General features: G+C 39.7%; 1 protein-coding gene across 1 annotated transcript; it reads right to left on the bottom strand.

Annotated features, from left to right (window-relative positions):
• Positions 1-70958: 70958 nt before the first annotated feature.
• LOC148014475 (uncharacterized) lies at positions 70959-72694 on the bottom strand. Its single transcript, XM_087666625.1, has one exon. It carries the CDS (start codon positions 72156-72158, stop codon positions 71463-71465), a length of 696 nt encoding a protein of 231 aa, XP_087522751.1. The 5' UTR covers positions 72159-72694; the 3' UTR covers positions 70959-71462.
• Between the last annotated feature and the right edge of the window lie 71485 nt (positions 72695-144179).

The following is a 144179-nucleotide window of genomic DNA, read 5'->3' as shown; positions in this document are numbered from 1 at the left end:
GAGGTTTTACGGTGGATTCCGTAAACTTAGATGACCGGGGCTCATACACAAAGAGGATTCTTTGTGCGAGAAGTTAATGGGGACGCCTGTTCTTTTCGGGCGTTTCATTAATTTAGTGTGTACATGGGTGATTCCATAGCGGGTGATTCCGCAAAATGCATATTAAATTAATAAACGTTTATGAGTTTAGAGTGCGCACTCGTAATAAATTAAGGTTAGGATTTATTTCTAACCAGTTGATTTATTTATGTAGCTGAAGACTGCTAGGTATTCACTTTTGTCGGTTTAATTGTATTATTTTACTAACGATTGTGAATGCTTCTGTTGATGTGTAGAGATAGCAGCAGTGGTGGAGGAAAGCATTGGAGTCTAGCGAGTATTCGACCTTTGGATTATATTTTGATAGGCGCCACGCCTATATTTTGTTATGTCTATCGAGACATCGATTATTGATTATTATTTTGTATGCGCCTATGCGCACGGATATGTTATTTCTATTTGGACATTGAGATTGGGCGTGCCAGACTTTATGGGCACCGTCCATTAGCTTTATTTCCTATTTTTGTAGAAAGCAAACTCAAAAAAAGCTAAAAGCTTGTCATATTTTTGTAAATTGGGCTATTATTGAGCATGAAGATGGAAATATACATAAAATACATGCTTTGTGAAGCGCTCACACAAGGCATGGGGGGAGATTGAACCCAATTGGTCTCTTGCTTCTTGTCGTTCATGCTTTTACATTGTTTTTTGTGCAAAAAGGTAGAGTTCATTGTTCTTGGGGACCTTCCGGGATTCACTACGTGAGCATACTACGATCAATCTGCGCACCAGTGGTATCAGAGCGGAGCTGAGATCAAGAGCTTCCAATCGCTACCCATCTCGAGCGAAGGCGGAGCTCCTGGAACGATCGGGCTCTACAGTAAATCTCGTCGCGAACCGTCGATACAGGCAGACTTCTGGCGATCAAGAACCGTTGTTTCTACTCTCAGACTTCTGGCGATCAAGAACCCTAAAACCCTTGTAACCCCGAATTTGAGCTTCGCTCATCCCGCTAACCTGATTTTGAGTGAGAAAGGTCTTTTGAGTTTTACAGGATGACGACCCCACATATGGATGATCCTATGGCTGAAGACGACCTACCTGAGCCTACCATGGAACAAAAGCTGGATCTAATCATGCTGCAATTGGAAGAAGAACGAAGGGCTAGGGAAGCATTGCAAGCGCAATTGACAAAATTACAAAGAGCGTCCACCGACAAAGAAGAACCTCAAGCTGAAGATTTGATTCGACGTACCATCGACGCCACTCTTGAAGCTCAAACCATTCGCAAGGAATCAAAGATAAGTAAACGAAGTTTCAAATTTCGCACTTTCAATGGCATACGAGAAGGAAAGACTGTTTTATCATTCATTAGCCAGTTTGATGACTATTTCCATGAGGAAACCTATCCAGAAAAAGATAAAATCAAGTGTGTTACTAATCATTTGGTAGATAGAGCATCACTTTGGTGGACTGTAGTACGCAAGAGCATAGAATGTCCTGCTACTTGGGAAGATTTCAAGAAGAAGTTCATGCAGAATTTCCTTCCACCGCAATTTCATGAGAAGGCTATCAAGCAATGGGATTTACTTCAACAATGGGATCGTGAGCCTATTCCACAGTATACAGAGCGTTTTTGGAATGCACTCCTACAGCTACGCATGCTTGAAGACGTACCAGAGATGACACATAAGCGGAAGTATATGTCTGGACTTCTTGGACATTACTACGTTGAAGTGAACATGTTCAAGCCTGCTACCCTTGAAGACGCCATCTCACTAGACACTGAAGATAAGTTACGCAGTAGAGACAGACGACCACAGCAATTCCAAGCTAACGGTAATTATGGATCTAAACAATTCAATTCCAATTTTAGAAGGTTTAATCCAGGTCGTTTCTCTTCACCATCTTTCCGCAAGAATTGGGCTAAACCACCTGCATTACCATCCAATGTCAATCCAAATCCTAAGCCTATTCCACAAGCAAATCCAAATGTACCCAGACTTCCAGCCATTGCAAATAATGTAACCAAAGCCAAGCCAATATTATGCTATAAATGTCACCAGCCTGGGCATCTCACAGCAAATTGTCATTCAAAGAAGCCATCAGCACATATCAACTATCTTGGAGCCATGGACGAAGACGAGCATGAGGATATGCCTGATTTCACTGAAGATGAGGATGATACTACTACTACTTCCGACACTTTACCAGGTATGCCTACTCCACATTCATTATTGACTATGAAATGTTTGGTGCATGGAAAGGAAAAGACTATCTTGCATGATGACGGTAGTACTCATGACTTTATTTCAGCAAAATTGGTAAAGGAATTGAAATTACAGACTGTACCTACACATTATCGCATAAAAGCTGCATTTTTAGGCAGTAGGTACAATGGCACACAAGAAGTACAAGATTTAGAGATTCAAATTGGTTCATACATTGAAAGAATAAATTTCTTAGTTGTTCCATTACAGTCGAGTGACATTATTTTAGGAATGCCTTGGCGACACCAGCATAACCCAAATATAGATTATTCCACGCACACAATGAATATTAATTTTCAAGAAAATTCTATTATATTATATGGTATGCATGCATCTAATATTTTTCTACTGCTTTCGCATACTCAAGCAAAACGTGCATTACGCAAGAGTACTAAATCATATCTCATTTGGGTGAATGAATTGCACGCAAAGGAAAATCATATGCACCCTAGGCATAAGGAATTTCTTGCATATTTTAAGGACTGTATTGCAGAAGACCTACCACCAGGTTTACCTCCTTCACGTCCAGAAGACCATAAGATTGATTTAATCCCTGGCACACAACCACCTTGCAAAGCACCATATAGGCACAATCAAATAGAGCAAAAAGAAATCCAGAGTCAAGTTGAAGAATTACTAAATAGAGGTTTAATTCGACCTAGCAGTTCTCCATTCGGTGCACCTGTACTCTTAGTTAAGAAAAAGAATAATACTTATCGTATGTGTATTGACTACCGAGCTTTAAATAAGATCACTGTAAAGAATAGGTATCCTATACCTAGAGTTGATGACCTTATGGACAAACTGCAAGGATCTTCTATATTTAGTAAAATTGACCTTAAGTCTGGATATCATCAGTTGAGGCTAGATAGATCTGACATATTTAAGACTGCATTCAGAACACAGTTTGGCCATTACGAATTTTTAGTCATGCCATTCGGATTGACTAATGCACCTGCCACTTTCAGTAGAATGATGAACCGTATCTTTTTGAAATATCAGTACTGTGTGATTGTTTTCTTTGATGATATTTTGGTGTTTAGTCAAAGTGAGAAAGAGCATTATGAGCATTTATCATTAGTTTTTCAATTACTGAAAGAAAATCAATTGTTTGCAAATCCTGAAAAGAGTGAATTTTTTAAGACAGAAATTGAGTATTTAGGTCATATTGTATCATCTGAAGGAATTAAAGTTGATCCTAAGAAAATTGATGCAATATTGCATTGGCCTGTTCCTAAAAACGTGCATGAGTTACGCTCATTCCTTGGTCTTGCTAGTTTCTATAGGAAGTTTGTACGTAATTTTTCATTACTTGCTTTACCATTAACAAAACTTCTCAAGAAAGGAATTGTTTATCAATGGACTGGAAATCAGCAGAAATCCTTTGACTTACTGAAACGTGCATTAACCAATGCCCCTGTTTTACAATTGCCTGACTTTAATAGACCATTCTTTCTAGTTGTGACCGATGCTAGCGGATCAGTAATAGGAGCCGTGTCAAGATTGTGGGAGAGAAGGAAGGAGTCTCGCTTGAAGCTTTCTTGCTTGCACAATGGGGGAAGACACACAAGGGTGGAGGCTGAAAACAGTTTTCCTCTTCTTAGTTGTGTAAGCCAAAAGAACTCTCATACAAAGAAATAGAAGAACCCTATATATGGGTCTCAAACCAAACTGAACTAACTAAGGTGGCATACTAACTGAGCCACGAACTAGAGTAGATAAGGATAGCTATCATGTAGCTATTATTCATGGGCGGTGTACCAACCGCGTCTGCAACTGACACGTCGGTGACATAAATACACAACGGTCACCCTGGCGTATCACGAGTGGAGCTCAATATCTCAACACTCCCCCTTGAGCTCAATCCCAATTCCTGCACACCAAGCAGGTCTCTGAACTTGCGCAGCTTCTCTGCGCCCAATGCCTTCGTGAATATGTCAGCTACCTGATCCTCTGTGCTGACATAAACTAGATCAATAAGACCTAGTAAAACCCTCTCTCGCACATAGTGATAATACACCTCAATGTGCTTTGTTCTAGCATGATAGACTGGGTTATTTGCCAAGTGTATACTGCTCATGTTGTCACAATAAATGACAACTGGCCCATCTGTAGACTGATGCATATCATAAAGTAGCTTATGCAACCAAGCTACCTCACATGCAGCCATTGCTGCACCCCTGTACTCAGCCTCTGTGCTCGATAAGGCAACTGTAGGCTGTTTCTTGCTGCTCCAAGTGACTGCAGCACTCCCAAAAGAGAACACATATCCACTGGTAGATCGTCTATCAGAAATACTACCAGCCCAATCAACATCAGTGTATCCATGCAACTGTATCTGAACCCCAGTCTCATAAAATAGTCCATACTGCAATGTGGACTTCACATACCTGAGTATGCGTCTAGCCGCATCCAAATGTGGTTTCCTTGGAGCCTGCATAAACTGACTTACCAATCCAACAACATAGCTCAAATCTGGCCTGGTAATAGTCATATAAATCAAACTTCCTACTATGCGTCTGTACATAGTAGGGTCTTCTAGAAGCTCACCTGCATCTGTGCTCAGCTTCACATTCTGCTCCAAAGGAACTGAAATAGGCTTACAGCCTGTCATCCCATATTTGGACAGCATGTCCAATCCATATTGCCTCTGCAAGAGCTGTATCCCACTTGGTGATCTAATCACCTCAATGCCCAAGAAATAACGCAGCTCTCCCAAATCCTTCATCTCAAACTTCTGCTTCAATAGCATTTTCACATGAAGGATATCTTCATCACTGTCACCTGTCATAATCAAATCATCAACATAAATGACAAGTAGCATAATACCTTTCTCTGTTTTTCTCACATAAAGTGAGAAATCTGCCTTGGAAATCTGAAAGCCAATAGTGACAAGATACTATCCTATCTTGTCAGACCATGCTCTAGGTGCTTGCTTCAAGCCATACAAGGCTTTCTTCAACCTGCAAACAAACTCAGGATGAACAGCATGCACATAACCTGGTGGCTGCTCCATATAGACCTCTTCTTGCAAATCACCATGCAAGAAGGCATTCTTTACATCCATCTGATGTAAAGACCATCCCTTTGATGCAGCCATAGCAATGACTGCTCTTACAGTTGCCATCCTTGCAACTGGACTGAATGTTTCTTCATAGTCAATGCCATATGTTTGTGCATACCCCTTGACTACTAATCTTGCCTTGTATCTGTTCACAGAACCATCTGCATTGTGCTTCACCTTATAAACCCACTTACAGCCAATTGCATTTTTACCTTTAGGCAAAGGTACCAATTCCCATGTAGTATTTGCTTCCAAGGCATCCATTTCTTCATCCATGGCTTTCTCCCATTTTTCTTTTCCCATGGCTTGCTCAAAAGAAGTGGGTTCTGGTTCCTGTATCACTTTGACCATATATGCATAGTGAATGGCTGTAAATCCATCATATTTCAGCCTATCCACAGGATACCTAACTCTGGTAGACCTGCGCAAAGTGGGTTCACTCCCAGGTGCTCTCAAAACATCCCTGGTCTTCCTTACTCCAGGTGTAACAATAGAAGGAATACCCAACTCATCATCAATGCTCTGTTCTGAGCCACTGGATTCACCATCTACATAAGAGTGACCTGCATTCACATCAACCATGGGCTGATCAACCTTCTCTTTTCCTTTTCGTGATACCTGCATACCACTATCTGCATTGCTTTGAGAAGATTCTCCTGATCTCAATCTGCCTGTCCATGGCGAAGAATGTGAACCACTGCTAGAGGATGCTCCAGGTCCACTAATATTTTGTGACTGCTGCTGTGAATTTTGTGCAGCATTACCATTTTGTGCATCTACATCATCAATCACATTTACTGGTTTATACCAGCTACTCATCTCATCAAAAACAACATCTCTGCTCACTGTAAACTTACGAGTAGAAGGGTTATAGCATCTATACCCTTTTTGCTGCAGAGAGTAACCAATAAAGATGCACTTTTCAGCTTTTGGATCCAACTTGGATCTCAACTCATGTGGCACATGTACATAGGCAATGCAACCAAAAATTTTCAAATGAGAATTATCTGGTTTCCTACCAGTATACCTCTCCTCTGGAGTCATTCCATATATTGCTGCAGTGGGAGTCCTGTTCATTATGTAGACTGCTGTAGCAACTGCTTCAGCCCAATAAAAATCTGGCAAGTCTTTTTCATTGAGCATGGCACGAGATACCTCTCCAATATACCTGTTTTTCCTTTCTGCAATTCCATTTTGTTGTGGGGTATAACTGCATGAATATTGCTGCTTTATGCCATGCTCCTGCAAGAACTTTGCAAACTCATTTGAGAGGTACTCTCCCCCTCTATCTGACCTTAGGCATTTTATTTGCAGACCTGTTTCTTTTTCAGCCATAGCTTTAAGGGTTTTGAAATGCCCAAAAACTTCACTTTTCTTTTTCATAAAATACACCCAAACTTTTCTACTATAGTCATCAATAAAAGTGACAAAATAATGACAGCCTCCAAGAGATGCAGCTTTAGTAGTCCACACATCAGAGTGGATTAATTCCAATGGCTTCTCACTCTCTTGAACATGTCTAGGAAATGGTTTCCTTGCCTGTTTTCCAAACTGACAGGCTTCACATACCTTATGTATTTCTGCAACCTTGAATTTTGGCAATCCTACAACAATATTTTGGGCCTGCATTGATTTAAGTCGCTGTACATTAACATGACCAATGCGTTTATGCTAGATATCAATATCTGCAACTACACCGGTCCCATGTGCAAACATTGCTGCACTCAATTCAGACATGTCTGCATCCAATGTAAACATTCTGCCCTTCTTCTTTCCTTTTGCTATCAAGCGACCTTTATTTTTCATATCCTCAACAAAGCATCCATGAGGATTAAATTTGACCTGCAAGCCCTGTTCAACCATTTGACCAACAGAAACCAGATTCTTGGTGATATTCGGGACATGAAATACATCGGACAGGTATTTCTTTTTCCCATCCTGCATAGACAAGGGAATTTTTCCAATCTGCACAATAGGATGTGCAGTATCATCACCAGTCTCCACAAATCCTGGTTTTTCCATTTTCCTTGCATCCTCCATCCATTCTGCATGACCTGTCATGTGGTTTGATGCACCTGAGTCAACATACCATACATCATTGCTTTCTTCTGCACTTGTCACAGAATTGTTCATGTGCTGCACCATGAACAAATGCTCATTTCTGTCATCACCCTGTCTGCTAGAAGATGCATAATTCCCTTGTTGCAGTTTTCCATTCATGATGTCATTCTGCTTTTTATAGCAGTCTTTAGCCATATGACCCATTTTACCACAGTAGTAGCATTCAACATTACTGTTTGCATTTTGACCTCTTTGCCATCCACCACGACCTCTTTGGCTCCCCCTGCCTCTAGAGTTACCACGTCCTCCTCCATAGGACTGGTTTTCTTGAGTTTGCTGCATATTCTGATTTCTGCCACGGCCTCCAAATCGGCCTCCTCTACCTCTGCCTCTACCTCTTCCAGCATTTGAGTAGAAGACAGCTTCTTTTGAAGTTCCTCCTGAAGAAGATGCACCACTATTTCTCTGCTCCTCAGAAATTAGAAGAGCAATCAACTCCTCAAAATCAGGAAATCTTTCACGGACAGAAATGGATGTTCGGAACTGTGCATAATCCTTTTCTAGACCATTCAAGGTCACGGAAACCAAATCATCATCTTCCACTGGCGACCCAATGGAAGCAAGTGCATCTGCAATCTTCTTCACCTTCATGTGGTAGTCATTGATGCTCATACTTTCTCTTTGCACATTATGCAACTCTTGCTTGAGCTGCATTTTCCTGGCTTGCGTATTTGTGCTATACATTTTTGACAAAGTATCCCATGCCTCCTTTAGCGTACTTGCATCCTGAATATGCACAATCATCGAGTCTGAAATACTGATAGATAGCCAATACATAACTTTCCTGGCTCTCTCATGCCATGTTTTGAATGCCTGCATTTGCTGTTGATTGGGAACATCAGGAAGAACTGGTTCTTCTTCATTTCCTGCAACAAATTCCCAATATCCTTTTCCCATAAGGAAATTCGTCATTCTAAACTTCCATGCTTGGAAGTTGTTCTTGTCAAGCTTTTCAGTGACAATCTGTGAAAGAGAATCAGATGCCATTACAGAAGACTGCAAAAAATTCTGTCACTGCAAAAACCACAGCTTCACCCTCACAAGGGAAAATCTGCAAAACTGGCGAAAGTGGTATTTGACCACACAGTCACTTCCTAGTGACGATTTTGCATCAACAGGCAACAGGGATGATTCTGTAACTCCCAATGTCTCTGCGCACAAGCATACAAAGCAATTTTTACGGTAACTATTCACCGACCTGTAGAACAGTGGCTGCACAGCATAAAACTGGGCCTTTTCCTGAGTGCGTGCAGAAAACTTCCGCCTCCAAAACAGGCCCCGAAATGGCCTCAAATCAAAAAAACAAGGTCGCCAAGGGCTAAAGCCCCTTCGCGCAGCATATACTGCCCTCTTACTTCATCGCGAAGGGCGTCTCAACCTGAGACAATGCACTCCTGCACTTTCCGGCTGTGCTACCTGCAGAGATCTGCTCCCAAAACAGAAAATGAAAGTAACACTGCTCCTCTTACCAGAACACCGCGAGCTTGGCTTGCTTTCTTGAGCTCCTTACCACGAACAAGGCTCTGATACCATGTCAAGATTGTGGGAGAGAAGGAAGGAGTCTCGCTTGAAGCTATCTTGCTTGCACAATGGGGGAAGACACACAAGGGTGGAGGCTGAAAACAGTTTTCCTCTTCTTAGTTGTGTAAGCCAAAAGAACTCTCATACAAAGAAATAGAAGAACCCTATGTATGGGTCTCAAACCAAACTCAACTAACTAAGGTGGCATACTAACTGAGCCACGAACTAGAGTAGATAAGGATAGCTATCATGTAGCTATTATTCATGGGCGGTGTACCAACCGCATCTGCAACTGACACGTCGGTGACATAAATACACAACGGTCACCCTGGCGTATCACGAGTGGAGCTCGATATCTCAACAAGCCGTACTAATGCAAGACAATTTTCCTATAGCATATTCTAGTTCTAAGCTGAAACCCTCTAAGCTAAAATATTCCACTTATGACAAAGAACTATTAGCAGTTGTACAAGCATTAAGACAGTGGAAACACTACTTAATGGGTTCAAAATTCATGATAAAGACCGACCAGCAAAGCATTAGACATTTACTTAGCCAACCCCAAATTTCTGACCGTCATATTAAATGGGCTTCCTTCATTCAAAGTTTTCATCCTATCATTCAATACCAACCTGGAAAAGAAAATGTAGTTGTTGATGCATTGAGTAGAAGACCTGCAATTCATAATATTTCTGTCATATCTTTTGATTCTTTGATTGCTATGAAAGATACATATCACCAAGATATTACTTTTCATTCTGATTGGCATAAATTACTTTAAAATAATTTCATTCCTGTTGATTCAATGTCATATAATGATGGATTTATGTTTTATGAAAAGAGACTGTGTGTTACTATTCCATTCCGATCTTTTGTTTTGAATGAAATTCATTGTCCCCCATATCAAGGTCATAGAGGTATCATCTCTACATTACGTATGTTAACTGAAGATTTTTATTGGCCGCATATGGATGCAGATGTATCTAATTTCGTTTCTGAATGTTTGATTTGTCAAAGAGTTAAAAGACATCATGGTAAACAGTATGGATTACTAATGCCTTTGTCTATTCCATCTAATCCTTGGGAACATATTTCTATGGATTTCATTACTGGTTTACCAAATACTAAATCTAACCATGATATGATTTGGACAGTTGTAGATAGATTTAGTAAGCAAGATATTTCATTCCATGTAAGAAAACTTTAACAGCATCACAAGTAGCACAATTATTTTTGAAAACTGTTTTTACTAACCATGGATTGCCAAAAGTGATTATTTCTTATCGTGATTCTAGATTTTGTAACAATTTTTGGATCACACTGTTTGCAAATCTAGGCACAAAGATTGATTTCTCATCTGCATTTCATCCAGAAACTAATGGACAAATAGAAGCCACAAACAGCACCATTCTAGATCTTTTACATGCATATACTATCTCTAAACCTCAAACATGGGACACTCATTTGCATTTATTACAGTTTGCATATAACAATACACCGCACACATCTACAAAGAAAGCACCTTTTGAAGTCATTTATGGATATAGATTATCTACACCTGTTGCATCTTTGTCTAATAGAATTCAGAGTGCTGATGATATTGCTAGTATGCATAACATTATTTTTGATGAGGTTAAAGATATGATTGCTAAAGCTCAGCAATCATATACCAAACAAGCCAACAAGAAAAGACAAGCTATGAATTTCAAAGTTGATGATTATGTTTGGCTGAGAATAGAAAAACGTAGACTGCAAAGTATAGATAGACATCCAGTTGTCAAATTAGCTCCTAGATTCTATGGACCATTTAGAATCATTCATAAGATTAATGATAATGCATTTAAATTAGAATTACCATCTCATTGGAAAATTCACAATGCATTTCACATTAGTTTATTGAGACCATTTAGAGGCCAATTACCTATCCACCCTATTTATGAAAACCCACATTTATTAGAGGAAGAGACTGAAATACTTGAACCAGAAGCCATCATAGACACTGACTACATGACCACTAGAACTGGCCGAAGGTATTCTAGATATCTAGTAAAATTTAAGAATCATCCTGTAGAGGAAGCACAATGGATACACGCTAGAGACTTAAATGCTTTCCCCACTCTGTTAGCTCCACATTGAGCTAATAGCAATTGAGGTCAATTGCTATCCCACCCCGGGGGTATGATGCCAGGAGGCATATTCCACGGTGGATTCCGTGCCACGGTGGATTCCGTGAGGTTTTACGGTGGATTCCGTAAACTTAGATGACCGGGGCTCATACACAAAGAGGATTCTTTGTGCGAGAAGTTGATGGGGACGCCTGTTCTTTTTGGGTGTTTCATTAATTTAGTGTGTACATGGGTGATTCCATAGCGGGTGATTCCGCAAAATGCATATTAAATTAATAAATGTTTATGAGTTTAGAGTGCGCACTCGTAATAAATTAAGGTTAGGATTTATTTCTAACCAGTTGATTTATTTATGTAGCTGAAGACTGCTAGGTATTCACTTTTGTCGGTTTAATTGTATTATTTTACTAACGATTGTGAATGCTTCAGTTGATGTGTAGAGATAGCAGCAGTGGCGGAGGAAAGCATTGGAGTCTAGCGAGTATTCGACCTTTGGATTATATTTTGATAGGCGCCACGCCTATATTTTGTTATGTCTATCGAGACATCGATTATTGATTATTATTTTGTATGCGCCTATGCACACGGATATGTTATTTCTATTTGGACATTGAGATTGGGCGTGCCAGACTCTATGGGCACCGTCCATTAGCTTTATTTCCTATTTTTGTAGAAAGCAAACTCAAAAAAGCTAAAAGCTTGTCATATTTTTGTAAATTGGGCTATTATTGAGCATGAAGATGGAAATATACATAAAATACATGCTTTGTGAAGCGCTCACACAAGGCATAGGGGGAGATTGAACCCAATTGGTCTCTTGCTTCTTGTCATTCATGCTTTTACATTGTTTTTTGTGCAAAAAGGTAGAGTTCATTGTTCTTGGGGACCTTTCGGGATTCACTACGTGAGCATACTGCGACCGATCTGCGCACCAGCACTACAGTAGTAATTGCCTTAGCCCAAAAGTGTTGCAGTAAGCCAGCCTGGCTAAGCATGCTACAGACCCTTTCTTGAATGGTCCTATTCATGTGTTCAGCCATACCATTCTGGGGAGGGGTGTAAGGGGCAGTCAACTGACCCTTAATACCTCGATCATCACAAAACTGCTCAAAATCACGTGATACGTACTCACCCCCATTATTTGACCTTAGGCATTTGAGCCTTTTCCTAGACTAGTTCTCTGCCAATGCAAGCCAATACTGAAATGAGTCTAAGACATCAAATTTTCTCTTTATGGGATAAGCCCAAACCTTACATGAGTAATCATCACTGAAAATAACAAAGTACTTTATCCCACCAAGTGACTGACAGGGCATGGGTCCACATACATCTCAAGAGCCAAGGGCTCACCCATGCGTTTCTTACCAAACTTTTTAAGCATGTTTCTAGTCTGCCAGCCATACAAAGAATGATCACAAGAATCAAAATGCGAAGAGTAAAAAGGTGGAAGATACTGCTAATCATGGAGCATTTTCATTCATTTAAGAGACATATTCCCTAAATGAGCATGCCAAAGGGATACATGGGGAATAGAACCCACAGACAAAACATGATCCAATGTAGCTCCTAATACAAGTAAGGGATAAAGGCTACGAGACTTGGCACCTCTTGCAAGTATAAGCCTGCCACGAGTAATCTTTCATGCAAAGTCTCCAAAAGACACAAAATACCATGCATCATCAAGCTATCCAGCTAACATAAGGCTGCGAGTCAAGGTAGATACATGTCATACATCATGAAAAACAAAAGAGCTGCCAGAAGGAAACTATAGCCTAACATCTCCAATGCCCACAATGTCAAGAGACCTGTCATCACCAAAATGCACAGAACTAGACATGGTACGATAGGTATGAAACCAATCTCTACAGGGTGTCACATGAAAGGACGCACCCAAATCCAAGAGCTAGCAATGCGCATACATAGAATGTATCTCAGAAGTCTGTAAGGCATCGCATGAAGAAGCTGCAAGTATGTAATCATCATTTGAATTAGTGACCTGCATGACATTAACCTCTTCTATCTTCACACTGGACTTTGCAGGTACAAGACTACGCTCAGAAGACTTTTCCTGCACTTTTTCTTTTCCCTTTTCCTTATGCTTATCATCGCGCATTTTATGGAATTGTGGCCTAATATGTCCTGCTTTCCCAAAATAATGACATGTAAGATCAAACTTCCGTCCATGGGACTTACTGCAACCACGTGACTTGGACCTGGACTTCTGAGAGTCCCTGTCCTTATGATCATTATCATGCCTGCCATTTCTGCCACCTCTAACGGTCAATGCATGTGAAGAGTGGGAAGCGTCATTGTTTCTCCTATTGATTTCCTCAGTTAATAAAGCACTCTCAACATCTTTGATTTTCAGCCCATCAAGTTTGTTCGTGCATATGGCAGTACGGAATACATCCCATGATTCAGGCAAGGTGCCAAGCAGAAACAATAGAAACAATGGGTGCAAGTTGTCTTTGAACTCAATACCCTATGACAACAGACTCTTCATGATAGCATGAAATTGACTAAAATGAGATGAAAGGGAGGTCCCCTCCTTCATGCAAAGGTCCATTAATTGCTTCAGCCAATACATCTGTGACACAGGACTCTACTGCGCATAAAGCTCCTGAATCTTCTCCCATAAATCCCATGCACTCTGATTTTTATCTTCAACAACATTATGATGGACTTCTTCTGAGAGTGGCAAAATAATGGTAGACTTGCAGAGCTCATCAACTTCCATCCAAACATCATCATCCATATTCTCAGGTTTGACACCCTTGAAACATAAGGGTTTAATCTACAACTTCTGCACCAAAACCTGCCATATTTGGTACTTCCAATACCCATAGTTGGTACCATCCAACTTGGCAATGTTAAAGAGAGCTGTCTTTTAGATGACCAACCATAGTGTCCCAAATCAATGCAAAAAAGTAAAATTGCAGGTTATTGTAATTAGCAAAAAATGCACTAAAACCACAGCTAAAACTGGCTGAAAGAGTGGATTTCACCAAGAGAAGCACCTGTCCATAAAATATGACCAAGATAACATCAAATAGAAAGCATTAGCCTCATAGAAGTGCTCAAAATCTGTAGAATTCAGCTTGCTGTAATAAATTACAACAGTATGTAAAACTATCCCAAAATGAAGCAATCACTAATACATATGTCACTGCAACTGCCAGGTAGCAAGATACATCCAAAAGTGAGTTTCTAAGGGCAAGAAGGTACCAAGAACTGTCAAATCAATAACTTATTAGGCAAGAGACATCTCATAAGTCCAAAATTCATGCATGTAATGGGTCTCAGGATAAGAGAAGAGACCAAGCACAAGCATAACTAATAGAGCAAGAAGCTCAATACATAACCATCCAAGATGCATACAAAACTGACAAACCTATGACAGAGATAGATGCCTGCCCCAATAGGCACATCAAATCAGCCCACTACAGACAAACTGCAGGGATAAAGCTCTCAAAAGAGCAAACACATGTAACTGTCCCACAAGCTCAAGCTCATATGTAAATAAGCTCAAGCTCAAGCTCATATGTAAATAAGACTCTCTGTACATCCAAAAATACCAAGAGGCTTCCACTGGAAGTAAAGTCAAATGCAAAGAGAGCAAGCAATGCTCTAATACATCGAATACATAGCATCAGACATGCCAAATCCCAGTAGGGTACATTTAGAGCATAAATCCCAAGCTATCTTAGACTCGTAAAGCATAAGCCTGAAAGCATTCAAAGAGCATGTAGTTGACAACCAAATGTAATGCCCAGTAGATCCAAAATGCTCAAATATATCTAAAGATGAAGCTCCAAGTAGCTGTCAAGCATGGGCAAACCAAGTGGCATCCATATCTAACCAAAGCGTAAATGCAAGTGGCCTAAATGTTAAGCAGTGATAATAGGCATAGACCGTAGGCATAGACTGGTCCAAAGCATGCCAACTGAATCCAAATGCCAGTGAAGAATGATCAATCAGAGCATAATCCAAGCTCAAAAGCATTCCGAAACCAAGAAGAAGCATTTGACAACCTCCAAATACATCAGTATGAACATTCAAACATCCAGTGAGCACCCCGTATACATGAACCAATGCATACACCAAGTAGATGAGCTTCACTGTATTACATCGAGCAATTTACTGTTAAATGAAGCTCAAACGGTGCTCAAATCTGCTCCAAATCAGTCCCATAGTATAGACATGGCATCCCATAACGTCTGGGCATCACCGATCATCAATAGGCATCAAACGGGCAATGCGAAGAAGCATTAAATAGTAAATATCAAGTGTTGCCCTATTTTGACAATCCAAGGACTATGTATACAGCAAAGGGCTGAAGGGAAAAGCACTCGAATCGATCACCAGGAGTCAAGTACCAATGCCGAGGAGTCAAGCAATGCTCAGAAAGGTTGCCAAGAGTGCCGGGAAGCCGAGGAGGAGCAGATCAGCCTAGCCCCCTAAAAATGCATCGAAAATAGTGTTGACTGTTCCTGGGGGCTGGGGGATCTGCAACAACCCTAAGGGGAACTTGGCAAGATCAAGGGGCTCCAATGCAACTCAGGAAGAAGTCGATGAAGATCCGAAAGCTCAGGGAGGAGGTGGGAGATCAAAATGTACCTGTAAATGAAGGTGCCATGGCTGCCATTGAAGCTCGGATTGAAGCTCTTCAAATCTGGCTAAAGAGAATGCCAGTCAAGCTCCAATGCCTTCACTCTGATACCAGTTGAAAGGGAAGTGGAACCCAAGAGCAAGAAGCTTGGCGGTGAGAGCTATGGCAGATGGAGAGCAAGAGCAAAGAGAGGGAGAGACTCAAAAGTGGGAACTCCAACAACCACAATGTGTGGCCGAGCCTTCATATATTGAAACTGTCACTAAAAGAATAAAGAATGAATGACTGTGACGGGCACCTGCCACCTGCAGTGTGCAGTGGCGGGTACTGTCAGTGTAGTAATACACGGGCGGCTAGCCTGCCTTTACCCCCAACATATATGTTGGCAACATGTACAAAGGCAAGAAGGATCAGCTCTTCTGTGACTTCTGCAAAAGGACCGGACACACCAAGAAGTTCTGCCATGCAGAGAGAGGTCTCAAAAGGCCTATCTAGTTGCAGTCACAAAGAAGAAGAAGAAAACAGAGCAAATGAAGAAGAAGAAGAAGAAGACCACCAGGAGAAGGACAAACCTCATCAGTCCTTCTATTCAAATAGAATTTTTTAGTTTTGTATTTCCTAGCCCTAATGCCTCAAACATAAACTTGTAAACTCCTTAGTTAGCCTTGTACTACAGCCTTTGTACACTTTGTGAGGCCCGTGCTACAGCCTCTGGATGTCCATCATGTTTGTGGTACCCACACTTAGCCTTTCTACGATAGCCTCTGGTGTTTTGCCATGTTTATGCTGTGCCACACTTTGCATGTATTGCTTTCATTAAAGCCTCTATATGCTTTGTACTTCTGGTTATGATTGAGGAGGGGTGTTGAAATATTTGCAATCATACCTACTTTAGTCCCTTTGTGAGAAGCAATGAGGGCTCAAGACCAGAATCCCATATGCACATTAGGAGAAAAGTACCATCACTCAATTCCTATAAAGCATTGTACTTGCACACTTTTTCTAATGCAATGATAGTACTCTTTTCTTTCTAGTAAAGTGTCATGTCACTGTCAATACACAAGATTGTGTTTATGAGTCCAAGTCTCAATCTTGGAACCTAATTCACTTGTGTAACAATTTGTCCTTGTCAAGGTCAATGTCTTCATGAGTTTCTTTTTCCTCTTTCAACCTCCATAGCTTCCGCATCTGCCATGCTCTAGATCCCACGTATTTTAACACAAAGGGCTTTCCTTTGCTCAGCAAGTGTCATTAGCCGGTGGCCAATTTTGGCTTCCAAACTTTGATTTGAGTACCATTTCTACACAAACTCACCTTGTCCTTTTCCTTTTTGTTTGCTTGCTTCGATCTTTTCCTTGTTTGTCTCACATTGAGCAGTATAGAGTGAGGGTATTAGATGCAATTCTCTAGCTATGGCCTATAGGATATTCTTTATGACTTCCTCAGCAAACAGCTACATAGCGGGAGCAAACATGTTGTTGCTCATCCCAAGTCAGGGGTTCGGTCATGAGCTTTGTGTGCTCTGGTGCTGATCTTCCAATGTCCACATGGACGTATGCATGTGTGATGGTTGTCAGCTTGTGATCAAGCTTCATCATGCACTTCATCTCTGGTTCATTGGTCAGATGTGCCCTCTCCTTGGCCAAATCTTTGAGAGATCTCTCCTCAATCCTAGGCTTTAGGTTCTTTGGCAATGCTGGAGGTGTCAAGGATGTTGGTTGCGAGTAAATTGCTAAGGACACATTCTGCAAGAGGCATCATCACGGTCAAAGGCTGTGACTGCTCTGATTCTTGATTGGAAGTAGTAGCGTCTAGTTTGGTGGACTGACCTACTATTGGTAGACTGCAATGTCAAGTCCTTAAACAGATCAAAAACGGCCGTGTCTTTTTTTGCCCTTTGTGCATTTGCTCATGCAGATCGAGCATCAGTTGAGCTAGTCATGGTGGATTGCACAGGCATATCCTTAGGCTGAGAGCTAAGGGTGGTGTCATGTCCCACCTCTTGGACATTTGGAAGCTTAGATGGAGATAGAGATTGGGATTGAGCAGCTGCACTTGACAAATGTTGTTGTGCTCCCTGTGTCCATTTAGGGAAAGAGGGTATAGCAGATTTGGGGCTCCTAGGTGGACTTGGCACTGTCCAGAAGATTTTCTCATGGGTTATTAGATGATTCTACCAATTGCTTTGTTGAGCAATCAACCTTACCATGAGCAATATTGTGCCTATGATGCTTGTTATCCTCTTGGGAAATCAAAGGCTCCTTGGCCACTAGTGGCTTTTGTGCACCCTCAATGATTACATCTAATATCTGCTTGTTAAGTACGCTAGGCTGAGGATCTACTTTTCAAATAGTCCTATTTGGTTTCTTGATTTCAATCGTGAAGGGCTTAGTCACTCCAACCTTGTTGAGTGAAGACTTGGATTTTTGTCTAGATTTTCTCCTGTGCTTATTCACTTTTGATACAATCTGGCCTTTAGCTGATAGAGGTGGTTTAGCAAGGGGTTTTGGCACCCAAATCCATTGGTTACCTATGTAATACCCATGAGGGATTCACTAGTAGTAATAAGAAGATTTCACCTACGTGCAAGGAATATATGAAAATACCACTTATCTACCCCCTATTTATGGGACCTTACCTTATAAAATGTACATTCTTTCCCTTAAATAACCCTCCTTCCTTACACTCACGTGGTACCATATGGTAAACCCTAGTGGACTCCCCGAGGTAATACCCTTGAGCACGTAGCAATGCTTTGGATATCCATCACGGCATTGTGTTGGCTCTTCATCTATACCTTCGTCTATAAGACTTGGGCTTCTTTTGTGGTCTTCTACTATATTTGTAAGTCCAATGCCTATCCTTGGCATTGTCTCCTGACCTTCTTGTTTCAAGCATGGCCTCGCTCACTGGTTCTCTTTGTTCAACATGCACTTGTATCAACTCTTTCAACAAGTCCTTGCTCTTGTTACTAGGCTTGACTGGTATATCATAATGTTCCTTGCCTTTCCCACGAGGTTTGATGAGGTCACCCTTGCTAAAGTTTGTTATTATCCTCACACCCGGTAGTATCAAGTGTATCATGTGCTCTACATAATCAGCCTCACACTTCATTGCCCTTTTGAAGGGTCATCCTAGAAGAGTTTCCTTTCCACAATCTGCACTATTTGGAGGAACATGGAATAGGATAGGCAAGCTAACAGTTTCAATAGCTACAAGGATTTTGCACTTTCCTATAAGTGCTTGTGGGTGTCTCCCATAAGGACTAAGAGTTGCATTAGTTGGTGTGAGCTCTGGTTGGCCTAGTAGGGTCCATGCTTCATAGGTCAACATCAGCTCCTTCATCGATGAGAGCATCAACACTATGCTCTCTCTTTGCATTGAGTTTGACCCTAAGATAAGCAAGTAGTACTATGTCTTCATCTTCCGGGTCTTGGCTTATAGATTCAAGCCTTCCGATACATGCCCTTGAGTCCCCAACTACATAGTTAGATTTGGATTCTCTACTGATATCTTGAGTCGTATGTGCAATGTTGTTCAAGGTGCATCTATCATCAGGATTGTCATGTCTAGCCATCTTCGCACAGTAGCTTGATGTTGTTGCATTCTGTTTTGACTAGATGCAATCTGAATGCAACATATACATGTTTTAATGGTGTGGCCTTTTTGCCCTTGTTGGTTAGATTGGCCCATTGAGGTTCTAAGGTCTCTATTTGTCTTTGTTTGGGTATGGGCTTTTAGTTGTTGTTTTGCAAGTGAGAATCTATGCTCGTGTAGATCCATTACTACACTAGGATCTAATTTGGAGGACCTGTCATGGTGTGCATTTTCTCTCCAACCTACTTGGGGGAGGTGCGGAGGGAGCAAAGCCCCCTCTGCAGAGGTTCGGGGGGGTCCATAGGGCCGTTACGCTAAACACCATGCGTGATCTGAATGACCGGGCCATTCGTAGCCAAGTTTTGAACCACTTGCTCTAGATTTTAGCGCAGTGATAGATCTAAAATGTACTTTTGGCTCTACATGGTCTCAGGTTCTGTATTTTCTTGTTCTAGTTTGTTGATCCAATTCCCACTATCTGATTCTAGGTGGTCCGACTTTCATAGTCGGATGGTCCAACTAGACTGGGTCCGATTCTGAAGAGTGATTCGATTGTTGTGCACGTCCGATTGGACAAATGGGGTGTCTGGCTGGATGGGCAGTTGGGTTGGGAAAGGTTGTTCGATTGGACTGTTGGGTATCCGATTGGATGGTTGGCATGTGTCTGATTTTCGTATGTCCGATTCTGGGAATCAGACGTCCAATTTTGGCAGGATTTTGGAGTGTCTGATTCTAGATAGTATGATTTTGAGTGTCCAATTCTGGATAGTCCGATTTTCGTGCGTCCAATTCTAAGAGTCTGATTTTGGGAATCGGACGTCCAATTTTGGAGTGTCCAATTTTGGGTTTGTCCGTTTTTTGTTCGTGCAATTCTAGGATGTCCGATTTTCAAAATCAAATAGGATATGTCCAATCGGACAGGATGGTTGGTCCGAGTCCAAAAATCGGACCGTCCAAGTCCGATTCTGGGAATTGAACTCTGGTAATAGTATCTGATTCATATGGTTTTCAATGATAACAAAAATCACTCATTTCTAACAATTTTGGTTATGAGGGGTCACAGAAACTTCCAGAATGTAAGAATAGACCCTAATGAAGGATTGTATATACCTAGAATAGCAAATAAACTCCAAAACACAAATTGGTAAAAAAATCAAACCCTCTTGCCCTGTTATAACAACAGAAACCCCTTTGTTTTTTTCCTACCCTAATGCATCCAAATCACAAAAAAAAAACCTATACTACTCCAACCTACTTTTCCAAATCCAAAAAACCAAAAACCTACTTGTTGAGGAGATCGAATACCTCTTCAAACTCCCTCTCTTCCTAACTATCTACCTCAAGCACCCGTTTGGGAAAAACCCTACATCAATGCTCTATTCGAAGTGTGCAAGTACTCAAGGCTTGAATCCATTGGTCCCGACAAGCAATGGAACCAAAATGTAGAGGCGATCAACTGCCGAGACCCACGGACCACTTATTGTTTCAAGTGTTCCATGCCAAGCACTAATGGCTACCTCTTACATAGCCGATGTGCTATCTATCTCCGAGTGTAGAAAGCTTACCTCCATCCCCGATTGAGTTGCCTCCCGAATAGTCGATAGCTCCACGATCCAAGTGCAAGCTTAAAGCAAGCTCCACCCTCAAGCTCAATGCTCCAAGATCCATTGCCATGAGCAAGAGAAGAGAAGAGAAGAGAAGAAGAAGAGAAGAAGAAGAGAGGAGAAGATGGAGAGCTTCTCCTCCACGGTCCCTCACCCTCACACACTCACTCCCTCACATTCTCATACACTCTCTCTCAAGCACAAGCTCAAGTAAGCAAGAAGAAGAAGAAGAAGAAGAAGAGAGCTACTTTTGGCCACACACAAGAATGAGCTTCTCATTCACTTTTCAACTTTATATACAAAACCCTAAATCCCTTTTGGGCGGTCATCCCCTTTTTACATGACCGATTGTGGCCTAGGACCTTTTTTACATTGTCCTTCTATCTTCCTAGCTTCCTTCCTACTGCCCATCTACTTTTATAATTTTCACAGGTGAGAGCTCGGTGCTCTTAAAATAAATCATGGTGCGCCTTGCGCTCTTTTACGAAAGTATCGACTTGTACTTTTTCTTGTGCACCTTTCTCCTTGATTTAGGACTTTTTAGCACTTATAAGAATTTTTAGCACTTCTTGTGTTTCCATATATTTCTTGGTACATGTTCGTCTTTTGTTTCACTTTTGTCTTGGCCCTGTCTTTCGCTTTAGATTTTCTAACTTTTGTACCTTGTTCATCTGAGGGTTAGCAAAAGTTTACTTCCAAGGAACTTGTTTGAATTGTTTTCATGTCAGTGCCATAAGTTATGCGAATGAATCCTATTCTCTAAAAGGTTTAATTAAAGAAGCTAATTTTAAATGTCACACATAAATGTGGTAGGACCTAATTAGATAACTAAAGAATGTCTATTGAGGGAAGCGGGTGGTTGGAACCCCCGACGGGTCCGTGTCCTACAAAAGGGTGGTCCCAGAGAACTGGGAGGCTTCTCACAAGGTTCTACAATCGTACGACCTTTAGGTATTGTTAGGTTAGAACCCAATTCATGCCCTTTTAGGGGACCAGAATGGGGCTATGCCCTATGGGCAAAGAGGTTGAGCGGCGCATCCCTCTCATTTCCCATTCTCTTTGAACCAAGTGCGGCATGGGTCTGCTTCGGCTTGGGTACCTATGTGTAAAGTAGGATATCCAAGTCCCGACACTAGAATGCTGTCAGGAGACCTTGTCCATTAGAAACCCTAATTTCAAGTCGATCCTAGTGGATTCAGCCGGGAATGTTCTATTGTGAGGCATACTTGAGAAACCCTAGGTGACAAACCCCGTAACATTCCATGGGAGTGCCGATGGGCAACGTCACTTAGATTCGTGGACCGCTAAAAACATCCTTCGACAGCCAATAGGCAGGCACATTACAGTTGGTATCAGAGCAAACCGAGGAATAAAACAATCAGGATGACATGAATAAATCGGGAAGAGTGAATTGATGTTGTCACTAGAAAATATTTTTTATTTTACTCACTTGTGGATTGTGATGCTTCCAGACCTACGAGGCATGGAGCAGGTTCCTCATATTTCATATAATGTTCAAGATGGCTATGCACTCTTCAAGTTATCGCAAATGATCTGACATGATGGGGATCCTGGATTGAATCTACAACCCTTCACCATTGTATGTGGAAAGGTGTTGGACTTGGAGTGCGGGCTACTACTACATAGATGCTAACCGACTCGCCTATCTTCAAAACAATCTGAAGAGGCTAAAATGATTGGAGGACTTGAAGATAATCAAGTTATTCATCTTCCATAAGACACGTGTGGACTCAATCCTACACATCGAATGCCGGCAAGTAGAACAAAATCGTTATATCTATGAGGAGGTGGTCAAAGTCTTGTCAACAAATAGAATTAAAGTAATGGGACAAAACGAACGTCATGGCTATCAAAAACGGGGATTTCTTGAACTTTCCATGACTTGCTGCTTCCTAAGAATCCATTCCCCCAATCCATATTACTATTATGTCCTTGCTATAGCTGAATCCGATAGGGAATTATTAACCTGGTGTTGATGTATCTCTTGGAAAGAAAATCATTCCAACCAATCTCTATTTATTCCCGAATAATTATACTTGAGGCTTATACTTCTTCATGGATAAATAAGAATTTTATGTTTATTTGATTGGTTACATAGTATCGATAAAAAATAATCTACCCATTGAGATAAGTTGTAAAGAGATGTGTAAATGCAATCTTAACGCGAAGATTTTAATGGAAAACTAGATACAACCCCAAGTGTAGAACCAGAATCTTGTTTCTGCACTAAGCCCAGCAGAGGCACAAGAGAATAAGTTTCTTCTCAAACAAATTAAACCACTAGAATTTGACAGAAAAGGGAAGACTGTTGAAGCTGATGCCGAAGTATGGATTGAATCCATGGAAGATTACTTCAGTGCAGCATGAACAGCACCTGTAAACCAGGCTATGATTGCCAAGCTCAAACTTATCGGCAAAGCTGGGCTCTGGTGGTAGCAATGGTGCAAAGACCAAGCAGTCACGGAAAGCACAATAACTTGGGATAAGATAAAAGAAGTAGTGAAGGGAAGGTACATGCCACCTAATTACAAAACTCAGAAGATGAATGAGTTCTTCAAGTTGAAACAGTTGGGTCTGTCTCTGGAGGCGAACTACTCAAAATTTGTCTCCTTATTAAAATATACCCCGACAATGAGTATTCCCCAACAAGTTTGAAGTTCTATGACAGGCTTAACCCACCAATGAACACTCGATTGGAATCAATGCGTCCTTCGGATTTACAAGATGCATTGATAAGAGCGGGACCTATTGCCCAATAAGTCCAACCAAAGTCCAGGAATAATAGACCCTGGTCTCACAAATACCAGAATCCAGGGATGTTGAAAGCTCAATTTGAAAGGGCACAAGGACAAAGTCAAGACCAATGGAAGAAGCCAAGGGAAAATGCAATAAGTGACTTTGTCCCCACTCAAAGAAGCGACCAAGGCCTGCGATGTTTTCACTGTAATGAACCTAGGCACTTTTAAAGGGAATGTCCCAAACTTGGCGAAGATCATGGTCAATGAAAATTTAGTGGCCAACAAGCCAGAGCTACCTGTGGCTTGCCCGTGGCCGTGGTCCTGCAGCAATGGGAAGGGAAAAACTTCAAATATCTCCACTAAGGGAATCAATGAAGAAGAAGACCCATCCATGGAAGCTAAGATTGAGAGGGCATTCATCATGCCGCTCTCCATAAAAAGGGAACGAACCACCAATTCTCAGTGATCCAAACACCATCGGATTACCAAGGTAAGAAATTCAAAACCCTAATTGAATGTGGCAGTACTCATTCTTTCATTTCACCAACTTGTGCAAGAAGGTTAGGGATAGCCACTATAGCTGCACCTACTTTGCTTGTCAAACTAGCGAGAATGGGAGAGAAATCACTTGCACTAGACAAAGTGCTAAGGTGGAATTCCTACACGAAAATGCGCCCACATCTGTTAAGTTTAGGGTAATGAATCTAGGAGTCCATGAGTGCCTGCTCAGGATGGATTGGCTAATCCCCAATGATGCTCATATCCATTGTGGGAAAGGACAAGTCTCCTTCGGAATCCTAAAGGTGAGCAAGTTATAACACAAGGAGAAGCAGGTAAACCAAAGATCCAGCTAGCCAAGGCAACAAGAATAGCTTAGGGATTAAGAAAATGATTACATGTCTATCTGACCAAGCTAAACAAACTGCAATAGGTAGAGGACTCCAATGAAGAACCATCATGGCTAAAAGAGTATGCGGATGTGTTCCCAGAAGAATTTACTAAATTACCACCACCTAGGGAGGTTGACCATGAGATTAAGCTAATACCAAGCACTGCACCAGTTGCAAAAAAACCCTATAAGATGTCCATTCCTAAAGCTATTGAGTTAAAAGAGCAACTCAAATAACTGGACCAAGGGTACATACGCTCTAGCAGTTCTCCTTGGGGGGCTCTAGTCTTGTTCCAAAAGAAGAAGGATGGTACACTTCGCCTTTGCATCAATTATAGAGGCTTGAACCAAGTAACCATCAAGAATAAATATTCTATCCCAAGGATATACTAGTTACTTGACCACTTGCAAGGAGCAAAAATCTTTTCCAAGATTGAGTTGAGATCAGGATACTGCCAAATCCACGTCAAAGATGAGGATATTCCTAAGATGGCATTCAATACCAGATATGGTCATTTTGAATTCACACTGATGTCCTTTGGATTGACTAACGCCCCTGCCACCTTTATAACAGGCTGATGCAAGACATTTTTAGACCATATCTCGATGATTTTGTGCTTGTCTTCTTTGATGACACCTTGGTTTATTCCAAGGAAGAGGAGGATCATGAATCCCAAGTTCGCATCGTCCTTGAGACCATGAGGGCTCATAAGCTCTATGCTAAGAAGAAAAAGTGTGCCTTCCTCAAGAGGCAAATCAAATATCTTGGATTTATTGTGTCAAATGAAGGAATCTCTATAGATCCTACAAAGGTTAAGGATGTCCACAAGGGTGGCTTCCACCAACTGTTGTTAAAGAAGTGCATAACTTTCTTGGATTAACAGGTTGGTACAAGATCTTCATTAAGGAATATGCCTTAATCGCAGCACCCCTCACAAATTTGCTGAAAAAGTAGGTTGCCATAGTGTGGACGCCCACTGAACAATCGAGTTTCGATCAAATCAAGCATAGCCTAAGTGACAACATCGATTCTGAAACTCCTTGACTTGAGCAAGGAATTTGAAGTTGTCAGGATGCTAGCTCACTCGCATTAGGTTGCGTACTAATGCAAGAGAAGGCCATCCTATAGCCTATTCCTCGAGGAAGCCAAAAACCCATGAAAGGAATAATGCTACCCATGACTTGGAGCTATTAGCAGTTATTCATGCTCTGGCGACACTATTTGCTTGGTAACAAGTTCTCTTTGGTCATAGACCATAAGAGCCTTAAATGGATATTCACCCAGACCGACCTCAATATGAGGCAACGTCGTTGGATTGAAGTTCTATAGGAATATGACTTTGAGATTAGAGATATCGGCCCGGCAAAGAGAATGTGGTCACTGACGCCTTGAGTTGCAAGGCATTCCTCAACTCTCTTATTATGGAGGAACCCTCAATGGCGGAATCATTAGCAACTATGGTGTCAATTCCTAGCAACCCTATCCTTGAATTAGCTAAGGACGAAGCTAGCCATGACCCAAAATATCTGAAGATGATGAAGGAGATTTTGGAAAAGGACCAAAACCCCAAGCTTAAATTCAAGTATCAAGAATTTTCTGTCAATGAGGGACTTGTCTATTTTAGGACAAGATTATGCATACCCTCAAGCAAGAAACTCAAATAGAGAATACTTTGGGAATCACATGACTCCCCCTTTTCAGGCCATTCCGGATATTTCAAGACCCTCAACATGGTCAAAAAGAGCTACCATTGGGAAAGGCTTAAGGGAGATGTGCTCAAATATGTCACGGAATGTTTGTCTTGTCGACGCATTAAGGCAGAACATGTCAAGATGCCTGGGAAGCTGCAACCTCTTGACATTCCCCAAATGAAGTGGAAATTTATTAGCATGGACTTTGTTGTTGGGTTACCTTCAATTCAAGGAGGATACAATTCAATTATGGTTATAGTAGACATGCTCACTAAGGTTTCACACCTCATTTCAATCAAGACAAACTATAAAGCTTCAGATATTGCCAGATTATTCATCAAGGAGATATTCAGACTGCATGTGTTGCCTGGAAGGATCATTAGTGACCGTGACTCCCTCTTCACATCTCACTTTTGGAGAGGGATATTTGAGGCCATTGGGACTCAACTATGTTTGAGTACATCCTATCACCCTCAAATCGATGCCCAAATGGAGAGGGTCAACCAAGTCATTGAAGATATTCTTAGAGCATATTGTTGTAGCAAACCCAAGATATGGATCCAATATCTACCATTGGTAGAGTTTGCCTATAATACTTCCTACCAACAAAGCATTCAAATGACACCTTTTCAATCATTGTATGGGCATGATTTCTGTACTCCATTGAACTTTTCAGATCCTACCTTAAGGGTAGAAGCTTCCAAGAAAATGCTTGAGGAAATGGATGAGCAGGTTAAGGCCATTAGACAAAACATTAGAGCTACCAAGGATAGGCAGAAAGCCCATGTAGATCTAAATAGACAAGAATGACTCTTCAATGAGGGAGATATGGTTTTTATTTGTGTACAAAACCGTAAAAATACAAAGATATATACATTATACAAAGTAAATAGTATTCAAATCTTTTTTCAATGCTGTACACTATTAAGCTTAAACATATATCCACAAGTTATATTTTCTTATTAAAAACTTATAATGTGTTTACACCATTTTTGAGTCAATCTTATATCTTTGTTTTATTTTGTATTGTGAGTCAAATATACACAACTAGGTTTTGCAAGGTATCCACCATTGGGAGTCCCCTATGATACGATAGCACCTCGTGTGGCCTTGCCAATCGTCCCACTTGCAACCCATGGCAGGACCCTATGACAGGATAGTCACTTATTTGCCCAAATGGTTGTGAATGTTTCTCAATATGTAGATAGGATTGCCTTAGTATATCTCCGAAAGACAAGTATATTAGAGAAGAAATTTATTTATTTATTAGATTTTGTTGTTGATCTACTTCTCTCTATGGACCTTTTTTCAAAGTTTGGTTCAAATATTACATGATTTTTTTAAAAAAATTATAGTGCCATACACACGCATATCATTTTTCTTTACGTTGAAAGAAAAATCCCTTATACATAGTTACTTTTGGTGATTTTTTTCTCATATTTGTTGCTAACCAATGTTTTATTTACATTGGTCATTGGAGTCTAATCTACTTCGATATTCTTGCTCGAGAGGTCATTCTTATAATTTTCTCAAGAATTCATGGCATGGCAAAAATTGTAACATGCCCGCTATCAGCTGTCTAGTAACGTTTTTAGCGGTCCATCGAGAGACGAAAGCGACGCTGCCAGGTACTCCCATGGAATGATATGGGGTTTGTCACCTAGGGTTTCTCGATTCCACCTCACAATGGAACGTTTGCGGCCGAACCCAGTGGGATCAACCTGAAATTAGGGTTCATAGTGGACGAGGTCTCCTGACAGCATTCTAGTGTCAGGACTTGGATGCCATACTTTACACAAAGATACCCAAGCTGAAGTAGACCCATGCCGCACTGGTTCAAAGAGAATGGAAAACGAGAGGGATGCGTTGCTCAACCTCTTTACCCGTAGGGCATAGTCCCATTCCGGTCCCGTAAAATGACAAGAATCGGTTCTAACCTAACAATACCTAAATGTCGTACAACTGTAGAACCTTGTGAGAAGCCTCCCAGTCCTCTGGGACCACACTTCCATATGACGGACCCGTCTTCCCTCAATAGGCATTCTTTAGTTATCTAATTAGGTCCTATCACATTTATGTGTGACATTTAAAATCAGCTTCCTTAATTAAACCTTTTAGGGAATAGGGTTCGTTTTCCTAACTTATAGGACTGACACGAAAACAATTTCAGACAGGCTCCTTGGAAGCAAACTTTATATTAGCATTTTAGTTGAGATACATGTCTTGTCCAAAAAGGACGATTCCCACAATCCGTGAGGATGCATCTTATTTTCTCTAATTTTTCACCCTTGCACTAGTAACAGGGCCTTGAGAATCCATCTCGAGTAACGTAGATCGTTTGAGTAGGATCGAAGGTATGAAATTTACAACCACAGTCCTTTTTGGCATCCAAGCGTCCTCCTACATTCAAACTAATCCATAGAGAGACCTTTCATGGTGGGTTCGGTCCATGCTCCCGTCGAGGTTATTTAGAACCCCCTTGGCTAGGGTTGGCGGCTAGCTGGGGGTGGTTAGGTGTGTCCTCCATGAATTCAACCTAATTCATTATTCAAATTTCTTTTGTGAGCTTGGGTCATACATTCCTTTCAAAGACAATGATTCTAGATTTACAAGTACAAACAACAATGGAGGCAAGTGCTCAAGGCATTTGCTAAGGTGGAGTTCCTATTTTTGAATGCTTAGTGTTCACCCTTCCTGGGTCTTTTTTGCATTGGTGTCAATTTCCATGACCATCTAAGGGATAGAGAATACCCTCTTTCTAACCTCATTCCTATGTGATAGGAGAGAGCAATTACGCTATTGGATCTCCGATAGTTTTCGGATGGTAGTTGTCCTAACTTGCTAGCCCCTAGTCCAGGGTTTTTGTCTTGGGGACACAGGTCTTAAATAATTCAACCTAGGATTTTAATTGGTTATTTGGTAGCCATTTTTCTCCCTAGAACCTTGTCGAGGTTTCTAAGTTTACTCTCGAGTTTCACTCCCTTAGGAGGTCGCGATGGAAACTTTTGCTCATTTCTTCTGCAAGACAAGAGTAAACTAAGCACTTTTTCAATCCTTAGATGCTTGCGAGCCTCGAATGTCATGTGGTGAATGGTTTTTCTTTTGTGTGGATATGACATTCGAGTCTTCTTGTATTGGCTCTGAGTTGTATCATAATTTAAAATGATATCTCCAAGGGAGTTTTGGACTTATCACGGCTAGTTGTTAGAGGATGGAGACCAACAAGCATGTCTACTTGGCTCTAAGTCAACATATGATCGCAAAAATACTTTTACTTATTTACAATTAAATCCTAACTGAGTTGAATTAAACCCTAGCCTTACTTATCATATAGGGTTTCATTTACTGAACTACCTCTTGCAATTAAGTTTAGCAATTCATATGCACATCTTAACTCTATCTTTTAATATGAATCCCTATTATGTAGTGCAACTGAAACTATCCATGATGCCACGCAAATCTAGATGCAAGTCTTTACTGAGTTGATGATATGATGCACGATTCCCATTCATGAAAATTCCCTTTAGTGAATTTATGTAAATCATAAAGTGTGACCTAAGTATTTAAGTGCGAGTGTACATGAGTTCATCATACCTAACGTAAATGCAAGTTAATTCACTCCAATGGTCTATAGGATGTAATCGACTTACATGGTATATTTATATACATTGGCAACCTAAGATGCACTTGCAAAAGAATTCGAGCTTAATACTCGGCTTACTACTACAACAACCTGTAGACGCTTAATCTATTCGTGGAAAATCATGTTTATTAAGCCTTTACAACTACCATTCTAGTTATGGAAGTTGCGTGATGCAAAAGTATGATTTCATTCTACGATGATTATGCCTTATTGTTATGTTCATAGGGCTTGACATCGTAACGGTACCTGGTTTTGGAGTGTCGAATTAGCGTTTATTCTTGATAACCCATTCGTGTTAACGGTGACATGTTTGCCCAATCCTCCCTTTGTGGTTGTAGCCTTTCCGATTACTTGGGAGAGTTTGCGCTTTGGGGCCATTTTGGAGCTTGGAATACGGGCCTTCTCTTCTCTTCGGAGCACTTCTTTGTGATGGAGTTTCCTATGCTTTGCCTTGACTCCCGCAACCTTCTTCCACGTAGAGGGTAGTTGATAGAGAATCATGAAAATTGTGGTGGGGAGAGAAGGACTCGAAGCTTTGTCCAAGAAAGGAATTTCCCTTGAGCCAATTCTCTCTCTCTCTCTTTCTCTCTTACTCTAAGATTCCCCTTCCCTCCCCTCTCTCTCTCTCTCTCTCTCTCTCTCTCTCTCTCTCTCTCACCCTTTCTCAAATCGGAAGTAGGGGGAGGAGAAGAAAGAAACTATCGTGGTTTTTTTCCCTAACAAGGGGGGGGGGGGGGTTTATAGAGGTGAGATGGGTATTGATTGGGGGGGGGGGGGGGGGGGGAGGTGTTGTGATAAGGGGGCTCTTGGCTCCGCTCCATGGCCTGTATACCTGTCCCATGGAGCCCTAATTAAGGGTAAAAGAAGGGGTGGGGGGGGTGGAGGTGGCACACGTGTGCTCCTCCCTCCCATGAAAGTTGACATTATCGACATCTTTAAGGATGCCGTAGTGATCCTCACGGCCACATCATATCCTCCTTGCCGCCATCACGATCTCCTCCTTTACCTTCATCGACTATGCGTTCAGCTCCCCCTGTCCCTCCTCCAGTTGGTGGCGTCGACAGGGGGGAGACATAAAAAAATTTCGTTTTAATTTGTTTAAAAGGGGGGGTCTCTCGGCCACAGTGAGATGATACATCCTTCCCCCCTTAAGGAATCGAGATGTCCTCATCTCGAAAGGAATTGGGGGTATTGTTGGTTGAGAGTACTCTCGTCAATCCATGTTGCATCTTCTTTTGCATAGTCCTTCCATTGGATGAAGTACTCTCTGAGAGTTCTACTCAATCTCTTTTCCTGAATGTCTAGGATTCTATTTGGCGAGACCTCAAGGACTCCTTGGCTTGGCATTACAACTGGTTGATCATTGAGTACATGGCTAGGATTGGATACATATTTCTTGAGTAGGCTAACATGAAATACATTGTGAACCTTTATGTTCTTGGGAAGTTGTAGTTTGTAGGCATTGGGCCCTAGTCACTTGAGGATCCTATAGGGCCCGCAATACCTTGGACTTAGTTTCTTAAATTCTCCCAATGATAAGGAACTCGAACTAGAAATATATAAACCTTTGAGAATTTGGTCATGCTCATTAGCACTTCTTTGGAAGAAATATTTGAAATAAAATTCATATACTTCAATATGATTCTATAAACAAAAAAGTCTTTGATTTATATGTCCAAAGTATTTTATTAAATCATAAGTTATAAGATGATGTGAAATGCTATTATTTTTATTTTTAATGAGACTTTATATCTATCAAAAAAAGTGAAAATTTTACACAAATAACTTGAAATCTTTCAAAATTTGAAAAAAATTAATAGTTTTTTTAGCTCATTTCTTTTTTAAAACTATTTTTAGGTCCATAAAAAGTTATACAAATGATCTAAAAATCACAAATGAATAACAAAAACTAGGGTATCCCAAAACAGTGTGAATAGGGGGATTATGGGTAATGACCCAAACTCCCTATTTGCATCATTTTGTGATGCCCTATTTTTTTCTATTCACATCGTTTTGTGATGTACTATTTTTTTGTGATTTATTTTTTATGACCAATCCCCTATTCCACGTCATATTGTAATGCCCTATTTTTTGTGATTTATTTGTGATTAAAAATTTTCAAAAAATCATTAAAAAGAGGGGCATCACAAAACGGTGCAAAAAAAGAGGTTGGATCAAAATAGAGCAAAACCGTGCGAATAGGGGGGTTGGGTCACTACCTTGAGTCACTACCCAATTTCCCTATTTGCACCCAATAGCAAATGAGCTCAAAACATTCTTAAAATATTTTCACTTTTTTCAAAGCCTAAGATATTTGTGAAATTTTTAAAAAAAAAATTGATAGGTGTAAGATCTCACTAAAAATAATGATCATAACATTATCACAAAGTCACATGTGACTATTATCCTAAGGCTAAAAATCCTTAAAAATTCAAACATTTTAGATAGAGTTAAAGAAGACTTGACAAATAATAGGACGCTCATATGGCCGATTACGAGGGTTAATGGTGCCACCAATCCCCCCAATCACGCCATATGGACAGGTCCTATTTTTTATGAATTTTTATCATTTTCAAACTTATTTTTAGTCTTGAAATATTCTAAAAATAGCAAGTGAGATCCTTGAACATCTCAAATCATGTATACTTTCTTGTTGATATCCTTGCACATCATAGGGATTATGGATTCACAAGCACTTCACGTTCTCGGAGAGGTCAATCATAAATATATGTATATATCACATAGATTCAACATAAGGGCTTTTTAAAATACCATTTTTACACATTTTTTACATACAGAAGGGTCCCATATAAAGAGGTTACTTACAGATTGAATAAAAAATGTTTATGTTTTATTAAGGAAATTTTCACAAATAAGGATATTTATAAATAGGCCTTGAACACATGTGATATAGAGGGTATACATAAAGTGAACTACCCATGTTCATGTTGCACTTTTTAGATACACTGTACTCAAGGATCAACTCATAATTTTCTTGAATTACTTCCATGTCATGGGTTAGCTTAATCACTATTTGCACCATCATTGAGCATTGGCATGGCATGATGCCCACTACAACTATATGCAATAAATAATAGATGCATGTGCACTTGAGAGAGCACCTTCATTATGCACACACTATTCTTTGCACACACAAGAGTTGGGATATTCATCATAAAATTAAAAACTTCAAGATGAGTGAGAAAGGTGGTTGGGTGAGATTGAGGGTCGTGAAGGACTCCTTCAGTTGTGAGATGGGATTCGTACATTGGTCAACATCTTGAGGATCACTATTTTCTGAGTTTGTGATATTTGGGTGGATGGAGAGAAGCGCAACAATTATTTCTTCCACTAAGTGATGAGAGGTGAGGTTAAGGATCTTAACATAATCAAGGAATTGTGTTTGCATTTTGCATGATGCACAAGCACTTGTAGATAAATTAGGCACAATCCTTCAGTATATTCAACTTTTGGCATATTGCATTGATTTTGTGAATGCATAGCATGGATTTTGACTTTGCATTTATTCTCAAATCATGTGCGATTGAGCACAAAGTTTATCTTTAAAGCATGTTTCTAGATAGGACACATAGCATTGAGACAAAAGCAAGTACATCTAAAAAGTATATCTTTGTCAAAAAGGAGGCTTGGAATGTTGAGATATTTCCAATCACACCTACTTTAGTTCCTTTGTATAGGATAGCTAGGCTAGGAAGATGCAGTCCATTCTAGGAAGAGAGACAAAATCCCATATGCACAATGGATGTTAAGTGCTACCAAAAAACTCTATATAATGATGTACTTGAACTATCACTTTCATATGATGATAATGCAATAGTACTTGTCTCTTCTGTTAAGTGTCTGTTTCATTGTTTTCCATACACAAGATTGTGTTTATGAGTTCAAGTCTCAATCTTGAAACCTAATTCACTTGTGTAATAGTTGTCTACATTGTCATGTCAATTTGAGTTGTGTCTTTATCTTCCATCCTCCATAACTTCCGCCTTTGCCATGCTCTAGATCTCGCATCTTTTACATGGTATCAGAGCACAGTCATGCATGGCACTGCTCCTCCAGCTCCATTGTACTCTCATCTAGCTCAGCTTGAGCTCAGTCTAGCTCAGGCTAAGTCTAGGAGCTCATCTTCTACTCCTTCTTCTCCATTTGACCTTGTGGTAGCCACAGCCAGCAGCACCCTGTCAACTTGAAGCTCCTGGATCTCTCTCCACCAGTCATATCTGAACCTTCTCTCTTCTGGACATTTGTTCCTTGACTCTCAAGGCTTCTTTATATCACTTAAGAGCTTGACATTGGCCACTCCATAGCTCAGCATTGCTCAAATTTTCAGTCACTGCCATAGCCTAAATCTGTGACGTGCAGGACATACCTTGATTGGAGTCCCTGGATCTCCCAACATAGAGCATATTTCCTCTTGCTTCCTTCTAAGGAATCATTCCTTACATCAGGACGCTTCATCGTGGCAGAACATAGCATGATATTGATCACCCTCTGCTCCAACATTCATGAAATTGCGAGGAACTCGCTGAACTGCGCCTGCTAATGATCGAGTTGTTGCCGCCATTGCTACAGGCCGCGATCTGGATGAGAATCATAGGGTTTTGATATGCCTTGAAAAGAGCTACATTTTCATAAAGAAAGTTTTGAAAATGATCAACCATAGCTCTTGCAATCAGCAAAAAACCAGGCCCCTATCATGTAACCCTAAAATCCACCATAGCCAATTTTCCACTCAAGCTCAAAAATCTCATTATTTTCTCTCTCCTACCACCTGGAGCAACACACTGCCACTCAGATCTATTGTCCCAGCATCAAATCAAGGAGGGGAAGAACCTGGAAAGATTGAAGAAGGATCGATGACCCCAAACAAAGAAGATTCAAGCTCAACATCAACACAGACATAGTCTCCACATAGTGTGTTTTCACAGTGTCATTACTTGTGTCTCTTGACACATTGTAATCTGCTCTTCCACTGATAAATCTCAAAATTCTGAAGTTGATTTGCTATTGTTCCCGTAAGTCTAACATGGGCAAAGACTCTCCAATTTCTCGGTTCAAAGGAGTTGGGTTTGACACCTAGCAGACCCGCATCAAACTCATCCTGATGAAGAAGGGCCTCTGGGCCATTACCATTGGAAAAGAAAAGAAGCCTCGTGATGCAGATCTTGCTGTAACTTGGCAAAAGAACGATGATAAGGCCCAGGCCATTATCAAACTGGAGCTAGACGACATCTATATCCACCATGTGGATAACTGTGAGACCTCACAGGATACATGGAAGAGACTTGGCACCTTGTTCGGTGCACAGTCTAAACCATCAAAGTATGGTCTCCTGATTGAGTTCTTCAGGCTTGAAATGAAGTCGCACATCACTTGCCACACATCTAAATTACATGGAAGGACTTCTAAACCAACTTGCAGGAATCAACATTAAAATGAAAGAAGATGTTTGCATCGGTGTTCTACTTAAGAGTTTGCCTCCTGAATATAATAATGTATCAACAACCTTAATCAACATGCCAAATCCTGAACTTGTTGATATCTAGGCATCACTGTTAGAAGAGGAAAAGAAGCTAAAAACTAAGGAAGAACCAAGTACTTCTAGAGATGAGCATGCATTATATGTTGGCAACAGGTACAAAGGCAAGAAGGATCAGCTCTTCTGTGACTTCTGCAAAAGGATCGGACACACTGAGAAGTTTTGCCACGCAAGGAAGAGGTCCCAAAAGGCCTATCTAGTTGTAGTCCAAGAAGAAGAAGAAAATGGAGCAAAGGAAGAAGAAGAAGAAGACCACCAGGAGAAGGACAAACCTCATAAGTCCTTCTACTCAGATAGACTTTTTTAGTTTTGTGTTTCCTAGCCCTAATGTCTCAAACATAAACTTGTAAAACTCCTCAGTTATCCTTGTACTACAGCCTCTGTACACTTTGTAAGGCCCCTGCTATAGCCTCTGGATGTTCATCATGTTTGTGGTACCCACACTTAGCCTTTTCTGCGACAGCCTCTGGTGTTTTGCCATGTTTATGTTGTGCCCACACTTTGCAGGTGTTGCTTTTACTAAAGCCTCTACACACTTTGTATTTTTGGTTGTGATTGAGGAGGGGTGTTGAGATATTTGCAATCACACCTACTTTAGTCCCTTTGTATAGGACAACTAGGCTAGGAAGATGCAGTCCATTCTAGGAAGAGAGACAAAATCCCATATGCACAGTGGATGTTAAGTGCTACCAAAGAAACCTATATAATGATGTACTTGAACTATCACTTTCATATGATGATAATGCAATAGTGCTTGTCTCTTATGTCAAGTGTATGTGTCATTGTTGTCCATACACAAGATTGTGTTTATGAGTTCAAGTCTCAATCTTGAAACCTAATTCACTTGTGTAACAGTTGTCTACATTGTCATGTCAACATGAGTTGTGTCTTTATCTTCCATTCTCCATAGCTTCCGCCTTTGCCATGCTCTAGATCCCGCATCTTTTACATGGAAGTCACTATTTGTGTCAGCTTCATGCACACTATATTTGCTCATGTGGTGCTAGATGAATATTCCTTGTACATACATGTAATATGAAAGTCAGAATGCATTAGAGTCAAGCAATGTGATGTTACTTGTGGAGATTGTTGTGACAATTCTAGGATATATTTCTAATCTCCCATTAGATGTTACAAATGATGAGCTGAGAGAGATCTTTGGACGTAAGGACACAACCATGTTGATGTTGTAGGAGGTTACCCACACAAAATATAGTGAGTCCTAAAGATGCACATGATCCTCCTTTACCCATCTTCTCACCTTATCAATTATGTCCAATTGTTGCATGGTATTCTCCAACCTTGGCACTCCCCTTCTTGTTCATTTTCAAAGCAAATGTTTCTACTTTTGTGTCAAGAACTTGTTTTCATTTTGTTAACATTGTGGTGCTATCAATGTTAAGCATTAGTTTTGTATCGTCTCTCTTCTTTTTTTCTTCTAATTCTTTTTGCCTGTGGATGATCGTCTATCCAAGTTACTAGGTCCAAGCACTAAAATGCTAACATGTTTCACTTGGGCTCCCATCATAACATTTAAGGGAATTTGTATGCGATGATCGTCGAGTGTTTTGATACTAGAGTCCAAGAGGCACTAATGGTTTAGCCCCAATTAGATCCTATATATTACCATGCCAATCACTCATTTAATAAAAGACAACATCCTTCCTAACTTTCAACTCATGTGTAGCAAGGTTGTGGCATCTCTATCCCTTCTACCCAAGAGAATGTCCCACAAACACATATTTTTTTACACTTTCAGATTAAATTTTTTATGCAACTCATTAGGAACAGGACATAAATAAAACATCCAAACAGTTTTAGATGAGAAAATTTGGCTTTCTACTTGTATAGTTATCCTCAAATGTCACACCATATATAATCTATCCACTTAGCCATGTAGTCTATAGCCATGATAATGTAGCATGCTTGGGAGTATTGGGCAGCAACATTGATGGTCCCATGAAGTCCATTCCTTACTTCTTAAAGGGTTAATGGATGATCAAAAGGGAGATTTCCATTCTCTCCTTTCTAATTAGAAGTTTGGTTTATTGATACTCATCACAATATTTGATGAGATGGGCCATATCTTTGAAAAGTGTAGGTCACCACAACCAAGATTGTAGAATCCTTCTCGCTATGGCATTTGTGTCAAAGTATTCTCCTACAATGTCTCCATGTGCTTCTTATATCATAGATATCATCCCCACATAGGCATGTTCAAAGAAGCCCATCTTGCCCTAGTTGATATCTCAGGGGGTTCATTTTTTGTATATCCTCCATATCATGTGCATTCAAGACTTATTTATAAATATCCTTATATGTAAATTTTTCATGAATAAAATACAATCCTTTTTTAATTACACCCTTTTGTATACAATAAATGTATAAAAGTGGTCTTTTAAAAATTCCTTAGTTTGAACCCATGTGACACATATACATATATCCATAAGTGACCCCCCCCCTGTCAGAGAGAGAACTAGGGAGAGAGAAAGAGGAGAGAGAAAGACTGCAGAGGAGAGAGAAAGACTGCAGGAAGAGAGAGAAATAGAGTGACGAGGAGAGAGAAAGACTAGAATTGGAGAGAGAAAGACAGGAAAGATGAAGAAGCCATGGAAGCTTGGAGCAAGAAGGGAGAGAAAGATTGTAATTGTATTGATATGTCAAAAAGATGTGAAAAATTACAACTTCTCTCCTTATATACCAGTGTCAGTGTGACATGGCATATTATTAACATTCTAAGTATTCCCAGCTTCTTACAATCCATCCCTTCCCAAAAGTTTTTGTCCCCAAAAACAAAACTAGAAAGAGCTAAAGAAAAGATGGATAGAACAGAGTACTACTCTGTTTTACAGCTTAACAAATAGGGAATGAGTGAAGAATTTATCATTACAAGGGCTGAATTTGAAGTACGAAAAGTGGACCCTGCTATATACATGATTTGAAGAACCTTAGAAGCCATTGGAGCCATAGAATCTTCAACAAATAGTTCCAGAAGAAAGTAGACAGCTTGCTGGAATAACAGTCCCTGCTGGACCAAATCAGCCATAACTTTTGATAGAAGTGTCCAAATGAAGTGTACCACATATCAAAACAAAGCTCTTGAAGAGTACTTTAAGCTCATGTAGATAGCTCAATTCTGAAAATGAAGTACGACAAAAACTGTTCTAAAACAGCGTGCTGTCCTGAACCAGTCTGCACCAATACTAGCTCCATAAGCAATAGGCTTCAGCCACTAATGTATCCTTCAAGTATGGATACTCATCCAATATTGAATCAGGTCTCCAAGAAGCCTCTTCAGAGGGTAAACCTCTCCATTTAATCAAATATTCCACAATAGAACGTGATCGAAGCTTCTTTTCACGCTGACCTATAACAGCCTCTGGGATGTACTGAACAATACCATCTTCATCAATAGGTGGCAGCTCATCAACTAAATCCACTGGATCACCATAATAGGGCTTGAACTGACTAACATGGAAGACGTTATGAATCTTTGTAGAAGAGGGAAGCTCTAGTCTGTAAGCCAAATCTCCAATCCGCTTAAGGATCCTGTAAGGGCCATAGAATCTGTGGGCAAGCTTATTACTGGATCCATCTTTCAATGTAGAATACTTGGATTTGGGCACCTTCAACAAAACCAGCTCTCCTTCCTGGAACTCTAAAGGCCTCCTCTTCTCATCAGCATACATCTTCATCTGATCTTGAGCCTTCCTTAGATTCACCTTGCATTGCTGAAGAAGGGTCTGCATTCTATCCAACTCTTCCTTCCCATGAGGGTTGATCTTTTCGTTAAAAATGACTGTGGGTAGGGGCACCTTGTATCCATACAAAGCCTCAAAGGGTGAAACTCCTATGCTCGCATGAGTGGAATTATTATAAGCAAACTCAGCCAAGTGTAACCAAGAATCCCATGAGGTTTGGACATCATAGCAAAAATGGCGAAGATAAGTCTCCAACCATTTATTAACTCTCTCTGTCTGTCCATCAGTTTGGGGATGATAAGCCGTAGATGGAGCCAACTTGGTACCCATAGATGTAAATACCGCTTGCCAAAAGTTACTCATAAACTTTGAGTCCCTATCATGGACAATCACCTGCGGTAATCCATGCAATCTGAAAATATGCTCCATAAACTGGTTGGCCACCTGAGAAGCAGTAAACTGAATTTTTGTTGGGATAAAATGAGCTGCTTTGGTGAGTCTGTCAACCACCACATAAATGTTATTCCACCCCTTCTTGGTAGTAGGTAAGCCAGTGATAAAGTCCATAGTAATATGAGTCCATTTACCCGTAGGAATAGGCAATGGCTGCAATAAACCTCCTGGCTTATGGGTGCTATCCTTATTTTGCTGACAAGGCATACACTTCATAACGAAGTCCTTGACATCTTTCCACAGTCCTTTCCAATAAAAGCTCTTGCTGATCCTGTCATAAGTCTTGAAAACTCCCAAGTGTCCAGCTAAAGGCGAAGAATGCATCTCCTCCATAATTTTTCGCTTGAAGGAAGAAGTAGAAGGAATAACAATCTTGCCCTTCCACCAAATAAGACCATTTTTAAGCTGGTAGTGCGAGTTTTCTTCCATGAGACCTTGCTGTAATTTCTGAAAGATTTGGCTGAATTCCTCATCTAAGAGATATGCCTCTTGTAGCTCTTCAATCCAATCACTATGTAATTCCGTCATGGCTGATACTTTGCAGGCCCACATACGAGAGAGAGAATCAGCCACTATGTTATCTTTGCCCCTTGTATGAGTGATGTCAAAGTCATAATTTTGTAATGTTGCTACCCATCGTCGTTGCTTTGGAGTAAGATTTGACTGAGTAAGGAAATACTTGAGTACGCGATGATCACTATGCACTCTGAATCGGCTGCCATATAAGTAATGGTGCCATTTCTTGATTGCATGCAGAATAGCCAACATTTCCTGATCATAAACATTCATGGCCATCTCCTTATCAGTAAGCTTACGGCTTTCAAATGCAATTACTCCATGCTCCTGAAGCAAAACAGCCCCAATGCCACGGCCACTAGCATCACATTGTATAGTAAACTCTTTAGAGAAATCCGGGCATACAAGAATAGGAGCGGAGGTAAGTAATTCCTTTAACTGGTTGAAGCTGCTATCTGCAAGAGAATCCCAAAAGAAAGCTTCTTTCTTCAACCTGTCAGTTAAAGGGGCTGCAATTGCCGCATAATGCTTTATAAATCTGCGATAGAATGAAGATAGACCAAGAAATCCTCTAAGAGAGGTAGTAGTAGTAGGCGTTGGCCAATCTTTTATGCATTGCACCTTCTTGGGATCAGCCTGTATTCCTTTTTCACTGACTATATGTCCCAAGTATTCCACTTCAGTCTGCATGAAAGAACACTTCTTCTCCTTAGCAAAAAGCCTATGATGTCTCAACACATCAAAAACCTTCCTCATATGCGACAAATGATCCTGAAAAGTCTTGCTGTAGATCAAAATGTCGTCGAAGAATACCAAGACAAACTGAAAGAGGAAAGGTTGTAGAATCTTATTCATCAAGCTTTGAAAGGTAGCTGGAGCGTTTGTAAGGCCGAATGGCATCACCAAGAAATGGTAAAGCCCACGATCAGTCCTAAAAGCAGTCTTGACCTCATCACCCTCTCTCATGCGAATCTGATGATACCCTGATCTCAAATCAATCTTCGTGAAGAATCGAGCCCCCTTAAGCTCATCAAGCAAATCATCTATCCTGGGTATAGGATACCTGTTCTTCACTGTTATCTTGTTAAGATCCCTATAGTCAATGCACATTCTGAAAGATCCATCTTTCTTTTTGACTAACAGGACTGGGGATGCATACGGTGAAGAACTTGGTTCAATGAATCCCATTTCAAGAAGCTCTTTGATTTGCTTGGCTACTTCCTCTCGTTCGCATTTTGATAGTCTGTAAGGTGGCTTATTGATCGTCTTTGAGTTGGGTTCCAAATCAATGGGGTGATCCACCGCTCTCTTAGGAGGCAATGAAGTAGGTACTTCAAATAGATCTCTGTACTCCTCAAGAAGAGCTGTCAAGGCTGGATGGTTTGCTGAATTTTTGGGCTGATCCTGTGTTTCTTTGTTCAAATGCAATACAAATATCTGTGAGCGCTTCTTGTACTCTTTCTTGAGTTGTTGAATGGTGATAAGCTGAAAATCAGATTTACTAGGGATCCCCCGTAAACGGATGAGCTGTCCATTGGAGAAAAACTCCATATATAACTGTGAGAAATCCATAGTAATCCTGCCTAAGGTCATCAACCAGTCACAACCAAGTACAATATCTATGGGCCCCATTTCCAAAGTGATCAGGTTTACTTTGACTTCAAAATTTTCAGCCATCTGCAAAGAAACCTGTGGACAAATCTGTGTGCTGATTTCCTCTTCACCATTAGCCACTTGTACTCTAATGGGCTGCTGTAAGTCGGTGGGAACACAATTCAACTTGTACAAAATGGATTTATTGACAAAACTGTGGGTACTGCCACTATCTATCAGGATGAACACTGGCTTTCCACATATGCTTCCCTTCATACGAAGTGTATTAGGGTTCTTAGATCCCGTCCAAGCATCCATAGAGATAGAACAATTAGTGGCAGCAGGCAACTCATTACAAAATCCACCAGGATCAAATGGAATATCACCGCCTGGATCAAAAGGAAAAGAGTCAGATGGATCATAGAAGTACTCCTGTCCACCATCATCCTCGAAATCTTCATTTTCAGCATTGATTGGGACTGCATTAACTTCATCTATGTCATTTTCAAGGTCCTCAAGAACTAGCATACTCTGAATTTTTGGCTTGGCATTTTTGTATACACACTTTGAAGCATGGTCAGGAGTATACTTTTCTCCACACTTGAAGCATAAGCCTTTGTCCTTTCTTTCCTTGTAAAGATCCATGGGAATATTTCTAGAATTTGTATTGGCTGAAGTAGACTTAGGCTTATTGTCACCTTGCTTAAATTCAACCTTTGGACTGTTTGCTGTCCTGAAATTGCCTTGAAGCCTAGAAGCATTAAATGGGGGATAAGTTGGTATCCGTAAGCTCCCACTAGGCATATGGTTGCTGCCATAATTGTTACCAACTTGCCCTTGCTTTAAAACAGTCCTTGGCTGTCCATAACTTGGCTGAAATGAAGACTCTTTCCTATACTTCCTTCCAAAGCGCTCTGCAAGCTCAATAGCCTTGAAAAGTGAAGTAGGATTTTGCGCCATAACATCAGCTGACAAGGATGGTTCCAAACCATACATGAACTTGTGTAACTTGGCCTCATCACTGATGTTTTCCACATACATGGTCAAGTTGAGGAATTGGTTTGTATATTCCCTTACACTTAGGCTCCTTTGTTCCAAGTTGTACCATCTTCGTTCTAACTTCTCTTTCTCAAGAGGTGAAACAAAGACTTCAGCCATAAGTGCCTTGAAAGCTTCCCAATTCTCAATAAGTACATTCTCTTTCTTGATATACCTCCACCAAGTGTGAGCAAATCCTTCTAAGTGCAAGGAGGCAAAGTGTATCTTCATAACATCAGTTTTAGGAAATATATCAAAATAAGACTCCATCTTAGAGGTCCATTCCTCTAATTCTGATGGTGAAGATGACTGGCCATTGAATTTGGATAAAACAATTTTGTCCTTGAATTCTCTATCATGGAAGGGTTGCTGTCCCAAAACTGGCTGATCAGAATTTCCAAGTACAGAACCCCCAAAATGAGATTGAAATCTTCCAACAGGTGGCTGAGAATTACCCTGTAATCTTCCTGTTGGTAAAGCACCCCTAGAATGCTGTGTATGCAGTCCAAAAGCTTGAGTATTGGCACCGTTCAAACTGCCCAAATAGTCATCATGCCTTTGTGAAGCTTCTCCCACTTCATATTGACTATTGGGTATGCCTCTTCTTCCTATGATTCCATCTCCATGACCATTTTGGTTGGATGGCTGAAGTGGAACTGAAGGATCAGTATTTGAACAGGCCTTTTCATTAGCTTCTTTTGATGCCACTTGTAATTGTAAAAGTTTAGAGACTTGTGCCATGAGTAGTTCATTGGACATTACCAATCTATCAATGGAAGCCTTAGTCTGATCAGTAGATTGAACCATCTGATCCATTCTTGATAGCATAGCCTCATGTCGCTCTCTATGCCTTAGTTCATGGGCACACAAAGTATCATTGAGCATGCTAATTTCTCCTTGTTGAGGCTCTTCAGGGTTCTCTTGAAATGTGCTTTCCATCATAGAATCCCTGATTTGCTGTGCATAGTCCTCCTGGACCTTATTTTTGCCTTTATGCCCTGCCATAATAGTGCAGTCCTGCAGTACCCCCTGTCAGTAAAACGGCTATAACTTTGGCTAGAAAACTCCGATTGCAAAACTTTTTTGTGCGAATCGAAGCTTACAATGCCCTCTTCGAGATGAGCTATAGCACGCTATAACAGGTTTAGGACAGAAAATTCTGTAACTGACTTTCAGAGTCTGAACTGTCCAGTCCTGCACCCTGTTTAGACCTGTAAGTGCCCTGTTTTGACCCTGTAATGCAAGAAAGTAACCTCCAAAGGCTACCAAACCCTGCAAAGGGGTATATAGGACCTGTGGGTACCCTGTAGTACCTGCACCTGTACTTCAGTATCAAAGGGTGTACCTGTATCCACCTGTAAATACCCTGTGGGTAACCTGAAAATGCCCTGTTTTACCCTGTTTTACTCCAATAGGTACTTGAGTCGTTGGAAAGTCTTCAATCTTCAATTCTCCACTCGCTGTACCTGTGTGAGGGATAAAACGGCAGGACGGGCTCCCTACACGGGCTCCGAATCACCGGAAGGTGGGCAAAGTTCCCCCCGGGTCGGTTGGTTGCACCCCTTCGGGATCTTCGATAGTGAGGGAGGGTCACCTCTCTTTTGTCCCACTATCTCCCCCGGCATCCACCTTTTTCCTCGGTGGGAATATCAACATGGCAGAGGCTAGTGTACTAAGCAATCAGCATGATATGCATTTGGAAAATATTCATTCAGCCTTTCATGAGATGCAATTGATTGAGATAAAAGAACTTGAGATGGAAGAAGGGTTTTACCTATGCAATTCAGTGACTCACTGATTGCTAGTACTTACCCTTTACAATTTTCCAATTTAGGCAAAAGAGAATCAACCAATCAATTGGATTAGAGTAAGCAAAGGAATCAATGAATGTATTCAGTCCATAGGATTCAAATGTTATGCTGAAATCTCAGATTGAGGCCCTTCATTCACTGATTGAAGCTAATATGCATTAGACAAGCATTGCATTCATGAATAGATGAATTCAAGCAAAGGTTGGCTGAGAATTTGATGAAAATGTTCAATTCTTTAATCTCTCAGTCAAATGGCTTAAGCTCAGCAGTTGGATTAATGAGAGAGATTAAAAATTGAAGAGAAATACCTTGACATGGCTGAAAATAACTTGCCAAATGCTTGATAGGGCTCCCGGTTGTCCAATGTTAGCAAAATAATCCAAGAAGCTTGCTTATCTGATGGTAGAGACCAATCTTGAGGCTTCAAATGCTTGAAATTGAAGCATTAAACCCGTTTCCCCCAAATTTTTGCTCCATTGAAGCTCTTGATCTTCAATCTTAAGCCATCCCGTGCTTAATCCTTGCAATTTGTTGAAGAATCCTTGCTGAGATGATTCCACGGGCCAAAAGGATGAAGAATCTTCAAGAAATTGTCAAGAAATGGAAGCTTGGGCTGAAGCTTTCATGGCTGCCCATGGACTGTTCACCTAGGGTTCAAGAGAGCTGAGGAATCTTCAAATGTTGCTAAGAATCTCAATGTAGCTGAAGATTAATGCCTGGAATGGATGAAGAAGAGTGCCAAGGCTGAGGGGAAGCAAGCTTGGAGCAGGGCAGGGCTGGAATCAGCCCGAAAATTGCGCCGCAATTTTCGGGGCTGTTCCTGGCCTGAATGCTTGCTCAATCTTGAGCAAGTAGGTGCTCAACTTGAAGCTCATGCTGAAAGGCTTCTATTCCAGATGATTCTTGGTCAGGAAGATCAGAGGTAAGAGAGATATGAGCAGATCTTGGGGCTGAACCTCCATGGAACCTGCAGGAATTTCCAGGAAAGGGGAAAGAGAAACCCCTCTTTTCAAAGTAACCACAGTTTGTTCTCAAACTAAGCCCGGTTAACCATTCTTTACCCTAGTTACCTCCATTTTTGCATAAAATTTGATGACGTCCAGCCATTTAAGCCTTTACCCGCCATATCTGACCTTGGATAACTCCAGATGTAGTCATTGCTAACTGTAGTTGTCCTGCAGCACTCCACTAGTCACTGTCTTGTACCATTTTTGTCTGAAAGTGGTTTTGAAATAGGAAAATAGGAGTGAAAATGGAAGAAAATAATGGATCAAAGACTGAAGCTCTGATACCACTTGTCAGAGAGAGAACTAGGGAGAGAGAAAGAGGAGAGAGAAAGACTGCAGAGGAGAGAGAAAGACTGCAGGAAGAGAGAGAAATAGAGTGACGAGGAGAGAGAAAGACTAGAATTGGAGAGAGAAAGACAGGAAAGATGAAGAAGCCATGGAAGCTTGGAGCAAGAAGGGAGAGAAAGATTGTAATTGTATTGATATGTCAAAAAGATGTGAAAAATTACAACTTCTCTCCTTATATACCAGTGTCAGTGTGACATGGCATATTATTAACATTCTAAGTATTCCCAGCTTCTTACACCCCCCTGAGGTCAATATAGTTGCACCTTTTCAATAGGTTTCTCATAGGCCATTTTCCAAGATGTGAACAATATTCTTCACCCAATAGGGTGAGAGTTTTGCTTTAAAAGGTTGGGCTTCTTTGCTGAATGTAAAACAAACAGGCAATGGGGAGATTATCATCAATCCCAATTGCTTTCTTTTACCAGTGGTGATATGAGACATATGATTGTCAATAAAGTATTGCTTTCCTTTATGTATGACCATAGAAAAGTCAAACTCTAGCAGAAGTAGAAGCCATCTAGCAATGCGGCTTGTAGCATAGGACTTATTTTCCAAATACAGGAGTGTTTGATGGTTTACAAAAGATATGAATGGGATAGCCACAATAAGTAGTGGGAAAACTTCTTGAGAGTGTACACCATTTCTAATCCTTCCACTTTTATTGTTAAATAGTTAATTTATGCTTTAGTGAGTTGTTTGTTGGCAAAACTCACAGGGAAGTTCATATTATATTGATGAGGTTGGTATAACACAACTCCAATTGCAATTTTGAAAACATCGATATGCATCTAGAAGGTTATCATCCAAACTAGGGCTAATAAAATCAATGAGGTCATTAGATAATTCTTCAATGCTTCATATGAAGCTTGGCAATCATATGTCCATTAGTACATAACCAACAACTTGTAGAGGGGTTGCATTATTGAACCATATGTTAGCACAAGGATGTGGTAGTATCTAGTATATCCAAGGAAACATTAAATGCCCTTGTGGTTAGTGGGTGGTGGGAGATCCATTATCACCTTGATCTTAGTAGTATCTATCACAATGCTACTTTTAGATGTCACATGGTCCAAAGATATCGTGTTTAAGCTAAAACCAGTACTTCAAGGGACTCAAAGAGAATTGGCATTGTCAACATCTTTTGAAATTCAATCGATGCTTTAGAGGTGCTCCTCCCAACTAGACTAGACATAGAGGTTGTCAACGGATACCTCAAGCCATCATCTTAACATATCCTTAGAAATAGTGCACGTGAGACATTGGAAAGTGGTCGTTGCATTGGTTAAGAAAAATGGCATGATAATGTAGGCAAGCACTTCAATGGAAAAGGCTATCTTAGGCTAATCATCTAAATGAACTTGCATCTGATTATTTCCTAAAAACCCATCCAAGAAGCTATAAACTTCCTTACCTACCACTCTCTCAATCATATGCTTCAAAAGTATACTTTTGTAAAGAGAGAGGAGAGTCACTCACAAATTTTAGTTGGAGACAAGAAGCCTAAAACTTGTTATGAAGAGAAGACTTTATCAAAAGATGAATTTCAACAATTAAATATATTTGTACGTGTTAAAAGGTAGGAGATCTTCTTTTGATCAAAATTTTTGTGAAGAGAATTTCTTATATTGAACTCAAGACCTTTCAAAGTTTATTTTATAGAAGGGCATGCTTTCTATTTTGTGTGTTCTAAGGCTAGTAGAGTCATTAAAGTTGATGGTTTACTCGAGTTTTTGTGATTTCATTTAATTAAGTTATTTTCTTTGGTAACGTCATACAACTTTTCAGTACTCCTTTCTTTTCTTGTCTTCCAGTTGTGTGACTGGAGGATTTCATCGATCATTGCTCATGTGACAACGATAAGAGTATTTACCCAAACACACGTTATGTGTGCGCACGCGCGTGCGCATATGCGTGCGCGTGCATGTGGAGCCTACAATGGCTTATGGATAACATTTATCGATAATATTAAAAAAGACATAATAATGCATCAATAAAATGATAACACCTATTATATACTACAACTTAATAAAGCCTATTTCAACACATTTTATACAATACACTATCTAATATGTATTATGTTATAGATTATAATGCTAAAATGTCATCTATGCATATTTATTAATATAATATATATATGATCATATGTTAATAATATGATACACTTATAAGTATGTTATATATAATACGTAATAAAATATTAAATAAAATACATTTCTCATATAATAAGTGATACTTTATAATGCATGTATGATAACATAATATTGATATAATAAACATATGATACAATATCTTATTAATATAATAAAAAATAATTAGTGTAGTGATTGTTACCTTACAATATAAATAATCATATGCTACATTATTATGTATCATTAATGGAGTAATCAAAACTATCTTAAAGGTATATAAATTATATTTTATTATCTATTTTTAAATATTAATATATATAATAATAATATTATTATTATTATTATTAATTTTTATGATATAATATTTAAAATTTTTATTATCAAATAATATTTGAAGTAATATGAAACTCTTTCTAAAATAAAATAATTATATTAATACTTTAATAATAAATATTTTATTTAAAATATTTCTATTATTATATTATTTTTACTTTTTATATCATTGATTATATTGGACTTAGTTATCAATTTTAAGTATCTATATTTTAATCTTTTTTTTTTAAGACAAAAACACATATCAAAGAATCGCGATTATAATAAAACATCACCTTATTAAAAAATATTTACAAATTAGTTTTATTAGCTTCCTGGTTTTTTGAATCTTTTATTTGAAACATTATTCTAGTATGTACTTTCACTTATAATACAATAAATATATTTAAATTTGTGTGTATGTGTATACGCATAGGTTTAGTTGTTTGTGAGTATGTGTATTTTGGATACGTGTGTCTATTTTTGAGGTTCTCATTATGAATACTCTCCACTCATTATTTTTCTCTCCTCTCTCTTTTTCTCTCTCTTGTGTCTCCTTTCTTTTTTCCTCTTGTGTCTCTTTTCTTCCTCTTCTTTTCACACACACACACACACACTATGTGTGTGTGTGTGTGTGTGTACATATGTATATGTGTGTTTAATATGTGTGTATCTCTTTATGTGGTCTCCTAAATATGTGTCCTCTTTCTCCCTCTCATCATTTTTATTTTCTCCCCTTTCTTTTTCTTCCTCTTCTCTCTCATCTTTCTTCACCTCTTATGTGTGCATGTGCGTATATGTATATGCACATGTGTATGTATGCATTATGTACAAGTATATATTTGTATTTAGATATGTGTGTTTACATGTATGCATGTTGTGTGCATTTAATAAGTGTGTATCCATTATCTCTCCTCTCTCTCTCTCTCTCTCTCTCTCTCTCTCTCTCTCTCTCTCTCTCTCTCTCTCTCTCTCTCTCTCTCTCTCTCTCTCTCTCTCTCTCTCTCACTCTCTCTCTCATATATTTGTGCATGTATAAGCACGTGCGGCATGTGCATGTGCGTGTGCGTGTGCGTGGGTGCGTGCGTGCGTGCGTGCATGCGTGTGTGTGTGCATATACATGCATTCATGTGCATGTGTATATGTTTGTGTGCATGTATATTGTCCATGTCTTTTTATAGTCTATGTACATTTGTGAGTGGTTTTAGAGTACGTAGACATTGCATGAATATGTTTAACCATTAAAATTATGCTTTGATCTCATATGTTCAATTTAAAAAAAATCAACTCCCTTTTTATAGTGTATGTGCATTTGTGGGTATTTTTTGAGTGTGTATACATTGCATGCACATATTCAACCATTAAAATATCATATTGTTTCATATGTTTAAGTAAAAACAAAAATCATCTCTCTCTCTTTCCTCTCTCTTCTCTCTAGGAAAGGGAAGATTCATATGTTTAATTAAAAAACAATTCCTCTCTCTCTCTCTAGGAGAGAGAGAGAGAGAGAGAAATTTTCAAAGACTTACCTTTTCTCGTTTCAAGATAATAGAGAGAGAGAGAGAGAGAGAGAAAGTATAAAGGATTTTGACCATAGACGGCCAAATTGACACATTTTTTGAACTACAAAGAAACTTACAAGCATGTCTAACCTCATATTAAAGACCCCCTCAAAAGACTAGCGTCAAAAATCATATTTATTTTTTGCAACAAAATAAATCTGCTTTCTTATGCCTTTGTTCAGGTCCTTACATGCAATTTTTATGAATACATTCATGCAATAATAAGCATGCAAGCAAAAAGAAAAACCAGGGAGCTACTAGTTAGAGAACTATTAGCTAAAGCCATACTTCTCTGCAATTAGCAAGTGCCTGATTTTTCTTTACCCTCCCTTGCATGTGCATCACATATTTTTTATATGAAATTAACCTACATTGTATTAAAATATACACACAATACCGTTGCTTGAAGTAACAACATGTTGAAGGACCGAAAAAGAGATGGACAAAATTATACTCTTGCTTACATTATAACTAAAATATGAGTTTACATAAAGTCTAAGTTTGGATTGCATATAATACAATGAAAATTCAAAGCTACTCAAGCTTGCCTTTGATTTTGAAGTACAATTTTTTAAAAATCTATCAAGGAGAGGGTTGAGATGTGAGAGAAAGAAGAGTATAAGAGAGAGAAAAGAGGAGAGAGAAAGAGGGACGAGGAGATAAAAATACTAGCACACATTTTATACCTATGTCAATGTGACAAGGTATTATTAATAACTCTCTCTCACTAACACATGTATTCCCAGCTTCTTACAATCCATCCTTGGTCAAAGGTTTTTGCCCACAAAAACAAATGTACAATGGTAAAGAAGGATGGATAAAATAGAGTGCTACTCTAATTTCAACTATACAAAATATGTGAGAGGGATCAAATAATGAGAAGAGTTATTTGCTTAAATGAAGACATAAAGAAAAGCCTCTATCATATACATAATCTAGATATCTTCAAAAGGAATTGGAGCCTTCAAATCTTCAAGAAATAGCCTTTGTAAAGAATAGCCACCTTGTTGTAAAAAAAAACAAGGCATACTGAAGAAAATTGCCATAGCTTCTGATAGGCGTATCCAAATACGGCATGCCACATATCAAATCATAGCTACTGAAGAGTACTTTGACCCTATGTAGGTGGCTGAATTCTGACAATTCGGCAAAGTAAAATCTATTCCAAAACAGACTACTGTCTAGACCTTGTTTAGAGTGCACCTAGATCCCATGTGACTATGTCTCAGCCACCAATGCATCCCATAAATAGGGAAACTATTCCAAAATGGAATCTGGCCTCCAAAAATCTTCCTCAAGTGGTAAATTATTTCACTTGATCAAATACTCGATGGAGCAAGAGTGAAGCTTCTTTTCACGCTGACCTATTACCTCCTCTCATGAATGTACTGATTAAGTTCTTCTTTATTCATAGGAGATAGTTCTTCAACTATTTCCACCTAGGTACCATAAAAGGGTTTGAGCTAGCTAACATGAAATATATTAAGTGCAGTTATTATAGGAAAACTCAACCAAATGGAACAATGAATCCCACACATGCTATGCATTGTGACAGAAATGGCAAACGTAAGTCTCCAATCACTTAATAACCCTTTCTGTCTGACCATCAATTTGTTATGATGGGCTATAGAAGGAGCCAATTTAATACCCATGGAGTTGAATAGCAACTACCAAAAAGTTATTCATGAATCTCTATCATGCACAATCCCATGTGGTAATCCATGTAATCTAAATATCTGCTCCATGAACTGACTAGCCACTTGTGAAGCAATGAATTGAGTCTTAGTAGGAATGGAATGGGCTGCCTTAGTGAGTTGTCCACCATTACCACATAAATGCTATTCCAACCCTTTTCGGTAATAGGTAGACCAGTGATGAAATTCATATTAATATGTATTTGTTTGCCTTTTGGAGGAATAGGCAATGGCTACAACAAACCACCTGGCTTACGAGTATTGTCCTTATTCTATTAGCAAGGCACACATTTCATAACATAATCCTTAACATCTTTTCACAATCCTTTCCAATGAATGCTCTTGTTGATTTTATCATAGGTCTTAAACACTCCAAAGTGCCCACAACTATGCAAAGAATGTAACTCATCAATAATTTTCAAGCTGAAAGAAAAAGTAGGGGTAATAACAATCTTGCCATTAAGCCAAATGAGGCCATTTGTAAGCTAATAATGTGAGTTTTCCTCCATAAGACCTTGCTGTAATTTCTGAAGTATATGGCTAAGCTCATTATCTAAAAGATAACTTAGTCATAAGTGAAACCTAACCACATTCTAGAGAGAGAATCGGCTACCACATTGTCTTTGCCCCTTGTATGAGTGATGTCAAAATCATATTTTTGCAAGGTAGCTACCTACCTACATTGCTTAGGGTAAGATTTTACTGAGTAAGGAAATACTTTAGGATCACTTTCACCTCTAAATCGACTATCATACAAATAATGGTGCCATTTCTTTATCGCATGTAGAATAGTCAATATCTCTTGGCCATAGATATTCATAGCCATCTCTTTCTCTGTAAGCTTACAGCTTTCAAAGGCAACAACTCCATGCTCTTGTAGCAAAATAGTCACTATGCCATGGCCAATGGCATCACACTGTATTGTAAACTCTCTAGAAAAATACAGGCATACTAAAATAGGAGCTGAAGAAAGTAATTCCTTTAACTAGTTGAAGCTACTATTTGCAACAAGTGCATATCCCGAAAGAAAGCTTCATTCTCCAACCTATCAGTCAAAGGAGTTACTGCAACCACATAATACTTAATGAGCTTGCAATAGAATGACGATAGACCAAGAAACCCTCTAAGTGAAGTAGTGGTGATATGTGTTGGCCAATCTCTGACACACTGTATCTTCTTAGGGTCAATCTGTATCCCTTGTTCACTGACATTGTGGTCCAAGTACTCCACTTTTGGTCTACATGAAAGAGTACTTCTTCTCCATAGCAAAGAGTCTGTGATGTCTCAACACATCAAAAATCTTCCTCATATGTGATAAATGGTCTTGTAAAGTCTTTCTCTAAATCAATATGGCATCAAAGAAGTCTAGGACAAACTAGAAGAGGCAAGGCTACAAAATCTTATTCATCAAACTTTGAAAGGTAGTTGGAGCATTAGTAAGCCCAAATGGCATCACTAAGAAATGGTATAGCCCATGATAATTCCTAAAGGCAATCTTAACTTTAACTTCATCACCCTCTAGCATACGGATCTGATGATATGGTAAAGAATCTAGCCTCCTTGAGCTCATCAAGCAAATCATCAAGTCTAGGTATTGGATACATGTTCTTCACTGTGATCTTGTTTAGATCCATGTGGTCAATACACATCCAAAAGGATCCATCTTTCTTCTTCACTAACAAGACCAAAGATGCATAAGGTGAAGAACTAGGCTAAATAAGCCCCATATGTAAAAGCTCATTGATTTACTTGGCTACTTACTCACCCTTATAATTTGACAACCTATAGGGTGGCTTGTTGACTTGCTTTGAATGAGGCTATAAATCAATAGCATAATCTACTACTCTCTTATAAAGTAATGAAGTTGGTACTTCAAATAGGTCCTTGTGCTCCTCAAGTAGAGCTTTCAAACTAGGATGCTTTACTAAATTATTGGACAAATCTTCTACCTCTTTATTCAAGTGCAAAACAAAAATTTGTGAACACTTCTTATACTCATTCTTGAGTTATTTAATGGTGATAAGCTAAAAATAAAATTTATTTGGGATTCCCTATAGATGGATAAGCTTCCCATCAATGGAAAAATCCATGTACAACTATGAGAAAACCATAGTAATCTTTCCTAAAGTCATCAATCACCAATCACAACCAAGTATAATATCTATGGATCCCATTTTCCAAAGCAGTTAGGTTCATGTGTACTTCATAATTCTCAACTAACTTTTCTAAAGTCATCAGCCACCAATCACAACCAAGTATAATATCTGTGGATCCCATTTCCAAAGCAATTAGGTGCACATGTACTTCATAATTTTCAACTAACTACATGGGAATATGTGGGCACATTTGAGTGTTGATTTTCTCTTCACCATTAGCTACTTGTACTCTTATGGGTTGCTCTAAATCAGTGGGAAAGCAATGTAACATATCCACAAGTGACTTATTCACAAAACTATGTGTACTTCTACCACTATATATAAGGATAAACACATCCTTTCCATGAATGTTACCCTTCATATGAAGTGTATTAGGGCTCTTTGAACCTGTCCAAGCATCCATGGAAATAGAACAAATGGTAATGGCGGCAAGAGGTAAATATGTCCCACTAGGATCAAAAGGAACCAGGGTCAAATGGAAATCCATCTACAACCTCATAAGACTCATTAGGATCAAGATCCTCATCATGCTCTTCAAATTCAGCTTGTGCACTCATTGTTGGTTCATCAACAACCTCATCATCCTCATCCTCAAGTACTATCATGTTGTAATTCTTAGCCTTGGCATTCTTGAAAGTACACTTTGATGCATTGTCACCTATATACTTTTCACCACATTATCTTTTCTTTTCTTGAAAATATCCATAGGTATAGACTTGACATTATTTACTGAATTATTTAGAGGTCTATTGTTACCTTGCCTAGGCTCCACTTTATGGCCGATTGATGACTTTGAAGCACTTTTCTATCTTGAAGCATTGAAAGTAGGGTATGTAGGGACTTTGGGTCTATTGAATAAAGTATTAGAACCTCCATAATTGCCACCAAAGTTTCCATGTTTAGCAACATCCCTTTGCTATCCAAAAGAATCCTGCATTGGAATGTCCCTCCTATACTTACGAGCATACCTCTCTGCTAGCTCAATAACTCCCACAGCTGCAGTTCATGGAATGACTCCTAAAGAATGCTTTACTGGCAAGAAGCCTGATGTATCGCACTTGAAGGTATTTGGCTATGTTGCATATGTTTATGTGCTAGATGAGCTACGAAAGAAGCTTGATCCAAAGGCAAAAAAATGTGTCTTTATTGGATACTCTTTAGGGTAGAAAGGGTATCGCTGTTATAACCCTGTCACATGTAAGTTAAGAGTGAGTAGGGATATCATCTTTGATGAAATGAGTAGTTGCTATGCATCTAGTGGTGATGCACTGGATGATGATGATGATCATGACACTCATGTGCAGGTTGAAAAGCAAGAATCACGGACTCTTAGTGTACCAGAGACATCATCTGGTAGTCCTTGGTCTGGAAGACTAAGGAGTACCTCTACATCTTCAGGTGCATCTAGTAGCACTACAGGTAAAGACAAAGGAAATAATAAAGTGTCAGATGGCATTGATGTAGTTCTTGATGGAGACTCTAAAGGCTCAGAGAGCTTGGATGATGAGCTTGGTATTCCTTCTGTCAGGACACCAGGTGTACAGAGAGCTCATAGTAATGTAAAGGCTCCATTGAGTGATCCGGTGGTACGCAGATCTAGCAGGGTCAGATACCCTGTTAAAAGATTTGGTTTTGAAGGCTATGCAGCTCACCATTATGGTTATATGGTGAAACTAGTTGAGGATGTTGAGCCCACATGTTTTGAGGAGACTGTTGATCATGCTCATTGGGATGCAGCAATGGATGAGGAGATGGCTGCATTAGAGGCCAATAAGACTTGGGATCTAGTATCATTGCCGAAGGGCAAGAAAGCTATTGAATGTAAGTGGGTTTATAAGATTAAGCACAATGCAGATGGTTCTATTAGTGGGTTCAAAGCTAGGCTGGTTGCAAAAGGCTATGCCCAGACATATGGCATAGATTATGAAGAAACCTTCAGTCCAATTGCTAGGATGGCAATTGTCAGATGTGTGATTGCTTTGGCAGCAGCCAAAGGTTGGAGGTTGCAGCAAATGGATGTGAAGAATGCCTTCTTGCATGGTGATTTGCAGGAAGAAGTGTATATGAATCAACCAGCAGGTTATGAAGATTTAGAGCATCCCACGTATGTGTGTAGGTTGAAGAAGGCGCTCTATGGGCTCAAGCAAGCACCTAGAGCATGGTCTGACAAGATTAGAGAGTATCTTGTCAATATTGGCTTTTATGTTTCTGATGTTGATCACTCACTTTATGTGAGAAAGGGAGATGCATGTTTGGCCATCATAGTCATCTATGTGGATGACTTGATTATTACAGGTGATAGTGATAGTGGGATTGCTAAAGTCAAGGATTTTTTGAAGAAGAAGTTTGAGATGAAGGATTTAGGTGAGCTAAGGTACTTCCTTGGCATTGAGGTGATTAGATGTGATGATGGTATATGGCTATCCCAAAGACAATATGGCTTGAATATGTTGTCCAAGTATGGTATGACAGCATGCAAACCACTTTTAGTCCCATTGGAGCAGAATGTAAAGTTGAGTGCTGATGTTGGGGATGAGATAGAAGACCTTACTATGTTCAGGAGGATAGTGGGGAGTTTGATCTACATGACCATTACAAGGCCAGACTAGGTTGTTGGTCTTGTGAGTCAATTTATGCAAGTACCTAGAAAGCCACATTTGGATGCAGTCAGACGCATATTGAGATATGTGAAGTCCACATTACATTATGGACTTTTCTATGAGACACGTACAGATGTACAGGTGTTTGGATACACATATGCAGATTGGGCTGGTAGTATGTTTGATAGAAGATCTACCAGCAGATACATGTTCTCTCTTGGTAGTGCAGCAGTTACTTGGAGCAGCAAAAAGCAATCTACAGTTGCTTTGTCGAGTACATAGGCTAAGTATAAAGGTGCTATTGTTGCAACATGTGAGGTAGTATGGCTGCAAAAGTTATTGGTTGATTTAGATGTGAAGGTGGAAGGTCTAGTTGTCATTTATTGTGACAACATGAGCAGTATATAGTTGGCAAGGAACCCTGTGTTCCATGCCAGGATAAAACATATTGAGGTACACTACCACTTTGTGAGAGAGAAGGTACTAGCAGGTGAGATTGACTTGGTGTATGTCAGCACACAAGATCAGATAGCTGACATCTTCACGAAGGCATTGGGTACAGAGAAGCTTCAAAAGTTTCGAAGTTTACTTGGAGTTGCAGAGATGCAGTTGAGCTTGAGGGGGAGTGTTGAGATGACAAGCTCAACACATGCGGACATTAATGATGGATCGGCTGGTTAGATGGGTCCACACATCTAGACTTAGCACGTCGGTGGTTATTATGACTCTCACATGGCCACTAACTCATTACTTATTATATTCAGGTTCTTACAACTATTTACAGCTAGCATAGTTATAGCGCCAGTCGACTAGTGTAGTCGGTTATGCATTGTTTGACTTAGTAGGCCACTTTCCTTTATGTTGTATCTTATCTATACTTTGTGTACATTGTAAAGTGTGTGGAAGAAGAAGAAGAAACTAGCAAGAAAACGTTTTGGCCTCCATCTCTCTTCTTGTCTCTTGAGTGAGCTTCTCATTGTGCATTTTGTGTGTGTTCGGCATAGCATCTTGAGCAAGTCCCCCTACCATGCGATTCTTGACACTACCTACTCAGGCTACTTATACATCATTTCCTCATTGAAAACTACATCATGGCTATAAATAACCCAACAAGCTTACAGATCCCATAGGTGATAGCCCCATCTCACCTGCATCCCCATAACCAAGATATATGCATTTTACGAACTTAGGATCCACTTATTGCATTTGTCCTAAGGAACATGGAAGAATGTCTCACAACCAAAGACATGCAAATGAGTATATGATGGAGGTTTTCCACTCCATATCTCCTTCGTAACTTGACAATCAATATTAGTGTAAGAGGACATGTTAATCAAGTGTATGGTAGTAGCTGTCTCTGCCCCAAAAGTAATGTGGTAATTCTACCTGGCTAAGCATACTGCGAACTCTCTCATGAATTGTCATGTTCCCACATTAGGCAATACCATTTTGGGGAGAAGTGTAGGGGTAGTCAATTGATGCTTAATACTCCACTCATTGCAAAAATGCTCAAAAGCTTTCAAGTCATACTCACCCCCATTATTTCTCCATAGGCATTTTAGATTACACCAAGAATGGTTCTCAACAAGAGCAAGCCAACACTGAAAGGTAGACATGACATCCAATTTTTGCTTAATAGGATAAGCCCAGGCCTTGTGTGACTAATCATGAATGAAGGTGACAAGGTACTTTACACCACCTAGTAGTTGGCAAGGCATGGGACCACATACATCCAAATGGATAAGAGCCAAGGGCTCACCCATGTGCTTCATGCCAGAATTTTTATGTGTACTATGGTTCTACCTACCATATAAACAATGATTACAAGATTAAAAATATTATAGTCTAGAGGAGGTGAAAGATACTACAAAATGATAAGCATTTTTATTCCTTTCAAAGATATGTACCCAAGGTGACAATGCCAAACATACACATGTGGAACTACAACCGCAGCCAAAACATGGTCAGCTAATCCAGATACAAGCAAGGGATAGTGAGTACTAGATTTAGCACCACGTGCAATAACAAGAGTCCCATTGGTATAATCTTCCAAGAGAAATCACCAAGATGGCTCTGAGCAGAGCTTAGATGAGGAGTTTGGGATTTTGTCTATTATAACACTTGGTGTATAGAAGAGGCACAAGAGGATGCTAAAGCACCTAGTAGTGATCCAGTCTATACAAGTCAAGTAGAGTAATAAAATCCACTCAATGATTGACATATGATAGCTATGTAGCTCATCACTATGCATGTATAGCTAAGGTTGTGTAAGATGAGGAATCCACTTGTTTTGATGATGTAGTAGGTAATGAGTATTGTGATCGAGCTATGGATGAAGAAATAGTTATAGCTATGGATAATGACACATGGGAGTTGGTGCCCTTACCTAAAGGCAAGAAAGCTATTGGCTACAAATGGATTTACAAGGTTAAGCAGATGGATCTATTGAGCACTTTAAGTCAAGATTGGTTGCCAAAGGGTATATGTAGACTCATGGTATTGATTATGAGGATATTTTTTCTCTACTCGCTAAAATGGCCATTATAATGGTTGTCATAGTAGTGGCTACATGAAAAGGTTGGATCTTGCATCAAATGGATAAAAAGAATGCCTTCTTTCAAGAGGAGTTATAAGAGAAAATTCATGTGGAGCAACCACCTAGCTATGTAAATGAGATTCATTTAGATTATGTGTTTAGGCTTCATAAGGGCTTGTATGGGCTAAAGCAAGCACCCAGGGTAAGGCATGGCATGCTTGCGGAATACCTTGTTAGCACTGGATTTTGCAAAGCACAAGCTGATCACTTACTCTATGTATGTGAGAGCGATGTAGGTATTGTGGTCATTACTATATATGTGGATGATTTGATCATTTTGGGTGATAGTAAGATAGATATTGACAATGTCAAGGGTCTTCTCAAGATTGAATTTGAGATTAAAGATTTAGGAGAATTGTGCAATTTTATTGGCATAGAGATAATCGGGACTCGAGAGGATATATGATTGTCACAGAGGCAGTTAACGTTGGATATATTGAAGAAGTATCATATAGTTGATTGCAAGCCTATTTCTATATTTTTGGATGTTAATGCTAAGCTTCTTGATTGAGGATGTCAGTATGCATCAGAAGATTTTGGGGAGCCTTAATCTATTTGACAGTCACCAAGCTAGACCTAAACTACACAGTTGGTTTGGAGAGTTAGTTTATGCAACTTATACGGAAGTCACATTTAGATGCAGTGTGGTACACATTTCACTATATCAAGTCCACATTGGACTATGCCTCATTCTATTGTGTAGGTGTACCATTGGACTTACATGGTTACACAAATGCAAATTGGGTTGGTAGTATTTCAGACATGAGATCTACTAATGATTTTATGTTTTTCTTTGGTAGTGTCGTTGTTACTTGGAGCAACAAGAAATAGTCAATAGTTATATTGTCTAATATAGAGGTAGAGTACAGAGGTGCTACAATTACAGCATATGTGAGGTAGCTTGGTTACACAAGCTACTTGGTGATTTGGAAATGCAAGTGGACAAAAAGGTTATTATTTACTGTGATAACCTTAGTAGAGTTCAATTGGCCAAGAACCTAGTGTATCATGTGTGGACCAAAAACATAAAGATCCATTATCATTTCATTCAGAAGCGAATTTTGGCAAATGATATTAACTTGATTTACGTCCACATAGAGGATCAAGATGCTAACAGTTTCACCAAGGCCTTAGGAGCTGAGAAACTTCAATGATTCAAAAATATGCTTGGAGTTCACGAGCTCATACTAAGTGTGAGGGGGAATATTGAGATATCAAGCTTTACATGAGCTAGTATCCAGTATATGACTTGGTGATGTGATAGGCTATTACTCATTGCAGGTTAGGTGACTAACCTGAGGATACACCAGCGATTCTATAGTTGGACTACCACGTAGTTTTCTACCCTTTGTTATGGCACACTTATTGTGCCGCCTCTTTTTTCCTTAGCGGATTCACACTTAGAGACCACATGTACATATGTTGTGGTACTTTCATATTAGTCTTTTATTATGTTATAAACTTAGTTCTTTTTTGTGGAAGAAGAAGAAGAAAAAAGAGAAAGAAGATTTGAACCCTATCTCTGTGTTCTTAAGTCTCCATTACTTTTGCATGTGTGTGCTCTAGAGTTCTTCATCTCTCTTTCCTATTGTCTATTTTCAATACGCTTAGAGGAAATTTGGGATAATGCATATTTCTAGCTTATTACAACCAAGTAACTCAAAATGGAATTCAAGAAATGCCCTCAGATCTTTGTGTTGCATTTGAACAAAGGGGTTACATATCAATCTATAACTTTGGCGAAGAATTCAACATTGAAAGGTATTTTGGAAAAGTACAAGGATTTGTTCTAGGTGCCTACATGCCTCTTGTCTAAGAGACAAGTGGATCACCTTATTGACTTGGGGCCCCATTCAAAGCTAGTGAACAAGCCACATTATGGGCTCTCAAAGTGTGAGTACAAAGAAGGTGCAAAGCAAGTTGAGGAGTTTCTTGAGATGGGGTTCATTGAGCTAAGTTCTTCTCCATATGCATCCCTCAGCCTACTAGTCCATAAGAAAGATGGACCTTTCAAGATGTGCATTGACTAAAGGAGCCTGAATAAAATCATGGTTAAGAACTAGTATCCCATACCTAGGATTAATGACTTTCTTGATGAACTAAAAGGGGCAAAGCACTTCACAAAGTTTGCTCTAATATTTGGCTACCATCAAATATGCACGGGCATATGTGATGAGATAAAAACAACCTTTTGTATAGATTGAGGGCTTTATCATTTCCTTATAATGCCATTCGTGCTGAAAAATTTGATTGCCACTTTTCAAAGCCTTATGAATAAGATTTTACACCCCTTTTTTTTAAGTTTGTGCTTGTATTTTTTGACGACATTCTCATTTACAATAGATCATTGAAAGAGAACTTGCTACACATCAAGAGGGTGTCTGACATATTAAGGGAGGATAGAATATTTGAAAATGAGAGCAAATGTATATTCATGTAGATTGAGGTAGAGTACTTAGGTTTGTCAAGATTGTGGGAGAGAAGGAAGGAGTCTCACTTGTAGCTTTCTTGCTTGCACAATGGGGGAATACACACACAGGTGGAGGCTGAAAACAGTTTTCCTCTTCTTAGTTGTGTAAGCCAAAAGAACTCAAGTACAAAAGAAATAGAAGAACCCTATATGTGGGTCTCAAAACCAAACTCAACTAACTAAGGTGGCATACTAACTGAACCACGAACTAGAGTAGATAAGGATAGCTGTCATCTAGCTATTATTCATGGGCGGTGTACCAACCGCATCTGTAGCTAACAAGTCGGTGACATAAATGCACAACGGTCACCCTGGCATATCACGAGTGGAGCTCGATATCTCAACACTCCCCCTCGAGCTCAACCCCAATTCCTTCACACTAAGCAGGTCTCTGAACTTGCGCAGCTCCTCCGCGCCCAATGCCTTCATGAATATGTCAGCTACCTAATCCTCTGTGCTGACATAAACTAGATCAATAAGACCTAGTAAAACCCCCTCCCGCACATAGTGATAATGCACCTCGATGTGCTTTGTTCTAGCATGATAGACTAGGTTGTTTGCCAAGTGTATACTGCTCATGTTGTCACAATAAATGACAATTGGCCCATCTGTAGGCTGATGCATATCATAAAGTAGCTTATGCAACCAAGCTACCTCACATGCAGCCATTGCTGCATCCCTATACTCAGCCTCTGTGCTCGACAAGGCAACTGTAGGTTGTTTCTTGCTACTCCAAGTGACTGCAACACTCCCAAAATAGAACACATATCCACTGGTAGATCGTCTATCAGAAATGCTACCAGCCCAATCAGCATCAGTGTATCCATGCAACTATACCTAAACCCCAGTCTCATAAAATAGTCCATACTGCAATGTGGACTTTACATACCTGAGTATGCATCTAGCCGCTCCCAAATGTGGTTTCCTTGGAGCCTGCATAAACTGACTTACCAATCCAACAGCATAGCTCAAATCTGGCCTGGTTATTATAGTCATATAAATCAAACTTCCTACTATGCGTCTGTACATAGTATGGTCTTCGAGAAGCTCACCTGCATCTGCGCTCAGCTTCACATTCTGCTCCAAAGGAATTGAAATAGGCTTACAGCCTGTCATCCCATATTTGGACAGCATGTCCAATCCATACTGTCTCTGCAAGAGCTGTATCCCACTTGGTGATCTAATCACCTCAATTCCCAAGAAATAACGCAGCTCTCCCAAATCCTTCATCTCAAACTTTTGAAGGTTATCTGATTCACTATCACCAGTGATAATCAAATCATCAACATAAATGACAAGCAGCATAATACCTTTCTCTATTTTTCTCACATAAAGTGAGAAATCTGCCTTGGAAGTCTGAAAGCCAATAGTGAAAAGATATTGTCCTATCTTGTCAGACCATGCTCTAGGTGCTTGCTTCAAGCCATACAAGGCTTTCTTCAACCTGCAAACAAACTCAAGTTGAACAACATACACATAACCTGGTGGCTGCTCCATATAGACCTCTTCTTGCAAATCACCATGCAAGAAGGCATTCTTTACATCCATCTGATGTAAAGACCATCCCTTTGATGTAGCCATAGCAATGACTGCTCTTACGGTTGCCATCCTTGCAACCGAACTGAACATTTCTTCATAATCAATGCCATATGTTTGTGCATACCCCTTGACTACTAATCTTGCCTTGTATCTGTTCACAGAACCATCTGCATTGTGCTTCACCTTATAAACCCACTTACAACCAATTGCATTCTTATCTTTAGGCAAAGGTACCAATTCCCATGTAGCATTTGCTTCCAAGGCATCCATTTCTTCATCCATGGCTTTCTCCCATTTTTCTTTTCCCATGGCTTGCTCAAAAGAAGTGGGTTCTGGTTTCTGTATCACTTTGATCATATAGGCATAGTGAATGGCTGTAAATCCATCATATTTCAGCCTATCCACAGGATACCTAGCTCTGGTAGACCTGCGCAAAGTAGGTTCGCTCCTAGGTGCTCTCAAAACATCCTTGGTCTTCCTTACTCCAGGTGTAACAATAGAAGGAATACCCAACTCATCATCAATGCTCTGTTCTGAGCCACTGGATTCACCATCCACATAAGAGTGACCTGCATTCACATCAAACATGGGCTGATCTACCTTCTCTTTTCCTTTTCGTGAAACCTGCATACCACTATCTGCATTGCTTTGAGGAGATTCTCCTGATCTCAATCTACCTGTCCATGGCGAAGAATGTAAACCACTGCTAGAGGACACTCCAGATCCACTAATATTTTGTGACTGTTGCTGTGAATTCTCTGCAACATTACCATTTTGTGCATCTACATCATCAATCACATTTACTAGTTTATACCAGCTACTCATCTCATCAAAAACAACATCTCTGCTCACTATAAACTTACGGATAGAAGGGTTATAGCATCTATATCCTTTCTACTGCAGAGAGTAACCAATAAAGATGCACTTCTCAGCTTTTGGATCCAACTTGGATCTCAACTCATCTGGCACATGGACATAGGCAATGCAACCAAAAATTTTCAAATGAGAAATATCTGGTTTCCTACCAGTATACCTCTCCTCTGGAATCATTCCATGTATTGCTGCAGTGGGAGTCATGTTCATTATGTAGACTGCTGTAGCAACTGCTTCAGGCCAGTAAAAATCTGGCAAGTCTTTTTCGTTGAGCATGGCACGAGATACCTCTCCAATATGCCTATTTTTCCTTTCTACAATTCCATTTTGTTGTGGGATATGATTGCATGAATATTACTGCTTTATGCCATGCTCCTGTAGGAACCTTGCAAACTCATTTGAGAGGTACTCTCCCCCTCCATCTGACCTTAGGCATTTTATTTGCAGGCCCATTTCTTTTTCAACCATAGCTTTAAGAGTTTTGAAATGCCCAAACACTTCACTTTTCTTTTTCATAAAATACACCCAAACTTTTCTGCTATAGTCATCAATAAAAGTAACAACATAATGACAGCCTCCAATAGATGCAGTTTTAGTAGTCCACACATCAGAGTGGACTAATTCCAATGGTTTCTTACTCTCTTGAACATGTCTAGGAAATGGTTTCCTTGCCTGTTTTCCAAATTGACAGGCTTCACATACCTTATGCATTTCTGCAACCTTGAATTTAGGCAATCCTACAACAATATTTTGGGCTTGCATTGATTTAAGTCCCTGTACATTAACATGACCAATGCGTTTATGCCAGATATCAATATCTGCAACTACACCGGTCCCATGTGCAAACATTGCTGCACTCAATTCAAGCATGTCTACATCCAACGTAAACATTATGCCTTTCTTCTTTCCTTTTGCTATCAAGCGACCTTTATTTTTCATATCCTCAAAAAACATCCATGAGAATTAAATCTGACCTGCAAGCCCTGCTCAACCATTTGACCAACAAAAACGAGGTTCTTGGTGATATTCGGGACATGAAATACATCCGACAGGTATTTCTTTTTCCCATCCTGGTTTTTCCAGTCTCCACAAATCCTGGTTTTTCCATTTTCCTTGCATCCTGCATCCATTCTGCATGATCTGTCATGTGGTTTGATGCATCTGAGTCAACATACCACACATCGTTGCTTTCTTCTACACTTGTCACAGAATTGGTCATGTACTGCACCATAAACAAATGCTCATTTCTGTCATCACCCTATCTACTAGAAGATGCATAATTCCCTTGTTGCAATTTTCCATTCATGATGTCATTCTGCTTTTTATAGAAGTCTTTAGCCATATGATCCATTTTACCACAGTAGTAGCATTCAACATTGCTGTTTGCATTTTGGCCTCTTTGCCATCCACCACAACCTCTTTGGCTCCCCCTGCCTCTAGAATTACCACATCCTCCTCCATAGGACTGGTTTTCTTGAGTTTGCTGCATATTTTGATTTCTACCATGGCCTCCAGATCGACCTCCTCTACCTCTGCCTCTACCTCTTCCAGCATTTGAGTAGAAGACAACTTCTTTTGAAGTTCCTCCTGAAGAAGATGCACCACCATTTCTCTGCTCCTCAGAAATTAGAAGAGCAATCAACTCCTCAAAATCAGGAAATCTTTCACGGACGGAAATGGATGTTCGGACTTGTGCATAATCCTTTCCTAGACCATTCAAGGTCACAGAAACTAAATCATCATCTTCCACTGGTGACCCAATGGAAGCAAGTGCATTTGCAATCTTCTTCACCTTCATGTGGTAGTCATTGATGCTCATACTATCTCTTTGCACATTGTGCAACTCTTGCTTGAGCTGTATTTTCCTGGCCTGCGTATTTGTGCTATACATTTTTGAGAAAGTATCCCATGCCTCCTTTGGCGTACTTGCATCCTGAATATGCACAATCATAGAGTCTGAAATACTGATAGACAACCAGTACATAACTTTTTTGGCTCTCTCATGCCATCCTTTAAATGCCTGCATTTGTTGTTGATTGGGAACATCAGGAAGAACTGGTTCTTCTTCGTTTCCTGCAACGAATTCCCAATATCCTTTTTCCATAAGGAAATTCGTCATTCTAAACTTCCATGCTTGGAAGTTGTTCTTGTCAAGCTTTTCTGTGACAATCTGTGAAAGAGAAGCAGATGCCATTACAGAACACTACAAAGAATTCTGTCACTGCAAAAAACACAGCTTCAGCCTCACAAGGGCAAATCTGTAAAACTGACAAAAGTGTTATTTGACCACACAGTCACTTCCTAGTGACGATTTTGCATCAACAGGCAACAAGGATGATTCTGTAACTCCGATTGTCTCTGCGCATAGGCATACCAAGCAATTTCTACAGCAACTTTTCACCGACCTATAGAACAATGGTCGCACAGCAAAAAATAGGGCCTTTTCTTGAGTGCGTACGGAAAACTTCCGCCTCCAAAACAGGCCCCGAAATGGTCTCAAATCAAAAAAGCAGGGTAACCAACGACTAAAGCCCTTTCCCGCAACATATATTGCTCTCTTGCTTCACCACGAAGGGCATCTCAATATGAGACAATGCACTCTTGCACTTTCCGGCTGTGCTACCTGTAGAGACTTGCTCCCAAACTCAAAAAATGAAAGCAACACTGGTCCTCTTACCAGAACGCCACGAACTTGGTTTGCTTTCTTGAGCTCCTTACCACGAACCGAGCTTTGATACCATGTCAGTATCATCTATTTTTAAGCTTTACAGTGATTGGATAGAGGAGATTCAAGAGGCTTATTTTCTTAGTGATGACTTCATCTCTATGTTTCAAGAATTATTGCAAGGTCACATTATCAACTCAAAAATGGCAAATAATTTTAAGCTCCGTGGGGACCAAATTAGCTCCATTTATAGCATACCACCGCCAAACAAATGCCTAAACTGAGAGGGTAAACACGTGGCTTGCGACCTAATGTGGGATTTGTGGCTCCATTTGGTTGAGTTTACTTATAACAACCACTCAAGATAACATAGGAGTATCGCCCTTTGAGGCCATGTATGGGTATAAGATACCCCTTTTTGTGGTCATTTTCAATAAGAAGTTGAACCCTCATGGAAGAGAAGAATTGGATTGTATGCAAGCCCTACTTTAGCAATGTAAGTTAAATCTCTTTAAGGCCCAAGAACACATGAAACTCTATGTTGATGAAAAAAGGTGCTCCCTTGAGTTTCAAGAAGGTGAGTTGGTTCTCCTAAAGGTACCCAAGTGTCGATACTCCACACTAAAGGATGGCTCTAGTAACAAGTTGGCACATTGCTATTATGGGCCTTACAAGATAGTCAAGAGAGTGAGTGACTTGGCTTACCATCTCCAACTCCCTTCCTCCACCAAATTTCATAATGTTTTTCACGTGAGTCAGTTGAAACCGTTTATTGGGTCTCCTAAAGACTATGTGGAGGAGCTACCACCCATAGATAAAGAGGGTAGCATATCCAATACACTCTTAAGGTAGTATTTGGACATAGAGAAACGAAGCTGAGAACTCGGTCAATTCAAGAGTATAGTATTAAATGGCATGGATTATCCTTGGAAGAAGCCTCTTGGAGACCACAACTCTTTTGGAGGAGTTACCCTACCTCAAAAGATGCAAATTTGGTTGAAGACTTAGCTTATTTTGGCCCATATTTGGACATTGAACAATTTACAAATAGCACACTATTTTAGAACAATTTTTACCCTACATTAATGATAGTCAAGAGTAACATGTATGGGCTGAAAGTACACATCACAAGCTTCACTTTGACATGCTATATGTCTCATTGGGAGTTGCTCGAAGAAAGTTATGACTAGTTTTCTCCATCATGCTTGTTTTGGATAGCATGTCACCCATTGTTTTATAAGACCCTAACTATTAAGAACTTGTGGCCAAATTCATACACTATCAACTCGTACATGTTGTACATATCACATATACATCTATACGTCCGTCCCTATTCCACGTGAAATTGAGCTTCGCCACATATACATTATCATTTGTAATGTTGAACACAGTACTACTCTGTAGCTCTATTGTGAGCCACACCAATAAGTGCTCTTTTTGTTTTTGAGGGCAAAAACCTTAGGGATCGAGAGAGAGTGTAAAATAGTAGGATAGACAAGTAGGACATGGGGTTAGCACAGAAAATACTCGCTTACACTAATGGGGTATTTAATTTAGTAAGGGCATTAGCTATTTGCATAATTAGGTCCCTTCACCTCTCTCTCCATCTTTGGCAGTTTCCTTGCTCTTCTTCTCTCTCTTCCTATCTCTTTGTCCTTCTCTAGACTTTCTCTCTCCTCTTTATAGTCTTTCTCTCCAGTCCTCTCTACACCACATCCAAAGGGTGAAGCACAACCCAAAGAAGCCCCAAAACACACTAGTGGTCACACGCCAACCCGAGGTTGTGGCAGTTTCAACAAATGAGAATTGACCAAATGAGGATAGCTAAGTTTCAATAAATTATAAACAAAGGACTTTCTATTTAATTCCACTTTAAAATCCTCAAATCTCTCTTCAAATTGCATGGGCGATCACATACACATTTATGGAGATATAAAAGCAACCCCAAAAGTGCTATGAAGTTTGTTTAAAATAATATTTTGGCACTAAAGATTGTATTAGTTAAAAATTAACTAGCATAAATATTAGAAACCTTGAAACCAAATTTAGATTCTTTTTTGCATTTTAGGGAGGAAACATGGGATAAAACCAAGTGTAGATTGATATATAGCATGGTTATAAACTAGTAGAGTGATGATTTGTGCTTGCAATGTGAATATTTTTTTTGGTTGCATATATGTGATGGTTATGTTATCCAAACATCCATGCTTATGATAATAACCGAACTTAAAACAAGAATATATCAGTGTAAATTGTTGGATCCCCACACCAATGCATCTTGAACATCATGTAGATAGCAAAAAAAAACTCACCTTCAAAGGTGAGGGTCATGTGCCCTTATAGAATTAGTAGGTGTTTTGTTTCGTGTGATTACTCAAGTACCTAATAGAGCAAAGGACTAAGTGGTAAATATCCCACAATGTAGGACAACTCTAGAGGCCTAGGGAATCTTAGCAAGGCTCTAAGTTCATAAATTCCCTATGATTGTGGAAGGAATACAATCACATATGGCCCAATCTTGTGGGGTCGGAAGTTCCCATCCTAGACACAATAAATATCAATTGTTAGGGTTTAGAAGTGGGATAGCACTTGTAGAAGTGATGGTTTTATATAAACTTTTTGAGCTAAAATGAACTATTGTTTTCTAAATTGCTTATTATATGCTTAAAGGCTATATCAACAAACCTTGTGTAATAGATTAATTAAAAAAATTGCTTTTATATTTTTAAATAGTGTGGTAGCATGCCTTGCTTAATTAGATAACTAAAACCAACCTATGAAGAAATGCGGTAAGCCTCGATCATTATCATGATCAAGAGTCTATGGTTGGTGGATCCAATAAGTTGGATTGCTATCCTAAACACTAAACACAAGTTAGAGTTGCTAAATTGTGACTCTCTAATTTGATAAGTGTAGAGTCAATCTACTGTCACTATGATTTGGTTATAAAGTGACTCTTCTTATGTGGGCATTAAAGTCTTGTTAGGAGTGACCATTCCATGCATTCTCTATGAAGTAGATTCGAAATTTCTATATCTTAATGGAGTCTTGCTAGGGGTGACCATTCCATGCTTTCTCTATGTCAAAGCAAAACCAAAATTTCTATATCTAAATGCAATTGAGTCTTATTTAAATTAGTGCCTCAAGTGGTGGATATGAGTAGACCTAGTCCTTAGAGACTTATCATGATGTTGTGTTACACCTATACATAGCTTGCGAAAGCCCTGGCTCCAAGGATTAAACATATTATGCTGATAGTAGTACACCCTCATAGTACAACTTTATTTATGATTATAAAATACACCTATCCTAAATCCAATACTTTCCATTGAATATTCTTCAACCTTGTAGCCTTCCTTTGCCTTGATCGAATTTAAAGTTGGACAAGGCCTCTAACAAAGCTAGTTGGGCTTTTGTCATCCCTACACTATATGCCTTTGGATTTGAGTTAATATTTATTCATTTGGTTAGGATTCTATTTAGAAACACCTAAGTAGTTGTTTATGTGAATGGTCTCATGACTATTCCCTTTGCTCTTAAACACTCCAATAGAAAGCTATCTCATGACTATCCCTTTGCTCCTAAGCTATGGCTCCAAATTGGTCAAGCCATGCCACATAGTAAGGCATCTTAGACATGCAATTGGTGGGAGAGTTACTATTAGGAAGTAATTTGATTGGTTTTATGCAAAAGACATGTATAAAAAATTCAAGAAGAGGTGGAAATGTATAATTAGCATGCGCTCATATGTGATCTATAGTTTGGTTCCCTTGATCCAGTTTAATTGCTTTAATTCTTTTATTTTATTAACATTGTCCTTCACATGAGGAAGTGTGTGTGTATGAGTGAGTGAGTGAAAAGGTTTAATTAACACGAGCTCATATATGATACATAGTTTGGTTTGCTTGATACGTTTTAATTGCTTAATGCTTCAATTTTATTAGCATTGTCCTTCACACACAATGGAGTGTGTACATATGTGCGAATGTGCATGCGCATACTTTTCTTGATTATGTGAAATAGTTGATGATGTGAAATAGTTGGCAAGATGATTGTTGGGGGCCAAGGCGTTACGGTTACCTTGACACTTGCATTTGCACAGGTTGGAGTGGGGAGTTCTAGTAAACAATCCCAAACAAGGTTTGGTGGAGTCCATAGAAAAGTTTTGTGATTGAGAGTATGCTCACTAACAATATGATTTTTGGGGCTTCACTATTTTGTTTAAATATGCGTTTGTTAAAAGCTATTTTGCCGGAGTGACTAATTTGAAAGTCGAACAGACTAACTACATATGTTCCAAGGGGAACCGAAGGAATATAGATAGGAAGGACGACCCGATTGTGAGTCGCATTTGAAAGTCCGTGTTTTATTCATGGTAGAGAATGTGACGCGTGTAGAAGCTTCAAATGATTTTAGTCTATCATGATGGTGATTAAAGCTTTTAACAATTTAGAGAGCCAAAGACCCGAGAATCTCGTGTTTAGAAGCGTCTACAACTAAGATTCAGTTACGAGTCATTACATTCCAGTTCCAAGAACATCAAGCGTAGCAGCACCAATGCTTTCTTACAAATTGTGTGCGCGCCTGTTTTGGGGGGTTTGGAGGGGGGGAGGAGGAGCAAGCAACCGAAGGAGAACATCTTCTCTTCCTAGTTGCAGACTCTCAACCCACTTATGATGACGTATCACCGTCGGTCCCTAGGCCTTAGGTTGCTTACCATAACAAGCAAGCTGCGCACACCATGGCATTGCCATTTTACCATAACAGGCAAGCTGCGCACGCCATTGCAGGGATTCGAGACTCTTAACCCACTTTTCATGAAGTAGCACTGTCAATTGCTAGGAGACTCAGCCTGTTATTACCATAACAAGCAACCTGCGCACGCCATGCCGTTGATTGAAGTTTCTAAAAGAATAGGAGGCATGCCATTGCAAAGCAAGCAAGCAAAACAAACACCCAATGGAAGAAGGCTTCCTGCTGTTGCTGGTAAAACCTGCCACTGTGAAACACGTTGCCCTGTGCTCCCATTGGAGTGCTGTAAGCACTGCCAGAAAAGCCATGGTAGAAGCCATAATGCGGGCCAGTCATCTCAACAAGCGAGGAGCTGGGGAAACGACCAAACCCAGGTGAGAATGGCATATGATGCCCATCACCATGCAGACTTGCATGATAAATTCGAGGACTGGCACCGCGACTGCGGAGACCAGGAGCAACTCCGGGTGAATGTTCACCCCTGAAACCTTGAGGGCGGGCAGGAATTGTTATACCAAGAGCTCGCTTTCTGCGGGGATCTGACAGACTTGTTCTCCCTCTTCCATACAGAGGGATCACCCTCTTCTCATCAACATGAGCTTTACAAACAGGGCATTCTTTGGAGCTGGAGTGGAATTGGAGCCACCGATAGAGACAAGACCAGCAAAAGAGATGCCCACACAAGGTGACGACAGGATCTTGTGTGGAGTCAAGGCAGATGCTGCAATCAAAGTTCCCTCTGTCTGCAGTTTCCCCGATTCGCTGATCGTCCGCTCCATGGGTCTTACAATGCTCGGATTTCTCATCCTCAGAGGGGCTTGCCGCGGGCTTCAGCAATCCAATGCACATCTCTGATAGTTTCTTGCAAAACCAATATCAATCTCTGTAGGTGTCCACAGGCTTTTCAGATCTTCCCTTGGGTGGTGTTTCAAGCTGTGGAAGAGGAAGGGATTCTTTCACCAGCAGTTCAATGGTCTGCTTGCAGAAGGATGATGGTGCTTCCGGGAGAAAGAGAAAGAGAAAGAGAAAGAGAGAGAGAAAGCGTTTTCAACTGATTGCAGGTGTGAGATGCTAACGATCGCATTGCTGGGATTATATGTAGACAGCGGGCGGGGAAAGGGCGGACGTTTTGCGTGGTGTCTGAAAGTCCCCATCTCAATGGGAAAGTGCGCTCTCGTCACACCAATTGCTGACTAGACACATCTTTCCAAATTCCCCTCCTCCGCCTTCTTCTGGAATCCGCTTCTTCTTGCTTCTTCTCCTGCGGTCTTCTCAGGTCTCCTTCCTTCGGTTTTGCTGACTGTGAACATGTTGGAAAAGTACCTCTCAGTGAAAACCTTATCGCGTCCCAGAGAGAGAGAGAGAGAGAGAGAGAGAGAGAGAGGCTTCGATGGAATAATCCAATCCAGTATTATTATTTGCTAGCTCGTTATTTATGATTTTATATAAGCCCAGTAACGAACATGCGGCCTCTGCGCCCTGAATCTTCGTGTCTCCCTTGGCCCGCGGATTGTCATCGTCGACCGTTGTTTTAGGCACGTAGCACGGTATGCGGGAAAACCGGGAATATTATCTCGTCTTTTGTTTTCATTTGATTATTAGTAGCCTCTTCCCACCACACGTTCGCCAACAGAATGAATGAAGATCGAATCCTTCTCACGCTGGTTACATACCACCATTGCCCACACAATCTGCACCCAGTTGGCTTGGGCGCGGTCACTTGTCCACCACCTGCTTACACATTGGGACAGCAGATATTTTTTGTGTCCGTTCATCTTCCATCCACAATCGTCAATACACCGGCCACCACCTATGCACCGGACACTTCTTGAATTATCCTCAGATTACATGTGAATGAAGGGATCCTATATGTTGATAATTATTGATATAGTGATAATTATTTGAATACTTAATTAAACACAATCATTGATGCTAGATTTTAAAAAACGATTAATAAAATTTTAAAAAAAACGACTAATAAAGCTAAAAGTATCACAAAACCCAAAAAAAAAAGACTATGTCGCGTTACAAGCAGATATTTTTAAATAAGTCTGGAGTGTCAGCCTAGAATAACCAGCCAATGAGAGAAACTTCTTGAATTCTATGAAAACTAACACAAATTATTAATGAAAAAGAGAGCGGGGGAGTTGAACCCCTTCACCATGCTATTGAGGCATGGCTCTACCCAACTCTCTGCGGAAAGGTGGAAAGAGGGGAAATTTATTAGCACATCACACCTCTTTCCACCTTTCCACTTGCAATGCAAATGCTACAGAAGTTTACTCACCGTTGTCTTCATCATCGATCTCCTCTGCAGAGTCACAATCACCAAAGATTGTTCTCGCATTTGCATTCTCCCTCTCTCGAAACATGGCTCGAGCAACATTCTCTTCGAGATGCTCCCCTAAGATGGCTTGCCCCGTGTTGGCTCCACTGATTGAGCTCTTTGTATTGCTTGCGTGGTACCTGTGTTTGTTAGCGTAGCAACCTCTACTAATCCATTCCTCAAACTATTTTGTTGGTCCAGGTCTTGACGAGACGTGCATTACTTTCTCTCTCAAGTTACGTTGTCGCTTCATGTATCCATGTATAATCAAAACTATCTCCATGCACAATGCATATATTATGTAAAATAAGGCATGCTAACACCATCTAATTTGCGACATTTTGTAAAAGCATGTCACATCTCTTCAACAATATACGAAATCGCGCTTTAAGGATGCCGAATGCTCTTTCAACTAACATACGAGTACTTGATTGTATATAATTCCAATAATAATGTTCTGGAGATAGTCCATTCTTACTACCCTTGAAAGGAGGAAGCATCCAAAAGCATGCAGGATAAGCAGAATTGCCTAGTAGACAATATTGTCCCTGAGCTTTGTTTGTGCATCATTTTCCTAGATTTGAACATTGAAAAACATTCCAATCATGCATAGAACTTGCTCAGCCAAAGTCAATCCTAAACAACACAATTGGCTTCCATACTGATCTGTAGAATAATTGAGTGGAAGCCCTTCCTATTAAAATAATCTTCGTGGTTCTCTCTTGGGGCTTGAGGGACTTATGACTTCAAGATCTTCATCAATAATCTTACACGTAGCCAAGAAAGGTCCTTCACAACCAAACGCAATTGAGAGCAAACTGAGCACCACACTTGGTTCAAAGAGAGTCAAAGATGAAAAGAAGCTATGATATTCAACCCCTCTACCCATAAGGCATAATCTCATCTCCAGTCCCCTAAAACAATGCTTAGTTAGGATCTATGACATTGATCCTAGGAAGTTGTCATTCATCCCTATTCCTATTTCCTTGTTTTGTGGCCATGCATATTATTGGTTCATCGCTAGAGGTGAAGCAGCTTAGAAAGGCTCTGAGCAAGTAAATCCCTTGATAGTCTATAATAGGGATGTGATAACTTTGTGATCCCCATCACTATATTATTACTTCATCATCTTAAAGAGGCTCTCTAAGCAAGTAAATCCCTTATAGTCTAAGATAGGGATGTGACAACTTCACAATCTACCATCTATTGTACCAACAACATACGGTATACCTCGAAGGGCTTGAAATGCATCTGCATATTTTTGCATTTGCTGTGATGTTGGCCACTTTATGTACATACCATACAATCCAGATGCGGGCAGTGCATCACAAAATTTCAGAACAGCCAACTATGTAAACGAAGTTGAGACTTCGTACAAATCAGCTATAAGTCCCAAATTTGAGCCATTCGCTAGGCAATGCAGAGCTACATAGACACAGTTCTTCTCAACAGATATTGTTCTTCTATAGTTCATGTTCTTGTGTTACATTTGTAGTGCTGACTTCGTGACGAGATATTTAAATGTACTCCTGCTAACTTGTAACCTGTTTTTAAACATTCAGTTTGAATAACTCCCTAAAAGCCCTTACTCCATAAAAGTTTGTGGTCTTGGATAGGCCCAGCATGATAGCCGATCGTGCCTTCGATGACCTATCCTAGCTCAATGTGCAATGTAACCACGAGCCATCCACTCCATCAAAATATGCAATTGCATACTGTCATCATCCTCGTCATCCAAATCACTTAGCAATAGCTGAAACATTGCCATGACAACAACTACAACACTGATGACATACATTATGAGAAGACTTTCATCGTCCATTCGCTTGTCAAAGGATTTGACAAAACTTTATGAGACAGAGAGATGTATAAGTAGACTTAAAAATATTTTTTTAAAAAAAGGTTCTAGATTCATCTACTATTGAAACCATCATTCCTTTTTAAGACTTTTGATTACATCTAACAGACCATATAAGTTTTCTTTTTGGTTGGCTAACATTGATCCGGCGGTGCTAGCCATATGACTAAGAGACTCCTCTATCTTTCTACTCTTCTTATCACGTGCTCCTGGCTGGCCATTTGATCTTGCCCGATCTTTGGAGGATCATTGGAGCCAATGTCTTCCTAAGTGTGCTCACCTAGATCATTGGAAACTGATGTAGTGTTGTCTTCTAGAGAAGACAACCCACCAATAGATGAGGCATGTGCATCACTGCCAACATTGGCACGATTCCACATATATTCATCCACAAGGTCATACATTGACAAGTGATCTTGTGATCATTGCCTGATATGGCATTGTGGGCCTTATCCTTTCTATATGACTCATAGATGCATCCCCAACATTTTCTGCATGCCTCACCATCTTTGTTAAACTTCGAAAATAGCGATGCTAGCTGTGTGGCTACCTTGGACCATACATCCACTCCTTGCTTCAGTGGCTTTGAGAACTCCACACTCATGGATCCTCAAATGTGAATGAGTTGTACTGTCCATGCATCCTTCCACTAAGGAAATGGTTTTTTTGTGATTTGTTAAACGATCTTGTGTCTCAGGTGCGCCATCCTGATTCTTTTCTTTTCACACCCTCTTGGTTTAGAAGGTTTTGGTGCATCAGACTCCGATGAAGTTCACCTGGGACGCTACTTGTTAACATTTTCGAAATGTGGCACCATTGATACTTGGGTCTGAACCATGTCAACTTCGTCACATGTGTCCTGGATTGCATCACAGGAACTTATTGCTTGCGGTTCTTGTTGTGGTGGTGCCGAGGGGCCATGTTGAGGACTATGTGGAATTGGACAAAGAATTACATTATTGTGTATTGTTGTGGGTCCCTCTATACCTGACTCTCTTGGTCATTGGAATGGTGTGAATTGAGGAGGATGAGGATTAATCAAAGGATGGAGGTTTGGAAACACATTTACAGGAATACTGCCAGCCACACTATGGTTTGGAATGTGGCTTGGAAAACCCACACTTTGGCTTGAAAAGTACATAAAGTCATTATTGCATATTGCATCTTGGCTCATTTGAGACACAAATTGTTGAAACCCCTCCATGGGAGTGCTCTCTTCAGAACCCATCAAGCTCCACCTTATGCATGAAAATTGATCCATTATTTGCAATATGTGGAAGGATAGATAGGTTTATTTTTCTTTATATAATTGATCCATTATTGTTCTTTATGTAACTTTATGAGACAATCCGTATAGAAGATCATTCTATGCATAACTTTATGAGACAATATCAATATATGCATAATAAGTGCACGCATAGCTTTATGAGACAATCTGTATACATAATCATTGTATAATTAGGGCCATTACACACCCAAATGTGGCTGCCCAAGTCTACCAACATGGGCCAATAGGAAGGGGCCAATATGAAAAAAGGCCTTAGTGTATACATATTCAAATGAGCTTCTCAATGAGCCAAGAGATCCTATTCATCAATTTGGATGTAAGGTTCTACTTTGGTATGGTCAAACAATTGTATCTAACTACCAAACTATGAACTATACAGTTAAAGTAGCTTTTATGGAAACTAACTACAATATGTCAAAACATGTCAAGCAACTAGAATCTACATAGGTTTTTACAAAAAACATAATTTGCTTTGTAGATGGATAATTTGAGCTTGGTTATACCGTGATGCCACCAATCTAATCCAAATGTATACTTTTGCATATACTTTTTTAGTTTAAACTTCTTGGAACAACTATTACCTTACAAGGGATTAACCAAGTTTCATCTTATGCTTATGTACACATGCCAATCCGTATACAAGACCATTCTATGCATAACTTTATGAGACACAAATTCTTGAAACAACTATCACCTTACAAACCTTGCAAGGGATTAACCAAGTTTCATCTATTGCTTATGCACATATGCCAATCCATATACAAGATCATTCTATGCATAACTTTAAGAGACACAAGTTCTTGAAACAACTATCACCTTACAATGAATTAAACAAGTTTCATATATTTCTTATGCACACATGCCAATCTGTATACAACATTCTATGCATAACTTTACGAGACACAGATTCTTGAAACAACTATCACCTTACAAGGGATTAACCAAGTTTCATCTATTGCTTATGTACACATGCCTAAATATTTCTTAGGAAAGAGACTATGCCTATTTAGTTCTGATCAATGGGTTGCAAAATGCGAAGAAATTTTAGCTCCTTTACAACAATAATGTTAAGATAAACATAGAGGGTGTTTCATGATAGATCTACCATTGTTAGTTCACCACCTTATAAAGCTCCTTATTTTCAAGACCAAATAGAGAAAAAATAAATTTAAACCCAAATTTAGGAAGTTACTTCTAGATCAAATTCAGGAACTCCTTTCCACCACATGGTGTGACATCACGCTTATTTAACGGTCTAAAGACACACATACGTGCATCATGATGAATAGGACATGCCCTTATCTAAATTCAGGGCAAGCAATGGAGGAAAGAGCTTGGAAGTTGGGCACTGTTTGAAGTGTAGCACTGATAGGTAAAGACTACTTGGCAAAATGTCTCAAATGGGTGGGCAAGCTTTTGTGCCAATTGTGACATGCTACCAACTAACTAGTATTGCCAATTGTGTCTGTTAAATTCTAACATGTTCCCAAGACTATAATCCAATATAACAATGTATCTTTATACATTAATACATTTAGAAAGTCCCAATACATATATCAAGATATGTATCTTATTGTTGCACTACATTATTCCCAATACATATGATGTGTAGAAATGCATTTAAAGTTGGTGAGGATGTACTTCTCTTCCATCCTAGATCAGCGGGGCTATGGTGATGTGCACTCAAAAGACCCAACTGTTGAAAAGAGCGATGTTTTTTAACCCTCCGCTGAAAAGTAGTAGTCAAGCAGTTTGCTTGATGATAATGGTTAGTTCAGAGATGAAAATCTCTGTGGGGAGAGATGGAATGTGAAGCTAATCTTTGCTTAAAATCTTTCCAGGATAGAAATGTATATGACATAAAGGACATGCTCCTTTTTCAAGGCCCCTGACTTTTTCTTGACAAAAAACTGAAATGATACTGTCATGTGTGCTTTTGGAAGAAGAAGATTGATAGGATAGTAATAAGTTGGTTTATGGTATGGGGATTTGGGTATTAAACTAGTAAATTTAGGATTAACATCACCTATGAAATGGAAACTCCGAGAGATTCAGGCCATTGATGTGGAGAGAGAGAGAGAGAGAGAGAGAGAGAGAGAGAGAGAGAGAGAGAGAGAGAGAGAGAGAGAGAGAGAGAGAGAGAGAGAGAGAGAGAGAGAGAGAGAGAGAGAGAGAGAGAGCGCATACATGTGATAGATGAGTGAGATCAGAGAAACACCTCCATTTGTTCGAGTCCATGACTACCCTAAACCTACAACCAAAAATCCATGCATTAGCATGCAACCCTTAAACAAGGCATGGATGGGCTACACATACAATGAGAAAGACTTCTCACCTAATCACAATCAGTATACAGGCATGGCGACCCCAGTTTCCATGTTTATATAGCAGCACAACAACAGAGATGACTAATGGCTCATGCAACGGGAAAGAGAGGGAACTAACCCCATGCCCTGTTGTGATTGGTGAGCACGATGGAGGAGCCCACACCCCAACTTGCAAACAGAATTGGATGGGGGGTCTCCCCTACCCTGTGGAATGCCAAAACAAGGCGGGGGGGAGCATTCAATATCCCCCATCGCTATAGTTGTTGGGCACCTCCAGTGTGTAAGAGGGGGGCACCCTTTTTTGCCTTTGGTGCCTTCCTATTAGCCCCAATACCTTCACTTGGGCAGCTGCATTTGGGTGTGTTATGGCCCTCAGTATGTCAAAACTACTATCAAGTTGTTTGTGCATTCCACAAAATTTTTTTAGAACATCTCCTTCTCAGCTTTGATTAGAACCAGTGAAAAGGTCTTTGATTGTCAGCTTTCAAACTAGTTCAGTACCTTTCAGTAGTATATTTGCCTTTTCTTTTTCTAGTTCTACCTGCAACTTACCACTTCCTCCAACCATTACGTAGCTCATGGGAAGGCGAAGGATAAAACGATGTTCCTTTTTAGCTTAGTTTTGGCTTAGTTTTAAGATGCTTCATGAGAAGCTGCTCTAACTTATTGATTACAACTTTCCAACCTTCGATCTTTTCCTTTGCTCTCAATGGACTTAAGACCCAAATACAAAATTTGTCAAAATGACCAAGTAGATGGCAGCAGACCCAATGCTTCCCCTAAAACAAAAACTAGTTTTTACCCTCCCAAATCTGAATTAGCACTGCACTTATGATGACCTACCACACCCTATACTATCGGCTACATTCTTCCTTTTTGCCCAACAAGTGCTTACTTCCAAGAGATGACATCATGTAGTTGCATGCGGTTCAAACAATTTAGGATTTTCTTCCACATTCGTTTGGCTGTGCTATGTGCCCAGACTGTGTAAAAAACATTCTTTTCAAACCATTTACAAAGAGTGGGTAGTGAATGTGTACTTGTTTCCATTTGATTAGTCTATCCCTAGTCAAGAACTTGACCAAGATAATTTTCAACAACATAATATTGTGTCAAGAAAAGGGTGTTGCCTTCTAGGTAGCCAAGGTTAGGCTTCTTAGCTTGTTGACATAATATTGTGTCAACCGAAGGGTGTTTCCTTCTAGATAGCCAAGGTTAGGCTTCTCAGCTTGTTGACATAATAGTATAAAGATTGAGGAGATTAATGTGGTGCAGCCTGATGTGTCTAGTGATCTCATATTGGTAGCCTCTTCCTTGGATGTGTCACAGTTGATTGATGCTTTGTGAGGATATACTGAGTATTGGTTGATAGATTCAAGGGCTTCCTTTCATATAACCCCTCAAAGAGAGTAGTTCTACTCCTATCGTAGTGTGACTAGATCTATCCATTTGGGTAATGACCTGGCATTGGAGATAGTTGGTAGCGGTGTGTGATGTCCAATTGTAGTTTAGTTTAGGTAGCATGTTCACTCTTCATGATGTATATCATGTACCAACTCTCATGAAGAGCCGTATCTATACTGGTACCTTGGATGATGTAGGTTTTTTTGTTTCTTTTGGTGATTCCTCATGGAAAATTACCCATGGGAATCTTGTTGTTGCACGTGGTGCTACGTCTAGTACCCTCTATTCCTTGCTTCTATTTGGGTCCATTAACCATGTTTTGGTCATGCTGTGGCTGCAATTCCACATGTATGTCTTTAGCATTGTTGCCTTGGACACATGTCTTTGAAAGGAATGAAAAGGCTTACCAGTTTGTAGTATCCTGTGTCCCTAGGCTATAAGTGTTTTGAATCTTGTAATCATTTTTTATATGGCAAGCAAACTCGTAGTATGCATAAAAATTCTAACACGAAGTGCATGGGTGAGCCCTTGGCTCTTGTCCAGTTGGATGTATGTGGTCCCATGCCTTATCAATCACTTAGTGGTGCAAAGTATATCACCTTCATTGATGATTACTCACATAGAAAGGCTTAGCCGATTAAGCAAAAATTAGATATCTTGTCTACCTTTCAACATTGACTTGCTCTTGTTGAGACCAATCTAGGTATAGGCTAAAATACCTATGGTCAGATAATGGGGGTAAGTATGTATCGAAAGCTTTTGAATAATTTTGTGATGAGTAGGGTATTAAGAATTAGTTGATTGCCCCTTACACCCCTCCCCAGAATGGTATTTCCAAATATATGAATAGGATGATTTAGGAGAGAGTTCACATTTTGCTTAGCCAGGCAAGCTTACTACAATGCTTTTTGGGTTAAGGCAGTTACTATTGTCATACACTTGATTAATAGGTCTCCTTGCACTGCTATTGATTGCCAAGTTGTAGAGGAGGTATGGACTAGCAAACTTCCATCCTATGCTCATTTGCATGTCTTTGGTTGTGAGGCATTCTGCCATGTTCCTAAGGACAAGTGCAATAAGCTAGATCCTAAGTCCGTGAAATGCATCTTTCTTGGTTATGAGGATGCATGTGAGATGGGCTATTACCTATGGAATCCACAAGCTTGTTGGGCTATCTACAACCATGATATAGGTTTCAATGAGGAAAAGATGTATAAGTAGCTTGAGCAAGTAGTTTAGGTACGTAGGGTGATCTTTCAAGAGGAGCCTCCTACTCATGTATAGCCAGCCAGATAATCTACAGGAGTTGATGCTCCAATGGCCCAGGATTCACGTGTTCTGTAGGATCAGCTTGATTTGAGATGCTCTACCAGAGCTATATGTCAGCTTGAGTGCTTTATGCTCTCCCTAGATTATGTTATGGTGACAGATGCAAGTGACCCTCTCTCTTATGATGAGGCCATGCACAAAAATGATATGCATTCGGATTCTATGAGTGCTATTCAATTGGCCAAGAATCCATCAGTCCTTCATGTGTGAAGACAAAGAAATTGAGGTGCATTACCACTTTATATAAGAGGTCATTGAGGACAAGTCCATTGAGCTTGTCAAGATCTCAACTGACCAAAATCCTGTAGATCTACTCACCAAAAGTCTCTCAGTGGAGCATTTCGCCTTCCTTAGGAAGTTAATGGGTATTGGATGGGATAACGCATTTTCTCATCCTGTTGTACTTATGTACATTTGTAATTTGTTTCTTTTGTCTCATTCTATCCTCACTAGGGGTACATTCAGCTTGAAGTGAAAGATTTTTGGGGGTAAGGGTACTTGTACCTAGCTGCCTATGTATTAGTTACATTAACAATACCTGCACACCCTTATTCTTTATTCTTTTAGTGATATTTGAATAAGGGAAGGTTTTTTACACATGGTGATTGTTGGAGTTCCCACATTTTGTGTCTCTTGGTCTGGCTCTCTTCCTCCTTCCACCATAGCTCTTGCTTCTACTCACAAGCTTCTACTCCGAGCTCACTCCCTTCAAATAACAATATTTACCTTAGCCCAAGAATGTTATGGTAAGCCTGCCTGACAGCATACTATGGGCCTTTCCTGAATGGTCCTATTCCTTTGCAATACCATTTTAGGGTGGGATGTATCAGGCGGTCAACTAATGCTTAATACCCCTCTCATCACAAAACTACTCAAATGATTTAGAAACATACTCACCCCTATTGTTAGACTTTAGGCATTTCAGCTTATACCTAATGGTTCTCAATAAGAGCAAGCCAACATTGAAAAGAAGATAGGATATTCAATTTCTAAGTAATAGGATATGCATAGACCTTATGCAAATAATAATTAATAAATGTAAAAAAGTAATTGACACCACTCAATAACTGACAGGGCATGGGACCACATACATTATAATGCATAAGAGCTATAGGCTCACTCATATGCATAATGCTAGACTTCTTATGAGAACTAGGTGTGTGCTTGCCATAAAGACAATGATCACATGAATCAAAATGCAAGTAATCAAGAGGTAGAAGATATTGCAAATAAGTAAGTACTTTCATTCCTTTCAAAGACATGTGCTCAAGGCAACAATGCCATAAAGATACATGTGGTATACATAGTCAATAGACCTAGATACAAACAAAGGATAGAGGCAACTAGGCTAGGCAACTTGAGCAAAAACAAAGTAATCATAGGTAATCTTCCATGTACAATTACCAAAAGAGACATTATATCTTGCATCATCCAACTCTCCAGCAGAGAGTAGGCTTTTGGTCAAAGCTGTACATGATGTACATTATGAAAAAAAAAAGAGTTGCCTGAAGCAAACTGGACTCTAACATTCCCAATGCCAATGATATTCAATGCAGTGTCATTTCTCGGTCTCCTAGAGCTTGTAATACTATGATATGTATGAAACCAATCATGATATGCAGGGTAACATAAAAAGAAGCCCTCGAACCAAGTAGCCAACACAAAGAGTAAGTAAATGAAGCATTAGTCAACTGAGTAGCATCAAGAGACAAAGTAGCTAATATATAATCATCATCAAACTTAGTTTGCACTCTATTTATCTCTTCAATCTTCATGCTAAACTTACTAGGAACAATCCTACAATCATCAAACTTTGCATTATCTTGCACTTTCCCTTTGCATTTCTCATTGCACCTACCATTGCACAATTTATGGTATTGTAGCCTAATATGACCCTCTTGCTCGTAATAATGGCATGTCAAAGAGGACTTACATTTGCGGGACTTATTGTGAGATTGCCCACAAAACTAACTCACCCTTGTTGGGCTATGAGTCTCTACCATGGTTATTACTTCCATTGCTACAATTTCTGCTTCTAATAGTCAATGCATGAGAAATGTGGACTACATCATTGTTCTTCATGTTTACCTCTTCTGTCACATCAGTATAGTGCTCTCTATATCATTACATTTAAAAACACCCTCACGGAGATGAGCACTTACAGCATTACAAAAGGTATTCCATGACTTAGGCAATGTAAGAAGTAAGAAAAAAGACTTGATATTATCTTCAAATTGGATGCCTTGTGATACAAGCTAGCTGAAAATGGAATGAAACACATTCAAATAAGTAGATATAGCCATATTCTCCTTCGTGTGTAAAGGTCCACAAGTTTCTTCAACCAGAATAATTGAGATGCAAGACTTTTTTTATCATAAATATCCCAAATCTTTTTCCATGATGCATACGCATCACCCTTAGTATCAATGATATTAAAATACACCTACTTTGATGATGAGAAGATAATAGTGGACTTGCATAGCTCCTCAAGTTCTGCCCAATCCTCTACATCATAAAGCTTTATGCTTTATGCCCTTTAACTTCAATGGCTTAACTTGCCTCTTCTATGTTGAGAATTGACAAATGATGTATGCTCCAAGAAGAGCTGTCCTGAATCCCGTATGCATAGTGAAGACAGTGGAGAAGCTGGAAAGCTATAAAAGCATATACTTGGTTCACTTTTTAATGCAATGCTATTGTACTTTGTACTTAGAGTCTGTAACTCTATCTACTCAAGATTTTGTTTATGAGTCCAAGCTAATCTATCTTGCAACCTAATTCACTTGAGTGAAAGTTAGTGTCTAGTCATTAGTTTTCATGTCTCTTGCTTACGAGTTCAAGCCTCCATAGCTAAACTGTGTTCAAGATCCATGTTTTTCAACATGGTATTAGAGCCATGGTGAGCTCAGTTTAGCCCTTCTCCCAACTTCTCCAAATTATCATAGCTCAGCTCCAGCTCAAGACAATTGGTTGAGTTCATTTCCTACCTTATTCTCACACACATCTTCTTGGCCACCATAGCCAGACTGCACCTACCTTCAGTTGAGCACTTAGATCTCATCATACAGGTGATTTTAGCTCGAGGCATCTTCATAAGGAGAACTCTTCATCTACTCCCAGTGCAACTGCATATCACATCAGAGTGTGACATTGCCCATTGTGGAGCCCGGCATTATGAGAATTTGACCTCGTTGCCCTGTCTACGCCAAATCGTGGTCATATTGATGTTGCCAATCGCACAGTTCACAATATGCCCTGTGAGCATAGGGCTTTTGAAGCTTACTATGCAAGCTTACTTCCCATACAATATCTTGGGCAATGGTCAACTCGTTGAGTTGCTCGAGATGAAAGAACAGTCGGCTGTCTGAAACCCTAAAGGAAGCCATAGCCAAAAATTTGAAAAGCTTGGCAACTTTATTCCTTTTTCACTACCATCATCAATAGTGCTTTTTTATCACTCTGGCACTACCTCTCAAGTCTAGAAGTGCCCAAGGAAGCTCAACAAATTACCTAACAACATCAAGCCCAATATCAAGATCTAGTATCTATTGATACTCAACAAGTGCTTCTTGGCACTTAAGGTTTTTTAACTTAATCAAGAGTAAATCATCTTGTGATCTCATTTCAGCTGCTGCAAAGCCTACTCTTAGTTTGTAATAATTTGAAAATTTTTCCAATTCCTTGAAAGTCTCAATCTCATTGTAAAAGGATAGACACTGCCTGAGGGTTCTCATGGTAAGACCTCCTTCTAAGATGATTGAACTAGAATAGATAGCAAAGTTTAATGGTGAAGGCTTTCATGCTTGGAAGGAGAAGACCATGTATCACCTTATGTGAAAGGACTTGTGGGACTTGTTTGAAGATGATGCAGATAGCAAGAAGGAAGATAATGAAGATCGGTTCGTTGAAGAAGACTAGATCAAAACCAAAGAATGGAAGAAGATGAATAACAAGGCACTAGGCATCATTGCCTAGGGACTAAGTGATGATGTGCTACATCATATCTTTGGCACTAGAAATGCTAGAACAGCTTGGGAGGAACTTGACGGGATGTTGGATGGTCAAGCAAAGAACTCAAAGGTAAAAATACTTATACAGTTTTATAAGTTGGATGTAAAAGACAGTTCATCTATGACTGTACACATCAATAAATTCAAGAGCCTTAAAACTCAGCTAGCAACTCTTAAAAAGAACATTGATAAATATGAGGCAATAGTAGTTCTACTTGCTAGTGTTAATCATGAACCGTATGAGAACCTTGTGTCAACACTAAGTAATGTTTCCAGTCTCTCACTCAAACATTGAGGACTCATCACTGCTTGATGGAGAAAGAAAATTTAAAAGCAAAGATGTAAAAGAGACCAGCTCAAGGGAAAATCTCCTATACACCAAAGGAGCTATTGGACCCTAAGGAAGAGGTCGAGGATTCAACACGGACAACAGAAGTCGAATGCCATGTCTTTGTTGTGGTAATACTGGCCATATTGTCAATGAATGCTTCCACAAGAAAAGAGAACAACAGCTGCAAAATGACCACCACCAAAGTCAATTCATGAATGAAGAAGAAGAAAAAGATACTTTCGCTACCATCAATAACTCTGACAGATTGTTCTAAGGAATTGTTCCCATAGTGGATCTCTATGTTTCCCTTAGTGAATTTGATTCGTAAAAACCCTTGCCAAAGATGTAAAGTCTCAAGCTTTAACTTGACTAGGTTTCCTATGAGCTAGTCTTCCGGGCCATGTTATCATGTAAGGGGGCAAAAGCCAACAAGTGTAGGGACTCATCATTTGAGAGGGGGTGTTGAGAATTGACAAATGATGTATGCTCGAGGAAGAGTTGTCCTGAATCCCATATGCACAGTGAAGATAGTGGAGAAGCTGGAAAGCTATAAAAGCATGCACTTGGTTCACTTTTTAATGCAATGATGTAACTCTATCTACTCAAGATTGTGTTTATGAGTCCAAGCTAATCTATCTTGGAACCTAATTCACTTGAGTGAAATTTTGTGTTTAGTCATTAGTCTTCATGTCTCTTGCTTATGAGTTCAAGCCTCCATAGCTAAACTGTGTTCAAGATCCATGTTTTTCAACATTCTACACCAAGACTTGCTATATCTATGTCTTCCAATATTGGAAGTTATTGCCATCAAGATTTTTAATGTTTAAAATAGCACTATCTATCGATGAACCTACCATAATGACTGTAAATTTTTGGAAATGACAAGAGAATATATTGCTATAAATTTGGAAAAACAACCCCAAAACTAATCCAAGAGGGTGGGCAAAAGGGTAAGAACAAAAGAGAGTATAGCTATCCACAAACTACAATCTATAAAATGCCACATCAAAGTGTCTTCTCTCCAAAAGAATGCTCAAAACTAGAATTTAGAAATGCTGAAATAAAAATAAAAATAGACGTCAATCCAATTGTGGAAAATAATCTAAGAGAGCAAGCTTCCACTATTAGAGAGATATCCGAGTAGCCATTTGAGATATATAGAATGCAACTAGCAATGTAGCAACAACTAAGTACTAACAACTATCAAAGCATATGAAGTGTCAAATATATAGATGCATACAACCAATGTGTGTCAAGTATCCACTACTGACAATCCATTGATAATGATAGGTACCAAGTGTCCAAATGCTTAAAAGAAAATCATCCCACAAGAATTAGTATATGCAAGAACAGTGTATACATATATCAACTGAGCATATATATGAGCAAGAGACTCCCACTATCTTTAAAAGACCAAGCTCTACCAAGTAAATACAAGTGTCTCCCATTAGAAGTGAATCTAAAATGCAAAATGAGCAAGCAAATATCAAGACATATATATCAAAGTATTGGAAAGCCCGAGCACATCGTAGATATATTCGAGAGTAAAAGTGTCCAATTAAGCTTCAATACATGTAAGTGAGTAAACACGAAAGCTCAAAGCTATTGACCAAAGCCTGCGTACATCAAATGTAGCTCAAATCCAAGTATCAAAGCATATCATAACCATATTTGGGCCCATACATCAATGCTAGACATCACCGTAGACATGTAGCATACCCAAAATACCATGTAGACACACAATATACATTCAAAGCATAAAGCTCATTATTGTATGCTTGCTGCCCAAACTATTATTACAGTAAAAAACACTTCAATAACTAAGCTAAGCAAGATCTAATCAATTCAAAAGCCTTTTTTGAGCATCAATGCATCATCCGAGCATTGCAAACATTTCCCGTAAGCATTAGTAGAGCATAAAATAATCAAATGCTTGTAGTCCAAACTAGAATGGTTATGTTCTATGTAAAACAAAGAATTAAAAACTACATAGAATCAACTCTATGAGTGCTCAACTTTGTAGCTCTCATTGTGCTCTTTGTTTCTAGTTATAGAACACCTGAATTAGATATCATATGCAAAAGCTATAGCATGCTCTAGATCCAGTAAAAAGTGGATAGAATTGATGTTTCTCACCTCGATAAGCACTCAACAAGGTCAACTAAGCATTGAGAAGCTCCTTGACAAAGCCACAAGCTGAAACAGGTCGAGAGAAGGGAGGACTTAATGCACACCTTGAGAGCAGAAACAATGGCTGCCATGAAACCTTGAGTTGAAGCTTTGAATTTGGATTGAAGCAAAGGATGAAGAAGCTCCTTGAATGCCCTCTCTGATACTAGTTCAAAGATTGATCTCAAATGGAAGCACACAAGTAGAAGTAATAGTGAAGTAAGAGCTATGGCGGATGGAGTAAGAGAGCAAGAGAGAGAGAGATACCATATATGGGAACTCTAACAATTACAATGTGTGACCAACCTTCCCTTATTCAATAGTCATTGAATGAATAAAGAATAAAATGATAGGTAACAAGTGCTCATCCACTTGCAGTATACATGTGTGTGGTCACAGTATATGTAGTAAATAGAAGGTGGCGTAGGCACATGTTCCTTTACCCCTAATAGAGCTCTCATGTGAGAGATATCATGGTTGAGAGGTTTCATGGAGAGAGGACATTTGACCCCTGACCTCCTCTTCTTCTCCACACACATGAAGGTAAGATCATTTTTTAATTGCATCCCTTCCCTCTTCATCTCTCTTTATTGTATTCTTATTTTTTTTCTTCTTATTTCTCTTATTTGTCAAAGGATATGATCCTATATTTTTGAAAGGAGGCAAGACAAGCTTGGTTTCAAACAATGTGAGTTCATCTTAAGGCATAATCTCTTCACCTTTTGTTTTAGTCTCTCTATGTTAGATAATTGTTCTTTGTATATTATTGTTATACTTGTTTTACTTTATTTTTTATTAGCATGAGCTTAAAAGAGGTCTCTACTATGATTGTGGAGTAGGAACTATGTGTATTTTAGTGTGAAAAAATGCATAAAGTCTACATAGTTGTAGTGAAAATGTATTTCTTCACACATCCAAAAATGTATTTATTGGTTTCATCACCTTTGTGTACTAGCAACTCTCTATACAGTGAAGATAGGGAGAGTGTCATTGAGCAAGTAAAGTATGTCAAGTAAATTGTAGGTGAAACATGAAGTTAGACACGTCTGTTTTAGCACACCAAGTATATGAAAATAGAATACTGCAAGCTGTATGGATATTTGTTTAGTAAACTTAAACTATAAATAGATATATTTTAAAAGATTTTGTAGGAAGTTTTGAGCTCTAATTTTCATTTTTCAAACTTTTAATTATCTCACTTTATTTGTGTATGTAGGCACAGAAAGAGGAATAACAAGAGAGGAAAAAGAGAATAACAATGAACAAAGAAAAGAGAATAACAAAACAAACAAGGCTTTTCATAAATTAGTATTTCTTTTTCCTTTCTTAACTATAGAAGAATCAAGAGTTTTATTTGATCTTAGACTATGTTTTTTAATCAAAATTTTTAAATTTTAATATTATTATTCTTAATTTTATTTCCTCCGGTTTGGTTTTACAAATGAAGACACAGATCCTCATCTACATGATTATAGGCACCATACTCCTTTATGATGCAATGGCTTGCTTATTCGGCAAAGCATTGTAAGGGGATGTAGATGCATATGACAATGACAAAAACATTGCACTTACTCCACCCATAATATGCGCATCGTCACAAGAAGTTCCAAATCCTTGTCCACAACAAGCACTTTGTGAGGAGAGCCCCATGTGCACCAATAAGATATGTCTATTATGATTTTGTAAGAAGTTGGGAATACATGTGTTAGTGAGAGAGAGTTATTAATAATACCTTGTTGGATTGACATAGGTATAAAATGTGTGAGACATATAATTTTTGACATATTTTTTCAATATACAATTATTATCTCTCGTCTCACCTGCTTGCACTCAACTTTCATGGCTTCTCTCTCTTCTTTTCTAACATTCTAATCTTTCTCTTTCCTTGTCACTCTCTCTCCTCTTTTCTCTCTCTTATACTCTTATTTCTCTTAGCTCTTAGCCCTCTTCTTGACAAGTGGTACGAGAGCCTTAGTCTTTGAATCCATTTGGTACAATCCTTTCTTGGATTTCCTTATTCTCAGTATTGTTACTTCCTGATTACTCAAGGATAGGGTGTCAGTTTGGGAAAATGGATAAGTGTAATGACCAAGGAGAGTAAAGATAGTTAGTCAGGGATAGTTGGAGTATGTGAAGGCAATGTTGGAGGCATCTTGGACAAAATGGCAAGTCGTGCATCAATAATATGCTATTTTGGAGGTAAAATGGTTGAAGATAGGGTAAATAGAGTTAACCTTAGTTAGAAGTCTAGTTATTTTTCAAGGCAGGCTTTCTCTTTCCTCTCTCTTTCAAGCTTTTGGCTAAAGCTTTCATGGTGATTGCCAAGAAATCCAATACCTTACTCTCCAGTGATATTCTTTCATTTTTTGACCATGGGTCAAGGATCCTACATATCCTAAGCATCAAGTAGAGCACCAGACAAGTGGCACTTAGTTGGAGATTGGCCCTAAGATCAAGCTTGAAATTTTCAATGCAAAATGCACTACGTGTCATGGTCTATTCAATGATCTTTGACTCTTTCCTCTTTGATTCTTACTCTTTCTAGGCTTCTAGCAATCAATGCCAATCCTTTGCAAGTGATCTTCAACCTTCTTCTTCATTCTTTTGCTCAAGGACCTCTGAAAACCCTAAAACACAGTAGGGCATCCATAGCCATAGACCTAGAAGCTTCAATTTCTTAAATATTTGGCTTTTCCTAACCTTCAAGACTTTTCTACCATCATTTTGGAGTAGGATAGGCTTCAAGATTGAAGGCATTTCAAAGATTTCAACATACTAAGTCTCTTGAAGTTCATATTGGAGATATATTTTGGAACTTTTCCTCAAGAAGCTTGAATCTTCAACATTCAAGCATTCAAGCAAGCTTGGGGTATTGATTCTTCACAAATTCAATCATCTTAAAGCATGTATGGGGTAATTTTATGGATTCTTGGAGCTTCATGATTGATTCATGGTGGATTATGGAAGTTTCTTCAAATATTGGATTGAAGCTTGTATCAATCATCTTCTTCAAACTTGATCAAGGTATTTCACTTGCTTAATCTCTAAAATTTCTCAATATTCACTTTCTTTTAAGCTTTTCCACTTGTTGATGGGAGATTATTGATCAATGAATTCTCTAAATTGATCAATAGATCAGAGATTAGTGCTCCTCTCATCGATCAGAGCCTATTTCATTGAATATTAGTATTCATTTCAATCCTATTTTATCATTGGTGTCATTTACATTTGTTGGGGGTAACGGCGCCTCCGCCTAGCCGCCCGTATATTACTACACTGACAGTCACCGCCACTGCACATTGTAGGTGGCGAGCGCCCATCACCGTCACTTTATTCTTTATTCTTTTAGTGACAGTTTGAATAAAGGAAGGCTCGATCACACATTGTGACTGTTGGAGTTCCCATTTCTTGCCTCTCTCTTTCTTGCTCTTGCTCTCCCGCCATAGCTCTCGAGTGCAAGCCTCGATCCTTCTCACCTTTCAACATTGTCTTATAACCTTAATTTGGTTGTATGATTTTCTTTTCCTAAGATTAAAATATTATAAAGGGTAAGTACTAGCAATTAGTGAGTCACTAAATTGCATTGGCAAGAACCTCAACCAACACTTATTTCTTCATTCCAATCTTTCATTGATGAATCATGCATATCATTAAAGGCTAAAAGAATTTTTCAGTTATGCATTTCATCCTTGATTGATTAATTAGAATGCTATTGCAATGTCAATATTCCCATAGAGAAAAAATGTGGATGATAGGGGAGATAGTAGAACAATAGAAAGGTGAACCTCCCCCACTATTAAAGATCCCAAAGGGTGCAACCAACCAACCCAAGGGAAACTTTGCCACCTCCCGATGATTCGGAGCCCTGTAGGGAGCTTGTCATGCCATTCTATCCTTCACCATAGGTTACCATGAGTGGATTCATTAAAGACCTAATGATCCCATTTGGATAGCATTGTTCCGGACTCCATTGATCAGTCATAGGGATTATAGAGGTAATTATAGGTTTGATACATGAGAAATTTCAGCCATTATACTCCCGGTGCATTCATTGGAAACAAGGCATTTGGGCCTTCATTTGGATGAGTTTTTAGTCATCTAGAGATGCCACATGTCATTTTAAATCAAATACAGTTCTTACATAAACTATTGCACTCAAGTAGCAAATTGGGACCACTCTTGGAAGACTTTTTACTTGGTTACAAGTGTTACAAAGAAATTCACAGAATTGCCTCAGGAGGACTAACTATATGTATATTCTCTACATCATGTGCATCTAAGACCTATTTATACATATCCTTATCTGTGAATTTTCCTTGAATAAAAGATGGCCCTTTTCTATTCAAATTGTAAATAAATCCTTTATATTACACCCTTAGGTATGTAAAAAATATATGAAAATAGTATTTAAAAAATACCTTATTTTGAACCCATGTGATGCACACATATATTTATGAGTGACATCTCCGAGAGATTTTTCAAGATGTCTAGAGGGTATTGCAAGTTGTATTCAACTCCTATAGGTCATACATATGGTATCATAGGGTTGGAAGACCTTATCTTTGACTTAGGAGAGGTGGATACACTAAAATAATGTTTTAGTAGGGTGTAGGAAAGTTTCGGACAATAGTAAAAGAATATTTTCAAAATATTCTATTTTGATTCTAAACTTGAGTATTATAGCTTATCTTAAAGAGCTACACATGGGCTTCAGTTTCCTTAAAAAACTTCTTGATTTTGATATCAGCATAAAAAATTATAGCCATTTTTGTAACAGGGGATGTACTAGGACTGTACTATACTAGTGATGAGCAAAATTGGTTGGAAACAAGGGAAATAACAAGCCCATTGATGATACTAGGATTGCACTATACTAGTGATGAGCAGAATTGGTTGGAAACAAGGGAAATAACAAGCCTATTGATGATGTTTAGTAAAAATTGGGGAAGCACATGAGACAATACCTAAGGCATCTCAAGATGATGAAGATTCACAAGAATATGGCACATATAGTACTCTTGATGCCACTCTTTGTAACCATGAGACTAAGCATTTCATCAAACACATGGAATTGATTTCTAAATTGGATCACCTGGTTGAACAATTGGTTCAATCAAATATATAGACCAAGGAAGTCATGGAGCATATGGCTCAATCTACCAAGGATTCTTTGGAGAAGTTTTCTTCTTCTACTAGGGATTCTTTGGATAAACTTAGCACTCAGATTTCTATGATTGTGGCATCACAAATAGCAAACAAAGAGAGTAGAGATAAACAATCCTTTCAACCATCAAACAATAATCCTAAGCCAAGTATTATTGGAAAGAAAGGGGTACCACATAGCACTTATGAGATTGGGGAGACCTCTTTTAGAGCCAATGAGCCTATTTTGAGCATTCATAAGTAAAATCCTCCTCAAACCACTAAAAACCAGCCACCTATTCCTCTAGGCAAGTTTCAAACCAACTATCATTGGAGTGCCTCTACGTTTTCGAAACCCAATGGTCGTTACATGGACATGCATCCCCAAGTAACTAATGGATAGCAAGGCTTTGTTGAGAGGGAACTCAATGTGATAAGATTGTATTAACCAAATATAGTGGTCATTCATCATCACTGTCTGATTTGGAGGAGTGGAGTTCCAAGTTAGAGTCCTACTTTGATATTTTTCCTAGGTCAAATGACCAAAAGTTTCACTTTGCTACTCTTCACCTTGAGGGCTTTGCCCATACATGGTGGAGGTACATAAAGATGAAAAATCAATAGGTTGATAGTTGGGAGGAATTCAAAGCTAAGATGGCTCATGTGTTTGTATCTCCCATTGATAAAGAAAAGTTGGCAAGATGATGGCATCAGTTGACCAACAAAGCCTATCACTTAGAGAGCAGACAAATCAAATCTTGAATCTTACCATGTACGTAGAGAGTGTGAGTGATGAGGAAAATTTGCATAAGTATATCTATGGTTTGGAGCCTAATTTGTCATGATGTTATGGCCCAAAAACCCACCACACTATTCCATGCTATTGAGCTAGCAGAAAGGTATGCTCGTAAGTATAGGAGGGACATTCCAATGCAGGCTTCTTTTGGATAGCAAAGGGATGTTGCTAAACATGGAAACTTTGGTGGCAATTATGGAGGTTCTAATACTTCATTCAATAGACCCAAAGTCCCTACATACCCTACTTTCAATGCTTCAAGATAGAAAAGTGCTTCAAAGTCATCAATCAGCCATAAAGTGGAGCCTAGGCAAGGTAACAATAGACCTCTAAATAATTCAGTAAATAATGTCAAGTCTATACCTATGGATATTTTCAAGAAAAGAAAAGATAATGTGGTGAAAAGTATATAGGTGACAATGCATCAAAGTGTACTTTCAAGAATGCCAAGGCTAAGAATTACAACATGATAGTACTTGAGGATGGGGATGATGAGGTTGTTGATGAACCAACAATGAGTGCACAAGCTGAATTTGAAGAGCATGATGAGGATCTTGATCCTAATGAGTCTTATGAGGTTGTAGATGGATTTCCATTTGACCCTGGTTCCTTTTGATCCTAGTGGGACATATTTACCTCTTGCTGCCACTACCATTTGTTCTATTTCCATGGATGCTTGGACAGGTTCAAAGAGCCCTAATACACTTCGTATGAAGGGTAACATTCATGGAAAGGATGTGTTTATCCTTATAGATAGTGGTAGAAGTACACATAGTTTTGTGAATAAGTCACTTGTGGATATGTTACATTGCTTTCCCACTAATTTAGAGCAACCCATAAGAGTACAAGTAGCTAATGGTGAAGAGAAAATCAACACTCAAATGTGCCCACATATTCCCATGTAGTTAGTTGAAAATTATGAAGTACATGTGCACCTAATTGCTTTGGAAATGGGATCCAAAGATATTATACTTGGTTGTGATTGGTGGCTGATGACTTTAGGAAAGTTAGTTGAAAATTATGAAGTACACGTGAACCTAATTGCTTTGGAAAATGGGATCCATAGATATTATACTTGGTTGTGATTGGTGGTTGATGACTTTAGGAAAGATTACTATGGTTTTCTCATAGTTGTACATGGATTTTTCCATTGATGGGAAGCTTATCCATCTATAGGGAATCCCAAGTAAATTTTATTTTTAGCTTATCACCATTAAATAACTCAAGAATGAGTATAAGAAGTGTTCACAATTTTTTGTTTTGCACTTGAATAAAGAGGTAGAAGATTTGTCCAACAATTTAGTAAAGCATCCTAGTTTGAAAGCTCTACTTGAGGAGCACAAGGACCTTTTTGAAGTACCAACTTCATTACTTTATAAGAGAGTAGTAGATTATGCTATTGATTTATAGCCTCATTCAAAGCAAGTCAACAAGCCACCCTATAGGTTGTCAAATTATAAGGGTGAGGAAGTAGCCAAGTAAATCAATGAGCTTTTACCTATGGGGTTTATTTAGCCTAGTTCTTCACCTTATGCATCTTTGGTCTTGTTAGTGAAGAAGAAAGATGGATCCTTTTGGATGTGTATTGACCACATGGATCTAAACAAGATCACAGTGAAGAACATGTATCCAATACCTAGAGTTGATGATTTGCTTGATGAGCTCAAGGAGGCTAGATTCTTTACCATATCATCAGATCCGTATGCCAGAGGGTGATGAAGTTAAAGTTAAGATTGCCTTTAGGAATTATCATGGGCTATACCATTTCTTAGTGATGCCATTTGGGCTTACTAATGCTCCAACTACCTTTCAAAGTTTGATGAATAAGATTTTGTAGCCTTTCCTCTTCCAGTTTGTCCTAGACTTCTTTGATGCCATATTGATTTAGAGAAAGACTTAACAAGACCATTTATCACATATGAGGAAGATTTTTGATGTGTTGAGACATCACAGACTCTTTGCTATGGAGAAGAAGTACTCTTTCATGTAGACCAAAAGTGGAGTACTTGGACCACAATGTCAGTGAACAAGGGATATAGATTGACCCTAAGAAGATACAGTGTGTCAGAGATTGGCCAACACATATCACCACTACTTCACTTAGAGGGTTTCTTGGTCTATCGTCATTCTATTGCAGGCTCATTAAGTATTATGTGGTTGCAGTAGCTCCTTTGACTGATAGGTTGGAGAATGAAGCTTTCTTTCGGGATATGCACTTGTTGCAAATAGTAGCTTCAACTAGTTAAAGGAATTACTTTCTTCAGCTCCTATTTTAGTATGCCTGTATTTTTCTAGAGAGTTTACAATACAGTGTGATGCCATTGGCCATGGGATAGTGACTATTTTGCTACAAGAGCATGGAGTTGTTGACTTTGAAAGCTGTAAGCTTACAGAGAAAGAGATGGCTATGAATATCTATGGCCAAGAGATATTGACTATTCTACATGCGATAAAGAAATGGCACCATTATTTGTATGATAGTCGGTTTAGAGGTGAAAGTGATCCTGAAGTATTTCCTTACTCAGTAAAATCTTACCCTAAGCAATGTAGGTAGGTAGCTACCTTGCAAAAATATGATTTTGACATCACTCATACAAGGGGCAAAGACAATGTGGTAGCTGATTCTCTCTCTAGAATGTGGTCATGTTAGGTTTCACTTATGATTGAGTTATCTTTTAGATAATGAGCTTAGCCATATACTTCAGAAATTACAGCAAGGTCTTATGGAGGAAAACTCACATTATTAGCTTACAAATGGCCTCATTTGGCTTAATGGCAAGATTGTTATTACCCCTAATTTTTCTTTAAGCTTGAAAATTATTGATGAGTTACATTCTTTGCACAGTTGTGGGCACTTTGGAGTGTTTAAGACCTATGATAAAATCAACAAGAGCATTCATTGGAAAGGATTGTGAAAAGATGTTAAGGATTATGTTATGAAATGTGTGCCTTGCTAATAGAATAAGGACAATACTCGTAAGATAGGTGGTTTGTTGTAGCCATTGCCCATTCGTCCAAAAGGCAAACAAATACATATTAATATGAATTTCATCACTGGTCTACCTATTACCGAAAGGGTTGGAATAGCATTTATGTGGTAATGGTGGACAACTCACTAAGGCAACCCATTCCATTCCTACTAAGACTCAATTCATTGCTTCACAAGTGGCTAGTCAGTTCATGGAGCAAATATTTAGATTACATGGATTACCACATGGGATTGTCCATGATAGAGATTCATGAATAACTTTTTGGTAGTTGCTATTCAACTCCATGGGTACTAAATTTGCTCCTTCTATAGCCCATCATAACAAATTGATGATCAGACAGAAAGGGTTAATAAGTGATTGGAGACTTACCTTTGCCATTTCTGTCACAATGCATAGCATGTGTGGGATTCATTGTTACATTTGGTTGAGTTTTCCTATAATAACTCCACTTATACTAGCATTGTAGTTTCACCCTTTGAGGCTATGCATGGCTATAGGGTACCTTTACCCACATTAATTTTTAGTGAGAAGATTAACCCTCATGGAAAGGAAGAATTGGAAAGAATGTAGGCCCTTCTTTAACAATATAAGATGAATTTTAGAAAAGCTCAAGATCATATGAAGGTGTATGGTGATGAGAAGAGGTGACCTTTGGAGTTCAAGGAGGGAGAGTTAGTTCCCTTGAAAGTATCTAAGTCTCAATATTCAACTCTAAAGGATGGCTCTAGCAACAAACTTGGTCACATATCCTAAGGGCCTTATAGGATCTTGAAGCGTATTGGAGACTTAGCATATTGATTACAACTTTCCTCTTCCACTAAAATTCATAATATATTTCATGTTAGCTAGCTCAAACCCTTTTATGGTACCTAGGTGGAAATAGTTGAAGAACTATCTCCTATGGATAAAGAAGAACTTAATCAGTACATTCCTGAGAGGAGGTAATAGGTTAGCGTGAAAAGAAGCTTCACTCTTGCTCCATTGAGTATTTGATCAAGTGAAATAATTTACCACTTGAGGAAGATTTTTGGAGGCCAGATTCCATTTTGGAATAGTTTCCCTATTTATGGGATGCATTGGTGGCTGAGACATAGTCACATGGGATCTAGGTGCACTCTAAACAAGGTCTAGACAGTAGTCTGTTTTGGAATAGATTTTACTTTGCCGAATTGTCAGAATTCAGCCACCTACATAGCGTCAAAGTACTCTTCAGTAGCTATGATTTGATATGTGGCATGCCGTATTTGGATACGCCTATTAGAAGTTATGGCAATTTTCTTCAGCATGCCTTGTTTTTTTTTACAACAAGGTGGCTATTCTTTACAAAGGCTATTTCTTGAAGATTTGAAGGCTCCAATTCCTTTTGAAGATATCTAGATTATGTATATGATAGAGGCTTTTCTTTATGTCTTCATTTAAGCAAATAACTCTTCTCATTATTTGATTCCTCTCACATATTTTGTATAGTTGAAATTAGAGTAGCACTCTATTTTATCCATCCTTCTTTACCATTGTACATTTGTTTTTGTGGGCAAAAACCTTTGACCAAGGATGGATTGTAAGAAGCTGGGAATACATGTGTTAGTGAGAGAGAGTATTAATAATACCTTGTCACATTGACATAGGTATAAAATGTGTGCTAGTATTTTTCTCTCCTCGTCCCTCTTTCTCTCTCCTCTTTTCTCTCTCTTATACTCTTCTTTCTCTCACATCTCAGCCCTCTCCTTGATAGATTTTTAAAAATTTGTACTTCAAAATCAAAGGCAAGCTTGAGTAGCTTTGAATTTTCATTGTATTATATGCAATCCAAACTTGGACTTTATGTAAACTCATATTTTAGTTATAATGTAAGCAAGAGTATAATTTTGTCCATCTCTTTTTCGGTCCTTCAACATGTTGTTACTTCAAGCAACGATATTGTGTGTATATTTTAATACAATGTAGGTTAATTTCATATAAAAAATATGTGATGCACATGCAAGGGAGGGTAAAGAAAAATCAGGCACTTGCTAATTGCAGAGAAGTATGGCTTTAGCTAATAGTTCTCTAACTAGTAGCTCCCTGGTTTTTCTTTTTGCTTGCATGCTTATTATTGCATGAATGTATTCATAAAAATTGCATGTAAGGACCTGAACAAAGGCACAAGAAAGCAGATTTATTTTGTTGCAAAAAATAAATATGATTTTTGACGCTAGTCTTTTGAGGGGGTCTTTAATATGAGGTTAGACATGCTTGTAAGTTTCTTTGTAGTTCAAAAAATGTGTCAATTTGGCCGTCTATGGTCAAAATCCTTTATACTTTCTCTCTCTCTCTCTCTCTCTCTCTCTCTCTCGCTCTCTCTCTCTCTCTCTCTCTCTCTCTCTCTCTCTCTCTCTCTCCTTTTCCTAAAGAGAGAGAGAGGAATTGTTTTTTAATTAAACATATGAATCTTCCCTTTCCTAGAGAGAAGAGAGAGGAAAGAGAGAGAGATGAATTTTGTTTTTACTTAAACATATGAAACAATATGATATTTTAATGGTTGAATATGTGCATGCAATGTATACACTCAAAAAATACCCACAAATGCACATACACTATAAAAAGGGAGTTGATTTTTTTTAAATTGAACATATGAGATCAAAGCATAATTTTAATGATTAAACATATTCATGCAATGTCTACGTACTCTAAAACCACTCACAAATGTACATAGACTATAAAAAGACATGGACAATATACATGCACACAAACATATACACATGCACATGAATGCATGTATATGCACACACACACACACACACACACACACACACACACACACACACACACGCACGCACGCACGCACGCACGCACGCACGCACACGCCCACGCACACGCACACGCACACGCCGCACGTGCTTATACATGCACAAATATATGAGAGAGAGAGAGAGAGAGAGAGAGAGAGAGAGAGAGAGAGAGAGAGAGAGAGAGAGAGAGAGAGAGAGAGAGAGAGAGAGAGAGAGAGAGAGGAGATAATGGATACACACTTATTAAATGCACACAACATGCATACATGTAAACACACATATCTAAATACAAATATATACTTGTACATAATGCATACATACACATGTGCATATACATATACGCACATGCACACATAAGAGGTGAAGAAAGATGAGAGAGAAGAGGAAGAAAAAGAAAGGGGAGAAAATAAAAATGATGAGAGGGAGAAAGAGGACACATATTTAGGAGACCACATAAAGAGATACACACATATTAAACACACATATACATATGTACACACACACACACACACATAGTGTGTGTGTGTGTGTGAAAAGAAGAGGAAGAAAAGAGACACAAGAGGAAAAAAGAAAGGAGACACAAGAGAGAGAAAAAGAGAGAGGAGAGAAAAATAATGAGTGGGGAGTATTCATAATGAGAACCTCAAAAATAGACACACGTATCCAAAATACACATACTCACAAACAACTAAACCTATGCGTATACACATACACACAAATTAAAATATATTTATTGTATTATAAGTGAAAGTACATACTAGAATAATGTTTCAAATAAAAGATTCAAAAAACCAGGAAGCTAATAAAACTAATTTTTAAATATTTTTAAATAAGGTGATGTTTTATTATAATCGCGATTCTTTGATATGTGTTTTTGTCTTTTCAAAAAAAGATTAAAATATAGATACTTAAAATTGATAACTAAGTCCAATATAATCAATGATATAAAAAGTAAAAATAATATAATAATAGAAATATTTTAATATTTTAAATAAAATATTTACTATTAAATTATTAATATAATTATTTTATTTTAGAAAGAGTATTATATAATAATATTTTATCTTAACTATCTTAAGTATTAATATTAATATCTTAATAAAATATCTTAAGTTATATAAAATATTATTATATAATACTTTTATAATAATAAGTATAAAATATTATTATATTAATACTTAAGATAAAAATTAATAATAATAATAATAATATTATATATATTAATATTTAAAAATAGATAATAAAATATATTTTATATACCTTTAAGATAGTTTTGATTACTCCATTAATGATACATAATAATGTAGCATATTATTATTTATATTGTAAGGTAACGATCACTACACTAATTATTTTTTATTATATTAATAAGATATTGTATCATATGTTTATTATATCAATATTATGTTATTATACATGCATTATAAAGTATCACTTATTATATGAGAAATGCATTTTATTTAATATTTTATTACGCATTATACATAACATACTTATAAATGTATCATATTATTAAGATATGATCATATATATATTATATTAATAAATATGCATAGATGACATATTAGTATTATAATCTATAACATAATACATATTAGATAGTGTATTGTATAAAATGTGTTGAAATAGGCTTTATTAATTTGTAGTATATAATAGGTGTTATCATTTTATTGATGCATTATTATGTCTTTTTTAATATTATCGATAAATGTTATCCATAAGCCATTGTAGGCTCCACATGCACACGCACGCATGTGTGCACGCGCGTGCGCACACATAACGTGTGTTTGGGTAAATACTCCTATCGTTGTCACATGAGCAATGATCGATGAAATCCTCCAGTCACACAAGTTTGAAAATGATAAAAAATCATAAAAAATAGGACCTGCCCATATGGCGTGATTGGGGGGATTGGTGGCACCATCAACCCTCGTAATCGTGCCATATGAGCGTCCTATTTTTTGTCAAGTCTTCTTTAACTCTATCTAAAATGTTTGAATTTTTAAGGATTTTTAGCCTTAGGATAATAGTCACATGTGACTTTGTGATAATGTTATGATCATTATTTTTAGTGAGATCTTACACTTATCAAATTTTTTTGAAAAATTTCACAAATATCTTAGGCTTTGAAAAAATTGAAAATATTTTAAGAATGTTTTGAGCTCATTTGCTATTTTAAAACTATTTAAAGAAAAAAATAGACCTAAAAAACGATCCAAAAATTTAAAAAATCACAAAAAATAGGGCATCACAAAAGGGTGCAAATAGGGGAATTGGGTAGTAACTCAAGGTAGTGACCCAACCCCCCTATTCGCACGGTTTTGCTCTATTTTGATCCAACCTCTTTTTTTGCACCGTTTTGTGATGCCCCTCTTTTTAATGATTTTTTGAAAATTTTTAATCACAAATAAATCACAAAAAATAGGGCATTACAAAATGACGTGGAATAGGGGGTTGGTCATAAAAAATAAATCACAAAAAAATAGTACATCAGAAAATGATGTGAATAGAAAAAAATAGGGCATCACAAAATGATGCAAATGGGGAGTTTGCGTCATTACCCATAATCCCCCTATTCACACTGTTTTGGGATACCCTAGTTTTTGTGATTCATTTGTGATTTTTAGATCATTTGTATAACTTTTTATGGACCTAAAAATAGTTTTTTTAAAAAAAGAGCTAAAAAAACTATTAAAATTTTTCAAATTTTGAAAGATTCCAAGTTATTTGTGTAAAATTTTCACTTTTTTTTATAGATATAAAGTCTCATTAAAAATAAAAATAATAGCATTTCACATCATCTTATAACTTATGATTTAATAAAATACTTTGGACATATAAGTCAAAGATTTTTTTGTTTATAGAATCATATTGAAGTATATGAATTTTATTTCAAATATTTCTTCCAAAGAAGTGCTAATGAGCATGACCAAATTCTCAAAGGTTTATATATTTCTAGTTCAAAAAATACAAAGATATATACATTATACAAAGTAAATAGTATTCAAATCTTTTTTCAATGCTGTACACTATTAAGCTTAAACATATATCCACAAGTTATATTTTCTTATTAAAAACTTATAATGTGTTTACACCATTTTTGAGTCAATCTTATATCTTTGTTTTATTTTGTATTGTGAGTCAAATATACACAACTAGGTTTTGCAAGGTATCCACCATTGGGAGTCCCCTATGATACGATAGCACCCCGTGTGGCCTTGCCAATCGTCCCACTTGCAACCCATGGCAGGACCCTATGACAGGATAGTCACTTATTTGCCCAAATGGTTGTGAATGTTTCTCAATATGTAGATAAATAGGATTGTCTTAGTATATCTCCGAAAGACAAGTATATTAGAGAAGAAATATATTTATTTATTAGATTTTGTTGTTGATCTGCTTCTCTCTATGGACCTTTTTTCAAAGTTTGGTTCAAATATTACATGATTTTTTTAAAAAAATTATAGTGCCATACACACATATATCGTTTTTCTTTACGTTGAAAGAAAAATCCCTTATACATAGTTACTTTTGGTGATTTTTTTCTCATATTTGTTGCTAACCAATGTTTTATTTACATTGGTCATTGGAGTCTAATCTACTTCGATATTCTTGCTCGAGAGGTCATTCTTATAATTTTCTCAAGAATTCATGGCATGGCAAAAATTATAACATGCCCGCTATCGGCTGTCTAGTAACATTTTTAGCGGTCCATCGAGAGACGAATCTAAGCGACATTCCCAGGTACTCCCATGCAATGATATGGGGTTTGTCACCTAGGGTTTCTCGATTCCACCTCACAACGGAACGTTTGCGGCTGAACCCAGTGGGATCGACCTGAAATTAGGGTTCATAGTGGATGAGGTCTCCTGACAGCATTCTAGCGTCAGGACTTGGATGCCCTACTTTACACAAAGATACCCAAGCTGAAGTAGACCCATGCCGCACTTGGTTCAAAGAGAATGGAAAACGAGAGGGATGCGTTGTTCAACCTCTTTACCCATAGGGCATAGTCCCATTCCGGTCCCGTAAAATGACAAGAATCGGTTCTAACCTAACAATACCTAAATGTCGTACAACTGTAGAACCTTGTGAGAAGCCTCCCAGTCCTCTGGGACCACACTTCCATATGACAGACCCGTCAGGGATTCCGACCAGCCGCTTCCCTCAATAGGCATTCTTTAGTTATCTAATTAGGTCCTATCACATTTATGTGTGACATTTAAAATTAGCTTCCTTAATTAAACCTTTTAGGGAATAGGGTTCGTTTTCCTAACTTATAGCACTGACACGAAAACAATTTCAGACAGGCTCCTTGGAAGCAAACTTTATATTAGCATTTTAGCTGAGATACATGTCTTGTCCAAAAAGGACGATTCCCACAATCTGTGAGGATGCGTCTTATTTTCTCTAATTTTTCACCCTTGCACTAGTAATAGGGCCTTGAGAATCCATCTCGAGTCATGTAGATCGTTTGAGTAGGATCGAAGGTAGGAAATTTACAACCACAGTCCCCCTTGGCATCCAAGCGTCCTCCTACGTTCAAACTAATCCATAGAGAGACCTTTCATGGTGGGTTCGGTCCATGCTCCCGTCACAGTTATTTAGAACCCCCTTGGCTAGGGTCGGCGGCTAGCTGGGGGTGGTTTGGTGTGTCCTCCATGAATTCAACCTAATTCATTATTCAAATTTCTTTTGTGAGCTTGAGTCATACATTCCTTTCAAAGACAATGATTCTAGATTTACAAGTAAAACAACAATGAAGGCAAGTGCTCAAGACATTTGCTAAGGTGGAGTTCCTATTTTTGAATGCTTAGTGTTTACCCTTCCTGGGTCTTTTTTGCATTGGTGTCAATTTCCATGACCATGTAAGGGATAGAGAATACCCTCATTCTAACCTCATTCCTATGTGATAGGAGAGAGCAATTATGCTATTGGAGCTTCGATAGTTTTCGGATGGTAGCTGTCCTAACTTGCTAGCCCCTAGTCCAAGGTTTTTGTCTTGGGGACACAGGTCTTAAATAATTCAACCTAGGATTTTAATTGGTTATTTGGTAGCCATTTTTCTCCCTAGAACCTTATCGAGGTTTCTAAGTTTACTCTCGAGTTTCACTCCCTTAGGAGTTCGCGATGGAAACTTTTGCTCATTTCTTCTGCAAGACAAGAGTAAACTAAGCACTTTTGCAATCCTTAGATGCTTGCGAGCCTCGAATGTCATGTGGTGAATGGTTTTTCTTTTGTGTGGATATGACATTCGAGTCTTCTTGTATTGGCTCCGAGTTGTATCATAATTTAAAATGATATCTCCAAGGGAGTTTTGGACTTATCACGGCTGGTTGTTAGAGGATGGAGACCAACAAGCATGTCTACTTGGCTCTAAGTCAACATATGTTTGCAAAAATACTTTTACTTATTTAAAATTAAATCCTAACTGAGTTGAATTAAACCCTAGCCTTACTTATCATATAGGGTTCCATTTACCGAACTACCTCTTGCAATTAAGTTTAGCAATTCATATGCACATCTTAACTCTATCTTTTAATATGAATCCCTATTATGTAGTGCAACCAAAACTATCCATGATGCCACGCAAATCTAGATGCAAGTCTTTACTGAGTTGATGATATGATGCGTGATTCCCATTCATGAAAATTCCCTTTAGTGAATTTATGTAAATCATAAAGTGTGACCTAAGTATTTAAGTGCAAGTGTACATGAGTTCATCATACCTAACGTAAATGCGAGTTAATTCACTCCAATAGTCTATAGGATGTAATCGACTTACATGGTATATTTATATACATTGGCAACCTAAGATGCACTTGCAAAAGAATTCGAGCTTAATACTCGGCTTAGTACTACAACAACCTATAGATGCTTAATCTATTTGTGGCAAATCATGGTTATTAAGCCTTTACAACTACCATTCCAGTTATGGAAGTTACGTGATGCAAAAATATGATTTCATTCTACGATGATTATGCCTTATTGTTATGTTCATAGGGCTTGACATTGTAACGGTACTTGGTTTTGGAGTGTCGAATTAGCGTTTATTCTTGATAACCCATTCGTGTTAACGGTGACATGTTTGCCCAATCCTCCCTTTGTGGTTGTAGCCTTTCCGATTACTTGGGAGAGTTTGCGCTTTGGGGCCATTTTGGAGCTTGGAATACGGGCCTTCTCTTCTCTTCGAAGCACTTCTTTGTGATGGAGTTTCCTATGCTTTGCCTTGACTCTCGCCACCTTCTTCCACGTAGAGGGTAGTTGTGTCCATGCTAATAAAATTCCACTTCATTTGGGGAATGTCAAGAGGTTGCAGCTTCCCAGGCATCTTGACATGTTCCGCCTTAATGCGTCGGCAAGACAAACATTCGGTGAAATATTTTAGCACATCTCCCTTAAGCCTTTCCCAATGGTAGCTCTTTCTGACCATGTTGAGGGTCTTGAAATATCCAGAATGGCCTGAAAAGGGGGAGTCATGTGATTCCCAAAGTATTCTCTATTTGAGTTTCTTGCTTGAGGGTATGCATAATCTTGTCCTAAAATAGACAAGTCCCTCATTGACAGAAAATTCTTGATACTTGACTTTAAGTTTGGGGTTTTGGTCCTTTTCCAAAATCTCCTTCATCATCTTCAGATATTTTGGGTCATGGCTAGCTTCGTCCTTAGCTAATTCAAGGATAGGGTTGCTAGGCATTGACACCATAGTTGCTAATGATTCCGCCATTGAGGGTTCATCCATAATAAGAGAGTTGAGGAATGCCTTGCAACTTAAGGCGTCAGTGACCACATTCTCTTTGCCGGGCCGATACCTCTAATCTCAAAGTCATATTCCTATAGAACTTCAATCCAACGATGTTGCCTCATATTGAGGTCGGTCTGGGTGAATATCCATTTAAGGCTCTTATGGTCTATGACCAAAGAGAACTTGTTACCAAGCAAATAGTGTCGCCAGAGCATGAATAACTGCTAATAGCTCCAAGTCATGGGTAGCATTATTCCTTTCATGGGTTTTTAGCTTCCTCGAGGAATAGGCTATAGGATGGCCTTCTCTTGCATTAGTACGCATCCTAATGCGAGTGAGCTAGTATCCTGATAACTTCAAATTCCTTGCTCAAGTCAAGGAGTATCAGAATCGATGTTGTCACTTAGGCTATGCTTGATTTGATCGAAAATCGATTGTTCAGTGGGCGTCCACACTATGGCAACCTACTTTTTCAGCAAAGTTGTGAGGGGTGATGCGATTAAGGCATAGTCCTTAATGAAGATCTTGTACCAACCTGTTAATCCAAGAAAGCTATGCACTTCTTTAACAACAGTTGGTGGAAGCCACCCTTGTGGACATCCTTAACCTTTGTAGGATCTATAAAGATTCCTTCATTTGACACAATAAATCCAAGATATTTGATTTGCCTCTTGAGGAAGGCACACTTTTTCTTCTTAGCATAGAGCTTATGAGCCCTCATGGTCTCAAGGACGATGCGAACTTGGGATTCATGATTCTCCTCTTCCTTGGAATAAACCAAGGTGTCATCAAAGAAGACAAGCACAAAATCATCGAGATATGGTCTAAAAATGTCTTGCATCAGCCTGTTATAAAGGTGGCAAGGGCGTTAGTCAATCCAAAGGACATCAGTGTGTATTCAAAATGATCATATCTGGTGTTGAATGCCATCTTAGGAATATCCTCATCTTTGACATGGATTTGGTAGTATCCTGATCTCAACTCAATCTTGGAAAAGATTTTTTCTCCTTGCAAGTGGTCAAGTAACTAGTCTATCCTTGGGATAGAATATTTATTCTTGATGGTTACTTGGTTCAGGCCTCTATAATTGATGCAAAGGCGAAGTGTACCATCCTTCTTCTTTTGGAACAAGACTAGAGCCCCCCAAGGAGAACTGCTAGAACGTATGTACCCTTGGTCCAGTTATTTGAGTTGCTCTTTTAACTCAATAGCTTCAAGAATGGACATCTTATAGGGCTTTTTTGCAACTAGTGCAGTGCTTGGTATTAGCTTAATCTCATGGTCAACTTCCCTAGGTGGTGGTAATTTAGTAAATTCTTTAGGGAACACATCCGCATACTCTTTTAGCCATGATGGTTCTTCATTGGAGTCCTCTACCTATTGCAGTTTGTTTAACTTGGTCAGATAGACATGTAATCATTTTCTTATTCCCTAAGCTGTTCTTGTTGCCTTGGCTAGCTGGATCTTTGGTTTACCTGCTTCTGCTTGTGTTATAACTTGCTCACCTTTAGGATTCCGAAGGAGACTTGTCCTTTCCCACAATGGATATGAGCATCATTGGGGATTAGCCAATCCATCCCGAGCACGCACTCATGGACTCCTAGATTCATTACCCTAAACTTAACAGATGTGGGTGCATTTTCGTGTAGGAATTCCACCTTAGCACTTTGTCTAGTGCAAGTGATTTCTCTCCCATTCTCGCTAGTTTGACAAGCAAAGTAGGTGCAGCTACAGTGGCTATCCCTAACTTTCTTGCACAAGCTGGTGAAATGAAAGAATGAGTACTGCCACATTCAATTAGGGTTTTGAATTTCTTACCTTGGTAATCCGATGGTGTTTGGATCACTGAGAATCGGTGGTTCGTCCCCTTTTTATGGAGAGTGGCATGATGAATGCTCTCTCAATCTTAGCTTCCATGGATGGGTCTTCTTCTTCATTGATTCCCTTAGTGGAGATATTTGAAGTTTTGCCCTTCCCATTGCTGCAGGACCGCGACCACGGGCAAGCCACAGGTAGCTCTGGCTTGTTGGCCACTAAATTTTCCTTGACCATGATCTTCGCCAAGTTTGGGACATTCCCTTTTGAAGTGCCTAGGTTCATTACAGTGAAAACATCGCAGGCCTTGGTCGCTTCTTTGAGTGGGGACAAAGTCACTTATTGCATTTTCCCTTGGCTTCTTCCATTGGTCTTGACTTTGTCCTTGTGCCCTTTTAAATTGAGCTTTCAACATCCCTGGATTCTGGTATTTGTGAAACCAGGGTCTATTATTCCTGGACTTTGGTTGGGACTTTGGTTGGACTTATTGGGCAATAGGTCCCGCTCTTATCAATGCATCTTGTAAATCCGAAGGACGCATTGATTCCAATCGAGTGTTCATTGGTGGGTTCAGCCCATCATAGAACTTCAAACTTGTTGGGGAATACTCATTGTCGGGGCATATTTTAATAAGGAGACAAATTTTGAATAGTTTGCCTCTAGAGACAGACCCAACTGTTTCAACTTGAAGAACTCATTCATCTTCTGAGTTTTGTAATCAAGTGGCATGTACCTTTGATGGAACCTAGAATGGGCCGGCACTGGCTCGTGCACTAGCCGGACCTCTATCTCACGCACTCAACAACCCCACGGCCTCGCGGCCAGGAGCGTTGATGACATATACATTGCCTTCCTAAATATCTTGTGTTTGTATTACGTTGTTTGTAGTCCACTCTTCTCTCACCCACTACTCCTCAGAGGGAGTCCCTTACACATTGCCTAATGGCACAAAACACAAACATAAGGGGTCCTCCAATGGCTGAATGCCGCCACCCCTCTGCGACTCTCCTACACCTTGGGGATTGGCCCCTCGGTGCGTCGCTCAACATATAAACATTTCGTACAAAATCCACTCAAGGTATCATTTAATCGTATACAGGAATGTACCATTGTCCTTACTTCTCTTTTCCCCCAGACCCCACGACTAGCCTATGGTTTAGGGTGTCCTGTCTCTCACTCCACGTGGGTCAAGGTCCTAATGAAAGCAATTGCTGTGCATCCAGGATTTCTGATACCTATAAATATTTCCATGATTTATGCATATTGTGGATGCTAAGTGCTCAAACAATTATAAAATCAATATTGTGCACATGTGGAAAACATCCTTTCGATGATTTTCAACTACCGTTCTTATGCGGCGTTGCACGAACCTAGCACCGAGGAAACCCTCGTGCTACTAGGCCCTTATTTTATAATTATTCACCGACCTATATGGCATCCAAACAAAATCCAGCAATCTTTTCATCATTTTACTCCGCATTTAGACACATTTGAACCGCTCTACCCTCCCATCGATCAAATGTTGCATTGTTGTATAGATTTATAAGGCATTTTGCCATCATTTTATGTGTAAAAAGCGGAAAAAGACACACTAGAACAAGAAGGTGGGGCTTAACTGAGGCAAATCCTCATGCTTCAGTCCCCACAAACATTCACGAACATTGTTCTTAATTTTCATTAATTTTCCGCACCCAAAATGCATTTTCCCCTATTTTTAGTGATTTTTTTCTATTTTTCCTTATTTTTTGCATTATTTTATTACTGAAAATTCAAAATAGGCTATGGGCTGTGGCCCTTAGTTCCTTCTTGTAGCAAAAATGAAAATTTAGTTGGTGTTCCTATTTATTCTTCCATTTTTATGCCCAAAAACATCATTTTCCCTTGATTTTTCATATTTTACGTGTTTTAGTGTATTATTTTGGGCCACAAGATGCATGTTTTTCTGATTTTCTGATTATGATCAATAAGTACTCATGGAAAACATCAATATAAACAATTTTTAGCCCACATGAACAACATTTTATCAATCAAAAGCCATGAAATCTCAAATTTCCTTTGAAAAAATTGAATTACTGCTTATTTGAGTGTTTCGGGTTTCGTGTCCATGGCTGCAAATCTGAAAATCAGCAGCACTTCATGCTCATGACGATCACAAGTCACCATTTCCAGCCCGTGGAGCAATCCGATCGATGCCGGACAAGCCTCCACCATTCTTTCTTCTTCCTTTCTCTTCCCACATGAATTTACCCTTAGAAGAGAGAGAGGGAGGAGAGAGAAATACTAGATTTCTATCTCAGCATTCAGGCCACCAATTGACGGGTGAAGGGCGGCGATAGGGTCAGCATTCAGGAGGGAAGCAAGGGCCAATGTCTGTTGGCATGGTTGTTCACAAGCAGGAGATGGCCTCTCCATCAACATGGCGCAAAAATCGGGCGTGATCTGATGGCGCCTTCTTCTCCTCTCTCTCTTCACGATTTGTTACTAACTTTTCATGTGGCATAAAATTTCTTGGGCTCCCAAAGGTCATGCCCACTTTGGCCAAACTTTGGTCCACCCCTTCGCATCTTGACTGTTTCCTTGGCCATTTCCCCGTCCGGACTCGGAATTGAGCTCTGAAAAATCCTGGGTGTCTGGCTTGGCATCCCGCATTGGCCAGTAACTCGTGTCAACCTGCACGACTGTCTGAAAAATTATGAAAAATCAACAAGTGTCGCTCGGGCACCTTTAAAGCACTTTGGTGCTTAAAATTGTCCTAGATCGAGCCGCCGCCTTTAGCATTGAATATTTTTCCCTTGATATTCATAATTTTTAGCTATTTTTAAGCACTTTCCGGCACCAAAATTTCGCTCTCAACCTTCCCTTCACTACTTCCTTTATCTTATCCCAAGTTATTGTGCTTTCTGTGACTGCTTGGTCTTTGCACCATTGCTACTACCAGAGCCCAGCTTTGCCGATAAGTTTGAGCTTGGCAATCATAGCCTGGTTTGCAGGTGCTGTTCATGGTGCACTGAAGTAATCTTCCATGGATTCAATCCATACTTCGGCATTAGCTTCAACAGTCTTCCCTTTTCTGTCAAATTCTAGTGGTTTAATTTGTTTGAGAAGAAACTTATTCTCTTGTGCCTTTGTTGGGCTTAGTGCAGAAACAAGATTCTGGTTCTACACTTGGGGTTGTATCTAGTTTTCCATTAAAATCTTCGCGTTAAGATTGCATTTACACATCTCTTTACAACTTATCTCAATGGGCAGATTATTTTTTATCGATACTATGTAACCAATCAAATAAACATAAAATTCTTATTTATCCATGAAGAAGTATAAGCCTCAAGTATAATTATTCGGGAATAAATAGAGATTGGTTGGAATGATTTTCTTTCCAAGAGATACATCAACACCAGGTTAATAATTCCCTATCGGATTTAGCTATAGCAAGGACAGAATAGTAATATGGATTGGGGGAATGGATTCTTAGGAAGCGGCAAGTCATGGAAAGTTCAAGAAATCCCCGTTTTTGATAGCCATGACATTCGTTTTGTCCCATTACTTTAATTCTATTTGTTGACAAGACTTTGACCACCTCCTCATAGATATAACAATTTTGTTCTACTTGCCGGCATCCGATGTGTAGGATTGAGTCCACACGTGTCTTATGGAAGATGAATAACTTGATTATCTTCAAGTCCTCCAATCATTTTAGCCTCTTCAGATTGTTTTGAAGATAGGCGAGTTGGTTAGCATCTATGTAGTAGTAGCCCGCACTCCAAGTCCAACACCTTTCCGCATACAATGGTGAAGGGTTGTAGATTTAATCCAGGATCCCCATCATGTCAGATCATTTGCGATAACTTGAAGAGTTCATAGCCATCTTGACCATTATATGTAATATGAGGAACCTGCTCCATGCCTCGTAGGTCTGGAAGCATCACAATCCACAAGTGAGTAAAATAAAAAATATTTTCTAGTGAAAACATCAATTCACTCTTCCCGATTTATTCATGTCATCCTGATTGTTTTATTCCTCGGTTTGCTCTGATACCAACTGTAATGTGCCTGCCTATTGGTTGTCGAAGGACGTTTTTAGTAGTCCACGAATCTAAGTGATGTTGCCCACCGGCACTCCCATGGAATGTTACGGGGTTTGTCGCCTAGGGTTTCTCAAGTCTGCCTCACAACAGAACATTCCCGGCTGAAACCACTAGGATCGACTTGAAATTAGGGTTTCTAATGGATAAGGTCTCCTGACAGCATTCTAGTGTCGGGACTTGGATATCCTACTTTACACATAGGTACCCAAGCCGAAGCAGACCCATGCCGCACTTGGTTCAAAGAGAATGGGAAATGAGAGGGATGTGCCACTCAACCTCTTTGCCCATAGGGCATAGTCCCATTCCGGTCCCCTAAAAGGGCATGAATTGGATTCTAACCTAACAATACCTAAAGGTTGTACGATTGTAGAACCTTGTGAGAAGCCTCCCAGTTCTCTGGGACCACCCTTTTGTAGGACACGGACCCGCCAGGGGTTCCAACCACCCACTTCCCTCAATAGACATTCTTTAGTTATCTAATTAGATCCTACCACATTTATGTGTGACATTTAAAATTAGCTTCTTTAATTAAACCTTTTAGAGAATAGGATTCATTCGCGTAACTTATGGCACTGACATGAAAACAATTCAAACAAGTTCCTTGGAAGTAAACTTTTGCTAACCCTCAGATGAACAAGGTACAAAATTTAGAAAATCTAAAGCGGAAGACAGGGCCAAGACAAAAGTGAAACAAAAGACGAACACGCACCAAGAAATATATGGAAACACAAGAAGTGCTAAAAATTCTTATAAGTGCTAAAAAGTTAAGTCAAGGAGAAAGGTACACAAGAAAAAGTACAAGTCGATACTTTCGTAAAAGAGCGCAAGGCGCACCATGATTTATTTTAAGAGCACCGAGCTCTCACCTGTGAAAATTATAAAAGTAGATGGGCAGTAGGAAGGAAGCTAGGAAGATAGAAGGACAATGTAAAAAAGGTCCTAGGCCACAATCGGCCATGTAAAAAGGGGATGACCGCCCAAAAGGGATTTAGGGTTTTGTATATAAAGTTGAAAAGTGAATGAGAAGCTCATTCTTGTGTGTGGCCAAAAGTTGCTCTCTTCTTCTTCTTCTTCTTCTTCTTCTTCTTGCTTACTTGAGCTTGTGCTTGAGAGAGAGTGTGTGAGAATGTGAGGGAGTGAGTGTGTGAGGGTGAGGGACTGTGGAGGAGAAGCTCTCCATCTTCTCCTCTCTTCTTCTTCTCTTCTTCTTGTCTTGTCTTGTCTTCTCTTCTCTTCTCTTGCTCATGGCAATGGATCTTAGAGCATTGAGCTTGAGGGTGGAGCTTGCTTAAAGCTTGCACTTGGATCGTGGAGCTACCGAGTGTTCGGGAGGCAACTCAATCGGGGATGGAGGTAAGCTTTCTACACTCGGAGACAGATAGCACATCGGCTATGTAAGAGGTAGCCATTAGTGCTTGGCATGGAACACTTGAAACAATAAGCGGTCCGCGGGTCTCGGCAGTTGATCACCTCTACATTTTGGTTCCATTACTTGTCGGGACCAACGGATTCAAGCCTTGAGCACTTGCACACTTCGAATAGAGCATTGAAGTAGGGTTTTTCCCAAACGGGTGCTTGAGGTAGATAGGTAGGAAGAGAGGGAGTTTGAAGAGGTATTCGATCTCCTCAACAAGTAGGTTTTTGGTTTTTTGGATTTGGAAAAGTAGGTTGGAGTAGTGTAGGTTTTTTTTTTGTGATTTGGATGCATTAGGGTAGGAAAAAAACAAAGGGGTTTCTGTTGTTATAACAGGGCAAGAGGGTTTGATTTATTTACCAATTTGTATTTTGGAGTTTATTTGCTATTCTAGGTATATACAATCCTTCATTAGGGTCTATTCTTACATTCTGGAAGTTTCTGTGACCCCTCATAACCAAAATTGTTAGAAACGAGTAATTTTGGTTATCATTGAAAACCATATGAATCACATACTATTACCAGAGTTCAATTCCCAGAATCGGACTTGGACGTCCGATTTTTGGACTCGGACCAACCATCCTGTCCGATTGGACATATCCTATTTGATTTTGAAAATCGGACATCCTAGAATTGCACGAACGAAAAATGGACAAACCCAAAATCGGACACTCCAAAATTGGACGTTCGATTCCCAAAATTGGACTCTTAGAATTGGATGCACGAAAATTGGACTATCCAGAATCGGACACTCAAAATCATACTATCTAGAATCAGACGCTCCAAAATCAGACACCTACCAAAATTGGACGTCTGATTCCCAGAATCGAACACACGAAAATCAGACACATGCCAACCATCCAATCGGATACCCAACCGTCCAATCGAACAACCTTTCCTAACCCAATTGCCCATCCAGTCGGACACCCCATTTGTCCAATCGGACGTGCACAACAATTGAATCACTCTTTAGAATCGGACCCAGTCTAGTTGGACCATCCGACTATGAAAGTCAGACCACCTAGAATCAGATAGTGGGAATCGGATCAACAAACTAGAACAAGAAAATACAGAACCTGAGACCATGTAGAGCCAAAAGTACATTTTAGATCTATCACTGCGCTAAAATCTAGAGCAACTGGTTCAAAACTTGGCTACGAACGGCCCGGTCATTTAGATCATGCATGGTGTTTAGCGTAACGGCCCTGTGGACCCCCCGGACCTCCGCAAAGGGGGCTTTGCTCCCTCCGCACCTCCCCCAAGTAGGTTGGAGAGAAAATGCACACCATGACAGGTCCTGCAAATTAGATCCTAGTGTAGTAATGGATCTACACAAGCATAGATTCTCACTTGCAAAACAACAACTAAAAGCCTATACCGAAACAAAGACAAATAGAGACCCTAGAACCTCAATGGGCCAATCTAACCAACAAGGGCAAAAAGGCCACACCATAAAAAACATGTATATGTTGCATTCAGACTGCATCTAGTCAAAACAAAATGCAGCAACATCAAGCTACTGTGCGAAGATGGCTAGACATGATAGTCCTGATGATAGATGCACCTTGAACAACACTGCACACACGACTCAAGATATCAGTAGAGAATCCAAATCTAACTATGTAGTTGGGGACTCAAGGGCATGTATCAGAAGGCTTGAATCTATAAGCCAAGACCCGGAAGATGAAGACATAGTACTACTTTCTTATCTTAGGGTCAAACTCAATGCAAAGAGAGAGCATAGTGTTGATGCTCTCATCGATGAAGGAGCTGATGTTGACCTATGAAGCATGGACCCTACTAGGCCAACCAGAGCTCACACCGACTAATGCAACTCTTAGTCCTTATGGGAGACACCCATAAGCACTTATAGGAAAGTGCAATATCCTTGTAGCTATTGAAACTGATATCTTGCCCATCCTATTCCATGTTCCTCCAAATAGTGCAGATTGTGGAAAGGAAACTCTTCTAGGATGACCCTTCAAAAGGGCAATGAAGTGTGAGGCTGATTATGTAGAGCACGGGATACACTTGATACTACCGGGTGCGAGGATAATCACAAACTTTAGCAAGGGTGACCTCATCAAACCTCGCGGGAAAGGCAAGGAACATTATGATATACCAGTCAAGCCTAGTAACAAGAGCAAGGACTTGTTGAAAGAGTTGATACAAGTGCATGTTGAACAGAGAGAACCAGTGAGCGAGGCCATGCTTGAAACAAAAAGGTCAGGAGACAATGCCAAGGACAGGCATTGGACTTACAAATATAGTAGAATACCACAAAAGAAGCACAAGTCTTATAGACGAAGGTATAGATGAAGAGCCAACACAATGCTGTGATGGATATCCAAAGCATTGCTACGTGCTCAAGGGTATTACCTCGGGGAGTCCACTAGGATTTACCATATGGTACCACGTGAGTGTAAGGGAGGGGGTTATTTAAGGGAAGGAAGGTACATTTTATAAGGTAAGGTCCCATAAATAGGGGGTAGATAAGTGGTATTTTCATATATTCCTTGCATGCAGGTGAAATCTTGTTATTACTACTAGTGAATCCCTCATGGGTATTACATAGGTAACCGATGGATTTGGGTGCCAAAACCCCCTGCTAAACCACCTCTATCAGCTAAAGGCCAGATTGTATCAAAAGTGAATAAGCACATGAGAAAATCTAGACAAAAATCCAAGTCTTCACTCAACAAGGTTGGAGTGACTAAGCCCTTCACGATTGAAATCAAGAAACCAAATAGGACTATTTGAAAAGTAGATCCTCAGCCTAGCGTACTTAACAAGCAGATATTAGATGTAATCGTTGAGGGTGCACAAAAGCCACTAGTGGCCAAAGAGCCTTTGATTTCCCAAGAGGATAACAAGCATCATAGGCACAATATTGCTCATGGTAAGGTTGATTGCTCAACAAAGCAATTGGTAGAATCATCTAATAGCCCATGAGAAAATCTTTTGGACAGTGCCAAGTCCACCTAGGAGCCCCAAATCTGCTACACCCTCTTTCCCTAAATGGACACAGGGAGCACAACAACATTCGTCAAGTGTAGCTGCTCAATCCCAATCTCTATCTCCATCTAAGCTTCCAAATGTCCAAGAGGTGGGACATGACACCACCCTTAGCTCTCAGCCTAAGGATATGCCTGTGCAATCCACCATGACTAGCTCAACTGATGCTCGATCTGCACAAGCAAATGCACAAAGGGCAAAAAAAGACACGGCCGTTTTTGATCAGTTTAAGGACTTGACATTGCAGTCTACCAATAGTAGGCCAGTCCACCAAACTAGACGCTACTACTTCCAATCAAGAATCAGAGCAGTTACTGTTGAGATATCGAGCTCCACTCGTGATACGCCAGGGTGACCGTTGTGTATTTATGTCACCGACTTGTCAGTTGCAGACGCGGTTGGTACACCGCCCATGAATAATAGCTACATGATAGCTATCCTTATCTACTCTAGTTCGTGGCTCAGTTAGTATACCACCTTAGTTAGTTGAGTTTGGTTTGAGACCCATATATAGGGTTCTTCTATTTCTTTGTACTAGAGTTCTTTTTGGCTTACACAACTAAGAAGAGGGAAACTGTTTTCAGCCTCCACCTCTGTGTGTATTCCCCCATTGTGCAAGCAAGAAAGCTACAAGTGAGACTCCTTCCTTCTCTCCCACAATCTTGACATGGTATCAGAGCCTTGTTCATGGTAAGGAGCTCAAGAAAGCAAGCCAAGCTCGCGGTGTTCTGGTAAGAGGAGAAGTGTTGCTTTCATTTTCTATTTTGGGAGCAGATCTCTGCAGGTAGCACAGCCGGAAAGTGCAGGAGTGCATTGTCTTAGGTTGAGACGCCCGTGAAGCAAGAGGGTAGTATATGCTGCGGGAAAGGGCTAAATGCGGGAAAGGGCTTTAGCCCTTTCGGACCTTGTTTTTTTATTTGAGGCCATTTCGGGGCCTGTTTTGGAGGCAGAAGTTTTCTGTACGCACTCAGGAAAAGGCCCAGTTTTATGCTGTACAGCCACTGTTCTACAGGTCGGTGAAAAGTTACTGTAGAAATTGCATCGTATGCTTGTGCGCAGAGACATTGGGAGTTATAGAATCATCCCTGTTGCCTGTTGATGCAAAATCGTCACTAGGAAGTGACTGTGTGGTCAAATACCACTTTCGCCAGTTTTGCAGATTTGCCTTTGTGAGGCTGAAGCTGTGTTGTTTGCAGTAACAGAATTTTTTACAGTGTTTTGTAATGGTGTCTGATTCTCTCTCACAGATTGTCATTGAAAAGCTTGACAAGAACAACTTCCAAGCATGGAAGTTTAGAATGACGAATTTCCTTATGGGAAAATGATATTGGAAATTTGTTGCAGGAAATGAAGAAGAACTAGTTCTTCCTGATGTTCCCAATCAACAGCAAATGCAGGCATTTAAAGCATGGCATGAGAGAGCTAGGAAAGTTATGTACTGGCTGTCTATCAGTATTTCAGACTCTATGATTGTGCATATTCAGGATGCAAGTACGCCAAAGGAGGCATGGGATACTTTGTCAAAAATGTATAGCACAAATATGCAAGCCAGGAAAATGCAGCTCAAGCAACAGTTGCATAATGTGCAAAGAGAAAATATGAGCATCAATGACTACCACATGAAGGTGAAGAAGATTGCAGATGCACTTGCTTCCATTGGGTCGCCAGTGGAAGATGATGATTTAGTTTCTATGACCTTGAATGGTCTAGGAAAGGATTATGCACAGTTTCGGACATATTTCAGTTCGTGAAAGATTTCCTGATTTTGAGGAGTTGATTGCTCTTCTAATTTTTGAGGAGCAGAGAAATGGTGGTGCATTTTCTTCAGGAGGAACTTCAAAAGAAGCTGTCTTCTACTCAAATGCTGGAAGAGGTAGAGGCAGAGGTAGAGGAGGCCGATTTGGAGGCCGTGGTAGAAATCAGAATATGCAGCAAACTCAAGAAAACCAGTCGTATGGAGGAGGACGTGGTAACTCTAGAGGCAGGGGGAGCCAAAGAGGTCGTGGTGGATGGCAAAGAGGCCAAAATGCAAACAGTAATGTTGAATGCTACTACTGTGGTAAAATGGGTCATATGACTAAAGACTGCTATAAAAAGCAGAATGACATCGTGAATGGAAAATTGCAACAAGGTAATTATGCGTCTTCTAATAGATAGGGTGATGACAGAAATGAGCATTTGTTTATGGTGTAGCACATGAACAATTCTGTGACAAGTGCAGAAGAAAGCAATGATGTATGGTATGTTGACTCAGGTGCATCAAACCACATGACAGGTCATGCAGAATGGATGGAGGATGCAAGGAAAATGGAAAAACCAGGATTTGTGGAGACTGGTGATGATACTGTACATCCTATTGTGCAGATTGAAAAAATTCCTTTGTCTATGCAGGATGGGAAAAAGAAATACCTGTCCGATGTATTTCATGTCCCGAATATCACCAAGAATCTGGTTTCTGTTGGTCAAATGGTTGAGCAGGGCTTGCAGGTCAGATTTAATCCTCATGGATGCTTTGTTGAGGATATGAAAAATAAAGGTCGCTTGATAGCAAAAGGAAAGAAGAAGGGCAGAATGTTTACATTGGATGCAGACATGTCTGAATTGAGTGCAGCAATGTTTGCACATGGGACCACTGGTGTAGTTGCAGATATTGATATCTGGCATAAACGCATTGGTCATGTTAATGTACAGCGACGTAAATCAATGCAGGCCCAAAATATTGTTGCAGGATTGCCCAAATTCAAGGTTGCAGAAATGCATAAGGTATGTGAAGCCTGTTAGTTTGGAAAACAGGCAAGGAAACCATTTCCTAGACATGTTCAAGAGAGTGATAAGCCATTGGAATTAATCCACTCTGATGTGTGGACTACTAAAGCTGCATCTCTTGGAGGCTGTCATTATTTTGTCACTTTTATTGATGACTATAGCAGAAAAATTTGGGTGTATTTTATGAAAAAGAAAAGTGAAGTTTTTGGGCATTTCAAAACTCTTAAAGTTATGGTTGAAAAAGAAACAGGCCTGCAGATAAAATGCCTAAGGTCAGATGGAGGGGGAGAGTACCTCTCAAATGAGTTTGCAAGGTTCCTGCACGAGCATGGCATAAAGTAGCAATATTCATGCAGTCATACCCCACAACAAAATGGAATTGCAGAAAGGAAAACATGCATATTGGAGAGGTATCTCATGCCATGCTCAATGAAAAAGACTTGCCAAATTTTTATTGGGCTGAAGCAGTTGCTACAGCAGTCTACATAATGAACAGGACTCCCACTGCAGCAATACATGGAATGACTCCAGAGGAGAGGTATACTGGTAGGAAACCAGATATTTCTCATTTGAAAATTTTTGGTTGCATTGCCTATGTACATGTGCCAGATGAGTTGAGATCCAAGTTGGATCCAAAAGCTGAGAAGTACATCTTTATTGGTTACTCTCTACAGCAAAAAGGATATAGATGCTATAACCCTTCTACTCGTAAGTTTACAGTGAGCAGAGATGTTGTTTTTTATGAGATGAGTAGCTGGTATAAACCAGTAAATGTGATTGATGATGTAGATGCACAAAATGGTAATGCTGCACAGAATTCACAGCAGCAGTCACAAAATATTAGTGGACCTGGAGCGTCCTCTAGCAGTGGTTCACATTCTTCGCCATGGACAGGCAGATTGAGATCAGGAGAATCTTCTCAAAGCAATGCAGATAGTGGTATGCAGGTATCACGAAAAGGAAAAGAGAAGGTTGATCAGCCCATGTTTGATGTGAATGCAGGTCACTCTTATGTGGATGGTGAATCTAGTGGCTCAGAACAGAGCATTGATGATGAGTTGGGTATTCCTTCTATTGTTACACCTGGAGTAAGGAAGACCAGGGATGTTTTGAGAGCACCTGGGAGTGAACCTAATTTGCGCAGGTCTACGAGAGCTAGGTATCCTGTGGATAGGTTGAAATATGATGGATTTACAGCCATTCACTATGCATATATGGTTAAAGTGATATAGGAACCAGAACCCACTTCTTTTGAGGAAGCCATGGGAAAAGAAAAATGGGAGAAAGCCATGGATGAAGAAATGGATGCCTTGGAAGAAAATGCTACATGGGAATTGGTACCTTTGCCTAAAGGTAAAAATGCAATTGGTTGTAAGTGGGTTTATAAGGTGAAGCACAATGTAGATGGTTCTGTGAACAGATACAAGGCAAGATTAGTAGTCAAGGGGTATGCACAAACATATGGCATTGACTATGAAGAAACATTCAGTCCGGTTGTTGCAAGGATGGCAACCGTAAGAGCAGTCATTGCTATGGCTGCATCAAAGGGATGGTCTTTACATCAGATGGATATAAAGAATGCCTTCTTGCATGGTGATTTGCAAGAAGAGGTCTATATGGAGCAGCCACCAGGTTATGTGCATGCTGTTCATCCTGAGTTTGTTTGCAGGTTGAAGAAAGCCTTGTATGGCTTGAAGCAAGCACCTAGAGCATGGTCTGACAAGATAGGACAGTATCTTGTCACTATTGGCTTTCAGATTTCCAAGGCAGATTTCTCACTTTATGTGAGAAAAACAGATAAATGTATTATGCTACTTGTCATTTATGTTGATGATTTGATTATGACAGGTGACAGTGATGAAGATATCCTTCATGTGAAAATGCTATTGAAGCAGAAGTTTGAGATGAAGGATTTGGGAGAGCTGCGTTATTTCTTGGGCATTGAGGTGATTAGATCACCAAGTGGGATACAGCTGTTACAGGCTAATTTACTGCCTGCGATTTACTCCCTGAAAAACTACTCTACCTGACATTTCTGAATCCAACTGACTTACTTTCTGACTGCACTGACTTCATATAACTTTCATACACACATTCCATCATTACAGTACACCTTTACAGAACCATCTGACTTCATTTCAGCAATAAATAACATGAATACTGAAAACAGTTTACCACTTCAAGACAGGGAAACAATATCTGACTCTGAACTGTTCTTCATAACTTCAGTTTCTGCTTACAAACAGACGCGCAGACATGATCTACACCCGCATATGCGCTCAGACTTGAACAGTTACATTCGAGGATTGATAACTCCTCACATCCCTTACTTATGACTATTCATTCCAAAAACTTACACCCCTTCATATCTGACTTACCCTAAGGCTTAACTTGACTTCTAAACTCCTAATACATAACTCTAAGGTGTGATGTCAACTCAGTCTTAACACTGGCACACCCGGTGGATACTATTTTCCCAAAATAGTGGACCTGAGCCCACAACATCCCTTGATCAGTTATCAACTAGAAAATACTGATTCAAGTAGTCAGGAATATTTCCTTGTAAAGTGCAGTGGTTGTCAGTTTGGAGTAGGATCATCATCATGTCCTCCCCCTTCTTGCTTTGATCTAACATCCTCTGTTTCTGAAGCTGGTTGCTCTTCCTCATCAGTCCTAGCAGAGACTGTTGCTGCTATGCATCCCACTTGAACTCCTTCTTCTTCAATGGCAACATCCCTGACTGTGCCTAAAGGCACAATTGCCCAACATTGATTTATCACTCCCTCTGGCAAAGGTACTGAAGAGTCAAATGGATCAGGCAAATCAATTTCCAGACCATAGTCCATTATCATCTGATTAACACACTGCCATTCTCCATCATCTGCCTCATCCGCAATGTGATTGAAAATGGTTTTGTTCTTTGCCACAAACTTTAACAACAGCTTGAAATCTGACTCATATGCAAACTGTTTTGACACCATTTCAGGCTGTGGTGTTATAAAGCCACTTTTCCTGTCAGCTTTTGCTTTCAAATCAGCTACTTGTGAACTCAGTAGCTCGTTTTCCAACTCCTCAACCATCAGCTTGTTCTTCAGTATTGCAATATTACTCCTCATCTCTCTGTTTTCTGCAGCTAAGCTGGACTCTTCTTCTGTTTCATCCTTCAGTTGAATCATAGCATATGGCTTTTGTAAAATCACCTGCATCCTCCTTTGAATCGACTGCCAAATCATTTCCCCTGTTTCTACAACTTCATCTGTTAACTCAGTAAGATCAGCCTTGGACAAAAAGACAGTATCCAGGTCCACTTCCTCCTGATCAACTGAATTTCTGAGTTTTTCCTCCACCTCCTGGAAAGCTTTAATCCTCTCAGTCAGAACTCCACATTGTACAGTCAAATCTGTATTTGTCTGAGCCAAAACTGAAATTTCAGCTGTAAAGCTGGCCTTCACCTCCTGCAAATATTCTCTGACTGTAGATGCTGTTACTTTAGCTTCAGCCAATTCCTTATTCAAGTTCACAATTTGATCTTTACGAGATTTGACTTCAGCTCTAAAAAGCTGCCTCAGATTTTCAACATCTCCCACCAACTTGTCATAATTTATGCATTTACTCCTTTCATCTTGATACATGGACACCAAGGCTGTATTTGAATAAATGGACAACAAATAGACAACAAATAGATACGTTTAGCAGTCCTCTGCTGTCTTTCAACAAATAGAGCAGTCTCCTGTAAATTCTTAATTACTTTAGCTACCCTGTTTTCATTCAAGTTGACTTCCTCACAATCAACATCACTTAAAACCAAATCAGTATATCCTGGCTCTTCAGTTTGCTTTGCCTGTTCTGTTTTTGGAATTTCAATAGGCTTTTCTGTCATCTTCTGCTTCCCTAACTTTATTGAGATCCTCTTTGTAGGCACTCCCTGTGTTTTACCCTGTCTACTTGAAGGTCTCTGAATGAGATTTCCTGTCAAGTCTTCATCTGCGATTTCAGTTTGGACAGTTTGCTTTGGCTTCATACTTTCCTCCTGTTCTTTTGAAGAGCTTGTTTGCCCACCTGTTTGTTCCTCAGGTGCTGTTTCTGTCTTTGCCTTCTTTTCAGGCGGTTCTCCATCATCTTTGACAGATACAGACCTCAGTCTCCTTCCTCCTTTTCCTAAAGATGTTTTCCCCCTGCTTCCAGCTATACTCTGTGGTAAAGCCAATTTCTTGCCACTGAGTCTGGAATAATCAAAAATCATCCCCAGAAAAGCAGGAATCTTTGAAGCTCCCGACTGCTTTCTTTTATCAAGGCCATGCACTTCAATAAAAAATCTGTTGAACATGATTTGTGACCAGTTGATAAGTATTCCCTCCTCTGCTGTAGTGAGTAGGCCAAAAGTGTCTTTACTCATATATTCTATTTTGACTAACATCAAAACTCTTTCCATGAACCACATCAACTGATTTCTCCTGTGTTGAGTTTTAGCCTTCTTGATAACAAAATATCCCCTAGAACCTCCTGCTGGGCCAAACTCACCTATCATTCTGTCATCAGTTGCCTTTTCCCATTCAGAAATCCCATCTGTTGGCAATTTGAACAAACTTGCAAACAAGTCAGGTGATATTTCCTGATCGCAGTCTGAACACTCTGAATTCTGAAGAAATAACAGCTGAGTTGGTGCATAAATGTTTTGCATGAATTTCCCCCAGGGTAGTTGAGCAAACTCCAGTAACCTCAACTGAGTCAGCCATGCCACATTGTCAGTATCTTCCAGAGACAGAATCACCTGAAAATCTTGTAGTGGGTGCATGAAATTTGATGCCAAGTCCTTCGCCGCCCTAGGCTTCAATTCATAGCCTGACATGTCCTCCTCCTCATTCAGGTCAACATCTTCAGGTAAAGGCTGCTGTGTTATTGCTTTTCCCCTTGAAGAACGCCGAGTTGGCTCGTCAACAGGCTTGTCAGGTGATGTAATTTTCTTCCTCATTATGAGAGAACTCAGGGCTGAGATAAATGAAGCAAGGAAACAATAGTTGCAGAAGAGAGAAGGGCTGTGAAAAAACTCAGGCAACCTCTAAGCTTCTAACGCGCTCAGGGCAGAAAACGCAGAAGTACAAGGTGCAAGGTAGCGTACAAAACGCAATACGAAAGCCTCCCGTTGAGTTATAATGAGAATTCGAATAAATCCCTCCACACATGCGGTGATATGACCCTTGTCACATTCAAAGTGTTGATTTATAATGGCACTTTCCTCTGGACGGAGAGCCATGACACTCTCTTCAAGAAAAGGATTAAAATAATTTTGCACTTCTAGCCAATGAGAATCCACCACTGGCAACTCCTGATTTTCCTCGTGCAAAAATAGTTTTAACCTGAAACCATTCACAGGTTTCTTTAACAGTGTGCCTTGCAAATCCATCAACTGAAATGTCCCTTGTCCCAAATCCTTGTAAATTCTATATGGTCCAACATATCTGAGTTTCAGTTTCCCTGGATGCTTTCCCAACTTTGAGTTGTACATCAGGACCAAATTTCCTTCCTTAAATCGTTTCTTCTTCAAATACTGATTCACCCATGCAGCTCTCCTGTTTTGAATCACAGTTGCGACATAAGCACTCTGAAATATGTCTTCTTCCAGAGACAGTAAGTGTTCCAATCTGTGTTTCAGAGAATCCTCCTGTGTTAGCCTGTGTTGTATTGCTATCCTCAAAGATGGTACAACAAACTCCATAGGCACTACAGCCTCAAGGCCATACACTAGTCTAAAGGGTGTGAGACCTGTACTGACTTTGTAAGCTGTTCTGAATGCCCATAGTGCTGAATTCAACTTCAAGTCCCAATCCTTTCTGTTTTCTGAAACTGTTTTCTTCAAAATTTTAACCAACACCTTATTACTACTCTCAGCTAATCCATTTGCTTGTGGATGATATACAGAAGACATTTTGTGACTAATCATGTGTGTTTCTGCAAGCACTTTGATAACTTTATTCAGGAAATGAACACCTTGATCAGATACAAGCTCAATAGGACAACCAAATCTGGTCATAATATTGTTGTAGACAAAAAAGGCTACACTCCTGGCTTTATTATCCTTCAAAGCAACTGCTTCTACCCACTTGGTACAATAATCAGTAGCCACTAGAATATATCTGTTTCCTGAATGTTCTGCTGCAGGTTTGAATGGACCCATAAAATCCATACCCCACTTCTCAAATGGCCCTAAAGGCAGCACTGGATTTTGAATCATCCTGTCCTGATTCCTGGGATATCCATCTCTCTGACACTGTTCACAGGTTTTTGCAAACAGGTATGAGTCCTTAATAACAGTTGGCCACCAAAGTCCACTCTGAAATATTTTCCTGCTTGTAATGTCCCCTGAATAGTGACCACCTGAAATTCCTGTATGAGCTTCAAACAAAACTGTCTTTTTCTGACTTTCAGGAACACACCTTCTAAGTATCTGATCAACTCCTTTCTTGTATAAATGTCCTCCAATAACTGAAAATGTTGCACTTCTGAGTGCCAACTTTCTTCTGTGATCACTGTTCATATTTTAAGGAAAAACTCCTTCAGTAAGATAGTTCAGCATTTGTCCATACCAGTATGTTGACTGAGTTGGTTGAATCTAAAAAAGATCCGCATCAGGAAGATCATCTGCTATTCCTTCAGCTGGGTCTCCTGATTCCAGTCTGCTCAAGTAGTCAGCAATTATATGATCTTTACCAGGTCTGTGTATGATGCTGTAGTCAAATTCCTGCATCTGCAATATCCATCTGGCAATCCTTCCTGTTGGATTTGGTTTATTCACAAGATATACCAAAGCTTGATGATCAACATGTATGACAATAGGGTTTCCCAACAAATAGTGTCTGAATTTTTTCAGAGCAAAAATCACTCCCAAACACTCTCTTTCTGTAACTGAATAATTCCTTTCAGCTCCTGTCATTACTTTGCTTGCATAATAAACAGGCCTGAACCATCCTTTCTGCTTCTCTTGCATCAAAACTGCTCCCACAGCTACATCTGATGCATCTCCAAAAACATGGAAAGGTAAATTCCAGTCAGGTGGTTGCATTATAGGTGCCACCTGTAACATCTTCTTCAGTAGCCTGAATGCTTTTTCCTGTTTTTCTGTCCATTCATACTTCACATCCTTCTTTGTGAGCTTAGTTAATGGAACACAAACATGGGATAGGTATTTCAAAAATCTACTGTGCCATTTTATCTGACCAACAAATCTACAGAGTTCCTTCAGATTGACTGGTGCTTTAGCCTTCTGAATGGCTTGAACTTTTCTTGGATCCACCTGCATTCCATCTTCTGAAATAATATGGCCTAGTAAAATCCCTCTTCTTACTGCAAATGCACACTTGGCTGGATTCAGACTTAACCTAGCCATTCTGCATCTTTCAAAACAGAGTTTCAACTGAGTTAAATGATCATCTGTCTTCCCAAACACACTGAAATCATCCAAGAATACTCTCATAAATGTGGTAAGATATGGAGCAAAGACTTCCTGGACCCACTTTTGAAAAGTAGGTGGAGCATTCTTTAATCCAAACACCATGACAGTGCTTGCATATACTCCCCATTCTGTAATAAAGGCAGTTTTATCTCTGTCCTCTTCTGCCATCAGAATCTGATTATAACCACTGAACCCATCAAGGAAGCTGTACATTTGATGACCTGCAACTGCATCCAGCAATGTGTCTTGAAAAGGTAGGGGAAAAGGATCAGTGATAGTGGCTGCATTTAACTTTCTGTAATCTACACATATTCTTAATTTCCCATTCTTCTTTGGAACCACCACAATAGGTGATAGCCAAGTCACCTTCTCTACAGGATAGATGAAACCAACCTAAAGTAGTTTATCCAACTCCTCCTTAACAGCTCTAGCATAATTAGGATTCATCCTGTATCTTTGGGAAATGACAGGTACTGCATCCTTTTTGAGATTAATCCTGTGCATACAGAATTGTGGATCCACTCCCTTCATGTCAGTATAACTCCATGCAAATATGTCCTTAAATTCCTGTAACAGCTCCTCCAAATCTGACTTAAACTGTCCTGTCACATGAATACTGACTTTTACCATTTTGGGATTCTGTTCAGTCCCTAAATTCAGATCCTGAAGATCATCCTCTTGCACCCTAGCTGTTCTAGCCATCTGTTCTTCAAAGGCTTTTTCAGCTTGGATTATTTGCTGAATGTGCATTTTCTCCTCCTGTTCAGTCAGAATTTTGTTTACATCCTCTCCTTCTGGTACATCCTGTAATGCTTCCTCCTGTTGTAATAGATTACCAGAAAGTTTATTCTCCTTAAACTGCTGCACAATTTTAACCACATCAATATCAAAGACAGGAATCACTGACTCATTGGCTTTAAGAAAAGCATCTTCCTCATCATCATCTACTTCTTCTAACATATTCAGTCCCTGTGCATACAGTGCTCTAGCCTCTCTGGGTAGAGTTGCAGTAGGAACCATACTCAGGTGTACTTTCTTCTTTCCTCTTCTGAGTGTTATTTGAGCTGCCCCCCAATCCTGTCTAACCTTGGCCTGTTTTAACCATGGTCTTCCCAACAGAATAGGATATGGACTGTCTCCCTCATCCATTTTCAGGACTACAAAATTCACTGAAAAAGTGAGCCCTGCAACTGTAATCTGTTGATTCCTGAGAATTCCCATAGGTTGGATTCTTCTCTGATCAGCCATTTTTAACTGAAATGGAGCTTCATCAAGATCCGGCAATTTCAGCTTAGTATACAGGAATTCAGGTAAAATATTTACCCCTGATCCTCCATCCAGAAGTGCTCCCTGTATATCCTGTTACTGAAAAGTCATAGTAATCTTGGGAACTTTGTAATTCACATCTTCAGGTTCAATCTGACAAGCTTCAGGTTCAACTTGCTGAACTTCTTCACAGTAAAAGGTTCTCAATACCTGTCTTTTAAACTCAGGTACCAGACTGAGAATTTGATCCATTGTGACAGTGGTTGCCTTTAGCACTTCTTCTGTCATATCAGCTTCCTTCAATTCTTGCTGATGGATCTCCTCTTCTATACTGGGTAGTACAACAGGTAATGTTTGATGCATCTGTGTCCCCATCTTATCTGTCTTCTGACTTTTCTGAATTTCTTTCACACAATCCAATCTGACCTGTCTCTGTGTATCCCAAAACTTAGGATTCTTCATCTCCTTATGGGAAATAACTGGGTCAGCAACATATTGTGCACCTGATCTTGTAATCACCAAAACAGGAGCAACTTTGTCAGTAGTCACCTGTTCCTGTAAACAGTTAGAACAGTCACATTGTACATGCATAGCTTCCAGATCCTCATAATGAACATTATGGCTCACAACTCCATGAATCTCTTTAGCCTGTTCTACAATTACTACATTTGCCTGTGGAGGTCTATTTTGTTGCTGTTGCACTGGTGGCCTTTGATTGTTGTATCTGACAATGGGTATGCCTCTTTCCTCTCTGTGTTTACACCATAAAGGACAGTTTGGACCCTGTCTATGACCCACCTCTGCACAGTAAGTACAAGGATCAGCAGGTCCTTGTTGATTGGGTGGTACCCAATTATTTCTTCCTCCAAATCTATTTTGTTGGCCATCCCCTGCTCTGCTCCTGTCAGGTTGTACTGCATTAGCAGCAGGTACATTGGCTCTCTGTGTTTGCTGGTTGGGATTTGCCCTGTTATTAGGGTTGTACCAACAGTTAGCATCACTATGACCATGTTTCTGGCAAGTATTACAGTAGGGCTTTTCCTTCTTTGCTAAAGTGGAGATCCCCATACTTTTAAGAGTGGCAGAAATCTGTTTAGTCAGGTCTTGAACCTTCCTTTTGGATTTTCTGTGTTCTTTCCTGTCTCTAGAGTCCTTACTCCTGCTTTTCAGTTTGTGTTTCCTTTTCTTCTTCTTTGTTTTAGTTTTTCTTCCATCTTCTTCTGAATCAGTATCCTCTGAATCTGAATCATATGCTTCTGATTGTGAATCTGTGTCAGAATCTGTATCTGTACCTGAATCTGAATCCTTCTCTGAGTCAGAGTCAGTATCATGTTTTTTCTTCCTGGATCTGGTAGAACCTAGTCTCTTCTCTGCTCTCCTTGCAGCTGCCACTAGTTCATTAAAGCCTCCAACACCTCCAGGTATTTCAGTACTTGCTACTGCTATCCTTAAAGTTCCCCTGAGTCCATTGCAGAAATATTCCCCCAACATCTCATTGGTAGGTCTTTCTGCAGGTGCTAATCTCCCATTCAGATCTAGAAACTGTTGTGCATAATCTTCAACAAGAAGTCGCTTCTGTTTCATTGTTTTAAGCTGTTTCAAAATATCAGTTGGTGTCTTCCATTTTCTGAATCTAGACAGGAATGCTGTCTGTAATGCCACTGTGTCAGGAAAATGAGCTGCCCCATACTGAGTAAACCAATTCATGGCTTTTCCCTCCAATGTGGCAGCAAATTGCTGCTTTTTCACATCATCCCCATACACTCCTGCTAAGCCACTTGCCTCCCATTTAGTGCTGAACTGTGCTACATGGGCATCAGGATCCTCTTTTTTTGAGTGACCCTTGAAGTGAGCAAATCTGATTCTCAGGTCTGCTGGGTTAGGGGGTTGTGCCATTATGACTGGTGGTACTTTTGGTGCAGTCTTCTTCCTCCCTGACAATTTAGGTAATGGTTGGAATTTCAAACTCCTTTTAGACTGTCTTTGAAGTTGGGACCATGCCAAACTTCCTAGAAACCTGTTCCTGTTTCTCTGTTCTTCATCTGGTGTAAGTGGTGTAAATGAAATAGGTGCAACATCAGGGATACTCTGGCTTGGACCAACTTCTTCAGTTTGTATCTCCTGATCACTCAGATAGCCCAGATCCAAACTGTCTACCTGACTTCCACTACTGGACCTGTAATGTCCCTTTCCTTTCTGTTCTAGTTTCTGCTTTTCCTCTTGCTCTAGCCTTGCCTGTAATCTTGTATAATACTTGCCAAAGCCTTCCCCTCTATACTTCTCTGCTGACATAAAACAGGGATTTCTCTGTCATTAGCCTGTCTTAGTGCTGTTCTCCTGTAATGCAGCAGTGACAATGATGACAAGTCAAACACAAGTTAGAAGTTCTCCCCCGTCTGTATCTGGATGATATGGAATTAAAGCCATATGCATGGTGGAACTGCCATTTCTCATGATTAACCCATATCCTCCTGATCTCTGCAGTTGTCCGACTTCTGGCTATTGGGCAAACCTTGCTCAACTGAAATTTCCAGACCCTATCCCTGACTAATCTGACCACGTCCACAGGTAAGTCAGGAAAATAATCAGTCAGGAAATTTTGGCCATACACCTCAAATTCCTCTTCTAGTGTAGTCCAATTGTAAAATTCCCTGCAAAGAGATTGCGCGAAGGCTTCTTGCTCCTCTGCTTCTGTTGTCCAATGTTTAAAATCCTCCAACCAAGACAGTAGGACCTCTTCCATTCTGAAAGCGAGAATTAGACAATTCTGCCATTCGCATGCATAAGACCTGTGCCGTCTGAACAATTCGCAGGATCGCCAAGTGTTACAGGCTAATTTACTGCCTGCGATTTACTCCCTGAAAAACTACTCTACCTGACATTTCTGAATCCAACTGACTTACTTTCTGACTGCACTGACTTCATATAGCTTTCATACACACATTCCATCATTACAGTACACCTTTACAGAACCATCTGACTTCATTTCAGCAATAAATAACATGAATACTGAAAACAGTTTACCACTTCAAGACAGGGAAACAATATCTGACTCTGAACTGTTCTTCATAACTTCAGTTTCTGCTTACAAACAGACGCGCAGACATGATCTACACCCGCATATGCGCTCAGACTTGAACAGTTACATTCGGGGATTGATAACTCCTCACATCCCTTACTTATGACTATTCATTCCAAAAACTTACACCCCTTCATATCTGACTTACCCTAAGGCTTAACTTGACTTCTAAACTCCTAATACATAACTCTAAGGTGTGATGTCAACTCAGTCTTAACAACAGCTCTTGCAGAGGCAGTATGGATTGGACATGCTGTCCAAATATGGGATGACATGCTGTAAGCCTATTTCAGTTCCTTTGGAGTAGAATGTGAAGCTGAGCACAGATGCAGGTGAGCTTCTAGAAGACCCTACTATGTACAGATGCATAGTAGGAAGTTTGATTTATATGACTATTACCAGGCCAGATTTGAGCTATGCTGTTGGATTGGTAAGTCAGTTTATGCAGGCTCCAAGGAAACCACATTTGGATGCGGCTAGATGCATACTCATGTATGTGAAGTCCACATTGCAATATGTACTATTTTATGAGACTGGGGTTTAGATACAGTTGCATGGATACACTGATGCTGATTGGACTGGTAGTATTTCTGATAGACGATCTACCAGTGGATATGTGTTCTCTTTTGGGAGTGCTGCAGTCACTTGGAGCAGCAAGAAACAACCTACAGTTGCCTTGTCGAGCACAGAGGCTGAGTACAGGGGTGCAACAATGGCTGCATGTGAGGTAGCTTGGTTGCATAAGCTACTTTATGATATGCATCAGTCTACAGATGGGCCAGTTGTCATTTATTATGACAACATGAGTAGTATACACTTGGCAAATAACCCAGTCTGTCATGCTAGAACAAAGCACATTGAGGTACATTATCACTATGTACGAGAGAGGGTTTTACTAGGTCTTATTGATCTAGTTTATGTCAGCATAGAGGATCAGGTAGCTGACATATTCACGAAGGCATTGGGCACAGAGAAGCTGCGCAAGTTCAGAGACCTGCTTGGTATGCAGGAATTGGGATTGAGCTCGAGGGGGAGTGTTGAGATATCGAGCTCCACTCGTGATACGCCAGGGTGACCGTTGTGTATTTATGTCATCGACTTGTCAGTTACAGATGCGGTTGGTACACCGCCCATGAATAATAGCTACATGATAGCTATCCTTATCTACTCTAGTTCGTGGCTCAGTTAGTATGCCACCTTAGTTAGTTGAGTTTGGTTTGAGACCCATATATAGGGTTCTTCTATTTCTTTGTACTAGAGTTCTTTTTGGCTTACACAACTAAGAAGAGGAAAACTATTTTCAGCCTCCACCTCTGTGTGTATTCCCCCATTGTGCAAGCAAGAAAGCTACAAGTGAGACTCCTTCCTTCTCTCCCACAATCTTGACAGTTACAGCCTTTAACCGTGATGATGCCTCTTGCAGAATGTATCCTTAGCAATTCACCTATGGAAGAGGTGTCGCAACCAACATCCTTGACACCTCCAGCATTACCAAAGAACCTAAAGCCTAGGATTGAGGAGAGATCTCTCAAAGATTTGGCCAAGGAGAGGGCACATCTGACCAATGAACCAGAGATGAAGTGCATGATGAAGCTTGATCACAAGCTGACAACCATCACACATGCATACGTCCATGTGGACATTGGAAGACCAGCACTAGAGCGCACAAAGCTCATGACTGAACCCTTGACTTGGGATGAGCAACAACATGTTTGCTCCCGCTATGTAGCTATTTGCTGAGGAAGTCATAAAGAATATCCTATAGGCCATAGCTAGAGAATTGCATCTAATACCCTCACTCTATACTGCTCAATGTGAGACAAACAAGGAAAAGATCGAAGCAATCAAACAAAAAGGAAAAGGACAAGGTGAGTTTGTGCAGAAATGGTACTCAAATCAAAGTTTGGAAGCCAAAATTGGCCACCGGCTAATGACACTTGCTGAGCAAAGGAAATCCCTTTGTGTTAAAATACATGGGATCTAGAGCATGGCAGATGCGGAAGCTATGGAGGTTGAAAGAGGAAAAAGAAACTCATGAAGACATTGATCTTGACAAGGACAAATTGTTACACAAGTGAATTAGGTTCCAAGATTGAGACTTGGACTCATAAACACAATCTTGTGTATTGACAGTGACATGACACTTTACTAGAAAGAAAAGATTACTATCATTGCATTAGAAAAAGTGTGCAAGTACAATGCTTTATAGGAATTGAGTGATGGTACTTTTCTCCTAATGTGCATATGGGATTCTGGTCTTGAGCCCTCACTGCTTCTCACAAAGGGACTAAAGTAGGTATGATTGCAAATATTTCAACACCCCTCCTCAATCATAACCAGAAGTACAAAGCGTATAGAGGCTTTAATGAAAGCAATACGTGCAAAGTGTGGGCACAGCATAAACATGGAAAAACACCAAAGGCTATCGTAGAAAGGCTAAATGTGGGTACCACAAACATGATGGACATCCAGAGGTTGTAGCAGGGGCCTCGCAAAGTGTACAGAGGCTGTAGTACAAGGCTAACTAAGGAGTTTACAAGTTTATGTTTGAGGCATTAGGGCTAGGAAATACAAAACTAAAAAAGTCTATCTGAATAGAAGGACTGATGAGGTTTGTCCTTCTCCTGGTGGTCTTCTTCTTCTTCTTCTTCTTCTTCATTTGCTCCGTTTTCTTCTTCTTCTTCTTCATTTGCTCCATTTTCTTCTTCTTCTTTGTGACTGCAACTAGATAGGCCTTTTGAGACCTCTCTCTGCATGGCAGAACTTCTCGGTGTGTTCGGTCCTTTTGCAGAAGTCACAGAAGAGCTGATCCTTCTTGCCTTTGTACCTGTTGCCAACATATATGTTGGGGGTAAAGGCAGGCTAGCCGCCCGTGTATTACTACACTAACAGTACCCGCCACTGCACACTGCAGGTGGCGGGCACCCGTCATAGTCATTTATTCTTTATTCTTTTAGTGACAGTTTCAATATATGAAGGCTCGGCCACACATTGTAGTTGTTGGAGTTCCCACTTTTGAGTCTCTCCCTCTCTTGGCTCTTGCTCTCCATCTGCCATAGCTCTCACCGCCAAGCTTCTTCCTCTTGGGTTCCACTTCCCTTTCAACTGGTATGAGAGTGAAGGCATTGGAGCTTGACTGGCATTCTCTTTAGCCCAGATTTGAAGATCTTCAATCCGAGCTTCAATGGCAGCCATGGCACCTTCATTTACAGGTACGTTTTGATCTCCCGCCTCCTCCCTGAGCTTTCGGATCTTCATCGGCTTCTTCCCGAGTTGCATTGGAGCCCCTTGATCTTGCCAAGTTCCCCTGAGGGTTGTTGTAGATCCCCCAACCCCCAGGAACACTCAACACTAATTTCCACGCATTTTTAGGGGGCTAGGCTGATCTGCTCCCCGGCATTTCCCTGCTTCTCCTCGGCTTCCCGGTGCTGTTGGCAACCTTTCCGAGCATTGCTTGACTCCCCGGCATTGGTACTTGACTCCTGGTGGTCAATTCGAGTGCTTTTCCCTTTAGCCCTTTGCTGTATACATAGTCCTTGGATTGTCAAAATAGGACAACACTTGATATTTACTATTTAATGCTTCTTCACATTGCCCGTTTGATGCCTATTGATGATCGGTGATGCCCAGACATTATGGGATGCTATGTCTATACTTTGGGACTAATTTGGAGCAGATTTGAGCACCGTTTGAGCTTCATTTAACAGTAAATTGCTTGATGTAATACAGTGAAGCTCATCTACTTGGTGTATGCATTGGTTCATGTATACGGGGTGCTCACTGGATGTTTGAATGTTCATACTGATGTATTTGGAGGTTGTCAATGCTTCTTCTTGGTTTCGGAATGCTTTTGAGCTTGGATTATGCTCTGATTGATCATTCTTCACTGGCATTTGGCTTCAGTTGGCATGCTTTGGACCGGTCTATGCCTATTATCACTGCTTGACATTTAGGCCTCTTGCATTTACGCTTCGGTCAGATATGGATGCCACTTGGTTTTCCCATGCTTGACAGCTACTTGGAGCTTCATCTTTAGATATATTTGAGCATTTTGGATCTACTGGGCATTACATTTGGTTGTCAGCTACATGCTCTTTGAATGCTTTTAGGCTTATGCTTTACGGGTCTAAGATAGCTTGGGATTTATGCTCTGAATGTACCCTACTGGGATTTGGCATGTCTGATGCTATGTATTCGATGTATTAGAGCGTTGCTTGCTCTCTTTGCATCTGACTTTACTTCCAGTGGAAGCCTCTTGGTATTTTTGGATGTACATAGAGTCTTATTTACATATGAGCTTGAGCTTGTGGGACAGTTACATGTGTTTGCTCTCTTGAGAGCTTTATGTCTGCAGTTTGTCTGTAGTGGGCTGATTTGATGTGCCTATTGGGGCAGGCATCTATCTCTATCATAGGTTTGTCAGTTTTGTATGCATCTTGGATGGTTATGTATTGAGCTTCTTGCTCTATTAGTTATGCTTGTGCTTGGTCTCTTCTCTTATCCTGAGACCCATTACATGCATGACTTTTGGACTTATGAGATGTCTCTTTCCTGATAAGTTATTGATTTGATAGTTCTTGGTACCTTCTTGCCCTTAGAAACTCACTGTTGGATGTATCTTGCTACCTGGCAATTGCAGTGACATATGTATTAGTGATTGCTTCATTTTGGGATAGTTTTACATACTGCTGTAATTTATTACAGCAAGCTGAATTCTACAGATTTTGAGCACTTCTATGAGGCTAATGCTTTCTATTTGATGAAGTCCATCATAATGTTGTTGAAGATAAAAATCAGAGTGCATGGGATTTATGGGAGAAGATTCAAGAGCTTTATGCGTAGCAGAGTCCTGTGTCACAGATATATTGGCTGAAGCAATTAATGGACCTTCGCATGAAGGAGGGGACCTCCCTTTTATCTCATTTCAGTCAATTTCATGCTATCATGAAGGGTTTGTTGTCACATGGTATTGAGTTCAAAGACAACTTGCACCCGTTGTTTCTATTGTTTCTGCTTGGCACCTTGCCTGAATCATGGGATGTATTCCGTACTGCCATATGCACGAACAAACTTGATGGGCTGAAAATCAAAGATGTTGAGAGTGCTTTATTGACTGAGGAAATAAATAGGAGAAACAATGACGCTTCCCGCTCTTCACATGCATTGACCGTTAGAGGTGGCAGAAATGGCAGGCATGATAATGATCATAAGGACAGGGACTCTCAGAAGTCCAGGTCCAAGTCGTGTGGCTGCAGTAAGTCCCGTGGACGGAAGTTTGATCTTACATGTCATTATTTTGGGAAAGCATGACATATTAGGCCGCAATTCCATAAAATGCATGATGATAAGCGTAAGGAAAAGGGAAAAGAAAAAGTGCAGGAAAAGTCTTCTGAGCATAGTCTTGTATCTACAAAGTCCAGTGTGAAGATAGAAGAGGTTAATGTCATGCAGGTCACTAATTCAAATGATGATTACATACTTGCAGCTTCTTCATGTGATACCTTACAGACTTCTGAGATACATTCTATGTATGCGCATTGCTAGCTCTTGGATTAGGGTGCGTCCTTTCATGTGACACCCTGTAGAGATTGGTTTCATACCTATCGTACCATGTCTAGTTCTGTGCATTTTGGTGATGACAGGTCTCTTGACATTGTGGGCATTGGAGATGTTAGGCTATAGTTTCCTTCTGGCAGCTCTTTTGTTTTTCATGATGTACGACATGTACCTACCTTGACTCGCAACCTTATGTTAGCTGGATAGCTTGATGATGCATGGTATTTTGTGTCTTTTGGAGACTTTGCATGAAAGATTACTCGTGGCAGGCTTATACTTGCAAGAGGTGCCAAGTCTCGAAGCCTTTATCCCTTACTTGTATCAGGAGCTACATTGGATCATGTTTTGTCTGTGGGTTCTATTCCCCATGTATCCCTTTGGCATGCTCATTTAGGGAATATGTCTCTTAAAGGAATGAAAATGCTCCATGATTAGCAGTATCTTCTGCCTTTTTACTCTTTGCATTTTGATTCTTGTGATCATTCTTTGTATGGCTGGCAGACTAGAAACATGCTTAAAAAGTTTGGTAAGAAACGCATGGGTGAGCCCTTGGCTCTTGTGCACTTAGATGTATGTGGACCCATACCCTGTCAGTCACTTGGTGGGACAAAGTACTTTGTTATTTTCATAGATGATTACTCATGTAAGGTTTGGGCTTATCCCATAAAGAGAAAATTTGATGTCTTAGACTCATTTCAGTATTGGCTTGCATTGGCAGAGAACTAGTCTGGGAAAAGGCTCAAATGGCTAAGGTCAAATAATGGGGGTGAGTATGTATCACGTGATTTTGAGCAGTTTTGTGATGATAGAGGTATTAAGGGTCAGTTGACTGTCCCTTACACCCCTCCCCAGAATGGTATGGCTGAACACATGAATAGGACCATTCAGGAAAGGGTCTGTAGCATGCTTAGCCAGGTTGGCTTACCGCAACACTTTTGGGCTAAGGCAGTTACTACTGCAGTGCATCTCATTAACAGGTCGCCTGGCAGTGGCATAGATTTTTAGGTTGCAGAGGAGGTATGGGCAGGAAATCCCCCCTCTTATGATCATTTGCGTGTCTTTGGATGTGAGGCATTCTATAACGGGTCCACCTGTTTGTTTGCAGGACATGTCTTAGCAGCCCATCGAGAAGAGAGTCTAGAAAGCGCCGCCCGGCACTCCCATGGAATGTTACGGGGTTTGTGATCTAGGTCCTCTCGAGTCTGCCACGAAGCGGAAGCATTCTGGCCGTTCCCACTTAGGACCGACCTGAATCAGAGTTTTCCCTAGTGGTCAAATTCCTAGAATGGTAGCTAGCGTCGAACCCCAAGCAAACTACTTTATGCAGAAATGCCAGGGTTGAAGCAGATTCACACTGCACTTGGTTCAAGGAGAATGGGAAACGAGAGGGATGCAAAGCTCGACCTCTCTGCCCATAAGGCATAGTCCCATTCCGTTCCCCTAAAACAACATAAATCGGGATTCTAGTAACCTAGACTCTAGGTCAACGTTCCTTGATGTTCATTTCCTTCAAGAAAAGTTTACTGTTGTCGATTTCGTTTGAGAAAAGTTCCCGGCCAACCGGGACCACCCATCCATAGGACGGCGGACCCATGGCCACACCCACCGCACTTTCCTTAGGGTTGCTTTAGTTGTCTAATTACCTGCCACATTTAGTTGGATACACATAAAAAAGCTTTCTTAATTAGCCAATTAGTCACTGGTTCCTTCACATAATATTAGCACTTGACATAGAAAAACAATGTCAAACAAGTTCCTTTTCAATAATTGATCTTGTTTATCTTTGGGAAACATCATATAATCCAGCCTGTAGGCTAATCCATAATCCGCCCGAAGGCAATCTAGCAATCCACAGGGATTACTAATCTAAGATTCTGCCCATAGACTAGTATGCGGGCCTCGAGATCCAATCCCGAGTCATGTCAACCTCTTGTGCAGGGCCCGGAAGGCAAGGGATTTACGGCCAGAGCCCCCCCTGGCACGTAAGCGTCCTCCTGCTCCAAGTAGTGCGCAACGAAGAGACCTCTCGTGCTGAGTTTGGTCCACGTTCCCGGTGTGGCTACAAACCCCTTGGTTAGGGTCAGCCAGGCAGTCGGGGGTAATTGATGCTGCCTCTCCCTCTAGGCCTTCAACCTAAAGCATTATTTATTTTTCCATCCTTAGATTCTTTGAGCAAAGTAATACAAACAGTGCTCCTAAACTGTACAAACACAATCAATCCAGTGGTCATTTTACTTGGCCAACTGCTAAGGAGTAAATCCTTCTCTCCGAATGCATCCAGCATTCGATCCATGATCAATTGCGACTTGGCAAGATCCCCAAGGGTTTGCTTGTTTATCCTTTTATCCTTGGGTTAGGGTCATACCTTGTCAACCCAAATTAACCAACACCTTAGGCTTCTTAAGTTAAGACAGTAAATCCTCTCGCTCTAACTTGATTGATCCTTTGCTTACCAGGCAATACATAACTTCCCTTAACTTGGCAGTTCAGCCCAAGAAAGGTGATGTAACAGGATGTCTACTCATCCTCTTGCAAGTTAGACTTGCGCTAGAACTTGCCAACCTTATTCCAAGGAGTGGCAATTTTATCTTGTGGTTAAACCACAAAGCCATGTGATGTTGCAACTTATTGCACAAGTCTCACATCTAACTCATGGGATCATTTCACCCATCAACGGCGTTTCTTGTCAAGGAGTATGTTTAGTCAAGATGTAGGGTTTGGGGTGTCTTCTTACCCAACCCAATGCTAACCTTGCTAGGCCAATAACGTTTGGGCCTAGGGTTTCTAGGCTCAATCGAATGTCGTTCGATCCTTAGGGTAAAAACCCTAAATCGTTATTACATGGGCGTTCACTTAACCCAACCATTCCATGAATGTGGGTAGGATCCTTTAGGTTTGAGGGTCTTGACTTGGCGACCAAGTGCGATACTAGGCAGAATTTCTAACGTGTTAAACCCTAGCTAGCACTTTGAGGTGTTCGTTGTACTAACTAGCTATGCTTATACGAATCCCTTGAGGGTTATAACCTTCAGGTGATCTAACCAAATTGGCCTACTTGTCTTGTGACAAGAAACGATCTCTTCTTAGAGATGCTAAAATTTTTCTAAGGATGTAAATAAATAGATTCAGGATGCAACGTTCCATGTAAGTATGCAAAACGTAGACTTTTCCTTCAATGCAACTATATGGTTTGCAATAACCCTTTCTTTTCATGCTAAAGTCATGATGAATGAAAAATTGGAGGATGACTTGCATAAAACCTACAAAGATTTACATCAAGGAATTATACCTACAACCTTTTGTTTAATGCAATTGAATTTCATGCTTTGATAAGACATGCAACCTTTTCTAAATGAGACTTCGATGAATGAAATTTACACGTGACGAATATGTAACATCCAACCCTTTCCTAGATACAACATCATTAATGAAGTTCATGCAAGACGAATATGTACCATGCAACCTTAATCCATTCTACAAGCATCTTTGCATGCAACATGCAATGTCCATGGTTTCATTTTCATGCCGTGCAACGGATGTTAACAATTTTCTCAGGCGAGTCATAACAAAGAAGTTATTGACTAAATGCAAGATACGCTTGTTCTTGCACGGCCAATCAAGGATGCACTTAACAATTTCATCTTTTAACCCTAAGCAATATGCGTTTAGGCTTATCACTTTGGAAATGCACAAAAATGAAACATGCAACTAAGCTCGTAAGACGGACAAATAATTTATGTTCACAACTTTGGAAATGCAAGCAACCCAATTCTATTAAATCGTTCGAGTAGGAATTTTCCAAATGCATTTTAAGTAGGCTAGGTGAATTAGAAACATGCGTAAATGCTTTCTTTCCATGAAAGTTATTGTGCTTAACGTATTTCTTTTACGTGGAATTAAAATCGAAGAACCTAGGCTCGTGGGGATGTCCACGAGTATGCTTGGGTTTGAGACCTCCACGCGTGCGCCTTGCGATTTTGGCTTTGGAGCCATCATCGAAGTAGTGGAATATGGACTCCGCAAATTCCTCCTAGCCTTTATTCTCACTCTTCGAGGCTGCTTGTAGGTCGATACCTTTTCCCTTGAGTAGGAATTGGAGCTTACGAGCCGATTTTTGAAACTGGGGAGGGCATGTAAAAATAGAGCTTAAGGAAGCCCCTTGTGGAAGCTTCCAAGGAAGCTTCTATGCTTCTGAGTTAGAAGCTTACGTGGAAGAGGGAGTCGTAATGATGGAGAGAGTGAAGAAGACGACGCTGGCGACGAATTCGATGGTGGTGATGGTGAGGAAGATTATGCGGCAGCAGCGTGTCTGCTACAGGCGGTAGCAGCGGCGTGTGGTGGCGGAATGGTGATTGGCAGCGGCGGCAGATTTTTCCGTCCTCTCTCTCTGATCGTGCCTCCCCCCAAGGCTAAGGGGGAGGTTATATAGTGCTAAGGGGAGGAGAGGTAGCCACATACATGGCTAGTGCATGCCTCCCCCCTCATGTATCCCACACACCTCTCTTTTACTTAACTCCCACCTCCACACACTCCCTCTCCCCCTGCCATGCATCGGCTGAGGGGAGGGGTAAATAATTTTTTTTTCCTAAATTTCACCCATTATCCAATTGCCCCTTCAAAAAGGGTGTTCTCATGCGACTTTGCGGTTTTTAAAGCCCCGGCCTCATTTGCACAATGCAGATGGGCTCATTATTGTGTGTGTGGTGTAAGGATTTAGCTATCAATATTTACGATGTGGGAGATAACTTTGCATAGCTTTTGCGCGGGCGTGTGGTGATCAAAGCTCTTCAATATTTCGAGCGAAAATATTACACATTCTACAATGTGCCCAAGGACAAATGCAATAAGTTGGATCCTAAAAGTGTCAAATGCATTTTCATTGGCTATGGAGATGCCGGAGAGATGGGCAACTGTCTATGGGATCCGTAGGTGTGGAAAGTGATCCACAGTCATGATGTCATCTTTCATAAGGACAAAATGCATATGCAGCCTGAAAAAGTGGTTGAGGTATATAGAGTTATCTTTCAAGAGGAGCCACCTGTTCCCATTCAGCCCGCTCCATAGTTAGCTAGATAGCATGCAGCATCACTTGATGCTCATGGCCCAGATGTTAGACATGTTGATTTTAAACAAGATGTTGGTCAGGCAGCAGAGCCTAGATTGAGGCGTTCTACTAGAGATAGATGACCTCCTGACTGTTTTGTGCCCTCTATGTATTATGTACTGGGGTTACAGATGCAGGAGAGCCTCTCACTTATGATAAGGCTATGCGCAGGGGTGATTGTTACTCGTGGGAGAGGGCTATGCAGTCTGAGCTTGAATCATTACATAAGAATTAAACTTTTTATTTGGCATACAAGGCTCAATTGGTTGCTAAGGGTTTTAAGCAGGAGCATGGTGTTGACTTTGATGAAGTCTTTTCTCCTGTGGTCAAGATGACCACCCTATGCTTAGTCTTGGCCTTGGTTGCACAACTTGACCTGGACTTGTACTAGATGGATGTCAAGACGACCTTTTTACATGGGGACTTGCATGATGAGATTTACATGGAGCAGCCTAAGGGCTTTGCAGACCTTGGCAAGGAACACCTAGTGTGCAAGCTAAAGAAGAGTATATATGGCTTGAAGAAGGCACCTAGGGAATGGTACCATAAGTTTGGATCATTCATGCAGTCACCCACATGGCTATAGCCGCAGTGCTATGGATCCGTGCTTGTACACAAAAAAAGCTCGTGACTGTTCTTTACTGATTTTGGTACTCTATGTGGACGACATGCTTGTAGCAGGGACATCTCATGAGGAGCTAGATGCTCTTAAGGCTTAGCTCAAGCAGAGCTTTGAGATGAAAGATCTAGGACATACCTCTCAAATACTTGGTATGCGCATTACGCGTGATCGATCTTAGGGACTACTCTATCTGTCATAGAGGGAGTACATTCATAAAGTCCTTGAGCAATTCCGCATGTAGAATATTAAGCCTATTGGCTGTCCATTACCTTCTCATGTGAAGGTTTCACAGGTCGATTGTCCACAGACAAATGAGCAGAGGGCCAAGATGGCCAAGATTCCCTATGCATCAATTGTGGCCAGTCTTATGTACGCCATGATAGCCACCCATACAGATATTGCTTTTGCAGTTGGGGTTGTGGCACATTATATGGCTACACCTGGAAAGAAACATTGGGATGCTGTGAAGGGTATCATGAGGTACTTGAAGGCACAATAGATATGTGTCTTTGTTATGGCAGCTAGGATACAGGAGTCATGGGGTACACTAACTTTGATTATGCAGGACATACAGATAGTAGGAAATCCACTTTTGGCTATGTGTTTACTTATGCTAGAGGGGCTATCTCTTGGATGTCCAAGGCGCAGAAGTGTACGGCCCTTTCTACTACAGAGGCCAAGTATATTGCAACCACAAAGGCTTGCAAAGAGACTATCCGCTTAGGCCGTTTGTAGACCTTGGTATGATAGATGCTATGCCTACACTGCATTCGGATTCTATGAGTGCCATTCAGTTTCAGTCTTCCCTACAAAGAAGAAAGATATTGAGGTGAGGTATCACTTCATTTGCGAGGTCATTGAGGATAGATCTGTTGACCTTGTCAAGATTTTGACTAAGTAGAATCCTACAGACTTGCTCATAAAAAGCCTCAGTACTAAGTGCTTTGCCTTTCTCAGGAGATTGACGGGCATTGGATGAGATGAAGTCGTTTTCCTCATCCTATGGTACATGTGTACATGTTTTACTGTCTTTCCTTTTTTCTCTCTCTCACTGGGGCAGATTTTCCTTTAAGCCTGAGGTTGTTGGGGGTAAATGCACCTCCGCCTAGTCGCCCATGTATTACTACACTGATAGTACCCGCCACTGCACACTGCAGGTGGTGGGCGACCGTCACAGCCACTTATTCTTTATTCTTTTAGTGACAGTTTGAATAA

The sequence above is a fragment of the Lygodium microphyllum genome, chromosome 25 (genome assembly GCF_053477565.2).
Source record: "Lygodium microphyllum isolate KBCC chromosome 25, Lygodium_microphyllum_v1.1.10, whole genome shotgun sequence".
Lineage (NCBI taxonomy): Eukaryota > Viridiplantae > Streptophyta > Polypodiopsida > Schizaeales > Lygodiaceae > Lygodium > Lygodium microphyllum.
The sequence above is the reverse complement of the archived record's forward strand: the minus strand, read 5'-3'. Positions and strand labels throughout refer to the sequence as shown.

Bases quoted from the DNA above. Each gene is read 5' to 3' on its own strand.
- LOC148014475 (XM_087666625.1), bottom strand. From the start codon at position 72,158: ATGTGCATTGGATTGCTGAAGCCCGCGGCAAGCCCCTCTGAGGATGAG.